Below are 129,492 nucleotides of genomic sequence, written 5' to 3'. Positions count from 1 at the left end.
GCAATGGGTGGATTCAATTGAAGGGGTCCACAAACATTTGGACATATAGTGTTTATTTATATACTTGTTGGGTCATGTGTGTCATATATATATATATATATATATATATATATATATATATATATATATATATATATATATATAAGTATATATAAGTTATGTTGAAGAGGGTAGCTAACGATTGGTAAACCACACATTTTTTTTATTGCTAACAGCAGTCTTTGACCACAACCAAAAGAAAAACATTAACAGTTCTTTAGTAGTGTTAATTTATTTTAGTAGTATTAATAGTTCATTTATTATAGCAGTATAATAGTATTTCATTCATTGTCGTTAACTTAATGTTTTTGCCTATAAAATCAGAGGTCTATGCTTAAGTGAGGGAAAGTGATGCATGTTTATTTTTCCAGGGGAGTAGTTCACAAGATGACAGCTGGGTGCTACTTATCACACCATTTTTATAGTGTCCTCACAGGCAGACTCCTTCACTGGCCAACTTCTTCCTACAAATATTTGCATTTAATTCCTCCAATCCTTCACACAGAGACACATCAGCCAGAGCGAGCATAGGCATCTAGGCATTTTGCATAGAATTCACCACTGCTCTATTTACAGCACCATTCTGTGTCTTAACACTGAGCTAGTCAGAATGACCCAGACATGATGTGCAGGAAGCCTGTGCAGGACGAAAGAGGAAACCGAGAAGAACTGTTAAAGTTTACAGTTCTAGGGCTATGAGACACGCCTGCTGTTGCAGTTAGTGCCACTTGTGTGCACATTTACTGTAGAAAGCATAGCTAGCAGTAGTTCTGGTGCTGTGTGAAATTTATGAAGGTGTAACTATTAGCAATTTACAGCTAACTCTCAAACGAGTTTGCAGGGAGTGGCTGGGGAAGTAGGGTCATGCTGCTTTGGTGCATTGATTTATTTCTTCTGGTTTTGAGTTACAAACTAAGCTGTATTCCCTACACTAATTATATCTAACTAAAAAAAAGCTTTCGGTACAGGTAGTCACAGTAGTGACACTGAAGACATCGCTGGTTCTCTATTCACAGGTAAGCAGAATCTGAATGGACAAATCAGAGTCATTTTGTAACCCGTTAGGTAAGATTTTAAGGAAGAAGGCAGTTAATTGTGGAACAACCAGGACAACCAAGAAGACTAGAAGTGCTGAAAGTGCTGAAAGAAGCATCAGATGTAGAGATGGAAGGACCAATTAGCTATTTAACAGTGCCTTTTCAGATGAAACATGTGATAGGGTAATTCTATGGCCGATCCTGCAGGTTGGTAAAATCATATGATCCATATTTGCTGAGTTGCTGCAGCGTTGAGGTCACAAGACACTGCCTTTCCTCATGCAACAACTAGATGGTAATACAGACCTCATTCATGGCTGCAGAAATCCATTATAGCCAGTGTTGAACTGCCCTCAGAGAGGGGATATAATCTTGTCAATCTGTGTTTTTCTGTCGTATCTGACTCACATATTCTTAGAATGTGTAAACTAACCGGACACCCCTCCTCTCAGCCCGGTACAGCCCTGGCAACCAGCCCCGCCCTCGATTGGTATCGGCAATTGGCCAGTCATGCTCAAAGACGATTAGCGATCACTATCAGTATATAAATAACCCTGGGGTTATTTATACTTCACTATATGATACACACTGAAAACCCATCACAACCCATGTCACATCATAGCCTTAAAAATCCAAGAGAACCTGGTGAGAAGGTTTTGCAGAATAGGGGTTTCTAGTCCAGTAACACCATTGCTGGCCATTCTGTTCTGTATTCTGTTGTGTCGTACTCTTCAAACGGTGATGTTCCACCAAGGTCAACAACTGGCCATTTCTGCATGTTTACTGTACAAGTTCTGTAGATTTGATCAGTAGAATTCCATAGATCATGAAAGCTAATCTGTCTGGCCTTAGTTTTACAATCTCTTCTGCAATTTTGCAAGAGACTAATTCGCAGTTATGCCCAACTTAGCTGCAACTGGTTTTCATACATCCATAATATATTTAGGATGTAGATCCTACTTGGGTGCAGCCTCTAGCCATTACAAAACCGAAGCTTATTTGCAGGGGTGTGGAGGGATCCATAACCAAACAAAGAGACCAGTCTGAACACGATGGCGACCTCTGAACTCTAAGGGCATCGCCGCCCGTCAAATAGAAACACCAGGGTGTTCGGGCTACGCCCTGTGAAAGAAAGAAGAATCAGTCCCTCACTGAGAAATTCATCCATGCTTCTCAGCTGTGTTTCTTGTTTTTGGCTCTCTTTAATCTTTAGTAGGAGATTAGGGGGTTTATTGACATGTACTCTGTGTGAGAAGGTGCAGCTGAGAAAGCAACCGGGTGGGCCGATAGAAGCACAAGGCTTTTCAAGGCTGTTTCGCTGCTTACTATGACTCAGTAGCCTAATCATGTGACAGGAACTAGAGATCAGACATGCTCAGCACAGACTGCAAACAGACTAAAACACATCACTAAAATATCATTTCCTCAAGCAGTGCTCTGTTCTTCTTTTTCTAACGTGAGCTGTTGTTTTCCACCAAGGTCTTGTACTTCCATCGACGACACAAGCAATACAGTTCTCTTCAATAGCACTGCCAACAGATCAGTGATGCCAGTGTTTGTTTGAAATGTGTAAAAGGCTGGTATAATTGTTGTAATGCTGACAAGAGCAGAAACTACATACATACAGTTGTGTGCAGTGTGTTCTTTGGGGAGGATTTGGTGACTTATTTGTTTGACTTAGAAAATCAATAAAACATTGACCAAACCTCAGCATTCAGCTGTATAAGCAGAAAAATGAACCTTTGCTGGGGTCAGTTTTCTGATTCCTTTTTTTACACTAATCCTGAACTGATATAAAACTCCAGTTTCTATCCACTAGCTTAGGAACTTGACAGAGACCTCACTGATTGTAAACTGAAGTCAGAGGGTCAGCTCTTATCTGGCCACCAAGTGCACCAGGCTGCCCACAAATTACAGCAGAGCAGACTTAAGGGTTCAGTTAAGACAAGGTCAACAGATAGCCTGCAGTGTTAACAGTGCTTGCGTTCCTGTGTGAAATATTAAGTAATAGTAACTTAATTGTAAAATAGGCGTTTGGCTGCATTTAAAGAGAGTCTAGTGACCCATTAGAAACATTAAAACAACCAAAGATTGCATTTATTGAATATTTTAAATTTGAAGCATATATAGAAAGTGTGGATTTGGTTGGGGTAAAAAAATGCTTAAGATATTTATTTACAACACTGTTATTTAACCTCAAACTTCTGCAATGCCCCTACTATATCAACAACACCATATTCCCATTAAACATAATTGTATTACATTGATTACCAAAGCTTTAGCTTTTGTTAATTTGGGGGTGTAAATATTACGAGTCAAGACTGTTATACAATGAGTGAGATTCACAGTATGTCACTGTCAATGAGTGAGATTCACAGTATGTCACTGTCAATGTGTGAGATTCACAGTATGTCACATGTCTCATAATTCAGCTACACCAAAGACAAAATACTGTCTGACATTCTAGGCCCCCTTCGAAAACAGGTATATTAGCTGGCCAATATTGATGACCAGCAGACTTATCAGTATCAGTAAAAATACCACAGATAATGCACAGACTAGTCATGTTTTAAATTCTTGACAGGATTTAAACTCATCTTTGACATCGTCTGGGTCCTAAAAATAAATATGCCTCCAAAAATGCATCCAAAGAGTCCAAAAGGTGTAGAATGAGGATAGCATTTTACACAAAAAAAGAAAACAACCTATAAAAACTGAGGGTGTGAAACTGAAATCGCTGAAATCACTGAAAACACTGTTTAATGAAAAGTTGAAAAGTAATGAAATTAGTATAATTTAAAACATCAGAAATACAGAAATCAAACCACATATATGGGACAATATGTCCTTCTATAGATACTGTGTAGACACTTACAATTATAGATTAAGCTAAAAATGTATATCTTGGTCTTTCCCTACATGTATCCCTACATAAGTGTGACTACTAGAGTATCTAGGCATTGCCCTGTACAAGTGTTTCTGTGTACACACCCTGGCCTTCAGGACTGGAGCCAGAAACACTGAGCTTTATACAGACATGCTCACTAATTCAAGCACTACTAATGTATTTTCTGATTGTAGCAAAAAGGAGAACACTCTGCATACCAAGAAGCTGAGGTGAAGTGTGTGTTGCATTCTGATGTTCATATGCTATCTGCGCAACATCAGAGGCATCTCACGTGAACCAAGCAGACTGGCCTGCATACACAACTCTTATCTTATCGTTCTAATAGCACTCCTCCCAGGACTGTGAGAATAACCAGACACACATACATGCACTAGCACACCCATCCACACTGTCCTAATACACAAATCACACAGGCCTAGATTTGTATATGGCTGCTAGTATGCACATATGGTCTGGTGGTATGTAAAATGGATTTTATTGTGGGCATAATGTGGCGAACTGGACTGAAATTGATTATGAAATAATTTAGTAATCCGTTTTGTAAACAGCTGTAATTTATACTGCATTTATAATTTTGTAGCTGTATTTCACATAGTTTTACGTAACAGTGGAATGCTAATTTTACCGTTTCTTTTTGCCATCATCCGCATCCTCAAAAACATTACCGGCTTATTTCCTTACCGGTAAGACTTGAAAAAGCCAAATCCAGGGAAGTGAGTGGGGGTAGGCTAAAAGCTAACCATGCTACAATCTCTTCAGCTTGCTGACATCATATCGAGCTGAGAGGACACAATAAGAGGATAGCAACACTATCTGGTAAAGGTACAACTAATTGACTTAGTCTACTTTTTTTTCTTTTTTTTTTACTGACCTGAAAAATAAAGAGAAACTGATTTAGTTTTGTAATATTTTACATTTCACCTTGGTCATTTTTTAAATAAGGTTTACATTCATCTTTATTGTCTTCATTGTTAGTTGTAAAGTGCAGGAAACAACCTTAAGCTAAATCACAATGCTGATGGCTAAATAAGAGTTAAATTTCTAAACACAGCAAAAAGACTCCAAATGTAAGCTAATAAAACTAGCTTTTTAAAAAGCTACTATAAACCCCTTAAAATGGCCTTGACTGATCAATAGACAGCCATAGTTGTAAAGTTTTTTTACAACTATTTTTAAAAATGGGGGGTGATGATGTAAAACTTCCTGCTGAATTTCAAAACTGAGATAAAAAATGTCCAGCATATTGAACACAAGAACTGAGGAGGTTAAAATATATAATTTTCTCAGCCGCATAAAATATTGGCCTTGTACTATCATGTAAATGCCAGAGCGCTTATTGTTGCTGGCATGCCAAAACCTTGTCACTTTACAGGAACCTTTAAATAGAATAGCTTTAAATAGAAGTCAATGTAAAAATTGTAGATTTTATTCCAAGCCGTTTTAGAGCGTTTATATTGGTCCTTTCAACATGGAATTTTCACACAATGTAATAAACAACTGCCAGATTTATATTATGTCAAGAAGTAACAAGCTGAGATACATGGAGATACATGTTTTTTACATGACTGTGACTATATGCTTGTTACTCAGTTCATATGAATTGTGTAAGCTGTTCACATTGATGTTTAATTTGATCTAAAGGCGTGTTTACAGTATTCACAATTTGATTGTTTCTACAACATGGGACTCTGCCCTTCCAGCATGTCTCCAACTCCAAACACATAACAGTAGGCATATATGCAACACACAGATGACGAGTGTTATAAAAGAAGGCCTCCATAGATAAGAGGGTAACTGAATGACCAGAACCACCAGCCCAAAGGAAACGCAAGAGAACTGTGTAAGGGAAGTGACGTGATTGGTATGAGAAAATGACCCTACTTTTCCCCCGATTTTGAAACACTGATGGACATATCTGAGGTGGAACATCAGATAAGACTTATGTACTTTGATAAACGTGCACTTTGTAAATGCCAGAAACATTTTATCACCGGCAGATAATTTACAACATCACTGGAGTTTTGAGACATTTCAAATGCTTTTACATCTAACAGCTTGTGACTGAAGCTCAGTTGCACCCTACAGCTCGCTACGTCACACTTCCCAGCAGCGTTTACGTACTTGACAACAACTGAATCTGTTGCCTGTGGGGACCAGGAACACTGTGATATGAAAAACCCACCACCATTAAGCTGTCAGGCATACAAACCCCTCCCAATATGATGAAACCTCTTGTTCACAGCAAAACTCAAATTATAAACTCGGCCTTATCAGCACTGGCAGCTATATCAGCCCAATGTTACATAACACAGGGCAAAACACAGTCCGGCAATGTCGTGATAAATTTCACTGTGTGAAAAAAACTCAGAGAACAATCAAATCTTCTTTTCCAAGATTTACAGCTGTTTGCATATAGGCTGTGTTTCTTGGTCTGGTGTATTTCTATACCATTTTCCAACAATAAACAACTGTACATTCACACATTACGCAATTTACAGAACACTGCTGCCAATGACACTGACCATTTATGAGCCCTGCCCAGTTTATCACAGCAGTTCAATGACTAAGCGCTCTGGGAAAGGAGGACAGGGGTGGAAGGAGGAACTGAATCTATTATTTTTCAGCCTGGAGCCAAGGTCCCTAACATTTACCATTAAATAATGCAATATGGATTTGCAATATGCATTGTGGGTAAATTCATCTCATGTTCAGTTAATGATTACTAATAACGCACAAATCTCCATTCTGTGGTTTTAAACCTCTCCTGTTTTCTGCTATACTAACCAGCATGCTGTGCGAGTGTCTGTATGAAGGCTGTGTTCTCTTGTGCTGTATGGAATCTCTTCAGCATTTTACTCTGAGTTATAAAGGTGTCAAAAAGGGTTATTTGGAGTGATGCTACAGAAGAACCACTTTTGGTTCCTTGAAGAACTATTCAATGGATAATTCTTTAACCGCATAACACGCCAAGGCTCATTAGACACTAAGGTGTATTATTTAGTAACTACATGAACTTCTGTACTGGTGGAGCTATTCTTTGGTAATAGACGTTTGTAAGAACACAAAGGGGCTAAAAAGGCTTTTTAAGGGGTTAAAGGGGTTGTATTTGTAAATGAGTGTGAAGTTCCTGCTCAAGGTTTAAAGAGCAGGTAGTGGTAGAGCACTGGTTCTGGCTTTCAGAGCAGGAATATGCTACTGTACATCTATATAGACAATAAAGGAGTTAAACTTACATAGGGTTGGAGGGTGTACTACTACACAAAGGTCAGATTATGTTCACACCACGGTTTGGATCTAAGGCTAATCCATTGTTGAACAGGTAATTGCACAAGCTATCTACAGTTTGTTCCCTCTAGTGCTGTATATTTCCTCTGAGGTAGTTAGCCACTACAGCCTGTAGTGGGTTAATTCAGCAGTAAAGTGTAAAAACCCTACAAAGCTGACACATCATCCCACTTAAGGTAAAATTGTAAAAGCCAGAATTTCTGTAAAGTTATTTATAGCTGTTTCATGATCCAAATATGAGAACAGGGAGAGATAAAGGAATTAAGGAAGATGAAAAGATAGCCTACTAGACACTACATGCAGACAAGAAGGGAGAAACAGAGAACAAAGAGGAGGGGCCGAGGGGTCCAAACAAGGGTAGTTACCATAGCAATACTATAAACACCCTCTACAGTTCCCACAATACCATTGCAAATCCAACTACCGCACAGTTAAGAGTTTCCAGGTAAATTACCATTTACCCTAATAGTGCCAATTAGAAGTCTTTGGAATAATGTGAAAGAGGACCCACTTTGAATGCATGGTTCTGTGGTTTAATTTTGGGTCTGGAAGTTATGCTGGAGTGGATGCATTACTATAAAACTAATCTAAAAGCTAAGATAATATATGAATTAATTATGCTAAGGAAATAAAGCTAACATTTGATACTCTTAAACATTTAAGTCATCTTAAGCATAATATTCCCTAGCTTGGGATCGAACCATCCAGCAAGAAGACTGAAAAATGATTAGCTATAGTTTGCTACAATTGACACATTTAACCAATTGTAGTTCACGTAACATCACTGGACACACTTTTGAAGTGTATAGGACATTTAAGTGTGCTTATCATCTGATTGTAAAGCTTTTGCATTCAGTAGTTTACCTGCAGACACAGCAATGTCATATTTACGTAGCAAAGTTCCGGCAGGTCTACTTCACAAGTCTAACTAATGCCTTAGCTCGGTGGCAAACTGTTCAGCTAATAATAATTATAGTAATTAGCAGCTCACAGGGGGAAATGCCCTTACTCTTGGTAATGTCACTGAAGATCCTTTAGGCTTGTGGGTATTTGATAGTGCAGCAGTTGTTTATATCCATGGCAATGATGCAGGCCCCTAGTTTTTGTTTTTGGTTCTGTAGTCGCTTTGTCTCCCCATTAACGTTTACAGTCTTGTAAATTGATGTGCAGATGCATGTGAATGAACAACAAATATCTATATCCTTGGTCAGTGAAGGTTTATTAGTGTGTGCTCAGTATATGACCACATCTAACCACACAGTGAGTAAAAATGATGCAGTATTCACAAATACCATACTTACAGAAGTATTAAGAGGTGTAAACAACCTCTATGTTGTGTTGCATCTGCCAAAGTATACTTGATAACAGTAGCCTTCTGATTGTGGCAGAGAGAGAATCTGCAGGAAGCAGCATAAAGTGCAAAGTGCTGTGGTTTTATGGTATAGTACACCATGAGCATTTCAGTGTGTGTGAAAGGTAACCAAGTCCAAACTTGTCGGTGGTAGTGTGCGCGTTAGTAACAAGTGCCTTAAAAGCTAGGTGTTTCATTCGTCATTGGTGCAGGGACAGCCTGGTTTCCTAAGAATTTCCTGGGAAAGTACAGAATGAGTACATTCTTTAGCCCAAGGAAGTTACTATCCTACTGTTGACCTTCAATGGATGTAACCTGTATGTATGTTAAAGGTGCAAACAGTGATCTGTAGGACCACATCTGATTTATCAGCCCAGCTAACATGTCCATGTGGGGCTGTGTGGGTAGCCCAGCTGGGAACCAGAGAGTTTTGTCTTCAGGCTCCATGTTGTCCTCACATATGGATGCCCACCAGGCTCATTGAGGGGGGTTAGAAGGGACCCAGGTGAGATTTAGGTGGGCTGTAACACTGGGGCCTATGTTGGAAGCCCAACTGGGTACCAGTAAAAATGCATGTACAAACCCACTAAGAGCCCATGCCTAACCCATACCTAGCCCATGTTCCACCCATTTGAGCTCCACCAGAGCATATGGGTGGGATGGTTATAGCAAATAACTTAGCTGAACTCAGTGGTGGCTCAGTGGTTAGAGCTCTGGGCAATTGATGACAGGGTTGTGGTTCGATACCTGGACTTGGCAAGCTGTCACTGTTGGCAAGACCCTTCACAGCAGCCCTAAAGTGCAATTTCCACTTGGTCTGAAAATCCTTCAGTCCAAGCAATCCAAGCAAAACTGGAAGTGAGCTGGGTTTTCACACAGGAGTGAGTGTGTCCACATTTGTGCATTATTTTATTGTGTTTAAGTGATGTTTTTTATGGTGGAGATTTGACAGGAAGTTTTGAGATGCAGTTTTTTTGTACAGGATGTTTTGATGTGCAGCTGTTTTCACAGCAGAGGTTCTGAACCTTTTTTCCTTAACTCTTTATTGCTCACTAGCAGCTCAACAGAGAGCCAGTAGAATCACAGTTAATCAGATAGCAGAGTTACAAGGAAAATATTTAATCTGATTTTATTGATAAAAACAATTCAACAAGTCAATTTCCAATCCACCAGCACGGTCTGCAGGAAGTAACTGCTTCCAAACCAAAACCTGAAGCAACTTCATAGCCAGCTCACTGATCTGAAATCTCTCACTGCAGTTTTCCATTTAAATGCCCTAGTCAAGGGTGGAAATGAACTGAGTAGATGTACTTTGCTAATGTATTGAAGTATTATTTGAGAAAGTACACACACATATGCTTTAGTCAAGTATTACTGACTGAAATGTTATGTATTCATTTCAAAGACCAGGACAATATATCAGTTAAACTGCTCTGCTTTTAGATTTGTTAGTTAAAGCATGAATCCAACTTACGTTGGTGTAAAATGAAACTGCTCACAACTACATACTATAACATTTTGCAAATGTTTTTGTGTCACGCAAAATCCTTAAATCTCCAAAATGGCAACTTCAGGCCTCATCCAGATGAAGGTTTTTGTCAACCTGTTGGTCTCCAGTCCACAAGAAAACACTGTTTTTGGTCACTGAGCTTTTCGAAAAGGCTTTCCAAAGTCGAGATCTTTGAAAACTGTACTTTGTAGTGTTTCATGAAATGTAGCTTCATGAAAACACTGATATCACAATGTTATGCACGTTTTTGGCTAAATCTCAAATACCTCCTTACTCTCTATTTAATGGGTTCATAAGTCATAAACTCCAGCATCTACTAGCGGACAGCACTAGATTTCAGATTTCCACATATGAGTAAATGTAAATACTGTTCTATTAATAATATAGAATTTACTGTTTAGTTTAGTAGTGCACTAGATAGGGTGTGTAATTTAGGATTAAACCTCTTCCTTCTTCGTGGTGTTTTAAGGTCTCTCTTTATGAGGTACTGTTGCCCAATTCAGGGCAGGCATGCTCATGCAAGCGTTGACATCTCTGTGTACATGGAAATATTTCTAAATGGAGGGAGAGAAATCTTAGTTTTTGAACATATCTGGATACGTGTGGATGTGGCCTGACAGGTGAGGAAATACCTGTATTGATTTTTAATCAAGTGATGAAGCAGTTTGGAGCATTTCTATTGGTCCATTTATCATAATGTATATGTATTTTGTATATCTGTATATTAAAACATATTAAATACTTTTTGACTTTAACTATGTTTGGCTTCATAGCTCTAACAGGATTTTGCCAGCTCATACTTGATCATAACTCTGTTTAGGGTTATCATGTTGTTGCTGACATTTTTTCTACATGATTTTAGCACAGCAGCTGAGCTTTATATGGTGTGATCAGTTCATGATGTATGGACCAACATAAATGGAGTAACTTCTGTATTTCGTCATTCAGTAATGATGTGGGATATTCCCAGAGGGATACACCTATGTCAGGAGTTTCAGTTAAGGAGTGTATGAGTTTTTTCCCTAAAGGGGAGGTGTGTGTGTGTTTTCCTCTAGGTGTGTGGACACTAATGACTATGAAAGTGCTGGCCAAGAAAGGTGAGGTTGTGGAGAACACCTCACGCTCATCTTATAGTTCATTTATCAGGTTTTTTTTGGTATGGTAGCACCAGTGTGTGGTCAGGGGAGGGCAAATCAGTTCCTGGAAGGTCAGATTCCTCCATAGTTTCATAGATTTCTCTGCTCTACCATACCTACAGATGTGGAAATGAGCCGCTCAGTTGAATCAGGTGTGTTTGCACAGGGAAATAACCAAACTGTGCTGGACTCTGACCCTCGAGTACAGTCACTTTCAGCCTGGTCGGTGGGTATAACCAGAGCAAGTGGGTGTGGCGACAGCACATATTGCCATTGTTCAATAGCAAGAACATAAAGTACCTGGCTATTGATAAGAGGATGATGCAGAAGCACATGATAAGACAGGACAGTTATTACAGGACACCACCTTGAAGGATGGCCTATAAAGACTATTAGAAAAAAATTAAATAATAAACACAAATAAAAAACGGAGCAAACTTCAGATTACATCATCGTAAGAGCCTGGCACACATTCTGTGCATGAAACACCCTGATGTAACCCAAGCACTGCTCTTAAGAGACTGACTTTAGGCTGTAAAAGAAAAGAGCAAATGAGGGAGGCGCAGCTAAGGTGCTGAGTCGTTAGTGGCTTTCCGGGCAGATTCCGTGACTGTGTGGTGTGTTTGTCTATCCGGAGCAGAGGACAGGCCCGATAAGCAGCAAAAGTCACCCTGGCCCTTCTCCAAAACACACCCATCACGGAAAGACAAATGTGAGCAATTTCATCTGAAATATCTCAGAGCGCTGTATCTAAAACAGTGTCAGCTATTCTTTCCTGTAAAAACGATAACATTAAGAGGGGATCAGCATGTCTTAACATGAGCCGGCGCCACCAAAATCCCTGCCCGGGTGTGAGAAGATGTGTGATACTTCCTGAAAAAAACTTAGAGAACCTGTGTGTGCTTTATTTGTGCTGTATTGATGATGTATGTGTGATATATGAATGTATAGGCAACTGCAGGAATTTTGGCAAAGTCTTCTTTTTTTTATCTTGCTTTCATTTCTGAGTAAAAGATTCAGGGGAAGTGATGAGAAGGTACAGGTATGCCACAATATTTTCCAACAGGAAACCACAACCAATAAGATAACAAGACAGAACAGCAAAGTTTGTGAACACATTTTCCCATTTGTATCATTAGGCTCTGAGGAGATGCATTTTGTTTTATAGTTGACTCATTTTCAATATGAGTGTGAAGGTCAAGTGAGCCAGTAAACTTTCCAGATCAGTTGACCCAGTGATTAGAAAAGCTGTAAATGATTTTAGAAATGATAAAAATAATGGTTATCCACATAATACCATGCACATTGTTGTTGTTGTTGCTGCTGCTGGTATTAGTGACTGTGATGGTGGTGGTGGTATCATATGGAGATAATATGATAGGGTATATAATACATCTGAACATTACAGTTTTAAATATGTACTCAAACACTGCACATTCTCAGATTTTAGGCTATTTGTTTAATGTATTAGGTAGTAATTGAGAGGGGCATGTGACCTTTAATATGCACTCTCTCTTATTAGCTCTTTCTAGCTCTGTCACAATGACAAAGGCCTAGGAGGGTGTTTGGCGTGTTTTTAGGGGACTGAGATGTTCTGCTGAAGGCTGTTATCAAGACGTTATTAAGATTCTTTGATGCACAAGGTGTTTGCCCATCTGCCAGTCCAGTTCTTGATATGCTAGCACCATCTAGGACTATGGAACAGAACAACATGTTAATTAGACACACAGTTTATAGATTCTCTCCAGTGGTTTTCTGTTTAATTGTTAGTATTAAGTTGTGATTGGTTGTAGGGACCTTTTTAAATATAACAAATGAGAAGTCCTGCCCAAGGTGGACCTCACCCCCTTACTATTTCTCATTTCCCTCTTTAGTGTCTTTTAAATGTTAAACTTTGACTCGAGGTCCTCTTTTCACATTTTGAGATTGTAACAACCATGCATTAGGTCTGGGAGGTTTCACACAGTTTTAAGATTTTTTTTTAGCCATGCTGTGGTAAATTACTCAACAAAACAAACGGGTGGCTTAGTAACCATAAAGTGATCAGTGGGCCTCCACAGCTGGTGACAGACAAAACCACACTGGGGCCTGATTTCTTTGTAGGTTTGAGTTTTGTCTGTTACCTCATATTTTTCTTATAAAGTACTGTCAAGTCTTCAGGAGGTTGTGAGTTTATATCCCAGAAATGCTTTGACAAAATAATCTTTATGGATATATTAATAGGCTCTAATACACATCTGTCCTAACACTGTACTGAGCTAACTACAACAAGTTTCAGCAGGTATTAAAAACATGTTTTTCAAGCCTCTTACACACTACAAAAGGCCTCAGGAAATATGGAGAAAATATGACATGGAAAAAAAACCCACCACTGCCAGGTTAATAAGGTGTGTACTATTATTAATAAAGTGCCGTAAAAAATAAAATATGTGCTATGTTCCTGCTTATTCAAAGCAGACACTGTCCACTGAATGCTCTCACTCCAGAGCTGAACACTTCACAGTCCCTCCCTGAGTTCAGTCAGGCGACACTCTATTCTAGGCCAAAGGGAAGGAAAGCCTCAGGACAGATCCACCCTCCTATCAACCTTTTCACCAGAGGTGGCAGACGCTGTCAAAGAGACAACGGGGGCCTGATGGCCACAACAATGACCAGGCGGCACAGCTAACCCCTCGAACCCTTACAACCACTTTTAAGAAAGCAATTTCCGTAACATCCATTTTTAACCGAGCTTGACCCTTAAGCAGTGAGCATGAATCATACTCGCACACTGAAGTGAGGCTTGCCATGTTGTCCTCTATTGTTCCAGCTGATCCAAATACAGTGTTTCAAGACAATGGAGTCAGTCACTCTATAATAACAATGTCAGCTGTATATAAATAGTTGCTAAATGACTTTGCCCAGAGGTGCTACTGAAAGGTTCTTTATGGGAAAAGCCCATTCTGCCTTGTAATGATTATAATAAGGGTTCTGCTGTTTTCAGTAACTCTATTTAAACTACTAAGTTCTAGGAAACATTATAGTAAATGTTCTTGCTTCTGTCATTCATTTTGAAATGCCAAAATAGTTGGTTTAATTAGTGTCAGTAAGTTGTTCCAAAGTTGAGATTGGTGATTGGCTGATAAGCATCTGTATGATTAGACCTAGGCTGTAAATCTCAAAACTCAATTCAATATTACTGGAAATTGCTCTTAAAATGGATGTAATACAAATTTGCCCCATTCTTTAATACAAAATTGCATGATTGGAATTGTTAAACCTCCCAAAAATGTAACAGTACACCATTAATTAAACACTGAGGTTCAGAGTAAGCTCTAGGTCTTTATCGGGCCTGATCTTCAACTAAGCTTTACTGCATGTTTTTTTTCCTGTGAGGGGTACTCAAGATTGTTTGGAGATATGAGAAGGTCAAGTAAATAATGTAACAAAGGAAAGAGTAACGTCAGTCTCCAACACATGGCCAAGGTACCGACTGATACTTTCCATGTATGGCATGGTGCCTATTAGGTATTTTCAGAGGGGGGTCCCCTCTAATTATTCTAAAAATATATATTTCCAAAGATGACACTAACATAAATATGACTGGGATCAATCAGTGGGTCATTCACCATCTGCTGAGCTCTTCCTCTTCCTGTACTGTTTTCCTTAAACACAGAGCAAGAAACTGGGGTGCCTGAACTACACAGGAATATGAGAGTGCAGGGTGAGGGCAGGTTGAGGTGTGATGTACCAGAGCGTGTGTGATTATATATCTGTAGGACAGAGAAGGAAGTGGGGTGAGGGGTGTCTCAGATTTCCTTGAAGTGCTCAAATTCGTTGAAGAACTTTTCCTTTCAAACCAAGAAACCCCACAGCACCCCCAGCCACTTGAACATCTGACACCGTAAAGCATTTTCCATGACAGTATTTAAACTTTACTGACATGGTTTGGCGTGTATCGTTTGGCCAAGTATCACTGGATTCTTACATTCTGAGAGCCAACACTGCTGGCCATTGAGGTGATTAATCGTAGTTTGGCAACCTTAAAATTCTCCAAATGAGGCTAGTTAAGTTGCTCTGGCAGCACAAGTAGCTGCTGTTGGTGTAATAGTGTTAAAGTGTAGTAGGCAGATTATTTCTGTGCTACACTGCACATCGTTTCAGTCCTCAGGACTGTTATCATGCTTGTAGCATTGGTGTAACTGAAGACAGAACCTGAGTGAGACAGGAGATTTGCATGCTGTGGTACAGTGAAAATAACTATAGGTATGTGACTGATGTTTTTATTAAGGTATGTATTTTTATTATTTTGAATGTAACTATCATAGAATTGCATTACATTTAAGGCATTTAGCAGACACTCCTTTCCAGAGCGACTTACAAAAGTGCTTTGCTATTTATCCAAGAATAACCTCAGCTATTTTAAATAGGCTAAAAATGTAAAGATACCTCTAAGTTTAGACACTACTAAACACAAGTCAAGTACTTGGGTGGGTCTTCAGTCTGAGTTTGAAAACAGTGAGCGACTCGGCCGTTCGGACACCCAGGGGAAGTTCGTTCCACCACTTTGTTGCCAGGACAGAAAAAAGCCTGGACGCTTGTCTTCCGTGGATTTTGAGGGATGGCAGGTTGAGCCGAGCCGTACTTGACGCTCAAAGGGCTCTTGGTGTGAATTGGCTTTTGACCAAGTACAAGTAGCTGGTCCAGTCTTGGCTTTGTAGGCCAGGGTCAAAGTTTTGAATCTAATGCAGGTACAGCTACAGGAAGCCAGTGAAGTGACATGGCTGAATTTAGGGACATTGAAGACGACCCGTGCCGCTGCTTTCTGGATGAGTTGCAGGGGCCTGATGGTGCGTAAAGGGAGACCAGCCAGAAGAGAGCTACAGTAGTCAAGTCTTGAAGTGACGAGCACCTGGACGGCCTCTCTAGAGAGGAAGGGTCGAATTCTCTGGATGTTGTACAGGAGAAATCTGCATGACTGTGTTACGTTTGCAACATGACCTGAGAACGATAACTGATCAACCATGACTACATTGGAAATTGCACAGAATCTTTTGTTGAGGTAAGTTAGCTAAGTGACTGGCTGTTAGGTAACTTTATTATTTCAGGACATTTGCCAGTCATAGAGTAATGTTGTTTCAGGGACATTTTTTTTTTGTTTCTGCTTAAACTGATATGGTTTTGTTGGTGTAATTAGTAAAAATAACATCAGCGTTGAATTTGGTGGGTCATCTGCTTGCTAGTTGACATTACAGATTTGGCAAAGAAGATGACTTTAAGAACTGACAATGTTGGGGTTGGTGTTTCAGCGCTGGTGACTTAGGTTGTGACCGAAGTGCATCCACTTTTACATTTTAGGGCACTATTGAGTACGTCAGCCAATTTTCTCAGAGTGTGACAATTTCCCACAACGCACTCATATTTTTTGTGAACAGCATTTCTCACTAGCTATATGAGATGACCATGTTCCAGTTGAAAACAATTTTACACAATTTTAGTTATTTCCAAAAATGTTCAGTGTTTTATGGTGAATCGATATTTTGAAAACACATCCACAGGCAGAAGTTGGACAGTACTGTGAGTATGAGACAGATTTAATGAGACAGAAATAAATTAAGTGTTAATAAACTGCACAACACTACTACTTTTATTACCACCGTTGATGGGTGGTGCAGCCATCTTGGATTCTAAACTCTGGCTCTTGCGACTCCTGACTTGTGGGGGCATTCCCATTGAAACGTCCTACTTGGAACTGAGAAATCCCAACATCCCAGTTTAACAGGAATGAAGCAGAAGCAACAGACATTGCTCATATAAGCAAGTGATAGTTGTGCAACAGTGGATGCCATGAATTTCCAATATTTTCCCATGTAGTTTGTTCTTGGAAGACTATTATTTAATTAGTACAGTGCTTTTACTGATTCAGAAGTCAGTCTGCATCTGTATAGAGTTTTAAACATGGCTCAGCCACTCGTTTGTTTATGTGACTGGTGCTAATGCATGTTTATGTTGAGGAAGTTGTGTTTTCAGCACTGCTTAACTAAAGAGTCTCTCCCTATATGGTATAATACTAATGAGGGGGTATGGATCAATTTCAGTCATAGCCTTACTTTTTAGGTGGTGGCGCTTGTGATAGGCCAAAAAATAGAAAAGATTGCACAAACTGAAAAAAAACCCCCACAAAGAAGTACATTTGATTTGATGTTAAATTCATTCATCCATTCATATTGTCTGTTTTCTCCTCTTCAGGGTCACGGTAGGTCTGGAGCCTCCACTAAATAATTGGGTGCAAGGCAGGAATACCCCCCGGACAGGGCACCAGTCCATCGCAGGGTACCTGATTATGTGTTTTTTTAGAATTGATGAGACTGAAAAATAATATTAACTTTTAATATTTAGATTTGACTGAGTAACAGTATGTACTCAGAACATTCCTGTTCTCAGTTGTATCAATTAGCAAACTACATAAAATAATGAACTACTTAAACTGTATTATAAAAATGGATAGAAATCGACTTATTACATGGCACAATGACAATCAGTCTCTTCTGTTCAGACGAATAGACATTGCTTTGACAAGTAAGGGACGTTTCTGAGAAGCGAGAGCAGGAGGAAATTCTTTGCAAGGTGCTTTTACAGCATTATGAGCAGCTTGATAGTTTCTGTATAAGCTTTTTTTGCAACTGCAGCAGGTTAACTCAGCACACACCAACACTAAGTTTCAACTGTATTCACACCTTGCAACATTAATTGAACTGTGGTTTGAATACCATGGTCACAGAAATACAACAAATATACAACAGAAAACAACGCTGCGAAAACAGAGGAAGGAACCCTGCAGCAGATCAGAGGACCAAGACTCCAGTCAGAAGACACATATTGTTAGTTCACAATGTGTGACCATTGTGCATCCAAACAATTCCTACAATGGGACATTTACAGCCTGATGTGTTTGTTATTTTAGAGACATAGCAGACATGACTTCATGTCCCTTTCCTGAGAGGGGAAATGCTCTCTGTCGCTCTGCATTGAATTCTGACTGCTGGAAAGAACAGCAATACTGTAATCAAAATTGCAAAATCATTGCAAAAACATCAAAGCATATAAGATTTTGCTCATTTTAGTAATTACAGAAAGGTTCAGTTGCCATTTTAAAGGCATTTTTATCGATGTGAATTAGATTTTCAGTGTAATGAAGTGTGGTAGGCAGAATATTTCATATTTAAGAGCTATATGACATTATGCTGACATTATGACATATATGATATTATGCTGCAACACAGATCAGGAGCAGGAATCAGTTTTAAATTATGTGCAATATCCAGCTACATTGTTACTATGCATGTTGAATATTTGTTATTTTGGAATCTGAGTAATACTCTATACATTGCTAACAATAAAAGTGAAGTTTGAAGGTGAAGCATCCCTTTGCCTTTCACCTACTAACAAGCATCCTTCCTCTCCACCAAGCTGTCTGAAGTCTAATCTAATAAAAATATGGCTAGACGTTTTCTGCTCTGTTCTAACTTGTTTACAGGAGATGGCACAACAGTTCAAATTAGACCCAACATGTCTGATTCACTCCAGACATGGCTGTTAACTATGTCTGATGTCTTCAAAACAGGCTTTTAATTCTTCCTTCCTGCCTTTAATCCCATCACTCCCAGTCAAGCACAAAATACAATAGCCCAAGACCACACTGACCAAAATAGGACCTTCCCAGCGAGCAAACGGGCCACTATCATCCTAACAGCTCCAGCCCTGCCTGCCATTTCATTTTTATCTCTGCTTCTCATAAGACAATGGGCTTTCACTGAGGTAAGAGAGGAAAAATAAAAAAAGGCTAGGGGGCCAAGTACGAGCCCTGGGGGCACCCCATGTGTCTTTCAGATAAGGCCTGAATGCCAGCCCTGCATTTCCTCAATTATACAGCTAGGGGTACTTATCTTCAACAGACCCCGACAGTCACTGGAGACCACTTGAACGCTGAACTACGCCGAACGTAAACTTACTTTCGTTTTTGTTCCTATGCTAGTGAGGAAAGAGGCAGGGTTTGTCAGTGTTAATACAAGCTTATTCATGTCTTAAAATTTGCATACCATGACTGATAAAAGAAGTGATTCATCCTAAAGAGAGAGAGAGAAAGTATTATGTAATAATGCCAACTGATACAGTATCTATAGTAGTGTCTGATAGTAGTGTCTATGTAGCTATAAGCAAAAAATATAAGCAAAAATATAATCAAAAATGGTTTTTAAAATGATATCAAAATAATATGATATGAATATACAAATAAGTACAATTTTATGTGTAGTTACAGCTCATACAGAAAATAACATTTTTCAATATAACACTGCGGTATTAACTGCATATGTGTTGACAGAATTCAAATGTGGTATGAAATCAGTTCCCACCACCAGTCTTTTCATTTGTAATCTGTAATATCTTGACACCATCTAGTGGATGAAAAAGTTTAGGCATCATCATGTAATGTGGCCACTTTCTGATGTCCCTGTTTGCCTATATAACTGAGTATAATTGTTTAATTTCACAGCAAAGTAGTGTGAGTAAAAACTAAAAATGCATGACAACACCATACATCATCATGACACCATACCCCTACGATCCAAGCTTTACAAGCCCCATACAATCCACTGTGCAGAATCACAAACACATTTAGTCTGCTGTATTCTGTGTGTATTTGGAAGCATTTAGATCAACAGGTTATAAATTACAGAGGGGTTTTCAGATGGAAAATGTGTACAGTATTCAAATATACACACTGAAACATCTCTAGTCTCCCATAAATTTCTACTGCTCCTTCACCATTCTCTCCAACTCATCTGTCCAGTTACAAGGGCAATCCTCCTCAAAATCTCTGTGAACAGAGGAGAAAACGGGAAGCTGTAATGGAGCAGATCTGAAGAAAAGAGAAGAAACAAAGAGAAATGAAAAAGGAAATATGAGTGGGTTTTGCGCCACTCACGTGTCTTCATCATCTGAACGTGGCTCCAGTCTGCTGTTGTCAGTGTGGATCTCCTCAGGGCCGTCTGTAGCGTCATCACTCTGCCCTGTAGCCAAAGGTCCTTGCAGAGGATCAGCACCTGTACAATATCACACACAGCTACTGTCAGTAACATAGCAGTGTTCAGGCTTTTGCCATCAGTCAACAGTCTAGGAGTCAAAATGGATGATAAAAGTGTAAGGGCAACATCAGACGACACCTATTGTCTGCACGTAAAAGGCTTCCACACACATGAACACACTCTTACTGTGTCTGTGGATAGTGTAGGTTTTGAAGGCTGTGCTGAGAGGAACTTTCTCCAGAAGGCTTAAAAGTCTTAAAGGTGGATCTTTGTCCCATTTCTTTCTCTCCCTCTTCTTCTGTGTCTCCATACACATCTCCTCTGTAGTCAATCACAAGAAAACATCATTTACAAAGATAACTTTCTAAATGTGTTGAAGACCACGTGATGAAATGAAAGTCTCCTGAGGAATTTTACATAAACAAAAGCTCATCAGTAAGATATTGGTAACAAACTGTCCAAAATGCCAAAAGCTGCGTTTCAAAGCCTAGGCTGAAGCTGGGGTAGGACGGGTCCTCAGTAGGACTGTCCTATGAAAAAAATGTTCTTAGTAGCCCATTGGTCTCACAAATCGAACAGTCTAACCAGGCTGCGTGGTGACATCACTGGAAAGGTCTCACTTCTTGCAATTGCAGCACAAAAGCTTTTGCTGCAATTGCTTCTCCATTTCTCCACGGAACTGAAGTATTATTTATAAAATTATTGTATTGTATCTGAAAGACACATGGGGTGCCCCCAGGGCTCGTACTTGGCCCCCTTGCCTTTTTTATTTTTCCTCTCTTACCTCAGTCAAAGCCTGTTGTCTTGTGGGAAGCAGAGATAAAAATTAAATGGCAGGCAGGGCTGGAGCTGTTAGGATGCTAGTGGCCCGTTTGCTCGCAGGGAAGGTCCTATTTTGGTCAATGTGGTCTTGGGCTATTGTATTTTGTGCTTGACTGGGAGTGATGGAATTAAAGGCAGAAAGGAAGAATGAAAAGCCTGTTTTTGTGAAACGTGATATTAAATTAGGATTAAATTAGTTGCCTTTGGTTGACTAGTCGTTGCACTTTTACTGCTGGGGACTTAAAGAGGCAGGCTAAGAGTGTAAAGCAATGCCATGAGACAGCCATTCAGAAATACAGGGGAAAGGCAAGAATGTGGTTAAATGATGAAAAAAGTAAGAACGAAAAAACAGGAAGAAGATGAAAAAGGGGTTAAGAAAGAGGAAACACTACAGGAAGAGGTCCAGCCCCCTGAAGAGGGAAAGGAGGAAGATGCTGGTTTTGAAAGTGGTGTAGGAAAATAAAAATAGTGGGCAGAGGTGGTAAAGTAGAAAATGCAGATATATCCATCAATTTGTGTCGTTACTGTTTAAACACACCTTGCGTAATACCTCTGAAAAGGACTCCGTAATTAAAATATAGTTATACAGTTCACCGGTTGTTCCTCTTTGGACCACTTTTGATAGGTACTGACCACTGCATTCCTGGAACACTCCACAAGACCTGAGAATGTCTGAACACCTGTAATTCTGGAGATGTTCTAACCCAGTCCTCTAGCCATTAGAATTTTGTTCTTCTCAAAGTGGCTCAGCTCTTTATGCCCGAACCAATTTTCCTGCTTCCAACACATCAACATCTAGTACTGACTACCCACTTGCTGTCTACTGTGTAACTCCTACATCTAGACAAGTGCCACTGTAACGAAACATCAATGTTATTCACTTCACCTGTCAGTGGTTTTAAGTTATGGCTGATTGGTTTATGTTTTACTAAATTCTCAACCCAATTATTGTGTTAAATAAGCAGAACACTGTAACACAAAGTGCATCGGCCCTTACTTTGACTAGCATCACGCTGAATGATGGGGACAGAGGGAGAGCCGTCCTTCTCACCTAGAGCGAGGGCAATGCTCTCTCAAACACTCTTGGGGATCAAGCCATTATCAGTATAGTGCTACTGTACCTGACCTGGAGTCAGACCCCTGAGTGGTTCCCATGCCAACTGATGAAATGATGTCAGCATTTGCAAGGACCTTCAGCACTGTATTGGAAGGTCCCTCTGCCCATCTCTTTCGAGGGCCAACAGCACCACTCTGACTCACTGGCAAAGACGACACACTGGAAGACGTGCCTGAAGAAACAGGTTACTCAAGTTGGATATTTTGGTCTTCTTATATATTGCACCTATAAGACATACATGTTTATGTAAATACACACATACGCACCTTTATTTGTAGATGAGGTTAATAAGCTCTTTTGACCCAGAAACATGGCCACTTTCTCTCCTTCTTCTTTTCTCCAGTGGTTTCTTGGTTCCTCCACCAGTTCCTTGCTCTATGTGGCAAATTACAAGGGTTGTGTAATCCCAGTGGGTTGGCAAAAAGTGCTGACATGCAAAACCTATTGCGTTTAAATGAGTCTATAATATTGCTGCTGTGGTAACAAAACCTTGCAAGGACTGAAATTGTTGTGCAGTGAGACTGGACACCTGTTGCAAAGTGTGTCTAGTCTGGAAATAGTACTGTACCTTCTCAGGCAGGTGTTTGAGAAGTAATCGGGACACACGGTGAGAGTTGAGAATAGTGTGTATGGAAGGCCTGTCTCTGGGGTTGGTCTTGAACATGTGCTTAATCAGGTAGTGAAGCTCATAAGGAAGGTGATTAGGCAAAGGAGCATATGCCCCACGACACACTTTCAAAATTAGACTCTTCCAGCTGCGGGCCTGGAACTAAGACGGAAAGCAACAAAAATATTTAAAAGCATAGGTTACATATGGCATTAACCATCTATCTAGTAAGAAATGCACATCACATACTGTACATTCACATTCACATCACATACCGGGTGGCATAAGGTGCACAGTTCATAGAGGATACAGCCCAGAGACCAGACATCACTGTGAAATAAATAAACACACCCACAAACAAGCTGAGAATGGCATCCACTTATTTTTGTTGTGAAGCACCTCATGGACCTTGCTTGTAACCAACTACCTAACTTAGAACTCAAATAGCCTCTGGTGTGTCGCATCAATGATAATGTTTTTATCGAATTTATAACAAACTGTGTATTTAACTACATAAATTCATGAGACAAAATAGATTTTGTACCTCTTGTTGTTGTATGGTTGGTTGTCCCAGATCTCTGGAGACACATAGTATGGGGTCCCAACATAAGTCTGGGCATAAGCTCTTGCACTGCAATGGAATAAATGAATTAGTCCATGTTGCTAAATTCCTCAAAAATTCACCCAGACAGGGTGTATACTAGGGCACGAAGGCTAGCCTAGTGTAGAAATTTAGTTATGGATGGCCACAATTCAAAAAGCCATTCCCTGGGATGTCTTTGGTGAAATTTATGATTACTGGAGCCATGAATCTTACAGCACTAAAGAGGGGTGGGGGTTCAATGTGTATGTTCAGTCCAACTGCAATGTGGAAGAGGCTCCATTACATTTTTTTTATCTTGCAATTGACCTGTTAAGAGTGCAGGCTGATCCAAAATCTCCCAGTTTGACTGTCCCATGCTCTGTCAGGAATATGTTCTAAAGAAACGAGAAGGAAAAACATGGACTTAAAAGCTGACAAAAGTACCAGCTTAGTGGACAAACCATAATGATTTAACACTGTTAATCTGCATGTGCTGAATAATGACCTTTATTTAATCTCAAACACAAATAAGTCCAAAATTACACTTAAATAAATGTAACCAACCTACTTTTATACAAAAACAGCTTATATACATCCAACATGATTCTGATTCTTAATCCCCAACATCCAGTGGTGCAACATTACTAACTGTCTGGTAAAGTTTTTTCAAGATATCTAGAACTGACACACGCAACTGCAGCAAATATTAAAACATCTACAGAATATTACAGGACTTACAGTGTGTCTAACTCTGGGTGTTTGTTAGCATTTTGACACAATTACAAACATAATAGCTTTTTTTACCTTAGATTTTAGGTCCCGATGAAGCACTCTTTTATCATGAATGTGTTTTGTACCCAGACACATCTGTGAAAACCACCTGAGTATCTAAAGAGACAAATGCACTTTAATATAAAGAATATACATTCCATAAATAAATAAAACACATTAGGCTAAATACTCCTGATTTTACCACATCTGCTGAGAACAGACAGCCTTTCTGCTGCTGTATCGTTTGTAGAAGATCACCTCCACCACAGAACTCCATTACAATGTACAGATGACCATCATCTGAAGAGGGATGGAGAGTGCGTCAGTCAGAATGTGTCAGTGCACAACTGATCAGTGGGTTGTGTAATAAGATACAATTAATCAGATAAATTGGAAGCTCTGTGAACAGTGTGCACTCTAACCAAGGAATAAACTGAATAAAATTACTGGCAAAGAGGCCAGAGGCATCATGACAAATTCACTTGATGGCACAACAACAAGAACCTTGCTTCTGGGTGCTCCCTGACACTCTTCTAGTACACTGAGGATTCATGACCAGGGAAAGCTAACAAAACCACCACTGTTTCGGAATGATAATTTAACATATAATGGAATATGGCTTAAGTGGTGTTAATATATGGTCAGATATGCTGTGGTTCTGGTTATACCAAGCTTTGGGATAATCTGATGTAGCCAACCAGAACACAGTAGATAATAGTTAGCAAGCTGATGTTAACTAAAGTCATATCCAGCTAGAGAGGACAAGTGTGGCAGGGCAAAATTAACCATATTAACAGTAGATAAACTTTACTACAGACACAGGTCGACAGTGTGCAAGAGAGATAGAGTGCTGTGTAAGGAATGAAGGGCAAGCAGAAATGTTGTAATGATCAATGAGACGAGGACGTGCATTTAAGAATGATACAGAGAGAGGCTGAGCTAACAGACAAACAGTTTGTGTGTGTTTTCTAGACACCAGTCATGTCACCAGACATTTACCAGTGTTTAGTGCTAGGCACCACTACTGCCTGCTTACCGTTATACACCCAGATGTCTCCTGAAGCCCTTCTTCATATTTTAACAAATATATGAATTTGGTCCTTATGATGTGGAAAGAAATGTTTGAAGTTCTCAACCTAGAACTAGTCATTTCTTGGAAAAATGGACAAGCACATGGATACAGACCTTCAAATGACTCCCTGAAAGCAACAATATTTGGATGCTTCATTTTCGCCAAGAGTACAGCTTCTCTTCTCATCGTTCTCATTCCGCACTCAGCCTGCAGAAAATGACAGCCAGTCAGAGGTGAGCGGAGTGGCCTAAAGACATGAATCAGACTGAGTCAAATTTCAATAAGCACTTTATCTTTTTAGCCTCTAATAAAATATTATAGTTGGAAGGGAGACCACCCAGCCAGTACAGATGTCACCACAGTAACATCAATACAAAAAATTACTAAAAAAATCACCATATTTTTAATGAAGATGACACGGCTGTAACCTGTTTCTGGAAATTAAATGCTGGACTAGATTTTGAAGGGGAAAAAATAAAAACGATCTTGATCCAATCCTTTAACAACTCCAGTCTGAATGGAGTGTGTGATATGATGATGTGAGCTGCAGATTTCTAACTGTAGGGTAGGAGGGTATGTAAATAGTTTGAGCATGATAGCCTACTTTTAGATGCCCCTCTTAAGTGGAGTGCCCTATTTAACAAAAGCTTATTCTAAAGCGTATTAGTTCACAAAGTAGGACTATAACACATAAAATCAAAACCATTACTGGAATGAGAAAATGAAAAAAAGATCATGCCATTTATTGTATTTTTATTACACACCCAAGGAGCTATAAATCCAACAAAGCCAATCATATTTCATATGCATGAATGTTTAACTGCCCCTGCGTAAAGCTCGTATACTGTGTATACTGTATTTCGCTTGCGATAGGACTAGAGAGACGCTCACTGCAGGTGTTACACCGAAATCTGCGACCGTCGAATTCTGTTACCTCAGCGGGAGCAATTCCGCGTGACCTGCTCACAGAAAGGTGTTACGCAGATTACGTTACTTTTTTTTTTGTCTTTTAATTTAACAAATGTGAGCAGATAAGGGTTGTTATTCTTGGTTGTTTCCTACATAGGAAGTTAGCTCGGAGATTATCCTCAACACATACAAAAAAAAATCGCACAACAAAGCATGCTAGGCAGTATAAAACATTTATACACGCCCAGAACAAAAGCTGTATTTAGTAATTATGAATGCATGATATGATGATGTGATATTTAAAGATGCTGCATTGTGTGGAGATGCTGTAATTTACGTAGCCGAACAGCGCCCTCTACTGCCACACCATTCGACGGCCACAGATTTCGGTGTACCCTGTGTGCCAAACATACTTGGCCAATAAATCTGATTACGATAAAAACACAGGCACGTATCCCCTGGTGTGCTAAACTAGTGGCTGTACATCTTACAGACCTAAAGTAATATTAGACACCTGCTGTCAGTTAATACATCCCACCAAAACATCACAGCACAAGAGTATTATCTAGCTAACTACCTTTGGGAGGCGAATTTCCTTCATGACCCATTTCTCTCCACTGCCTTTGGTCTGAACTAGGAGAGCACGCCCAAACGATCCTGTGCCAATCACTGTAACTACTGAGTACAGGTCCATTTAAAACCGCAGTGACAAAAATAAAGCCTATGCTGACGGACAGACGAGATGGATATGTGCTACACTTCTCAGAAATAAAACAGCATACATTTAAACATCACAGACAATTAAACAAGTGTTCAACTTAGTAAACACATGTTGTATTTAAATAAGATAATATAAAACTGCATGTTTGCAGGAGACAAATAAATTCTCTGACGGTCCTGAAATCAAGGCGGTGAAGTCCAGTCCACCACATGGGAGCGTTACTTCCGTGTTATTGTGTGACGTAGTGGTGATGCCGTCAGCTTTGTGAACCGAGTTAGGCTTCCTTATTTACTTTATTGCATTTATTTAGCCTTATTTTCGGCTCTTTTTAAAAGAAATGTATAATAATGACATTATCAGTTTGGTTTAATCGATGTTGTGAAGACGACAACGAGTTAGGGTTAGAGAGAAATGCGCGCGCATGCGCACTTGCACCCCCAAGGCTCCAGCAGGAGCAGGAGAGGCTGTTTGTAAGGTGCAGCTCTGGTTTGCCAGGCTAAACACTTTTCCCAAAATGCTAAATTGTGGGGCAAAATGAGCCTGAGCATTTGAGAGAGGTTAAACTGGCTGTCCAGCTTGCCCACAAGTTAAGCCAAATATTTGGTAGGATGCAATTACACTGGCCAAACGATTGTGTGGCAGCAGTGCAGTACATACAGCCATGCAGGTACGAGCCAGCAGGTAGCTAATGTACACATCAACCATCAGCATGGGGGAAATATGCACTGCTGCTGGAATTGCCTGCATGTCCTGCATTATGCAAACAGTAAATAAACCTTGACTCGACTTGGGCTGGACTTAAACGAGTGAAGAGGCTTCGCTGAACACCAGAACTGCTGAAGGAGCCAAGAGTTCAGTCCTCCACCGACTGACACGTTAGTGGTTTACTGAGGCTAATCTATGGCCATTAATCATTTGAATCATTTAAAAGTTAATTAATCCTTGCATATTAAACGGTTGTTCAAATTAGTAAGATGTAATAAACATCGACGTGATTTGCCAGCTTTATTCCAAAAATTGTTGCTGAATTATTTATGCAGATAATTATTTATGCACATAATGCTAATTAGACTCTCGGAACCTAAACACTTCTTCTTCCCAGGGAAACCCCAGACCACTAGATGGCAGAAGAGGCAAGAGAGAAGATCCAGATTCAACGTCTTTCTATTTTTCTTTCTTCCCTTCTTTATTTGAAGGCAATTATTATTATTATTATTATTATTATTATTATTGAGGTTCAGTCATGATATGAGATCCATAAATATGAAGGAACATGAAAATCCCAACTCATCACAATCTCAGTGGGCCTGAACTGGTGCCTGTGAGGTGGGAAAATGATGGCAAATTTAAAAAACTTAATAAAGGTTAACTACTATAAACCTCATATGTAATTAGTGCTGTCAGTCTATTAAAAAGTTTGATCACATTAATCACAGCAATATTCTGCGATCAATCACAAGTTAAATGCTAGCTAACACATCCTTGAATTGTTGGGTGGGAGAGCAAATATATGTATGCCTAATAAACTGTCTAGAGTAATCCAGTTTTTTTTTTATTTTTTTATTTTGACTTATAATATCTAATAAGTGTAGTTTTGGGAGCCTTGAACACGATGAAGCTCGGACACAGAAGCTCTAATAGAGAAAATGCTTCTCCAACTTTTTAAGAGATAAATGGATGAAAAGTCATTGGGCTGGATTAAGCTAAGAGCTAAGAGAGGAGCAGCTGTGTGAAAGAGAGAAAGAGAGAGAGAGAGAGAGAGAGAAAGGAGGAGTGAAAGAATGAGAGTTGGTAATTAAATTGAATCCACATTTCAGCATTAATAAAGTGTAAAGTTTACATCACAGTTTACATCACAGTGGGGGCAGTGGTGGCCGGGTTATCGATAACAGGGTTGTAGGTTTGATTCCTGGGCTTGGCAAGCTGCCACTGTTGGGCCCTTGAGCAAGGCCCTTTACCCTCTCTGCTCCCTGAGCGCTGGAGTTGGCTGCCCACCGCTCTGGGTGTGTGTGTACTCACTGCCCCTAGTTCACTAGTGTGTGTGTGTGTTCACTACCACAGATGGGTTAAATGCGGAGGACACATTTCGCTGTACAGTGTACACTGTACAGTGACAAATACCTGCACCTTTACCTTTAAAACCACTAATACGTCACTAGGCTCTGTGAGAGTGACATATGGGAGGAAGTTGAGGCCAAACTTAAGATGATTAAGTTGCGTTAGTTATTTAGCACATTAATTGTGTGCATTATCTCATTACCATTGACGGCACTAGTAATAGTAGACGTTATACGGACAGTCAGAGGTTAAATTCAAGCAAAAGTCAATTAACTGTATACTCAGGTTCAGGCCTTCAGCCTGAAGAATAGGAGCTTGAATTCTGTTCTGAAACGATCATGTCTGATACGCTGCGACTAACTGCTAATATCCATTTCTTTCAGTCCTTTTCCTTCCACTAGGGTGAAATGAGTAGGTCAGGCTACTTCATTGGAAAAAATCTATTACTTGTATCGCATATAGCTGAATCCTACAGCCTAAATGACACATGCCTTTTTAGGCCACGGTGTCTGTCTGCCTTATCTTCATGAATTTAATGCAATATGAAAGCTGCTGATTGTGCTCCGACACAATCAAACGCTCTGGAGCAAAGAGATTGCTTCCGCTCATGCTGCTGGCTGACAGAATGGATTGTGTAGACGCAGCTGTGTTTGTTCAGGGATTTACTTCATTTATTAGGCTTGTGTATCCGCCCAGAACCCCTGTGTTGACTGTAACAGTCACATCCAGGTGCATAATCAGTACCTGACAATATGAGTAAAATAAATGCCACGTTACTCACAGAAAGAATCCGCTCCCTTGGCCGGATGATGGTGAATCCCTTTTGTTTCCTTTCTGTCTGCATTCAGTGCATTTCTGGCTTTTATTGTGTTTAATGCTAATCATGAAATAAGTCACACCAGTAGGAAGGTTGAAATTGTTATTTCGCAGTGTGTATGTTGTATAACGTTGCTGTCTGAGCAAAACCTTATATCTCCAAAACTCATAGCAGTGATTTTTGGGTCTTTTCTATTAGATACTAGTGTTAAACATTCACATGTACAGTATAAAAGTATTGGGACACCTGCTCATTCATAGCTTTTTTTTCTGAAATCAAGGGTATAAAGCTGCAGATAAAAAAGGAAGAAATTGTAGATGTGTCCAGAATGATGAACGGAACTGAAAAGGACTGAAAATGAAGTTACAATTAAATAAATCTCCAGAATTCATTATATTTCAAAAGAGGAGATCTCAGGACAGATAACATGACTGTAAATACACTGTGTGGACAAAAGTATTAGGACACCTGCTTATTCATTACTTTTCTGAAATGAATAATATAGTCTGCTTTTGTTGGAGTAACTGTCTCTACTGCCCAGGGAAGGCTTTCTGCTCAATTTTGGAGCACTGCCGATGCTATGAGGATTTGGTTGCATTCAGTGACAAGAGCATTAGGCAATAGACATTGTGCCAATAGGTTCATGTTTATCTGGTCCAGAGAGTCCTGTTCTATTGGCACTACGCATTTACATTTAAGGCATTTAGCAGAAGCTCTTATCCAGAGTGCTTTGCTATTTACCCAAGAAAAACCTCAGCTAGTTAGAATAGAACTAATAGTTCAAAGATACCTTTAAGCTTTAGACATTACTAAACACAAGACAATAAGGTGACCATAGTACTCTGTTATTCGCCCAAGTACTCTCTGAAGAGGAGTGTCTTCAGTCTGAGTTTGAAGACAGCGAGCGACTCGGCCGTTCGGACACCCAGGGAAAGCTTGTTCCACCACTTTGGTGCAGGACAGAAAACAGCCTGGACGCTTGTCTTCCTACGCTCTATACACAGACTAGACTAGACCAGCCGTGTGTGTGTGTGTGTGTGTGTGTGCATTTGCACATCTCTGTCAGAAATGAGTACAACATAAAGTAGCTGAATGAATTCATTAGATGTCCAAAAACATTTCCACATCTAGTGCACCTGACAGCTGATGTATTCAAATAGTGTCCCAAAAAAACAAGCATAAGTTTATTAATGAATGAAATAAATAAATAAATATCTGATGGTGACAACACAGCAGTCTGATTACGTGTATGGAGTAGAGATTGTTCAGAAAGTGCAGATGATCAGATTGTTGTTTCACTGTTGTAAGTGCTGTAGATGCTAAGAAGCATCACTATAGGGTTTATGGGGTAGAGTGATGTGCTGCCCACAGTGATGAACATATGAAGTATTTGGTACCTCAGAAATTCCTAGAATCACAGAAATGACTCAAAATGGTTAATGGTTAATACACTGTCTGATGCCTTAGGCATTGTGTTGTGAATAGTTTTGGGATGACGTTTGGCCTAAAGCTTATATTTGTTTAATATATTCATGGAGAAGTACATCTCAGTCAAAATGGTCCTGAAAGAAAGATTTACTCCTGTTTTACCATGAAGAACATTAAACACTCAGGTCTTGTGTCTTGTGTATGTTCTCTTGTGGTCTTGGATTGTAAAAAAAAAAAAAAAAAAATAGCTGTATTTGTGTTACTGAAATCATGACTCTTTGTTTGCTCTCACCACCACTATGAAAAATCAGTCTGTAGGTGGATTCTGTAAATTCCTTTTTTGCCTTGTTCACATGTCTATGACAAGTCTTCGCAAACCACCCCTTTACCTCCCTTTTAACCCTGTCGTCGATCATTCCTGGCTCCACTGATCAGAGGGGCAACTGGCTCCTACCACAAGGCAGACATGGGCCAAACTAGCAACATTTCTTGCACCATTTCACACTGAACCGCTCTGACCACAAGAGTAGAAAGTTAGACACACGGTTTACATGAACAGTTCTTGAAGCTGTAGAAGGATTTCCATGGATGGAAAGGCATGCAAATGTACATCTCAGGGGACTGTTTGCCCTTGAATTCAAGTGTATGAGAGGTCCTTACAGGCAAGAGTGAATGAGTATAGTGCGCATTTCAGTGAGTTACTGTCAAATGGACTCCATTATCACCGTAGTGGAAATGGCTTGAGGGTGATGGGCTAAATCATGTAAGTTATGGCCTGAATCTGAAATCTGCTGTGCAACCATGTCAGTTCAGTTTTCAAGTGTAAAAATAATCATAATATGCATATATAACATTATTAGAAACAGGAGGAAGTGGTATAAGAGCCCATGTTTAAAGCGCCCATATTACTGAAATTCAAACCTCGCTCACATATAAAATGATAAAGTATGTAAATATTTTTTAAATGAAAAGTATCAATCCCTCCCCTGTCCACACAATCTGCGCATTTAGGGAATGACTATATAAAAAAGACAATATTGTGATGTAACATAACAAGTGCACTTACATACACCTGTCTACCAGCAGGTTTGGCTCTGCCTGTTAATGCTGAAGTGATAAGAGTGTTTTCAGCCTTTCAGACTGATTTTCTAATAGGTACCTTTTTTAAAGGTACAACAATAAAAACACCTAGTTTCATAATAAGTGATGAAAAGATGTCAGAAATGATCATGTAAAAATAAATTATGAACCTATACCAATATCTAGTGGAAATAAAATACTAGAAAAATGTTGAATATGGGCCCTTTAAAATTTATATTTTTATTAAACACTAAAAATTTTATTTTGAGGTACAAGATTTATGTTATGAATACATATTAATAGTAAACAATGTACAGAGATACATAGAGTCATAGATGCCACAGATGTTGTAAGTGGATTCCTTGGAAAACCTTAAGCAAAAAGGATATGGTGAAATATGTGTCTTTCTATGGAGAATCTGACCGAAACACCTCCAAGGTTAATCATGCTCTGTTTAATTAGCTTTTAACTACTTGGTTCCTTTTAGAATGATGCACAGCTTGCATACTGTTCCAAAGAAGCATAAATGGATAATTGAATAAGGTGGCAGAAGAATGTGATAGACCGTTTGCCCCCAGGGACATTGTTTGAAGTGCCTGTAACTCAGTCTAGCACATGCTATCACTCAGTCAACACTATCATTATGAAATCTCTTGCATGTCATTACTGTACGCGGGAGGTTTCACAGGATCACCATCTTTCACTGCAGGCTAGAACAAGTCAGGATGAGATAATGGGAAAGAGCCAGTAACCCTCCTCACAGACAGACCCCAATATGTCACGCCACACTGCTATTCAGATGTGTGTCTGCTGCTCGGTAACAATCACAGGCACAAAAGAGAAGCGACAGAACAGAGCTTACGTGACAGAGAGGGAGAATAATAAAAAAAACATCTTGAGATTTTTCAAGCATGGGCGAGGAGCATCATTGTGGTGGTGGCAGCCTGCAGATGAAAGCCACAATTCACTATAACAAGCTGTAAGCAATTTGGAATATATAAATGCTGAATATGCTTGTTATATGGGATATACACTGGGTTGCAGCGAATGTTTGCCCACTGGATTGCTGTGGGAATACTCCCAATAGCCATTATATCCAACTCTAATAGCTACACAAGACACCTTTTTGTTAACCTAATTGCAATACTGGCCTCAATAATGCTGCAATAAGCAAATGAGCCCTTGAATCAACCACACTTTTACTGTGCTGTAGGGAAGAATACAAATATGCTATTGGGAACGAACAGATAACACCGCACAAACACACCCACCCATTCATTCACCTTCTTATCCGCGTCTTCTAAGTCAGGGTCACGGTGGGTCAATCCGGAAGCTTAACCAAAATGATTGGCCGCAAGGCAGGACTGCCTCCTGGACAGAGCCATACAAATATGATAGACTATATAATGTATAATGTCCAAATGTTTGTGGACACCCATTCTAATGAATGCATTCAGCTACTTTACGTCACACCCATTGGTGACACAGATGTGCAAATGCACAGACACATACACACAGCTTGTCTAGTCCCCCAAGAGAAGTATTGCCAATAGAATAGGACTCTCTGAAGCAGGTAAACATTAACCTATTGGCACCATGCCTAATGCCAGGTGTGGGCTAGATGGGTATAAAGCCGGAGGGCATTGAGCTGAGGAGCAGTGGAACTACTTTGCTTCAGTGCTGTAAGCTGAGTGCAGGCTGTCTGGGAGAGAAAGGCAGGTCTACCAAATGAGTAAGTGTGTTCGACTCAGCCTCTGGTTGCAAACTTTTCAACACGGCGGACAGTTTTGGCTTCATTTCTATCAAATGGAAAGGAGTGGAACCATGGTGTCCCTGTTTTCTACAGTCAATGGTGTTAGCTAACTTAGCTATGATTTAATTAGCCTTCTAGCTAGGATAGAAGACTAATTAATATTTCAGGATAAAGTCAATGTGTGCATCAGTTGCCTCAACTTACAGCAAAAGTGAATTAAACAAAGCACATCCAAACCTTGCTGGTTGGTGTGGCGCAACAGATAACACCACTATGTGGCAGACTGGGGTTCGATTCCCAGTCTGGGTATCTATGCTGCGCTACACCAAAAAGAGTTCTTGGGCAAGACTCCTAAAACTGCATTGGCCCACCTCTGTAATACAAGTAACCTTGTGAATAACTCTGAATAAGAGCGTCAGCTAAATACCATAACTGTAATGTAAATGTAACATAACCAGCAGTCTGGGAAATGATCTAACCAATGATGTGCTGGACACTTTCTCAGACATCACACTAATGCAAAAACTAATTGCAGGGAAGTAGCATGGGATATTGTATATGATTTGCAGGGATCATGGCGCCTCTGTCTGTATGTGGGAGAATCCCAGGAGAGTTGTGGAAGAGGTGAGATGTCTGCTTTCCTCCTTTATTTTAACATGCTTCTCACAAAATGACACACAGTGTGTTTTAACGAACACATCCTATTTTACTATGTTTTAGTATTGCCCATGCAGGCCGCACTGAGCACAAGGCAGCAGACCTTTGCTGGGGCCTCAAATAAATGACTAAATAAGTACTTTTAGAACGTTGCACACATTTTTATTGCTCTTCATTGTTCCTGAGTGTAAGCCATGTCCGGCTCATATTCAAATGCAGATATGATGTTTGGGAGCACTAAACAGATACACAAACAGCTAGAGATAATGCCTTTGGATTATACCCCTACTGTGTAGTCGTGAGCACTGACCAATCATGGTCTTAAGTGGTTTTGTGAGAAGTTCAATGAACTCCAGCACATTCAAATATTCATGCAATCCAACAAAATGAGTTCATTCGCCAGTCCTTTTATTTATTTATTTTACAGTACATTTACAGTAGCAGTATGCATCATTATAAACAGAATATCAGTACTTTGTCCAGATTCTGCAGTCCTGATTGTAGTAGGAGCAAACTAAAGGCTACTGGCCCAGCCTTGGGCTTTAGCAGAACATTTTCTCCCTTTTTTGGACTTGCACTGGTAGTCATATACTGGTCATATAACATATAATATGTATGTTTATAATAAGTTTTACTCATGTTTACAAGTCTCTCAGCCTCTGAAGGAAAGCATGACACCATGATGTAACAGTGAGTGCTCTGGATCTAAGCTCAAATCTTGGTGGAACCAAACCCTCTTTTATAGCCCTCACTACCCTAAAGGCAGTCCTACAAATCAAGAATTCCTTTGGAAGAAACTTCAGGCGCATGTACAGTTCAGCTTGCCAGCAAGCTTTAAGAAATGAATTCAATGTGACTGTCATGAAAGCTTCACTGGCATGCTGCATTTGTAGGGCTAAAAAGCTCATCTGAAGGATTAAAGCTACAATTCTGCATTTCATGGGCTATTTATGTGCTCCACTCTCCTCCAACACTGGCTGGATTTAAGATTTCCATTTTTGGGGGGTGGGAGTTGATTTTGTTTCCCCACTAAGTCTTATTTAACTTGCAGTTCAGCTGCAAGAATGACTTCCTGAGACTGGAAGGCTGAACTGCTTCCATTTAGATGCTAATAAGTGTGGTCCCATATGGGCCGGAGGTTGTTCAGTATTGGAGTGTGCAATATATACCCTGTAAAGTCAGAAATTCCATGCACCTTGCCACATTTTATTCAATATTTGAAGACCTTTAATGAAAAGGGTATTAATGCCTTTTAACATCCTGTAATGATATAGACCATCGTATAGATATCCAAAAGTTTGTGGACACCCCTTCTAATGAATGCATTCAGCTACTTGATTTTGCAACTTTTGCAACCACTTTTGGGATTGGGAGTTCTGACCTCACATACAATGTTGTCGCCAAAAGCAGATCTTGTCAGATCCTCACAGCAATGCTCCAAAATCTAGTAGAACGACTTCCCTGGACAGGAGACAGAGTTACTTACATAACCAGCTCTTTTTAATTCCCTTGACTTTGGAAGAAATCATGATTAAGCAGGTGTCCGGACTTCAGTTTTTGTTTAGACAGAATAGCTCCACCATTTCTGTTTAGACAGAGAGCCAATTTAAGTGGTGCAAAGCCTGCCTGATATTCATAGCCAGCCACCGTAACCAGACTGGATCTGACCTCGGTCAGACAGGTATTACATGCAGACCCTTGTGACCCATAACTGGTAAGTCACGTCATTGTTTTTTCAGCCTGGATGGTAAACCTGTGCTGAATGCTACCTGACCATGTGTCAGTCAGACCAATTCAAAAGACACAAAGAACATGCAGAGCAATCCTTAAATGCTGTATTATGATAAATGTCATTTAAAATAGAGTCGACAATGTACTGTTTATAAACAGGTTTTATTTACAAACATATGATGAATAAAACAATACATGTTTTGGGTATTTCTCCTTTTCACAAAATGTGTATGTAGACAAACCTACACTGTCACAATGTATATAGTGTATACTGTTCCTATAGTATACATTAGAATAAATGATAGGCATTAGCCTTTTGAAAATGTTTATGTGACAGCGTGGAGAGTGAATATGAATTATTGCATTTCATAGTGTTGCAAAACATACGTCAAAAGAAATGGATATGGAGGTACAGTATAAACAATCCATAACAAGAATGCATATTTTTTCATTTTCTTTCTTTTTGTAACAGACTTCACTAGCACTAGTACATCACCAAACATGGAGGAAAAGAAAATAGCACTCTTGGGATTATGAATAGACATAAAAAATAAGAGGGAGTTGGTCCTTCTGAGTTCTCGATAATCATCCTGTAGACAAGCACTAGACAAACAACAGTCACTGTATGTGATCAGGCTGTTAGATTTCGATCACTGGATGTCCATGTGAGCACATGGCCCGCTCAGCGGACAGTGGAGGATCACTGCAGTTGAAGAAGTAATGGAGAAAGCATTTACGCTTTAGCTGGAAGAGTGGGTCTCTGCTGTGTATACAAGTCCACACCAAGGCATCTACCCCTCTGCTGTTTGCTGCTGCCGGTAGCGCTGTGCTTAAAGCGGGACTTGAAGCTGAAGGTGAAGCGGGCTCTCTTTAATAAGGGTACTGCTTCTGTTTCTTCCCAGCGAAGCAGGCCAGCCAGGTGCACAGCAGCATGGCAGAGGCGGCACCCGCTCCGGTGCAGTAATACGCCCAGCCAATCTCACACGAACCTGGAATAAAACAAACAAACAAACAAAAAACTAAATACATAAATACCCATAATGTTACATCATTACCTCTCCCACTATGTCTGTAAATCTGACTTCCAAAGATGTGATTCAGTTTTGAACAATTTCTTTATCATGATTCAATCATCAACCAACCAATAATTGTTGTAATCAATCATGATTACAATCAATGAATCAATCAAATAATCATCATCAATCATGAGAGGATGAGTGAGGACACAAGACAATAAGGCAATACTCCAAACCTTTGTTATGTACCAAAACAACCTGTGAATTTACTTTAGGCCCAAATTGAGGACATACCTGATTGAATGCCATTAATGCCAATAATGCATTCTGATCTATTTATTTATTTATATATTTATTTTTAAATATTTCTTGGTTTACCAATTAGGGCATATGATGAGAGCAACAGCAAACATTAATGCCACAGAAAGACCAAAAAAGGTAAATAAATAAAACTGTGCAAAAGAATTAAAGAATAGGACTAGGTTGTCAGACAGATAAATACTACAGATATGTTGGAAAAATCAGACATCCAAAATCAAGAGTCTGGCATCAACCTAATCCTCTTTCAAGTTCAAGCAGGACTGGACGCAGAAGCACTGGGGGTGCCCAAGTGTTCCAAAAGCTCTGTGTGTACAATGTAACTGGTCCATTTGTGTAATAAAAATCATCTCGTTCAACCAACCAACTTCATGTCAAAAGGCCTGCCGCTGTATGGCAGGTAATAAGAGGGTTCCACCTAAATTTTTAAAGATAGACAAATTATGATCTGGGGGAATATTTACCTTAAATGCTTCTGAGAGGTAATTAAAACAATGTCACAATTATGACTATGATACTGATCCCAAGTGTAGTATTATAACACTCAAACAGATGACACGAACACTAAGCGCAGGTCCAGGACATTAATTAAGAGTAGACTGGGACTAAACTGTAGTGTCAATGGTGAATCACTGCTGGAAATGCTTTTACTCTAGGCTTTTACTTTAGGCTTAATCTGGGTCTGGAAGCCTAGAGCTAAATGTTTTTTGTACTAAACACAGACAAAAGTTTTACAATTTTACAGATTTACAGATCCATTAGTTGTTTTTAATTTAATATCTTTTATTAGTATTTTTCCAGCTTATTCTCACAATTGTCTGAGAGCTATTCTATCAATGGCAATATCCCACGATAACAACACTTTGAAGGCGCCTCTGTAGGTATCAGACAAGGTACCTTGTCTGTACCCTAGCATTGACCAAGACACCATTGAAAAAACTAGCCAAGAGTAATGAGCCATAGATAACAGTCACAAGTAAGGAGCCTGTCGAAGTAAAGGAACCTTGCCCTAAGAACAGGCAACACAATCGCAGATTGGGCCCATTTCTCCCATTTCTCTTCCTTCATGGGTGTGAGTAAGCTTTCTTTTTAATCAGGTCTTACGTCGTTGTGGTCTGAGAATCTAATAATTTTCAGGACTATAACAGCAGAACCGTGCCAATATCCATGGTACAATAAAAGGTGCTTCAAATGGATCTTTGAGCAATGCCATAGATGAACCATTTCAAGCACCTTTATTTTCAAGAGGGTACCATGATTTTCTTGTGTATTATAGTGTAACTGAACTGTTTACCAAGCTGCAGTATTGACCTAGTGAACTTTTGATAGTTTCTGGAAATCTACCACTATATATCTGTATTTATATGATAGAATCATAAAAATCACATCACCACCACACAAGAGGATCAGGATTTTAAAAGACATTAACATTTCTGAGGATGAATTCCATTCAGTCGGAGCGCCTCGCTTACTATCTTACTATACCTTCTATTCAGGGGAATATGTATTTTTTTATATCTACTATACACAAATGAGGTAATGCACTTTCACATACAGTATACAGCTCACGAAAATGTCTTCTCGAAAGCTTCTCATGTTAGCATTAGTAGAATCAGGAACCATCTGAACCTTCTGTTTAGTCTCTTAAGCTGTCCGTCTCTGGCGTGAAACAGGGTCAACCATGCTGAAACCAGAGAAACTGAGGCCCAGTGAAACTCATTTGAAGGAGCAGAGTGAAGGAGCTGATGGACGTAGCTGAGCTAAGCGTGACATTTATTTTTCTGCCTTCGCTGCAGACACACACACGCTCCACCAAAGACATCAGCTATGCGTGTCAGAAGGTTCTGAGTTCTGCGCTTCCTTGAAGACAAAGAAATTACGCTGAGAGAGAACAGAAACGCTTGCCAGTTCATTCCCAATTCTTGTGAATTCTCAGTTCTCTAGCAAAAGTTTTAAAGAAGCCCTTGATGTTGCACTGTGAAACATGTCTGAGCGTCACAGACTTGCACAGTCTTCACTGCAAGCAGTGCTGGCTTAAAATAGTGTCTTTTCAGAAAAACAGCATAATAACCCAGACATTGGCTGAAATGAGCTCCATTTTCACAGGGATTGATTGCAGTGCTAAATGGGCTGTATAAAACTAGACTCTCTCTTTTGTAATCAAGAGACTAGAGCAGTTTTAGCCTACTGTGCACACTTTCAAATTAGAGATTTTTTTATTATGTAACTAAAAATGACCTGAATGAGCTTAAAGACAAATTACATTTCCTTTTGAAATAAGGAGAAAAGAGGGTTACTATGGCACCTCTCAGGGTTCACTTCACACTGCAAAAGTGATATCTTAGCACAATGACTGTACAAAAGCAAGTAGGACAGTGCAACGTGGTCAAAAAAAAGTGGTCACCACAGGTCTAGCGCCTCTGCTGGCTGGCTGGCTGCAGTATGATGTGTGAATATATATAATGTAGTTTCATATGCAATATTTCTCATTTGTCATTATGAGATTATTGTAGTAATATCATAAGATAAATTAACTTATTTCTACCTGTTTTTTTTATGTCATAGATAAAAGTGTATTATTCTATTGCCATTAAGTTTGTTTAATGCAAGAAATAACAGATCATTTCAGTAGTATAAAGTAATAAATACAGTATTTATTTATTTGAGTAAATACAATAAATAGAGTAATAATCATAATATCCTTCCAACAATGTAAAAAAGATAAATATCAGATATTAAGACTAGATTAAAACTATGTTTTTATGTTTTGTAGTGCATTACGTCCAGTTCATAAATAGTTGTTTTACTAGTGATGTCATAAACATAGATTTTTTACATCATTTCTGAAATACTGAAATCTTACTTTTAATAATTTTTCACAGTATCAATTCCATACTTCCATAGCTGTTCAACATTCTTGCTTTATTATTCTTTTTAGAGTGAAGTGAGACACACATGCTACAGTGCACATACACACATGCGCACACACGCTCCAGCTGCCCACACAGAGCAGTAACCCCGTCTCCCTTCAGCGCCTCACCCTGCTGTTCAGACTCTCACAGACCTCTGAAGTCATGCGTCATTATATGGGCCTAGCTGACAACATAGGCACACAAGGAGGTCAGGGTCTACAGTGTTTTTCTCTGAGAAAAATGAATATCACCCTGTAAAAAAACAGTGCTATCACGCTTTTTTATAGTGCTAAAAACATCTTTTCTTTAAACTTAACCTAAAGCTAGCCAATACTGGACACCCTTCCTCCTCATTTACATTTAAGGTATTAAACTGACACTCTTATCCAGAGCGACTTACAAGGTTATTACAGAGGTGGGCCAATGTAGTGTTAGGAGTCTTGCCCAAGGACTCTTATTGGTGTAGCGCAGCACGGTCACCAAGACTGGTAATCGAACCCCAGACTACCCACGTGGTGTGGTAGCTCACTCATAGGTAGTGGTGTTATCTGTTGTGCCACACCGACCACAAAATCTAATTGTTGGTTTCTATCTAATCTAATTGGTTTCCTCATGGTTTCAAAACTGCTCTAAATAAATATTTAGAAATCAAAGTCATAAAGTTCAGCATCATGTCAACACAACGCTCTGCTGCAGACGTCTGACCATACTGGTAAGCTCCTTTTAAGTAACCATGACTGTATGACTCAGGACTAAGCGCTTCGTCAAAACAGACAGACTTGGCCATTTGTTCCTTGCTGCACACTTGTCACCGCATGGCTTAATATGAGCAATAGAGCCTGTGCTTTGGGACCAAATCCAAAGTTTTCTCCAGAGAAGGAATTTATGAGGGTGTGAAAAATGAATAAAAGAAAACCACAGTCTACACCACCATCTATTATCTCTGAATGCTCTGCTGAGCTTTTAGAAGTTTCAGCTACACAACTGCCAGAGTTGGTTTGATTATAGCTGCATTATTTTGTAGAAATGCAGTAATGGACAAAAATCATATATCACATATTAGCTAGTGACATTATATATTGTTAAATAAAGTGCTATGAGATGATACAAAACGCTTTAACGCTGCAACAGGAATTCAGAGATTGCTGACCAAGTATGGAAATGTCCCAAGCGCAAGCTCTAAATCTGCTATAATGTATGCATAGTGTACAAACTGTGCTGTGGTCCAGCAGTGCTATATTTTAGGTGGGTCCTTGTTGTCCCAGTGCAAAAAAAACAAAAACAAAAAACAGTTCCTGACCTGGGTATTAAGTTAGAGGGCTAGTTGTATTCATACCCGGCAAGCAAAATACATTGTCATTAGTGTATCCTCTATGTCTAAATTAGAGTATAAAGAGACTGGGTGGGAGAAATGAAAGTCTTTATATATACAGATATGCACAAAGCATTGCACTAATAACTTTACTACCTCACTGGACTCTATTTATTACACATTGCACAATTTGCACACTACCGTCCATTATTTATTATTCTCTGGTCTGTACTGTGTTGTGTTGTCTGTCCGCACTTGTTTGTTTGTGTTGCACTTGTGTCTTGTATGCACTGTCTATGTTGCACCATGGTCCTGGAGGAACGTTGTTTCGTTTCACTGTGTACTCTGTATGTAGTTGAAATGACAATAAAACCCACTTGACTTGACTTGACTTGACTTGACTTGAGATTACATATAGGAGTTCAACTTACAGCATGTTTTTTTTTTTTATTTGACCTTGACATGGGAGCTCCATGACAGTATCCGTTACATGAGCTCTTGAAGATCAATAAATATCAAGAGACGGTCCAGTGTTACCAAATATGGCAAAAGTAGAAAATGCACTAAAACAGGAAATCATGGCCTGACTTTATGTTCAGTGTCTCTAAAAACTGTGTAGTTACAAATTAACAACACATGCAATAATCATGTGTGATTATTAATCACTAGTAATCACTAGGAGTGATGTACGTGCTGTAACCAATGTATTGTAGCAGTACAGCTTAAATAGTTACACATTTATCAACTTCAGTTTGAACTGAATTGTTATAACAGCATATCCATTTTTATGTGGTTATACATGTGGCTATACAGGAGTAATGGAGTGACAGTAATACCACGTATATGAATTTCTCCTGCTTTTCCTGTTACAAATACTGAGATGCCCTTGTGTAACGACACTGACCAAAACAGAAGTTGATAAACATGTCTGTAACAGTGGATAGATCTCATGTAGTTGCTTGATAACTGCATGTATTGTTTATGTAACTACACTTTTTGCAATTTTGGCTTTTACTTTCGAAGTAAATTGAAGTAGCTCAGTGGTTCCAAGTGACCCAATGAGTTGAGCTTAAAAATCTGAGCATACACACAAATCTACCACTAGAACTGCTGGGGAACTGATGATTGATGGTGTATTTGATCTTCATGAACATGAAATCTGAGCATGCTCATTACTTACAGCTAATAACTTCTGCTCTGGGTGTTTTTTTTTGTTTTTAGAAAATCACAATTAACGACTATTCAGTTAATAACTGTGTATGTACTGTGTGACTTCATGTCACACCATTTATAGAAGCTGTAAAAACTGAATGTAATGTGTGCTTTACAACACAATGGCTTTAGAACGGCTTACCCAATTGAAACTGGTCTGAGCGGTTGTCACACGTTTGTCTGACCTCCTCACTGTCCCAGCCAAGAGGGTAGAGGGCGCATCCCGAACCAATGAGCAGACCTGCAGCAAAGACAGAGGTGACATTGTAAAGATGAGTTGCATTCTCCTTTTCCTGCAAACAAAAAACTCTGTTGGTCCTCTAAATAACCCTAAGTGACATGTGAGTGTGAAGAAATTTTTTAATTTTCAAAGATCTGCCACATTATCCATACCAGTTAAAGGTTTGTCCTACAGTCACACGTCCAGATCAAGAATTATTTTTAAGCATGTTAATGCTATCTTACACTCTTAGCAAGAAGGATTCTCTAGAGTAATGAAACTAATGAACATGACAACAGTGGACTCCAGATTGGTGTATTGATTTGTGTATTGGCAAGAACCCAGCAATACAATATGCATCATAATACAGGGTTTTACTGAGATTTACTGAGATTTACTGAGATATACTGAAATACTGTTAACAAACAGATATACAGTGGTTTTATTTTAAATGATCAGTGTAAAAATCATATCTATGATTTTATCTAGCATATACTTAAAATCGGAGTTTACTTTTTTTACTAAAAGTTTACTTTTACCGCAATCAGAACAGTGATCTGAAGACACAGTGCAACACTGCGGGGAGGTCGGGTTTAAACACACAACACAATGAACCACTGTCTGCCACCAATCTTTACATATAAACTATAAATAAAAAAATCAATACTGTGTTTTTGAGAATCGATACAGTATTGCAAAACATAATACTGTGATACTTCGACACATCAACAGCTTCTTGCACCCCTAGTTTGGTGCTACACAAAAGGGTTCTTTAGAGCAGTGGTTCCTAGTCCTGGTATTGGATGATCCCCTGTCTATCCATTTTCTGTGGTTTTCTGCTTCAAAACACAGCCTTCAGCTTAGAAGAGCTTGTTAATTAGCTTATTAGCTGGATCAAGTGTGTTGGGAGCAGTGAAATGTGCAGACAATGAGGTCCCCTGGGACCAGAGTAGGGAACTATTGCATTTAGGAAGAGTTAAATAGTCCTTCATGAATTCAGTTTTCATGTTTGCATTGAAATGGTTTGTGACGTGTTCCTGGTTCTATGTAAAATCACCGCTCTTACTAAAAAACTCTTGACTCATTTTTTAAAAGTGAACACCCATTTTTCTAAATGCTACATTTTCTTTATTCTTGCTGCTGTACTACAGTATGGACCTCTCCCCATCTGTCATAAAGTAAGTTGTGATCTCTATCTGGAAATCTTTTGTAAGTCCATGAAAGCTCTGATAAGGCTCAGGGTCACGACAAGCAGCACAAATTCATGCATCATGGAGGGGGAGGGTGGTAAAGACCACCCAGGCCGTGGTCCAACTATTTTTAACATGGACCAAAAACTTTCCCTAGTCTATGACTGTGTACAATCTGGACTATTCCTGTACATGTATTCTTGGTAGGAGTTTGTTAGCCTACCCATTCTTAACCTACTTTGAAGACCAATCGATTCTGCCTGTATCAAAATGAAGGCAATAACAATTTATTTGACTGCTGCTTCTTCATGAATGATTTAGTTCTGTAACCAATTAGGCAACTCACTGAGAACAATGACAGACTATCATGTTATTCTGGGAATACTGTGTCATATTGACAGCTATGTAGGATGTAGCGAGTGGTTATTTTGAAACAAAGAAATGAAAACCTTAAAATGACAACAGATTTCTTTAAAGCTCAAAGTCAAAGAGGCAACAATGACACTAAGTACTGAGGCACAAGCTATTTTAAGTCTTGTATGTTCATCCTTAGAAAGAAAGCTATGAAAAGAGAAGCATTTTTTTTGTCTACAGAATCTTTGAATACACAGGATCACTTTAAAGGATCACTGTCTGAATGCTATGCTAATCAATTCCTCTATTCCCTCTACATAATGTAAAGCAGTGGTCTCCAACCCTGCTCATAGAGAGCTACCTTCCTGCAGACTCTGGGCTCTCAACCCTAATCTACCCCCCAATCCCCCCGATCCAACTAATTATTGCCTTCAGAAGTCCTTGATGGGCTAAATGGGCTGTGTTAGATTTAGGGTGGAGCTGAAACCTGCAGGAAGGTAGCTTTCCAGGAGAAGGGTTGGAGAACACTGCTGTAAAAGTACGTCAGTGAAAAGGTTTTCTTGTGGAACCATATGTCTAAGCCAAGAATCATTTGTGTTCTATAGTCAGCACTTCAAATGCATAATGAGGCGATCCCTTACGCTTCTATGTGCATAAAAGAGCTCTTTTACTCTGGTTCCACTAGCAGCCCACTCGCCGGTGTCTCAGGAGGATATTTGCTGCTCTTTGCAATTTGCTGTTTGCCAGGTCTCTCAGCATTGAGCTGCAAGGCCACGGCTGCTCTGCCCTGGATGGATATTAGCCCACAGGCCTTCAGCTAAGGGGCTTTACTATCACATTAGCTTAATCTCTTCCAATTTGCCTCTTGCGTGCCTATCAGTTTTGGGCCAGTCGTGGAAAGGGAGAGAGAGCTACAGAGGCACAACCGCACTAACCCCATCACATACTGGGGCAGGAGAAGATAACGCGAAAAAAAATTAATCCCCACGCCAGGGTAGCCCGAGCTTCAGAGATGATTGAGTGAAGAATTATAGCTGAAAAGGGGCAAAAACAGAGGAATGCAGATACATTCTCAGAGCTACAGTCCACTAAAGTTCTCATTAAAACAGCCTGACCCAAATATTGTTAGACTTAATCTAAAATTAGTTTTTAAAAATTGGGATTTGTGATTCCATCATCTAACAATTGAGATGTTTCCTGTCATTATAGTATTGGGATCATAAAATCCAGTTACACATAGAAGCATATGTTCTTGAATTTGCAACTACTCTAGGCCAAGTTCCCCCAAAATGTCTTTGTGCTAAGACCATTTTAACGGGTAGAGGGAGAGTGTTCACTGTATAAGATCCTTGAGGAATATCTGGAGGTTCTTTCATTTGAAACTGTGGAGGAACCTTCAAAAAAGGTTTTAAGAAGAAAAATGTTCATTGAAGATTTCCTGAAAACACCTTAAGATGTTCATCCACAGTTTCAAACTGAAGAACCTCTAAAAGTATTGCCTCCTCAATGATATTTTAAACAGTGTTGGGTCGCACAACATATCGCTTCAGCATCATCATCATCATCATCATCGCAATGTGAGTATGTGCAGTAGTTAAACTGCAGGATGTGCAAGGTCATGTAAGGCAAATGTAATTAAATATTGCTGTTTTTTACAAAGAGAAAAACTGCACTGTTCTCACTTTCCATGACATATCCATCAGAGGCAGACTACACTTGCACAACATAATTAATTTTACTCCAATCTTGAATACACAGAGTTCATTAATATCATGGCATGTTGGATCATGGACTTCTAAAATTAGAAATCTGGAGAAAATTCCTGTATTTTAAAATATTGTAATATATATTGCAGAGAAAAGAACTATTGCAGTGTCCGTTTTTTCCAATATCATGAATCCCTAGTTCAGTGCTCACTCCACCATTTAAGAAACATGGTAGCTTGCTAAGAGCCTCTCAGGAGCCTTCAGGACACTTCAAATTTCATCAGACAGTATGTCACAAGCTTAAAACAAGCAGCAGAAATTATTTAACACTGGCTGAACTCTAATGAGTTATTAATACCCTGTATTATTCAATGTCTTTTCTGGCAGTCATTTGTGATATCTGATAAGATCTCAGTTTTTAAGAAATTGACAGATAAGTATTAATACAAGGAAAAAACTTCAGAAACCCCCTAATCAGGATGAGGATGAGTATTTGCTGGTGTGCAGCAAGAAATCATGAACGTTGTTCACTGATGTCAGCACTTCTTTCCTCCTAATAAGGCGCACATGCTTCTCGGCCTCCATAACAATATTCCTCCTCTGAATATTAAAAGCGATAAGCAGAGTTAAAATTTGACGGAACATTATGAAAAATGAATATTGCACAAGGTGCACAGAGGGTCACGCAATAAAGAGAAGGTTCATCTCAACATCTATGGGTCCACGAGCCGTTCTCTCCTGCACACTGCCTCAGGTCGTGTGGTGTAATGCGTGGGCAACCATGTGATCAGAAACATGCGACAGACAAAATGAAAGGAGCGTGCAAAAGCACAACACATCGCTCTTTTAATCGCCAGTGCAGCTTCAAACATGCTAACCACGTCTGACTTAAAGTATGATTAAAAGAGCAGATCAGAGATGAGCCGCCTCTTCAGATGTAGCAGACTCTTTCTCTCGAGTCCCGTCTCTAAATTGCTGCCCCACTTTTCCAAGTGTGGGTGGGTCTGTACCACACCAAACGCTCACTCAAAAGAAGGGACCTAAAATGCACTAAATCAAGAGCTGCTAGGCTTCTCTTCTGAGTGCCACCAAAAGATTTGATGCTGAAATGTTTGACACAATCTGGAGTTGCAATGCAAGAGCCCAAGCTGGAATGCATCGCTCTTAGAGCCATGTTGCGATGGTAACGTATTCGTGCTAAATTCATGCACAAAATTATGAATTCTCTTTCAAGTCACAAGTAATGTCAAGAGATAAAAAGGCGTGTAATGAGCTCGAAATGCCCTGTAGTTCTAAAAAAAAAAAAAAAAAGAAAACAAAAGGAGGACAGCTGCGTTTCTCCCCACGACTGGGCAAAAAAAAAAAAAAAGGAGGACGTGCATCTTTTCCCCTGAGCACGATTAATCTAATGGCTATTTTGGCACACGAATGCAGAGTGCAACACCTATTTACAGAGGATTTACTATGCACTCTGTTATTACAGAACTACAAGGTGGTGATCTTGCCACCTGATTCTTTATAGAGTAGGTTAAAGGGGTGTTGTGTCCAGCAAAGAAACATGTTAGAATCAGGAGTCTTCAGTGGCGTGACAGTCTCCTGTCCTAATTGTTTCTTTTTAAATGATTTTATTTGTACACAACAAAATCATTTTGTCTAAAATAAAGGCTCATGATGAGACAAAATACATGCGAAGGAATTTAAGAGTAAGCGTGGAAATGATTTTCCTGCACAAAATACTTAAGAATAAAATAAGGCTGCCCACTACATCATTCATTCATTCTGAATTTGGCTTTTGAAATACTGAAATATGAGAAGGCTTCAATGTGCAAATGTTGGCTATAATCAAAAGTTTTTTTACAGTTCTAGATGAGTGTTTCCAGAAGGGTGTTCTGATAAATCTAAGGCCCTGTTCACACGTATCTGGATATTTTTGAAAACATAGATTTTTCCTTTGGCTTCAGCGATGTTTCTGAAATTCTAACTCTACAGGACTGAAATGCTCTCACAAGTGTTTTAGGACTACGACCTCACAATGTTTGATATGAAATTCCTCTCACAGTCTCTCACACAGACTGAAAAAAAGATAAGATTAAACTACCTAGTGCTGGGCTCTAGCAAGAGAGTAAACTTTGTACTACTTGGCAACCATGCTTCAATGAACACTGATGTCAGCGTTTTTAAATATCCACATTTTGCCCGCTCACGCGAAAATACTGAAAATGTAATTCACAAAATTCTCAACCCTTGATAGCATTTTGCAAAAACATCAGTTATCAGTTACAGTGGGGAAAAAAAGTATTTAGTCAGTCACCAATTGTGCAAGTTCTTCCATTTAAAAAGATAAGAGAGGCCTGTAATTGTCATCATAGGTAGACCTCAACTATGAGAGACAAAATAAGAAAAAAAATTCTGAAAATCACATTGTCTGATTTTTAAAGAATTTATTTGCAAATAAAGGTTTTCTATGGGGTTGAGATCTGGAGACTAGCTAGGCCACTCCAGGACCTTGAAATGCTTCTTACGAAGGCACTCCTTTGTTGCCCTGGCAGTGTGCTTGGGATCATTGTCATGCTGAAAGACCCAGCCACGTTTCATCTTCAATGCCCTTGCTGATGGAAGGAGGTTTGCACTCAAAATCTCACAATACATGGCCCCATTCATTCTTTCATGTACACGGACCAGTCGTCCTAGTCCCTTTGCAGAGAAACAGCCCCAAAGCATGATGTTGCCACCCCCATGCTTCACAGTTGGTATGGTGTTCTTTGGATGCAACTCAGCATTCACTCTCCTCCAAACACAACGAGTTGTGTTTGTACCAAACAGTTCCACTTTGGTTTCATCTGACCATAAGACATTCTCCCAATACTCCTCCAGAACATCCAAATGCTCTCTAGCAAACTTCAGACGCGCTTGGATATGTATTGGCTTAAGCAGGGGAACACGTCTGGCACTGCAAGATCTGGGTCCCTGGTGGCGTAGTGTGTTACTGACGGTAGCCTTTGTAACGTTGGTCCCAGCTTTCTGCAGGTCATTCACTAGGTCCCCCCGTGTGGTTCTGGGATTTCTGCTCACCGTTCTTGTGATCATTTTGACCCCACGGGCTGAGATCTTGCGTGGAGCCCCTGATGGAGGGAGATTAGCAGTGGTCTTGTAGGTCTCCCATTTTCTGATTATTGCTCCCACAGTAGATTTCTTCACACCAAGCTGCTTGCCTATTGCAGATTCAGTCTTCCCAGCCTGGTGCAGGTCTACAATTTTGTTTCTGGTGTCCTTCGACAGCTCTTTGGTCTTCACCATAGTGGAGTTTGGAGTGTGACTGTTTGAGGTTGTGGGCAGGTGTCTTTTATACTGTTAACGAGTTGTGGCAATGCCACAGCCATTCATGGCCAGGAGTCCAAATGCTCTAGCAGTGAATGACCCCACAGACCCCCCAAAAAGTTCATTCTAATCTGGAACCAAAGCATTACAGGTTATGGGAGGGTATGATGGACGTTCCTCCCCATCATTTAGCAGGATGAGAGCCTGTTAGTTGACACAACAGAATTGCTTCATTGAAGAGTGCATTGAACCAATGATGTTATGCTAGCACCAATTTGAAAAGATGTAGTGGTGCTTCATGTGACTCAGAGAAGGTGTGTGCTAACCTTCAGTTACCAAGCCCGGCAGCACTGCATGTGATCGAGGGATACCTAGTTAGTGGGTGGAATTGGCTTTGACTGAAAATGGTGACCAATGCATTGGAAATATATCGGAAGGCACATTGCAATATCTGTGTCACAATGCAGCTATGTTGTTCCTGTTGTTCAGCCCTACTATAAGCCTTTAAATGTCTTTTCAGGCTTGCTTGGAAAAGAGCATAACAGCTTACAGATGTGGTGACATTTACTTCTACTTTGCTCAAGCACCTTGAAAAATGACTCCAAAGGGCAGTGAAAGAAGTGGAAACCTGTACAACATAAGAGAAACCTTTCCTATTCGCTTCCCTCCTTAAAAACAGCTGGATGACAAGGAGAAAGGGGAACAATACACCTGCACTGCTTCTCCACTGATCATCCAACCAATGTGCAGCTTTACCCCCTCATCTTCTCCCCAGCTTCTCTTCTCCTGCATGCTTTATTCATTAAATCTTCAGCAAAGCGCGTTATTAAGTTGAGCGGGGAACTTGCGGCAGATGCTGATGACATTTCTGCACATGCTTTTCCTCAGAGGAATGTAATGAGGTAAGGGAACACTGCAAATCACCACAGGTTCTGGAAAGGGGAAACTGTTGCCCTAGTGGAAAGGAATGCAGTGATGCAACCATAACAGAGCCGTATTTTTAAGGTTCACTGCAGAGGAACCTGCAGAAAAGGTCATTCCTCTCCAAGTCTACATTTTCTACAAAGCAACAAGAACCACCATATAACCCATTATTAGACCACACTCTTAGCAAAAAGGTTCTTTAAAGTCCCAAAAATAACATCCAGCTTCAAGGCAAACTGTTTGCACCGTTTATACTTTATATATCCAAATGTTTGTGGACACCTCTTCTAAATGAATGCATTCAGCTACTTGAAGTTGCACCCATTGCTGACACAGGTGTGCAAATGCACACACAGCTTGTCTAGTACTGTAGAGAAGAACTGAAACAGATACACATGAACCTGTTGGCACCATGCCTAATGCCAGACGTGGGCTAGAGGAGTATAAAGCTCCATAGCATTGAGCTGTGGAGCAGTGGAGCCGTGTTTTCTGGAATGATGGTGCCCCATTCAACACTTTTGGAGGAGTTGGAGGTGGGGTGGTCATTATCAAACATTTTGACCTCACTACCATTCTAGTCACAAAATGCAATTAAATCTTCACAGCAATGCTCCAGAAATCTAGTAGACAGTATCAATACTGTCTCTGGACAGTAGAGATAGTTAATCCAACAAAAGATAAACCATTTTTAATACCCTTTATTTCAGAAAAACAGTGAATGAGCAGGTGTCCCAATACCTTTGTCACTTTTATGTGTAAGTATTCATGTTTTCTCAAATAACGATATACAATAGGTTTTCAAAGTTGAAGATGATGATAACAGGCCTAATAATAATGCAACAGAAAATGTAATAACAAATGACCATAACCTTGGGGCAGCAACTGTAGCATAACTAGAGATACAATTGTCTGAACTGCAAATCACCACTGAAGCATTCAAATGGTTCTCAGAGTTGTCATGGTACTATATTTAACCAATGCCTTTATGAAACGACCCTTGACGAATGTCTCCTTTTACAAGTATAATCTATCACAGAAATGAGCACATATAAATAAAACAGGTTTATTTCTACACCATGTGTTCCAAAGCTCAGTTCATTTGACTGTTTATTGCATTGAGTATTTTGGGTGTTTAATCCCATCCTCCACACTCCCGATGAGGCTTATTGCGTCTGAGATGGATAGTGGAGAGAAGGGGGCAAGAGGGTGGGTGAAGATTACTAAGAATGGAAACAGCAACTGCACATTTTGTCTATATGCCAAGATTCCAAGGGGGAGGGCAGACTTATGAATGACAGCTTGAGGTTGAGCAGACAGTCTCTGGTGTCATGGAGGGAGACATGTGTTGGTCTGTTTCCAAACTATAAAGGCTATTCTGGAAGTTCCGGACAGTGGCAAGACTATTCAGTGGTTCAATGGTTCATTATGAGCAACAGTGGGACCCAAGTAGACAAAGGTAAAGAAATCTCAAAATGTCAAAAACGTTCACAAGTTTTGATAGAACATCTTCCTGCTTCAGCTTGAATACAAAAATGTTGTGAGGATTAATCTGTATTAAATAAATACTCTACATTAGGGGTGAGAGGCACCCATGCACCTGACATGCACCCATTAATATAAGCCCATTACTTATATCGCTGCTACTGTACTGTACAAATGTACAAATACTGTTTACTTTGGACTTGCACAATGCACTTTACATACAACTCTACTCACACAACATCCATACTTCCATGCATCCATACTGTACTGTACTGTATGTCTTTACTTAGTGTTTTTTTTTTTCTTTTACTTAGCTTTACTTTACTATACTTTTATATATTATACTTGTTCTGTTTCTCTCTTTTTATACTGAGATTTAAAAGATTATGCTGGTAAATGGAGGAACTGCAAAGCAATAATTTGATTGTACAGTGTAACTGCTTGTTTCTGCTGTGCACATGACAATAAACTCTTGACTCTTGAGTAATATAAGAAAGGTCTTGTATCACAATATTTAAATACACATTTATCGCAATATTTTGACATGCAGACAAAATGTATCAGTAGTGACAGATTGTTATGAGTACAGTGATTTATATTAAAAAACTGCATACAAACTCCATCTAATTAAACAGCACTAATTACACTCTGTATTATAATGTTCAGTTGGTCAGTGTTTTTAAAGCACTGGCGATATCCAGGATACACTCATTTTTATCACAAAATCAAAATGGATCACAATTTTGATAGACTATTATCAAGTCGCCCATCCCTACTCTAATACAATGTTTTAATCCTAATCTCCATCCAGTGCACCTGTAGCATATCGTTGCTGTCGGACAAAAACCTTGAATCTCCAAAACAGCAACTTTACAGGAGAAGGAAAAAATCCTTCATGACTTTCAAGCTGATGTAAAATTATTAAGTCCAGCATTTCTGTTGGTCCAATCATCATGAAATAGGTGAAGGACAACTGCCAGATTCATATCATGTCAAAAAGTGAAAAACAGCAAAATGGATATACAAGGTTTTTGACACCTTCAATCTTCACCGTAATGAACAATGCTGCAAAAAAAAAAAAAGATTTTACATCACTGTGTTTATCATACCATATACAATCTCTCCTCATGAGAGTCTAGTATTATTTATAGTCATCATCCAACACCTGGTTTGGTAAACCAGTGCTTACTGATGTTAAATTAGTTGATCTGAACAATCATTCTGGATGGGAGCATCCAAGAGGAATCTGGAACCAAGCTTCTGCATCTGATCTCAAATGATAAAGTTTTTTACAAAACGTTTTTACAAAACAAAAAAAAAACATTTTTGGGAAAGATTTTAGAAAATGTGCTTTGATGCCTAAAACTGTCTGGACAGTGCTGTTCATGGAGCATATTATTGTTCTAGCACACTGACCATGATGAAGGCAGCTATTACAAGTTGTTGCATGGTAGAAGTGCTAACCCTCAAATCTTTGTGGTCCTGTGCTGCATTTCATCTGAAGCAATACTTCAAATGTCTCGTTTTTATTCTTATTTTTTAAACCCTTGGAAAACTTAATCAGTTATTACAATAATCATGCATTTCATAACAAATGAATAAACAGAAAAGATTGAGAAACAAAGTATTCAGTATTTTAGTCTTAGTTTAGTACTTTTAAAATTACCATAGTAGAGATTGGATCATGCATTTCTTATGGCAGATTCTGCATCACAGAATATCCTGCATTGGTGTTGCATCACTTCAAGATGCATTTCTAGAATTCTAAATTGAGTGACAAGGGTGAAATCTGTGTGTAAGTGTGTGTGTGTGTGTGTGTGTGTGTGTGTGTGTGTGTGTGTGTAAGTGTGTGTGTGTAAGTGTGTGTGTGTGTGTGTGTGTGTCAGTCGTTCAGGTTTGAATTGCACTCAGCAAGGAAAGACAAACGTTCCCCTGGAAAAAGTAACACTGCATCAGGTTACTCTGGAAGGGAGCCGTCAATTCCCAGGGGAGATTTTAATGCTCTGACTGACAAGGTAGTCAGCTGCCTGGATCACAGAGCAGATGCCAGAATATTAATGATTGTTCTCTCGCAGCACGGAAGCGGATGACCTAGATGTTTAGTTACAAGCTGTGTGACACATTCTTCTTAGCTTACTCCAAATGATATACACTATAAAGAGGTATAAAAGTATTGGGACACCTGCTCATTTATTGTTTCTTCTTTAAAAAGGTGAAGTACTGTCCAGGGAGTATTGTTGTGAGGGTTTGATTGCATTGCATAATGACCTATAGATTACTTGAGGAAGAAGTCAGGCTAAGGTGTTTAGAAAGAAAACGAGATATTATATAAACAATTGCTACAATAATACATAGCAAGTGTGATAATCATAAATCTACTCATTCTCTCATTGTGACATTCAACAATATCAATCAGAGATTTTAAATACATTGACAAATTCACTTGAACAGTATTTACACTGTGAGAACTTTAATACTGAACATGCTGTGTGTTGTGCTGTGCTGGGTGGAAATGCTTCACATTTCACAAGTAATATACAATAGTTAAGACTGCAATCCAAGCATTATTTCCTTCTGTGGAAGACCAGCAGCTGCTGTACTTTAGGGGCTTATTGAACGACGTGTCTCCATGCCCCTCCAACAAATGCATTTTTTCATAGCTGTTGCTGTGAGGTTGCTTTATACAAACATAGGCAAAAAACCCAATTCAGCCAATTATTCAGCTAATTAGAAATTATAGTGGCTTTTGTTTGGAGTCGCTACACAACAGTGTGCTAGAATGTTAAACTGTATTTCCTTGGTATCGTTGAATAATGAGAGTTTAGTACATTAAATGACACTGATCAGCATCGTCAGGCTAAACAACATGGTTGTAAATATTCTTTTTAAATGACATCTCAGCTTTCTTCACGCCAACCAAAGTCTTATATATTCTATATTCTTAAAATATTCAACAAATGCATAATTCAACCTTAAGGCTATTTGAAGCTGTTTAAACATCAGTGACGCATACCAACAATACAGCTAAAGCCAGATCCCATATTCCTGTCACATCGGCATCCAGATGTATGTGTAATTACTTGGCTGAACTGAAAAACGGCACCGCTGAAATCACTCACACCAGCGCCGTAAACGTGTCAGGATGAAACACATTTGAGAGGTTCTGACAGACTGTGAAGAGGAGCTACTGTTTTTACCACAGCCCTCATGATAATGGAAATTGGTTAGACCCGCTACAAGCCCACAGACACCTACTTCACAAAACACTGCACACTTGCTGGGTGCTTGTACAACAGATCTAACATTTTACTGCAATGCCATAACAGCAGCCACTTTTCTGAACAACTTGATGCACTGCAAGAGAGTTCTACTGCCTTAACAGAATTAATTTTGCTAGCTAAGTGGGGGCTGCAGTGTGGCACAGCCGTCCAAGCATTGGCCCAATCATTTAGAAGAGCGCTTGTTTGATTACTGGTGTACAGCTGTCCCACGACTTTGCATTACCAGCAGTTTAAAAAGAAGTTCATGTGACCTGGAGGAAGCACATGCTAACCTTTACCCTCCCAGCACTGGTAGGGTGAAGGCTAGCATGTGATTACTTCAAGGTTTTATATTCATTGCATGTATATACTAATATTATCTTTATTTAACTGCAGAATTTGTAAAATACTCTATATAGACAAAAGTACCAGCTCATACATTGTTTCTTCTTTCTTTCTTTTCTTTGTTTGTAGCATTGCTGTGAAGATTTAAGTGCATTCAGTGAGATCAGGATGTTGGATCACCACTCCACCTAATCCCCAACTCCACAACTCATTCCAGAGAACACAGTTTCACTGCTTGACAGCTCAATGCTGGGGGGCTTTATAAACCTCTAGCCCACATCTGACATTAGGCACAATTCCAATCATTTCATGATTACCTGCTCCAAATAGTCATATTCTATTGGCAATACTTCTCTACAGGGACTACACAAGCTGTGTGTGAGCGCGTGTCACACTGTAAAGGTTATTGGCTTGGTAACAGGACAATAGAGCTGATGGGCAGCCATTAACATGGGCCCTATGACTCCCCTGTACCCTATAACTTTAAAATGCCTTTGAAAAACTATTTGCCAGCCTATTCTGATCAGAATCCAGTTCAAGAAACACCAGTGAGGACACTGAGGCCTGCTCTCATAGACTGCTGCTACTACTGCCCTCCATTAGGGAAGCGTTCAATATGCAGTGGTGAGTGGGTGCTAATGAGCCCGTGCCTACAGTTAATGCTTCCTCACACTTTCACTGATTACCTTACAGCTACTTATTCAGCCATGCCTGAGAGCAGGCAAGCCTCGCATGTCCTTACAAGTAATTAAAGATTTAAGCTGCTCGCTCAGAATACAGACTAGATGAGGAGTTCAGCAAAGAGGCGAGTGGATAAGCCCTGCGAGGATGGCACACATTTAGAACCGTTAACACTTAAAGGCTACAGATTACAAACCAGGGCTAAAGCATGTAGTGGGATTACAACCCAGAGTGAGACCTGAAGACTTTACACTTTACATGCCAATTTTAATTTAAAAGAGCTTTGAAATACAGGTATAGTTTGTTTTTTTCATTGCTGTGTATATCAGCTCTGCTTTTAATTGCTACTATTAATTTATTTATTATGTTATTTATGTATTATTTACTTTACGTAATCACTATGTAAATGATTTATTTTTTTCCTTTTCTTTCAACCTTATTGAAAAAAACAAACAAACAGCGAAACAGCCATTACAGTCACTTCTTGGTTGCTCTCTTATTACACATTAGTCCTGTAATAAAGAAAATGCTGCAGATGTATGAAATTTAAAGAGTATAGACAACAGATGGGTTGGTTACAGGGTTTAATCATATGCAAGTTTTACTACCGAATAACCATGTAAAACATTTTTAAAAAGTGACAACTGAAGTAAATAGCTGACTGTGACAGTCTACCAGAAAAGGAAATTTTAGTTTAATCTGGGGTAGTAGAACAGTAGTAGTTGTAATAGTAGTAGTAGAACAGTAGTAGTAGTAGTAGAACAGTAGTAGTAGTAGTAGAACAGTAGTAGTACTAGTAGTGGTAGTAATAGTAATAGTAGTACAATAGTAACAATAGTAATAGTACAGTGGTAGTAGTAGTAGAAGTAGTGTAGTGGTAGAAGTAGTAGTAGTAGAAGAAGTAGTGTAGTGGTAGTAGTAGTAGTAGTACAGTAGTAGTACAATAGTAATTAGTACAGTAGTAGTAGTAGACCAGTAGTAGTAGTAATAGTAGTATAATAGTAGTAGTTATTTTCATCATTTTCATTTCATATCAAATAATATAACATACACCAATGTAATACATGCAGTGAAATGATTGAAATGATGAGTGTCTTTTAAGAAATTTAGCATATTGTAATCATACTGGAATTTTGCATGATATGGTAATGAATATGTGCCTAATATGTTTACTCAATTAATATTTGCTCATTTGCTCACCTTTAGCCTTGACAATTTAACATCATAAAAGTACAATATCTGAAACTGTGCTGTGCTTTAGGGTCCAGATCTGAAGCTGTTATGCCTAAGCAAACAGACTAATCACCTAACATGCTGCTCACAATATCATAAGATATGCTGTAACATGGTTCAATACAGTATGATTCAGTGTATACTTATATCCCTTGCCATGTGGAGCTGCCTATAATAGCTTACATAAATGCTTTTCAAATACAATATAAAGACACCTTTTAATGAAAAATGGCAATAAAAGTACTCAGCATGACAGAAACACCACAAGAATTACAGATTAGCTCTTGTATTGTATAAGCAGTCTAGAATATGAAGAGCTGGCCTATATTTAAGCATACTAAAACCGCTGGCAGGTGAGCTCTTAATCCAGTCACTGGAGGTTTACATAGACTATGTGAAATCCCTTCTTTCTGCTATACCAAAAGAAAGACCCCCTTTCATCTGTCTGCCATCCTACTGTGTTGGGAATGCTCGTTCTTATGTCGACCCTTCCTGGTTTTCCTCAATGGACTTTGCGGGAATTCTGCGCCTTGCTCTCTTTGCCCTCAATGCCATTCATGTTCAGAATTCAAAGGGGCGGGGAAAGAGGAGAGAGCAAAGAAAGAAATAAAGACTTGCTGAGTTTTGAGACAGAGAGTGGAGAACAGAGGAAATGAATAGGTCTGGAGCCAGTTTTAAAGGGGCAGAGCATCGTTCTCAGAGGAATAAGGGAAGGGGGTTGAAAAAAGGGAGGGTGAATGGTGAAAACAGTGCTTCAAGGCAGGAAGATGACTGGCGGTGGGGTGAACGAACTTTCAGAGTCTCAAGGAGACACTCTCTTGACCAGTAAAGCAAGCAAAAAAAAAAAAAAAAGTATTAGATGTATTAAATATAATTCATTGAAGTTCTTGGGGGGGGGGGGGTTGATTAAAAGAAGCTCTGAGAATAGTCTTGCTCCAAATCCGTCCTTTTTGTCAAGTTGTTTGGTGAAGTAATTCTGGAGGAGCGAAGCTTTGATCATTTTTTAAAATGCAAAAAAGGAAACGGCATATGGCTCGGTTCTGACCAGGGGGGGAAACTTCATTTTTAGAAGAGTGTTCTATTTAATTGCTTGTCCTTTTTCTACATTTTTCCCTGTGATCTGATTACCCCAGTCACAAACACTGAGTGTTTAGCTTAGTCTCTGGCTTTTCTTACTGTTTCATCTCCTTTAAAAGTTCTAACAGGATCAGGGCCGAATTTCTCAGAGAAGCTTTATTCCATGGTGAACATATCGATGGAGAACGCTTCCCTTAATCCTGTGAGGGGGCACTGGGGGTTTGAGGAAGCCAATGAAAGGATTTATAGCATAGTTGTTTGGGGAGGAGAAATTCAGTGGGAAAGTTTGACATTAGAGTGCAGTCACTGAGCACTGAGATGATTCGGAGTCCAGACAGATAAAACCAATCCATACAGGATTACTCTGTGCACGCATGGACAAAAATAAAGGTTTCTAAATGGTTCTTGGCTTGGCATATAGTTCTAGGGAATGATTTTTATTTGATACAGACCCATTAAATGTTTATGGCACTATGCCAAAAATACCTATGTGGCACATTTATTTTTAACTTGTTCTTGGAGAAAAAAAAATCCACAAATCCTATCTACAAGACAACTTGATCTGCATGTGAGTATGAGCAAAGGTCTCATCTCTGGACTCAGAGGTCACAGGGTCAGGTCAAGCCTCATATATCTTCACACATGCACCGACCTCATGGAGATCAGGGTCAAAGAAGGCTAATTAGTGTAACTGGATATCCTTTAAGTGTTGGGACACCCTGGAGACCTGCTCTAAAGCATCATACTCATTGGGAGAACCTGTAGAACTGGTGTCCAGACAGCATTAACAGCAAGAGTTTCATCAGTGCCAGATTTTTGATTAAGGTTCAGTTTCTGAAGACAATGGGAGCTCCTCTGAAGCTGAAAAAGGAGGGACATGTACTTGCCAAGTGGACATTCCAGCTTTTTTCTGCCTTTCAAATCTCCTTGTCAAAAAAGCTAAAGGAGGCTTTACCACAAATACAAGTTTGGTTGCATACAACATCTGAAGCTAGTATGCTGCTTAGTCACTGTTTTTTTCTTTTTGGATTTCTTTTGGTAAAACAAAAGCTTTGCAAAAGCTAAAGCTTTTAGTTTTTTTGAACCAGCTATGATAATTCCCATTTTGGATTACTTTGCTGATTATTTTCTTTATTCAATTGTTTGTATAGTTGTTAAAACTATAGAATTATAGAACTATAGAGAATTTTCAGAATCATTTTCTCCCAATACTGGTATAAAGCAAATGTACATGGTATGTTAACTATCAATTTTCATACCACAGTATACTTAACAACAGTATACCGCTGCAAGCCTAATTGCCACATACAGTCTTTTGACTTTAAAGCAGAAGGATTGAGGATTCTTAGATTTTTTATTCTTTTAAGATTATCAGTTTTATTTGAATTGGTACATTCATCATGAAACATCAACAGGGATTTGACATGATATGACAGGGCAGACAAAAAACCCCAGAGAAAGTTCTGAGGATTTGATATGGACACAACAATGTGACACTTGCTGTGCATTAGCTATGAAAGCTACAGTGATGCTTTCTACAGACCAGTTGGGTGCCAGTGGCCAATTCCCACGTGAGAAATCTTCAGAGCTCTGTGACACAAGGTCGATTTATTCGGTGTCTCAATGGCTGCCAAGTCAGTTGCCCACCACCCTGCTTTTGTTCCATTGATCGGCCTTCTGTTGACGTGTCAGAGGTCTCCTGTCGACAGCAGCATCTATCTGATTACATGCGTAATAAACCGTGCACTCTCATTCATTAGTTGTGGCAATGAATTACATTACAGATTGATGTCGTAGTAACGAGTCTAACATCCAGAGAGAAGATTTAACATTGAGCAAAAGTCACCAAGTCAGCACCAGGTCAGCATGTGGTGTCTGTCGGTTTAAATTCTGCTAGGCTCTCCTTTATCTTGGGAGAGCGCTGAAAGCACTCTTGACATGCAGGATTTACTGTGGTCTCTCTGAAATAACTTTAAGATTAGCATCAGAAGTTCACACGTCTGGCAAGAAAGCAAACAAACGGAGTCCAAATAAGAACAAGGCTGAGACTGTCATCTTCACTACACATACCCACACTCGCACTCACACCCACACATTTCTCGAGAACCATCTCCAAAAATTATCATATTGGCTGCGGCTCATTATTTCTAAAGATTACAAATTGAAAAGCTTTCCTCCCTTTTCCAGCTGAAGCTTAGTGGAGCAGCCTAAAGTAGAATGAGGGGAGGAGAACTTTGAGAGGAACTTGAGAATTAAGGAATGCCCTAGTGCTTGTGAAATGCCATGCTTTCCTAGCTGTCCCCGTTTTTAAAAATGCAGGCGGTCTGCTTCCTCTCCAGAAACTGCCACTAAAACCCTTGGCACAGCACCGCTCAGACGCCAGAGAGAGTCAATGTGAACTTGTACGAACTGCCGAGTGGCTTAGCTATTAAGCCAGTGGGGTGTTCTTTGATGCGTGAGGATTTTCAAAAGGAATATGCCCAGAGATTCTGACTGACACGCTCACAACAGTGAGCAAGCGGAGTGATCAGTAGAGCAGCGCAGCGGTGCGCTTTCTTCAATTGCTCTTCTGAATAATTAATGGCAGCGGACGCGTAGCTGAATGCTGTTAACAGTGTCAATGTGAAAAAAGTTTCCTCCATGTAAGGAGAGCATGTTCACTCTGCGATGAAGCCTGCAGTCAGTCTTCTCTATTCCCATGACCCCACAGCTCCCAGGGAATAGACTGAGGTTGCATTAGTGATGAGAAGGGCTTCCAGCAAGCAGTGCAGTTCAAGCACTGCAGTTTCCCTAGACATGGGAAAACCCCCACACGCGCTTGTTCTGGGAAGATATGGCAGATTCATAACCACACTACCCCACACAAAATGTGTGGCACGTGCCCCTGGTAAAACATGTGTGTGAACGCTAATCGTCACAAAATTGATGCATTTACATACATCCTTATGACCTGTCTACAGCAATTTAGCCCAACCATTCACTCACACAGATATTATGCAGAGTGTTTTAGTCTGGACTGCTTGTAGAAATGAGGCACAATACCGGGCAGCCAACCAGAACAGATCTTATTTACATATACTCTACACGTCCAAATATTTGTGGACACCCTTTATAATGAACGCATTCAGCTACTTAAAGTTGCACCCATTGCTGACACATGTTTGTTTAGTCCTTGTGGAGAAGTAATAAAATATGACTCTCTGGGGCAGATAAAAATGAACATATGGCACCATGCCTAATGCCAGGCGTGGGCTAAAAAGATGTAACCCCAGGATTGAGCTGTGGAGCAGTGGAACTGTGTTCTTTGGGGTGATGGTGCTCGATCCAATACTTTTGGGATGAACATTCCAACATGCTCACCTCACTAACACTCTTGTTGCTGAATTCAATCAAACCTCACAGCGACGCTTTAAAATCTAGTGGAAAGCCTTCACTGGACAGTATAGAGATACAGTTTCTGCTTTCCAACAAAAGCAGGATAAACTATTAAATACTCTTGATTTTGGAAGAAAATAAATGTGCAGAAGTCCCAATAGTTTTGTCCATATACTGTATCATGGCACAGACACAGCCCTTTTATTGCTGATTTGTTTGAAAATTGCCATGAAAATGACTAATCTGATACACACAAACATTATAAATGGAACATGGGATTTTGGTTTATGAAAACCAAATATTTGGAATCTTGAATTTGGAACTACAGGTTCTAGGAAAAGTAGTAAAACTACTGCTTGATAAAAAAAATGATATTCATATACATACATATAGACATATGTCAAGTCAAGTCAAGAGGCTTTATGGTCATTTCAACTATATACAGAGTACACAGTGAAATGAAACAACGTTCCTCCAGGACCATGGTGCAACACAGCACAGTGCAGACAGAAACACAAGTGCAACACAGAACAAGTGCATACAGACAGGACAGCACAATACACCGTGCAGACAAGACACAGAGTGCAGACTAGAAAGTGAACAGGCAGAGTACAATAAATAAATCAGATAGACAAAGACTGTAGTGGGAAGTAGGATTGTGCAAATAGAATGTGTGTACTATGTTAAAAACAGTAGACAGATTGCAGCACAAGTTAGTGCAGCTAATAAGTGAATAAATGAATATGCGCAATATATGTGCAAAGAATCCAGTGACATAGTGAGGTAGTACGTAGTGCAATGCTTTTACATTGTCTGAGATTTACATTTGGGTGAATAAGTGTGAATGTGTGTATGGAGGAGTCCATACATTCAGGCTCTGGAGTTGAGCAGTCAGATTGCATGTGGGAAATAGCTGTTGCAGAGTCTTGTTGTGTTGGACCGGATGCTGCAATACCTTCAGCGCAGTATTACATGTAACAATTACTTCCATCCACTTTTAAAGCAACTGAGATTGTTCTCAGATCAAGCCAGGAACCTTACATTTAAACCGCAATACTCAAACACACAGAAAATGCCTACAGGTAAATGAATACTGGTGACTCAAGAAGTAGCAAAAACATTAGTAACTCGTAATGTATGCTGATGTACAGAGATTTACTCCCAGCTCATTTTGGAGCATTTTGATTGGATCATTCTTTATTAATTATTTAGCCAATGCCAAAGGCCACAGCTATTTTAATGTTGTAATGTACATGTACACTATAAGACACTCAGAAAACAACACCTTTGATCTGTCATTTTTGGCAGTGAAATCCAAAATCCAGGCAGATGACCTAATTTTCTCACAATTTCTTGGTTCTTTTTAGTTGGCTGGGTCAGTGTTCACCCAATACCACAAGAATATTTTGGCGCTATTTTGATTTTTTTTTTTCACAGTCTTGTCTGTAGCGTTGAGGTTCAAAGTAACTAAACATATTTATGGCAAGCTGTGCTCAGGCAGCAATTACATACTTTCTGTGACACAGACCAGACTGCATTTTCCCCTGAGCTTTGAGTCAGGCTGTCTGAAAGTTTGCAGCACCGGTGAACAGCACAGTTCAAAGAAGCACAATATGGTGGAATTCTTGTTTTCATTGTTCAACTGTGATCACGAAAACACTTACGATGTTCCAGCAGTTTTTTTTTTGGAGGCTGAACTTCCCTCCAAATGTACAATATCAAGGGTGGTAATCCACAGTCATTTATGAATTTAAAGTCCAAAAAGCACTAGATGAAAGTTTGACTGTTCACAGCTTAAATATATGGGTCATCTAGCGATCTAAGGAAATGGCTTGGCATAGAATCTAATCAATCAGCAAAGACATTGATAGCATATTTAATGCTTACACGTTTCTTCTTTCATTTTAAACTGGAGCAATGAGGGTAATAGTGCTAGCAAACTACTACCCTAGAAGTCAAGGCACCCAGATATTTTCCTTAAACATACGTGCACACACTTTGCCACCTGATCAAAGTACCTCAAGATCCTTTTTTAAGGTTGTACAGAGTTCTCAATGTGACTTAAATCACAGTGTGATTTACTGTAAACAGTTGAGCCTTCTGGAAGTGTTGTGGGCTTAATTCAGCAAAACACTGATGCAGGAAGGTGCCTACTTCCGTGATAGATTCAAATACGGGTGCAAGAAATAGGCTCGGCCCCATGTGTAACCCCAATTATTAGGTGCATATTATTTCACCATTATATACATGTTTAAAACCTCATATATCTTTCAGCTGGTCTCAGTCTTTAAACACTGAACATTTGAAACAACTGAATTCAGGTATGCTCCAGCTTGTTTCGAATCAAAACCATGGATATGCATGGCCTGAGCGAAGACCAGGATGTGGCCAGAGAGATTTTGGAACATGACCTCTAGTGTTTGTTAGCAACCTTGGCCTCATAAGTCTAGTAGGACCTCAAAGCAGCAGGACCTGTCCATTATTTAATTTTTTGCCAAACCGCTGCCAGTCAGGGCAAATCTTCTTCTACTTCTGTTTGATAACCGAGAGACCAAAGACAGGCCTGCCACTTTCCGCAACTGCTGATTGAAGATGTAACCCATTTGTGGGTTCTGTAGCTGCCTTTCCCCAACTTTCTGATTTCTTTTTTTGGCTTTGGTTTCTTCCCAAACAGTCTTTCTGGTTTCTGAACATTTCCGCAGAGCATCAGCCAGCTTCTGTTCACACTCCGTGAGAGGTAAGAGCTCAGATCAAACAAACCTGATAACCTCACAGACAGTCACCGGGGATTAAGGAATAAAAGTGTAGTAACAGTTCGTATTTGACCTGAGATGACTTCAACCCACTTATCAAAGTGCCTGCAGACTTAAAGTCCACATGTTCTTAAACCACAATCCATATAATAACCGGTCCCCCTCAGTCAGAACAAAAAAAGCCACCAAGTAACAGAGATATAAAATCTGCCTGTAAATACATGAAGATAACTGTTTGTTTCTCAAACCCACAAAACCCGTCATAGTGCTGAAAGCTGTCAGCTACATGCCCCTCATCTTTGCCAAGTCAAATCTCTTCCTAGTTTATTTTGGGTTCTTGTCTCTTTTTTTTGCTGCTGTTTGATGTGTGCTAGCCTCTGGGTGCATGACTGACAGCAGTTATTTCTTTCTTTTTTGAGGCGTATCAATATACAGTAGCAGAACACCTTTGGGGAAGTACAAGTGATCCGTTCTGCTGACTTTGGGTGGAAAAAATAAACACCTCAATCTTAACCTCAAGTCTTCAAAAGCTTCAGGGCAAAGAAGTGTGACAGCATTAAAGCTGCAATACAAACAGTTAGGTGATAGTGTGGAAGGTTTTAAAGAAGCTGTCTAGGATTATTTCTAAAAGGGGGTTCATATTTTGCTGGGTTGGATGTGGTGTGCTGCCAAAAACCGATGAATAGGGAGGGGATTCACTCACTAGCTGTGGGGGTTAAATGAGTCCCTGAGAAAACGAGTATAATGTAATGTTACAGATCTACATATCATGTCTCAAGACTCACAAATGAGCAACAATTTATTATACTTTTTTGTTTTCTACACTACAGCTGAACACCACAAAGCAATAGATAAGACAAGGAGACGGGAAAACTGACTCATAAGAAGTTTCATGGACAAATGTGGCCTGTTCCCACAATATTTCATGATACATAAAGGACATAAAAAGGCCTTGAGTTGATTCCAAGTGTTGAATTTGCATTTGGTAGTGGTTCAGTGGAATTTTCAAGAAACATTAGGAGTGGCCAAATCTACAGTTGTGCTACATTTTTTAAAAGAACGAATGCATTGGCAAGCTCAGCAACGCTAAAAGATCTGGAAAACTTTCAAAGAAGCAGGCGAAACATTATTAAAGTTACCACCAAGAGACGCCTTCATAAATAAATTTAAATACAGAGGCTTTCTTTCAAGATGGATGTTTCTTGCAACACAAGCACAGGAAGTTCAAGCTGAGACATTATGAAACAAGAAACTCTGGACAGATGAAACCACGATTGAAATGAGCATGGAGAAGAAAAGGAAGTGTTCCTGATCTGAAGCATTCCACACCATCTGTCAAACATGGTGGAAGCACAGTTACAGACATGCATGTTCGCCAAAATTGAACTAGGTCACAATGTTTAATGAGGACATGACTACTGATAGTATCAGGATGAATTCTGATGTGTCTAGAGCTCTACTTAGTGCTCAGACTCGAACATCAAATGTTGCTAAAATGATAGGATGGTGCTTTACTGTACGAATGGGTTATATTGTGTGTGTGTGTGTGTGTGTGTGTGTAGGCATGTGCTGAAAGCAAGTCATGTTATTTGTGCAACACACTCCCTCTCATGACCCATTGCTTACATTTGTCACAGCCTTTCAGAATCAGTTGCCTGGTGTAGAACGTTTGCATATATGAGGACCCTGTCTTGGTGCAATGCAGTCTGACTTGGAGGCTTTAGCTACGTTAACTTAGCAAGTGCAGTAAAACTTGAAATGCATCTCGGAAGCAACAGCAATGCTGCATTTTTCCTCCTTTTCCCCCTCTTTCTCTCCATATCTCACACTCACAGACACACACTCTTCAGTGTTTGCCTGTGTCTCTCGCTTTCCACTTCCTCTGTTCTCACTTCCCAGAAGCCCTTCGGCCTGCTGCTGCCTCCACGCACTTCCGAGACCACACGTCCAAACAGCTAATTAATCCCGCTGCAGATTGACTGTAGAGCCCTCCCTCTCCGCTCCCTGTCCAATACGGCAGTGTGCTTAGCTGCCCACAAGCCCTCTGACAAGCTTTCAGCTGGGATTAGAACTCCATTACACCACAGCCTCCCAAAGTTCCTCCACCAGCTTCACACACACACACTGAGAAATGAGAGTGCACTGACACATCCTTAAAACCCAACGCAGCACCAGCATGAGAAACAGGTTTAAATGCTCACTTTGCTTCTTATGGGATGCTTTTGGAAATGTGCTTTACTTTTGGCTGGGTTTCCCAAAAGTATGTGGGATCACACAAATACGATTTTTAAAATGGTCGTGCAAGCATCACATCGAACTCTCTCCAGTATACCAGTTAGGACGATCTGAACACTGATGTGCCTTGCTGGGCCAGTACTGGGTCACTAAGGTCACATTCACACCTGGCATTAACATGCATCTCGAGTGATCAGTCACAAATGATTGCCAAACCGCACAGCCATTCCCACCTGGCATTTTAAATGAGTCTCCTGTGACCACTTGTGATCATATTTCTCACATCATTTACGCTAGAGGGGAGGCATGGCGCACATTAATGTACCAATATAATAATAATAATAATACCAGCCATGAGTATTGCCTTTATCCATTAGGTAGTTTGTAATTGTAGTGTGCTCAACTAACTCATGCAGACGGTGGAAGGTGTAGTCGTGTGGTTATTATGCCTTTTCTGTCTGGGGCAGTGATGTGGTTGATGCGGGCGGTGCTTTGCTGTCAGAGAGACAACAAGGCGCTTTGACGTTCACACTACAAAAATAATGTGATCATATGCATCTCTGACCTCCTCAAAATATGTTTTGAGTGATCAGATTACAGAGTTTTTGAGATGCACTGTACCCCTTTCACACCTGCACTGTGCTGGCCACTTATGATTGGACCCAGGATGCATAGTGGCAGGTATGAACGAAGCCTTACTGGGCCAGTATCCCAAGTACGACATGTGCAGGCCATTGCTCAGTTTCTGGGTCATAGTTTGGATCACACTTCAGCATTTTTCATTTTTATTATAAAATGAAAAGTTTAAATTAAATTCTGTTTTTTGTGATGTACAAGTTCATATTTTGTAGACTCCTAGCAGTTTTACATGCTCAGTATTAACTGGGTACTATTGCATTTAGACAAATGCCAGTTCCAGGACGCTCCATGAGCAGCTGGGAGCTCAGTGCATTATTCTTTTAGTGCACCTGTGCCAGATACGAGTAATAGCAGGATAAAAAACTACAGGATTTAGCATTCCACCTCATTTAAATGCACCTGATTCAACTCAACAGCTAATTAGCAAGGCCTTTGTGACTCCACGTGGAAAGCACTAATCTATTCAGTGCTGTGGCCCAGACAGAATCCAGTTTACACCCATGGTGAAGTGCATTTTATTGAATGTAACTGTTAAAAATGTGTAAAATAAGTGTGTATGCTCTCAGCAAGACAAAATGAATAAATAAATGCCATGGTTCATTTTACACACACCGAGAACAGAGTTACAGTACAGAACCATTACAGCACTTCTAACTGCCAATTCTCTTTCAATTCTCTGTCAGCTAGGGGCCTTGATATGCCTTCGGTCATAAACAGTGGAGACAAGAGGTCAGCAGAAAACTGAACAAATGTCTTCTCGGGTTAAACATTAGTACAGACCCCTCAGCTGTGCTTATTGTTGGAGTTTGTGTGCCAAATCAGAAGTGGTAAACACGTAAGAGGTCCAGATGGATGAAAGGTACGCAGAAGAGGATGGGTACAATATAACGTTGCGATGAAACAGTAAGTATATCACTGCTTCAACAGACACCCATGTTGGTTAGCGTGATGCTAAATGATGGGGGTGACGGAGAGTCATCCCACCCACTTAAAGATAACAAGGACAATTTGTACTCTCTTGGACTCCCAGCCACTAATGGCTGTTGCATCACCAGGGATCAAACTCGGTTTCTCACAGCAATGGGGCCGGTGTTATTTCAGTATACTATCCTGGAATGAGGCTATGTATGGTTTGCTGTGTGTTTTTTATTGTATGCCCTTCTTAAACACTAATTACTTGATTAATCGTCTGATCGATAACTGGCAGATAATGCAATTCATAGTGAAAGTTTGTGAAAACAAGCTAATTTTTATGTATTAACTACTTCTCCTGGTTTGCACTCTCATAGGTCTGTAGCATTACTTAAACAGGTTGTATGCTCATTCATTGAATTATGACTGTATAGCAGACACTGAATGCTGGGTGCTCACCAATAATGTTTTAGCTTAAATCATCATCAATCAGTACAGTGATCAGTCATCATATACTCTCAACTATCTCCATGCAATTGTCAAAACAGTGTATCTGTCTTTAATAACAGACTTTCACAGCACGCAGTCCCTGCTAGGGTTTGAAAAACCTTATAAAACAGGAGTGAGTAGTTTGGGTTTCACAATACCATATGTGGAGACAATACTGGAATCATTCATTACATAGTGTGTGGAAAAATCCATTGTGAAACATCTGGATGTAATTTAGTGAGCCAGACGCATGAGAAAGTAGGTACAAACACACCTAGAAGCAAGCTGGAGTTCAAGCCAGTGCATTTACAAGGCGCAGTGGATGCTTGTAGTCTCGGTAGGATTGGGAAAAGCTGACTTTTGCTAACTGAAAGCCTAACAGAAATGTAGGCATTTAGCAAAATCAAGCAGCTCCCTCTTGCAGCTCTTTTTATTTTTCCCTATAAAGTGTTGAAATAGCAGTAGATATAGCATTTAGCATAATCAGTGAGTTCAATCTTTCTGCTTCAGCACAAGCTCATTTTGGACTACTTACCAACTGCCTTGACATGCTGCCTTGATGTTTTTCATGTTTATGGTTATCGACTCACTGGACAAGTACTGTATAATGAATTTACATGGATTTTATCTGTAACACACACATACAGATTCAAAGCTTTAACAACAACAACAGTTCAAAGCTACAGCTGTGGTTAATCCTAAAACATGAAGTGAATTAGATGAATAGGATGTTGAGGAGATTCAAATCAGTTCTGAACGGCAGAGGAAATAAATGGTATGTTATTAATGATAGCGCTGTTGAGAACACGTCTACAGACTGAGAGAGTTTATAGATGTTTCAAGTCCAGGAGGTTTTAGCCAAGAGACACCAACTTGGAGAGTCTACATCACATAATACCAAGTTATTTCCTTAGTTTTATTTAATAGTTTGATGTAAGGCAGGGTAATTAATCAAAACTGAAAGTCAGAATCAAAATCTTGTCCATGTTGATTATTTATTTTTTTATTCTGTTATTCGGTTTTTATACTGCTAGTTCGTTCCCCACTGTGTGTTCATATACAGTGCCCATAAAAACATATCATGTGGCTCCACCCCACCCAGTCTGCAACATGGAGGAGAATGTGATTGAGGTCAAATTGTCCAGCACTACTATAATGGAAACAGACCATATAGTTTTCACACAAAACAGCGATCATTTACATAGAGCAGACACAATAACAAAAACAGACAGTTTGTATGCAGGGATCTAATCTGGGTATTATATTACATTAATGAACTGGGGTCAAATCAAGGGGCAAAAAAAGCAAAGAATCATTTCATGGATTCTAATTCTAAAAGCATTTTGACTTAAATGAATGATGACCATTTTGGTACATCACAAGTACAGCCAGATAAATATGTATAGTCGTATTATGAGCTTCTAAAGACTACAGGTGAAATCAGTCCACCAAAAAGGAAGGAACAAAATATTATATTTTTTCAAATAATTTGAATTAAACATAAAATTCAAGAGAATGTACACTGTGACCAACAATACAGGTCTGTAACAGCTATTTGGACCTATTTGTTTTGATCTGGTGTGTTGGGACGGCCTTTAGTTTCTGAGCTGATTAGTGCAGTGGTCTGAGTCATCCAGACCTTGAAAGCACTTGTGCACACAGCATCTGAGAGCCTGTGAGCAACCAAACAAATGAAACGGTCCAGATGTAATACCTAAACTATCAGCAAACAGATCACCTTATTGACTTGCTGTTTAATTCAGTAAAATGTCACACTTGGTGGTCTTGGTTTGCTACATGCCTTTACTAAATCCTAACAAGTTCATATTTGATACATTTAGCATTAATAGGTAAAACGACCTGGCTGTTTATCTTATTCACATAATAGCTTATAGTGCTATAAACTAGACTGCCAGGAGACAAATTCGGTTAGACATTCACTGTGGGTATGTGTGCAAGTATGTGTGTGTGTGTGTGTGTGTGTGTGTGTGTGTGTGTGTGTCAGTGTCTCAACTCCAACCCCCTCTTTCCCAGACTACTCATCAATATTCCTTGCATTCATTAGCACATACACATCTGTGGGAATATACGCACCCCATCACATGCATCACTCTTTCTCTCTCTCTCTCACACACACACACACACACACACACACACACACACACACACACACACACACATGGAAAAGCCCAAGATCATCCCCTTTCACACAAGTGAGAACAATGTGAGGTGCCTCTATGCACACACCCACACATCCCCCACACATCTCTCACACATCCCCATACACATCCCCCATCCAGCCCACAAGCTCAATGTCAGGGTGTCCTAAGCAGCCCTACCAAAGTGCTCCACAGAGTTCAACATACGAAACTCAACACACTGTATAAACACATCCTTTTGTTTTCATAATGTTTCCTCTTGTGCCAAGTCAACTTAGGATTTGGCAATGTTTGTCATATTTAATTTTTTGAGGCCTGGACTCTGAGTGATCAGTACATTTTTCTTGTTTTTTTTCTTCAGACCTGATGCAAATTAGAGCTTGGTTTCTTTCGCTCTCCCACTCGCTCACTCTCTCGCTCTCCAAGATTAAGGTAATAAGGATAATATTTAATATTTTAGTCCCATTTTCTCTGTTTTTTTTATTTTCATTTCAGATGCACTAAACGACTTCTGCTCCCCAAATGACCAGGTACTATGCCTGTCCACAGCTGATAGCCATGGACGGCTGCCGGACTTGCTCAGAAGATGTGCAGACCAAGTGGTGGACGTTCTCACGGACATCTTTAAAATCTCACTGAGTGCTGTGGTTACCATTATCATCTCTGTGCTCAAGATGCCCTGCCATTGCACTTTAGACCCCAAAATTAAGAAGTGCTTCAATAGGTTTGTCATGAGGCACATCAAGAACCAGCTGCCCCATTCCTGGACGCATTGCAGTTTGCATATCGTCCCTAACCATTTAACAGAAGCGGTCATTTCCACTACACTACTAGTAGTCCTCACCTACCTGGACAATAAAGATACCAACATCAGAATGCAGTTCATTCACTTCAGTTTTCATTCAACACAATCATCCCTTAACATCTGACTCATGACTGTGTTGCGAAACACAGTTCTAACAGCATCATAAAGTTCGCCGATGATACAACTGTGCTGGGTCTCATCAGCAAAGGCGACGAGTCAGCATACAGAGAGGAGGTGCAGCAGCTGACAGACTGGTGTACAGTCAACAACCTTCACTGGAATGTAGAGAAGACCAAGGAAATGGTTGTTGACTTCAGGAAATCAAGACCGGACCACTCTCCGCTTAACATCAACGGCTCCTCTGTGGAGATCGTTAAGAGCACCAAGTTCCTTGGTGTCCACCTAGCGGAGAACCTCACCTGGTCCCTGAACACCAGCTCTACAGCCAAGAAAGCCCAACAGCGTCTCTACTTCCTTCGGAAGCTGAGAAAGGCCCGTCTCCCTCCACCCATCCTCACCCTCTTCTATAGGGGAACCATAGAATCAGAATCAGAATCAGAATCAGAATCTCTTTATTTCACCAAGTATGTTACCCATACAAGGAATTTGTCTTGGTGAGAGCAACACGCATGACAAGTAACAAAGAAACACAGAACACAGTCTTAAACTAAAGGAAAATGACACTAAACAATAAATAGGGTAGGGGATAAATTAAAAAAAGTAGAAAGTACTAAAGGTAATAGAGAGCATCCTAAGCAGCTGCATCACTGCCTGGTTTGGGACCTGCACAGCCTCTGACCGCAAGTCCCTCCAACGCATTGTGAGGACAGCTGAGAAGATCATCGGAGTCTCTCTCCCCTCCGTCATGGACATTTACACCACCCGCTGCATCCGCAAAGCAACCAGCATTGTGGATGACTCCACCCACCCTTCACACAGACTGTTCTCCCTCCTGCCATCAGGAAGAAGGTACCGCAGCATCCGGTCCAACACGACCAGACTCTGCAACAGCTTCTTCCCCCAAGCCATCAGACTCCTCAACACAACTCAACTTCTGAACTGATATCTTTCTGGTACATGTACACTCTCCCTCTCTCTCTCTTTCCAACCATTTACCCCAGATAACATGGGAAGCATTTTTTGCACAAGCATTTGCACTAATAACGTTACTACCTCACTGGACTCTATTTATTGCACATTGCACAATTTGCACACTACCGTCATTATTTATTATCCTCTGTCTGTACTGTGTTGTGTTGTCTGTCCGCACTGTTTGTGTTGCACTTGTGTCTTGTATGCACTGTCTATGTTGCACTATGGTCCTGGAGGAACGTTGTTTCGTTTCACTGTGTACTCTGTATGTAGTTGAAATGACAATAAACCCACTTGACTTAACTTGACTTGACATCTAACTGAAAAACTAAGGCTATTTGGCCTGAACACCTCCCTCTGCAACTGGATCTTTGGACTGGATGGAAGAGACTTTGGTCATGATCAGAAACATCTTCAGTACCACCACGTTGAGCACTTGTGCCCCACAAGGCTGTATGCTCAGCCCACTGCTGAGCCTTATTTTTATCCACATTACCTTGTAGTATATAATCTGTTCAGAATTACACTACAGTACTGAATGTCAAACTTGCCTTTTCCTTTTGTCGACATGTTCTCAAATTTGGGTGAGCACAATTCTGAAGATGTTCATCTAGGGTATTACTACACAACATTTAACCAGTCTAGATCCATCAGATCAAGTTCTGTGGCATTTTCCCTATAATAATAAATAAAAAATAATAAACAACTGAACGGTGGCTGAACATGCATAGCCTTCTGTTTTAGTTCCAGCTAATTCCACCAGATGTTTGACTTCAAGTTACAACAATAAATCCCCTTTACAGTTCAGTAGGCAATTCCGGTGGATTCATAAAAAGGCAGTTCTTGTTCGTCATTAAATGGTCGCGGTGCTTACAAATCACGTGACTTCCAGACAACAATAAAGAAAAAATGAGACTTGATGAATAAGTGAGCTGGCCACAGAGAAAAGGAGTAAAAGTAATGATTGTGAAAGCGTTGTTTGGGACGTTTCTGTGGTTTCTTGGTGGGGTTAAATGCAGTTCATGGAAAAACAAAACCACACAACCCTCAATCCAACAACAATTTCAGCCTTTTTCCACTGTTTCTACAGTCCCTGAGACCCGAGCAGTGATCTTTCACCTGCTGACGACCCATCTATGCCCTTATGAAGCACTTTTCCATGTCACATTCCCAGCCATTCTGCTACAGAACACCCCCCACCACATCTAAAATCAATATGGAGATGAATGAACAATTGAAGATGTGGGAACACCTTGTTGAAAATTCTCCGCCAAGCTCTCTAACGACACATAAGTTACGCCATGAAAGCGGAGAGTTTTCTCAGAACTGGCCCATGCATCACTTTCAATGGGACATACTCCCCCCACTTCAGCCTGGTTCACAAAGCTCGAACCAGGAAAACCTTTCCACATCTGTGTCTTGGGTTAGTAAATCACAGGGGTGTGTAGAACCTAGCTGCTTACACACTTGGAGAGGATTTCAGTGCCTACGTGGAAATGTATGAAAGGAAAGTGTAGATGCTGGTGTCTACACTTTCAGATAAAGTCTCACACTCCTCACATTTCATGTATTACTTTCAGTGAGAACACTGGCAGAATTAAAGCCACTACACACCAAACGTAGAACAAGTTTCAAGTCAATTATTGAATGAGGCTTACTTTCCTATCAGCTTACTTTGATTTTGCCTGATCACATAGCCAGGATCCACATGCCAGTGAGGTCACGAGCTACACACATCAGGTCAAAAACAGCAAACAGGACAGGATGTTTCATGTGAGAACTGGAGTTTAGCTAGAACTTCACCACCTGATTCAGGAGAATTATACTTTATGAGCACTTTTGCACAAAGCTTATGTTCATTTACTAAGTTAAATATGCTTTTGGAGCTCACAATGATGCCCAATTCCTTTTGCCACAAAAAGTTATTTGTATAGTTGCTAATTCCTAGGGTACAATTGCTAGGACACAACGGAACTGTCAATGGCGGAGACAACTCAGATTTTATGAGGTAGTCACGTAGACTGCTTAAGCCAACACAAATCAAGAGTGATTAAGATAATGTTTTTGAAATATTTCAGGTGCAAGATATCAGTTATACGCACGTTCGAGTTGCTGTGCAGTTCTTTACCTTGCCAAGCATAGCCAACTCCGCACAGCGACCTGCTGTATAGTGTTAACAGTAAAGGTTCATGAAAGAGAGAGTTTCAATTCCTGCCGTGCTGACAATGACAATAAGATGCGTTTCAGATCAAATGTGTTTATGAGGCCAATCCTTCTTCCAGACACCCACCCTGTCCTCCTGTGCCAAAAGCAGCTAAACCAATATCGATTTTTAGCAGGGGTTATCTAACAGCTTACTGTGCTGAAGAGGCGGAAAGACAGTGGAAAAGACGAACTGCAGACCGCGAGCTGCCTGAAAAGCACGCCTCCCTGAGATATTACAGTTCAGTCCAGACGCTTCCTTCCTCATTATCCTCCATCAGGAGAAGAAAAGGCATCTTTGATCGTTCTGTGGAACTCCTCACAGGCAGAACGGCTCAGAGGGCAAGTAAAGGTTTCCAGAGATGCATTGGAAAACAGACGAGCTGGAAAAAGAGAAGGTGTAAAAGGGAAAAGGAGGTTGGGTTCAGAATCGAAGAAGAAACTGATTAGATCCGACCGCCAGGGATGAATGGCAGATAAGTCAAGAGTTTTAAATCGTGTCCACCAGCAGACAGGATGTGGTGCAAGAGACAGCAGTCCTGAGACAGCAGTAAAAGCAGATCCTCGACAACAAAGTCAAAAAGACGTTCGATCAAGCGTGCTTGACTGAGCGAGTAAGAAGAACATAGCCGACCTCCAAGTTCAACAGTGATGGGGAGGTGCTTGATTAGGTGTCAACAGACAGTAAATCCACCATCATTTATTTGAGCTTCCTCCTTCTTTGGATTCCTGTTTTTTTTTTCCTGGAGCCTCATTTTGCTTCTGTGGTTTTGCCAATGCTAAAATGGGATTCTGCTCAGCAGGGAGCGAGCCTCGCTCTTTCAAAAGCAGGCACCATGTCCCAGATGATGCCAGACATGACACACAACAGAAAAGCATGAGGAATATGTAAACAAACAAATCCAGACGGCGCTATGTGGGCATGCTGGCACATCAGGGCCAAGACGATGGCCCACTTCAAACATTTCAAAGGTTGAGTTTTTGCTGTACATTTTTACAAATGCTTTACTTACTTCCACCCAAGTCTTCCAATTAGGTCATCAGATGGATGATTCATTATATAATTAATTATGTAATGAATTACATTTCAATTTAGACCAGCTTGATTAACACATCATCTTTCTTATTGGTTTTGGTTTATATTAAATCATTTACATTTAATATTTATATTTATATTTGATCATTTACATAAGTTAAATGTAATTTTATGAAAACCAATACAGTATTTTTGATGTTTTACTTGTTTTGATGAACTTTTGAGAAAAACTAAAAACCTGAAAATGCTGAACAATATAAATTTAAACCCCCAAAAAGGGTTCATCAATGGTTCTTTGAGCCGTCATTGTTCTATATAGATGAAATCAAATAGCTTTCAAATTTGTATGTTACAATGGCTCTTCAATGGCCTGGTTAATGAGTCCTTCTCTGTGGTGGAAAAATCCAAAAAGGTTTCACTACTGTTAGTAAGAGACTCTGAGGCCTTTTTTAGTACAATACTATAAGCAAATGTGGTTTGTGTGTCTGTCTAGAATCATTTTCTGGCATGGCTCTGTCGTGTCTGGCTCAAGATTTGATCACCACTTCACAGTACCAACACTTGGGACTCAGAATATTATTTTTCTGATTCTCAGTTTGTTTACAATGATTTGAAACCACACTGTTAAAAGAATGAGAACCTCAAAGGGCTTTTGGAGGTTCTTCAGTTTGAAACTGTGGAGGAATCTCTTAAGGTGCTTTTAGGAAGCTTTGAGGAATATTTTTTTTCTAAAACTACTTGAAGGTTCCTCAAAAGCACATTAAGATGTTCCTCTGGAACCTTCAAAAGTTCCTCAAGGATCTAATATGTTTAGCAGTGCAGTAAAGCTGTATAGGATTAACATATCAGAATCAGTTCATAATTTTCTCTACAAACAAATGGAATTTATTTAAAAACATTAATCCCAACTTTCTGAACAACAGCATATAATATATACTTCTCACCCTACAAACATGTTAAATCAATTATACGTTTAAGAATTTCTACATAGTGCACAAGAAAGCACAAGGAATTCACAGTCCTCATATCTACCATGCTGACATTGTTAAACGATGCAATCAGATGAGGAAGACTGGAAAAGGGTGTTGAGTGAGTGAGGCTGAGGTGGCTCAGTATCTTTCCACAGCAGAGGGGAGCTTTAATCACTAAATTCATACTCTAAGCATACAGTGAAGGCAATGATGAGGAAGCATGCGAAAAAAAAAAGAAAAAAAAAAAGACACAGCGTGGGCACAGTGCCAAAGTGTGGGTACCAATTACTGTCGAGGACGGTGGCAGGACGGGATTAGAGATGCCCGGTGGGCACAGATGGCACTGAGGCCCTGCAGGTCCTACTCAAAGGTCACCCACTACACAAGGACCCCTATGGCATCACAGCCCTTTTCATCACTTACACCACAAGAGTCAGCTTAATGAGTTTCAAGCCTTTCCTCCCTCTTTTAAATACAGTTATCTAACACTTTGTTATCATACACTATATGTCCAAATGTTTGTGGACACCTCCCGCAAATACATGCTTTCAGCTAAGTTGCGCACACACACACACAGCTTGTCTAGTCCCTGTATAAAAGTACTTCCAATAGAATAGGACCCTCTGGAGCAGATAAAAATGCACCTATTGGCACCATTGTTAAGACTTTTTGAAAATTTTTCATTTTCAATTAACGGATTTTGAACTTTTGTGAATTGCAAGGAATCATGAAATGATAAAGAATATAATGTATATCCTGTAAAAACGGGGTTCTTCAAGGGTTCTTTGAATTATGCAGAACTATACAGAGCTCCGAGAACACATTTGAACTTTTGAATGTTTCCATGGCTCTGGGTTGACTGGGTTATGAGCTCTTCTCTGTGGTGGAAAACCTCTTATAGATGGTTCTTTAGCACCAAGCATCTTTTGGTACGTACTGACCACTGTATACCAGAAAACCCCACAAGACCTGCCTGATGTTTTAGTGGAGATGTTCTGACCCAGTCGTCTAACCATCACAATAGGTTTTTCCTGCTTTGACCACATCACCTTCAAGAACTGTTCACTTGCTGCCTTATATATATATCCCACTCCTACAGAGATAATCAATGTTTTTCCACTTGACCAGTCAGTGGTCACTTCAGGGAAAAAAAAAAAAAATACAAAAATACAAGAAAATGTAGGATATAGACCAAATTATTTAAATTATAATTATTATATTTAACAGTTTAAAATGTAAGGCAACTTTATGATTTTTAATTAAAACTTTGAGCCCTATAATTTCTGCTCAAAGGTCATCCCCTGCGCGAGAGCCCCTGCAGCGCACCCAGCTCTATTCATAATTTACAGCAAAAGATTCTATTTTGGCTCAATAAGAAGTCATCCAGTGCACTTTCATCTCTATTCCCCATTCCATCGGTGACCCTTTCACAACTCAAGTGTGTGTGTGTGTGTGTTATCTAACACCAAGAGAAGGGTTTCAAAGCCTGTTATACCCATGGGAGTCCAGCAATGTCACTTTCGGAGCTGCTGGCTCATGCACAACTCAATAAGTCGCCTGTGTGGGCCGCAGGAAGAGAAGGGAGATGCTGTCTGGGTCTTTTGTCAAGATGTTTCATCAAGAATGACCTGGCCAAATGCCACACTCCCACTACGCCGCGCTATAAGGGCATCTCTCTCAGGACCTCGTCGGTCAAATGAAATGTTATGATGGCTGTAATTTGCTTTCAGAAGGTCAGTCCTGACACCCGCACCGCTTCTCTTCCTTGAGCGCTGAGAGTCACTGATGTTCATTTCTTTTTTTTCATCAGTCGGGGTTTAAATCTGACCTCAAAATGATGAGGAGCACCATGAAACCTCAAACTGCACTGCAATTAGATTTGATCTGGTCATTCTGGTACTTTTCAGGACTGACTAGTCCCTGCTCATGCCCATGAAAAAGAGCCCAGAGGGACTCTATAGGACATGCTATATCAAACTGTTCCAAAAATCCAAAATCACAGTAGTTTCTGCATAAAGATTAATATCTTATGGTTCCAAGAATTAAAACAACACTACTTTGTTCCTGGGCCACCTACAGCCGGGAAGCTACATAGTGTTGCTTTTAGTTAGGACTGGACAGGGTTATTAACTAACTTAAATTAAATTTTACTTAGATATCTTAATTACATGTCAAAAACTAGATCAACTACAGCATCATGCAAATTAATAAATTAATAAAATTAATAAAATTAAATCTGTAAATTTTGAGGAAGATATTCAAGTTGTATTCTACAGTTTTATTATTCTGTAAAGCTCGCTTGCAACAAATAATCTGTGTGCAGAACATGGATTTGCCTTGCAAGCCAGACTTTTTACCACTTACCATGGCCAAGAACTGCCTACTTTGACAGAAAGAGGCCATTTGACTGACATACAAAACAACCAACCACTGCTTACTTGTGGGTTGACTGGTAGGAGGAGGCAAATGTTCACATTCTTGGGGAGATTACAATTTCTCTCAGTCTAAAAGTCTCACATTTTTCACCCATGTGTTGCTAACTAGAATTTGAATACAGAAAAGAAAAAAAAAACGCTGCATAGAAATAACACACAGACAGATAATATAGAGACAAAGCAATGACACATCTGAGGCTGAGACTTGGCAGGGAATATGGGCAATGTTTTTTCACATTTAAAAATTGCCTAAGAATTCTGTCTGAAATGTGCACTAACTTAATTGAATATTACTAGAATTAATTAGGATTAATGAAAGCATTCCAGCATTGTGGCTGTTGAATCACCATGTACTGACACACCACTCCTCAGTGGATACTGCAGTTTTCTGTTAAACACTGTGCTGGCTCTGCGAGAGCTTCCTGACACCATACGGCTGACACCCCCATAGGCGCTGGCTTGCACATCACCATATGGCGTGGCCTGGACCCCAGCTACCAGGGGACTTCTCTCTCTGTCCTCTTATTTCTTCCTCCCTCATCTCTTTCTCGCTCTCCATCTCTCTCTCTCTCTTGCTCCATCTCTCTCTCTCTCCCTCCCTCCATCTCTCTCTCTTGCACTTTCTCGCTCTCTCCATCTCTCTCTCTCTCTCGTTCTCTTCTCTTGTTTTCAATCTCCGGATCCCCTGCTTATTTCCGAGTACTGGAAGATGGGATTCTGTTTTGCCAAGTGGGCCCATCTCCAGACTCGCAAAGTCCTTCCTCATCCTACACTCTCATCTTCACATCCATGGTTTTAGCGCTTTGTTTTCAAAGCATGCGCTGCATTTCTATAATTGGTCTGACACAGTAAGTAATGTGTTTTTCCTATGCCAAGACAGCAAGCAAAAGCATATGCACAGAACAATAGGAGAATGCTTTGAACTGCCAACGCTACCAACATCTAAAACAACGCATGTAAGTCTATGAGTTGCCGTGTGTCATTATAGCAGTGAATGAGACAATGCTTCAGCTTGAGTGTGTGTATACACTGCTTCTCAAAACATTCTGAAAATACTGTAATATGATGCAAGGACCCCTTTTAACATCACAGGTTTCAAATCATTTGCAGACTGCCCTTAAAATTCATTTTTATTTGTCCAAAAAGATAAACAGAGCTGAAGATGATTCCATAATAACTGGAAAAGCTGTATAACATTATAAAATAACTATTTTAAGATATAGTATAAAGATAACTGCCCCTCACATGAAACAGTAACATTTGATCTAAAAGCCATAACTGCACTAAACACTACTTGAAATTTTGTGGTATGAAGTATGAATCAGGAAGTGGAATGTCGTGCATTTGTGGTCTGAAGAAGTTTCTTTTAGAATTTTTCTCTCTTACAGACTTTTTACACACTTTTTTTTCCCAAAATATGATGTTGATTTGCACTCGCTTGCATTTATAAACACTGATGTTTACTGATGATTATGCTAATGCATTCCATTTTGCACACAGACAATAAAGACAGAATATAAAGATAAAGATGTCAAAAAACATAAGAAAATATATGCAGAGATAAAAATATAGCTAAAATGTATGCAGAATGGAATAGCAATACATATCCTACATTTACACAAGACAGAAAAGAAGACCTAGACAATAGTGTGCAATATAGAGGCGAGAATTGCTGAGTTTAAAGTGCAAAACAAGCAAAGAAAAACCCCTAAATCGTTCAGAAGTTATTTTTTTATTTAAAGTTTTGTCACATGCATAGTTATACAAATTACAACTAGCAGCGACATGCTTTGGCAACTGTCTGCTCACATGAAACAACCAGAGAGAATATAAGGTAGAATATATAAAATAGGTTTTATCAATTAAAAGAACCTAAATTAAGTAAAGTATAAAATATATTCAGAGTGATAGTCAGTCTTAATAGCCACAGTCCTGGTTCAAATGGAAAGAAGAAAATACCTTCTAGTTTCTAGTTCATGATATTTAACCCTAAACCATGTCAGTTATGGATGACAAAAAAAAAACACAAACTATTATTTAGCCAAATCGTTCTATACCTTTGGGCTCTGATGCAAGTGTGTGTAAGCATGGGCCCCTTTGTGAACCCCATCTCTCATAGCACAGGGTCAGTACTTGGCATGCATGGCCAATCACCTCTCTTTAATGTTGTGGTGATAAATGTTGGCACGCTGGCGTGGTGATGAATAGAGCACATTTCCCCTTCAGATCTGAACCCTTCATTACATCTCTTATTACTGCTCTCTCTCTCTCTCTCTCTCTCTCACTCTCTCTCTCTCTCTCTCTGATGGCTTAATTGATCCTCGTGGTTTCTTGCCTTGGCCTTGTAGTGACCAAACCCGAGGGAGGGGAGGCTTTTACGCTGTGAAAAACGAGCCCCTTCGCCCACAGATCCCAGCCTTTGATAAGAGACGCTGAGCAATGTTCAGGACCACCCCAATTCCACATTCAATCACCCTCCTGTCAGGCCAACATAAATCCAGCACAGATTGGATGGCGTGTGGCCTCTGCTGTTTGTGTAACACGCTGTGATACGTTGCCTTCACTTTTCTCTTTGTCCTTCCGTCGTTATGAGACCGTATTGAGACAATGAGTAACAATATGTTTTCATGAAATACAGTGTTTCATAACAGGACATCCAGGGAACGCTCACGTTGCTGGGGCAGGAGCCGAAACAAGACGCAAGTTTTTTTAACGCTCAGTCTAAAAGCAGAAACGCTAAATATGTGAAAACCGCACTTTAACCCAGCCGCAGCAGTGGGGCAGTGCTCCCGTGGTGTTGTGCGTTTTCTTGCTTTCGTGTGTTTTTCCGACGTATTTATAGCCCAGCTGCTTGATTTAGACACTCCATCTGCTCTTTCAAAACAAGGATGTGTGCTGAGGCGCTTTCTTTGACTGCCTGATTATCTAAGTCTGTTTTTTAAGAGGAAAGAAGGGTGCCAGTGGATTATTCATCTCCCACACACTGTCTTAAAAACAGTGTGTGTGTGTGTGTGTGTGTGTGCACGCGTGCGTATTTGTGTGTGCGTTCATGTGGTTTGTTTGACCTGAACTGATAAAGGCTACTGTGTTTGAGGATCCGTCTATGTCGAAGCATTGTAGTGTGTTACTATCGCTGTAAAAGACTGAATGCTTTGGCTAGATTGTGCCAGAGAGAGAACGCTGCTGTTCAAAAACAAATCAAATCTGTTGCAAATACATGAACACAAATACTGTAATATGATACAGTAATGTGGGCTCATTTAAAAAGCTGTATAACATTAAATAACTTAATTAAAATCTATATGACAAATAGCATCACTTAATAGTGATGATACTTTTGCCGGTACTTCATAATGCATGAAATAATTAGGTACAGACACTTCAGCTTCATTAATTAATAATAAATGATCTTAAATCATCATTAAAGTGGATTAGTTTACAAGGGACATAAAATCTTCAATTCATAATGGAGGAATGGAGGCTTTAAAAAAAAAAACTCAAATAACTTAAATTTAGATTTTATTAGTAAATATACTGCAAGTATTTCCAAACAAAACCTTTATTGAGATGAACGGATCTTAGCGGTCAATTAAACTGGTAAATTAAAAAAAAAAAAAAAAAAAAGTACAAATATTACCCCCCCCCTCCCCAAATGTGGTTATTGGGGCTAGTGTAGCTGAGGTTTACAGAAATTAAAAACAGGCAAATGTATGCACATGCAGAACCATGTTCCTCATCTTTTGGACAAATGTGTGATTTAGAGGAATGGAGGAAAGTAAATGGAGGATGGAAAGTGTAAATACAGTATACACACATGCTTTACATACTATCCATGTACAATATTGCACTGATTACACTGTTCTCCTAACTCACATGTATTAGGTTCTGCATCTCAATTTGTTTAACAATACATATTGAGTTGAGCCTCAAATGCATTAGCATCTAAAACTGCCTAAATATTGTCCAAGATGTTTAGCCTGTGTTTCTGTGTGTTCCTCACCCTCAATGATGGGATTCAAACTTACTATCCCCGGTCTGTTCACTACTCCAGACCTGTGTACATATCGATGTCTAAGAAAGGAATATTTACTCAGAACTGTGTTTTTATGTTGTGAAATTTTCCAGCTCTGGAGTGGCACAACAATCGAAGTGCTGCTCATCCAGTGGAAGGAGATTCAAGTCAAAACCCAGCAAGGACTCAGCGCTCCATTGTTAAAAGCCTCAGAATCCGGGGGCGTCTTGTGATAGAGGAAGTTCTAAGCTACAGATGGGAATAACCAGTAAAAGGATTGAGTTGTTTTACTGCAGCTCAGTTACTAAAGTTTTTGAGGCTCAACTCAATATGCGTTGCTGATAAAACTGAGATGCAGAAGTGCAGGAAAACTTCTGACTAAGCCAAGCTGAGCAAACTTAAAACACTCTCTAACCAGTGACTATCATGTTGTTCATCTGACTTTACATTTTGTACAGTTTACATACAACCACCATCATCTCAAAACCTCAGATTTTCATTTCTCCCCACCAAAGGAAAGTTTTCAGTTCCAGTTCTCTCAACATTTCAACAAACAATTTCTCTGTTGAACATAAAGACATTTGTTAAATATTCCAGAAGATTTCCATTTCTATAGTCTACATCAGCAAAGCACTGAACGTCTGTCATGGGAAATTCTTCGTATGGAAACGTAGCCCCCGGCACACTTCCTCTCTTTCTCTTTCAAAGACACACTTACCTAAGGCTCCGACACTGCAGGCCTTCACACCACCTTCCTGACACACTTCCAACCAGTGTTTGAACTGGAAGAAAGCGTCAGGGCCTCCTTTTACACTCCACTGTGTGTGTGTGTGTGTGTGTGTGTGTGTGTGTGTGTGTGTGTGTGTGTGTGTGTGTGCGTGCACGCTATACAAACTCTTACACATTTTAACCTTAATAAAAGACAGTGCATTTCAGATTCTCGTTGATGATTTATGACTCTAAGCATGGTCTGAAGTCTGCAGTGTTGAAATTCTCAGTGTAAAAGAGATGAGACATTGTCATCAAGACGTTGAAATAAATATCACTTTAAAAAGTGAATGTGAACAACTTGTGTCACATAGAAACACACTTCTGCAGCCATGATGACTAATTTATCAACATTCTGCATTCGCTACAAGTGAAAGAGACAATTTTATGAATAACACAGCTTTAAGTCAAAAGTAACACCATAACTCAGATCAGCATTAGCATTTTTAAAAGATTACACATCAGCCTCCGAGTGCCTCCATCTCCTCTCATTTCTCTTCATTAAGATGACCCTTCACCAAATCAACCACAGTAGAAGCAATTTCTCTTGGATAACCACTCTCAGTGTACTTCAGTGGCATGAAAAATCTAATTTTCTCTCTTGCACGCACACTTTTTACTTCTCTCGCGCTCACTTTCTCTCAGTCGCTCTACCTTTCGGTCTCTCTTGCGCTTGCTCTTTTTCCATCCCTTTCTCTCTCTTTCCATCTCTTTAGCTATTTCTGTCTCTCTGTGCCCCCCCTCTCTCTCGGTCTCATGCTTTCTGTCCATCTCTCTCTCTCTCTGTCACACTGCTTTATGTCCATCCCCCTCTCTCTCTGTCTCATGCTTTCTGTCCATCTCTCTCTCTCTCTCTCTCTCTCTCTCTCTGTCTCACTGCTTTATGTCCATCCCCCTCTCTCTCTGTCTCATGCTTTCTGTCCATCTCTCTCTCTCTCTCTCTCTCTCTCTCTCTGTCTCACTGCTTTATGTCCATCCCCCTCTCTCTCTGTCTCATGCTTTCTGTCTATCCCTCTCTATCTCTGTCTTACTGCTTTCTGTCCGTCTCTCTCTATCTTTGGCTCTCTGCTTGCTGTCGGTCTCACTGCTGTCGGTCTCACTGCTGTCGGTCTCACTGCTGTCGGTCTCTCTCTCACAGTCTCAAGCTTTCTCTTGCATTCTTGGTCTCGCTCACACTCTCTCTTTTGCACCCACTCTTTCTTACACACCCTCCCTCACTCACACTTTACTCAGTTGTGACGTGAGAAGTCAGTAAAAATGATCATGCTGTGTATGATTAACAAAACAGAGTCCTGCCACAGGCTCTGTTCCTACTTCTGTCTTGCATATGCATTACATTAACATTCACGGCATTTAGCAGACACCCTCACCCAGAGTGACTTCCAGAAGTGCTTCGCTGTTCCCTCAGAAAATATCCCTAGCTAGTGTGAAACGACCAGAGTCCAGAGATACCGCTAAGCTTAAAGGCTTAACTGCCAAGTCAGTATGGATACACAGACACAAGAGATGCACATTACTCAGCTGGTCTACACTGGACTACACTGCGTCTACATTACACTACACCATGATGTGTCAATGTCAAAGAAATCAAAGAAACATATTTCAGCACGATCAGAAGCCTTTAGTGCTGAAGTAAGTGCTATTTAAATAGATAGGCCTTCAGTTATATGCCAACGGATTTGGCAGAGAATGAGCCTATAGGAGCATTCCACCTTTTTTAACCTAGGCTCTCTCACATCTGCATCTGTAGCATTCCATCAATTGCCACAAACAATTACAATAAAAAAAGCATTTTCCTATTATTTGGGAATCAACTAAAGCTGCTGACTCAGGACATAAGGTACTAGGCACTTTCCAAATGAATGTTTTAAATATTTTACTACTTAATGCAAGTTAGTAACGACCATGCTCACACTTCAATAACAAGCTGTTCTGTCCTAAAAAGCAATGTTAGTCACTTTCAAGTTCCCAAAGATTTGCTGGTATCCATGCACAATTAGAATTCACACATTCTCACTTCCGGAAAAGTTGTTCCAACTTTGAAAACCAGCTTAATTTATAAACTTGAATAAAGAATTCATTAAAGTGATAGAGAGCCTTTCTACCACTGACCTGTTTGACCAGCACATTGGCCAGGAAAAGATCTGCACACAGGCTATCAGACTAAATATCCACTCACAGGCTATCAGTACTTCCCATAACAGTTCTTTCTCTAAAGACAGAGAGTAAAGAAATGAGTAAACAATAGATAATAGGCCTTTGCCTTCTCAACAATATCATGAAGCACAAATAGGCTGATGAGGTCGGCTTTCATTTGGTCAGTGTCAGTGTGTGTGCGCCCCACGATAAATAAACACTATATGTTTGCTACCTTCTGTAATGGGCTCATTGCACAATACTCATGATTATGGTAATGTGATTATGCCGACAGGGAGGTGGATATTAAGGAGCAGAAAAGTTTATAATCAAAATGCTAAACAGAAGAGCTAAAATAAAAATGTGTTTGGGAATGTTTGACCGTTTCCATTGCCTTACAGTGGTGTATTGAAGGCCAGTGAACCCACATAAACCTCCCTTGCAAAATGACTTAAAGCTTAATAATAATTTATAAAGACTTTTTCCATTAAGCATTCATTCATCATAAATCTTCCCTTTATCAATATGTAAATTCTGACACATATAAACTAATATAAACTTTTTATAAATGCTTATTCTAATGTCAGTTGTCATGAAAAGACTGTAACCTCATGAATGAAATGCTTTATGTACTGAAATGCTTTATTTAATAATTTCTTGCAAAAAACTGTTGCATTTCTTTTGCTTAATAAAATAGTGGAGTTTATCATAAATGTCATGTAAAATCACAAACAGCACATTTTCTTGTTTGGCTTCCTTATACACAACCGTGGTCTCCTGATAGCGGCGACAACAATGATATAGTATAGCTGTGCCCAAGCTCACCACATTTTTTGCAGTGTGTACATGAAAATCTAATATTTATAAATGAGAAGGGTACAGAAAGGGTAATTGTGTGCCCCCTTTTGAAATAGCACTTGCTAGTAATCAAAATAGGCTGTTTCTATGTCTGATTCTGTGTGTATATTTAATGGACTTGACCAACAGGCTGTACCACTTCATTATGAATGCTGCTTGTGGTCCTAATCTTGCCATTCTACAGACCCAAACTAAGAAGACAGGTGAAAATATCCTTGGATCTACAATTTAGCCTCCCATAGAATGAGATAGTCCATTATGACAGATGGTTTGTTTGACTCCAATAGCTGTCTGTTTTACTTGTCACCACATACTAATTCTGTCATCCCACAGAACTGAACAGTTAATGAATGATTTACACATTAAAAATATTATAATGTTAATAAATAATAATTCATAAATGTAATGTTCTAATATCTATTGTATGATCTCACATTTTTTAATTAATTAAGAAACATGGTTTTTGCATGACAGTGATGATATATGGCTGTAATTTTAAAACAGTTAAGGCAATATGTTTGTTAAACCCCTGAAAGCTGATCGTCTACACTTCAACCAGATCTTTACTGCTTCCTTTCAAAACCACTGAATTGGTTAACAAAAAAATCACATCAAAAATTGTGACACTTTCCAAATACGTATAGACCTGACTGTACAGAATCAGCTCTAGCAGCATGGAACCTGTCACAAATGGAGCTCAGTTCTACCGTCAGTAGTTCCAAGCAAGCGACAGTCAGCAATATTGGTCACTCTGCTCGCCAAGCTCCACAGACTCTCTTGTGTCCCAAAGATAGATGGAGTAATACAGCACTGCCTGAGGCCACCCTGGCCCTCCAGAGAGCACGGCCCTGGGCTGGTGGATTAGGCCTGGATCGCTGCTGACAAGCTGGCAAGGAATTGAGCCTTAAGAGGGGGATGGGTGGGGTCGCAGCTGGACGATAATGTCCTTGCACCCTGCAAAGACATGTTGTAGTGCAATCTAGCAGGAGCATACACCTCTGAACACACAGTGAATTGATTTGATTATGATTGTTCAGGAAACCATTTAATGAAGCATGGCTGAGCAGTGGGTTCTAAAATAATACATATTTTAGCTTTTTGGGGGGATCTGAGGGCAAAAGCTTTATTTTGAACAATACTGTACTATTATAATCAATTAAGATTCTACCATTTCAACCAATTCTATCATTAAGCAAGTCAATTTCCACCTACAGATGGACATACTTATGAAGCAATGATGCATTTTACACATCCATAATCTAATATTTGGGTTTTTATGAAAATGCTTTGCTTGCGGTGTGTCAGAGCTGAAAGTTCCTCATGTCTCTTTTTCTTGTAGAAAGCACGCTTCTGCTACTAGCCCTGATCTACACCTTCTAGCGACAAGATCACTTTAGTGTGCAGCCAGGCGTCATCTTTTCATTTGGTAGTTTTGTCTACCCCACCTCACGCATGGGTAACTAGCTGTCAGCATTGTTGTAAATCACTTTACTAACTCCTGCACACAGTGTCTGCCCTTGGACCAAAAAGCATTAGCATTCCACCCGGAGCTGATGGAATGCTAATTGCAGTGGAAGACAGTGTGGACACCTCGCCTGCTTGACCCAGACACAGGCCAGCCTCTTCTAATGGGACAGCAACACACAGCAAGAGCCATCCAATTAGGAGGCCAAGAAAGTTCAGTGGTAAAAGCAAGCTGATGGAATGAAGGTTAATTGGCATGTTGCTGGGAATGAGGGTAAGGGAGAGTAATCCAACAGTCTGACTTACAGTAAAAACATTGTTGTGGTCATTTAAATCTGGAAGTTCTTTACACTGTGTCGAAATATCATAATGAATGGACCATAGAAATGCTCCAGAAGGAATCAAGAATAAAATATTTTGTACTGACATTTACTTAAAAAGTTATAAAGGGTTTTCTGTTTTCCTGTGAAGTTGATTTTGTGGAGATGCAAGGTTTTTAAGAGACAGAGACAATATACAGTATTAACTACCTGTATGTTATATGGGACTAGATGAGATTGGAGCTGTAAGGTGGGAGGAGTCTGATACATGACTAACATGCTGGAGAAGGTCATTGATGCTGATAGTCAGCCTGTTATGATCATTCTTTTGGACGATTAATTATCCCAGAAACAATTTGCGATGAACAATAGTAATTTTGGGACCATATATTAAGAATATTAAAGGTATTCATTGGCACATGAATTAATGTGTAATAAATAAAACATAAATCAATTAAATAAAACAAAGGAAACAAGCCCAATGTTTATAAACAAAGCAGACATACCAGCTCATTCATGTTAATGGGCTCTCCTCACTAAATAAACCCAATGGGCAATATCGAGGTTGGCAAAAACAAATCAAGGTCATTTTCATATATCGTATGAAATGGCGATATTATTGCACACTGCCATATTTATTTTTGTGCGATATATCTTGCAATAAAAACAAAAATTCAACAGATTTCACCAAAACAATCCACTAATAGTGCACTCTGAGTAACCAAGATTGGAGTAAAATAAGTGATCTTGGTCAGATAATGGGTAGATATGTCATGGAAAACCTGACATTGCACATCCTGCGATGTAACTACGATGCACATGTGCACATTGCGAGGGCAATGCTATTGTGCAGCCCCGACCCCTAGTATGTAATAAACCTAATGCTAAACATAATAATAAGAAATATTTCACACTTTCAATTACAATACAAATACACATGTAGCTTAGAGGTGGGCAGTATGACTAATTTATCATATATTTTAATAAATGATGCTTTGATACATTGTCTGTGTATCAAAATTTTGCTATCAATATGCAGTTTTGTGAAAATGTTAACTATTCACCTAACCCTGATGTCGCTTCATAAAACACTGCACACTACAGTTTTTCCGGTTTTCCTACATCATAACACTGTCGAAACTAAATGAGGATTGGTGCACGCCATGTTTGACTGTGAAAAGAAAATACACACATAAACGAATAAACTTTCAAAACTTTAAAAGTCACACAATGCCACCCTAAACAGTGGATCTGATGTGGATGCGATGAACTGTGACAAATAGATGGTGTCTTTGCCTCCAGAGAGAAGTGGTGTGGAGTAGAGCTCCTTTCAAAAGTGCTGAGCCCGAAAGTCACTGATTGGCAAGAGCCAAAGAGGGACACTTATGTTGCACACTTCTCACATTTCTATGATATTAGGTGATCAGATCAAATCAGATAGAGAAATCAAGATCAAGATTGATTAGAAGGGAGAGAGAGAGCGTGAGAGAGAAAGAGAGAGAGAGAGAGAGAGAGCGTGAGAAAAAGAGATAGATAGCGACAGAATGACTGAGAGTAGGTCAGGTTGAAGGAAGTTCAGAGAGAATGCTTTACTTCAGGATGTGAGCGCTATTCTCAGTGGAGACTCTGGCTAGAAGAGGATGAGGGCTTTGATAGTGATTACATAGCCTCAGGCACAACACAGGTCTCTCTCTCTCTCTCTCACAGCAGTCTATCCATCACTCTCTGAATCACTCTCCTTCTGTCACTCTCCCTGAAACACTTCTGTCTTCTGCTCACACAGCTGCCCACTAGGGAAGAGCCCCATGGCACTGCAGCATTTAGTGGGACGGGGAGAGCATTTAAAGCCTCTGTCAGAAAACCTTGCCTCTGACGGACCAGTCTGGTTTAAGGGTTTCCGTTAGACAGTAGAAAATCCTATTAGAATTAGCAGCACACTTTACAGCCACTGCACAGCAGCGCAACAGAATGAAACCTGTGGTAGTACACACACAGACACACACACAGACACACACAGACACCGTGATCACAAAAGCCACCCCAGCACCTGGAAAGCAACCGGGGATTAGGTGCCATTAGGGCCGGGAAAGTGCTGTTCCCTAACTACCCCCACTCCACATCTTAATGGTCCAGAGAAGTGACCCTGCAACCTTCCATTCCCAATCCCACTTCTCTGGCCTTTAGGCCACATAATATAAAATGGACACATCCCATGTACACACGGTCACTCACACATCATACACCAAATGGCCAAATGTTTATGGACACTCCTTCAAATGAATGCATTCAGCCATTTCCAAGCCATTTTCAGCAATTTGTCTGTCTAGTCTCTCTAGAGAGGTACTAGAAGGTAATAGAGGTAATAGAATATGCCTCTCTGGAGCAGATAAACATGACCCCTTTTGGCACAATACCAAAATGCCAGGCATAGGTTAGAGGGGTATAAAGCCCCCCCAGCATTGAGGTTTGGGGTGAGGATCATTCACCATCCTGACCTCATGAACACTCTAATCACTAAATACAATCAAATCCACACAGCAATGCTCTAAAAGCTAGTAGATGTTTTTGCTGGACAGTAGAGACAGTTATTCCAACAAAGGCAGGATTAACTTTTTTTTTTTAATACTCTTGATTTTGGAAGAAACCATGAATGAGAAGTTGTCCATGTTTATGCCTCCTTTCATAAATATCTATTTAATGAATGTAAATCAATCATGTAAATCAATCAATGTTGACAGAAATGATGCCACTGTTGACATTATGATCGGGGTAACTATGACGATGAAGCGTCTAAACTACGTCTAGACTATACTGCTTGATGTGTTTTGATCAACACTAACCTCAAACCTGCCTACATAGTCTATAACTGGAATTTAGGGAGATTTAGCATGCTCTCTATTAATTAAGCTGGAGTCTAGATACTAGTGTGGTGATGCTTCATGTAAGTCATGATTTTGGACCAGGAGCTCAGAGTATGAGATGAATATTTATATGAAATAGAGAACAGAATTCTAATTGAAGTCTAGACAGCAAACACACTTTATATTTACCAGCCAGCCCTTAAAGCTCCAATTAGATCCTGCTGAAAGAACAGGGCTTAGATCTGTGTTTATTATAGAGGGGGTGGTAATGATACAGACAGCAAAGTTTCAGTTGCTGTGGTTCTGTACTGCTGACAGTATCCAATAGCCTCAGCCATCACTGCACCAAAACCCTGTTTTTTTTTTTAGACACAGGGAGTCCTGACTGCGTCTTTTAAGTGATAGTTTGGTAACCACTCAAATTTATACTAGTTACTCAGCAGAGACATGTTTGGTGTCTGAAGTTTAGCCTCTTTAGTGTTGTATCTGAACTACGAGGCTAAATGTATCTCACAAGTAATTTAAGCCAGTACTTCACAAGAGCCCCTTTCAGACATGCATGGTAACCCAGAACTTTTTCAGACATTACCCGAGGATGGATCTGTATATGTGACACAAATGATCAGATCAGTTGTTAGCCGGACATTAGCCGGACTTTATCGTGCCATCCCCCTTGAAGTCCCAATGTGCGAATACAGCAGATAGTTTGCTGGAGAATTCACAGTTGGCATGCTGACGACATCATTATGAATGAGTCGGTAGCCTCATTCGCCATCTGACACGAATTCTCAGATTCTCTGGACATGAGAGTATACATGTGAAAACTAGGTCTGTCACGTTAATTGCATTGACATACAATATATGTCTTCTATCATTTCTGATGGCCTCAATATTGCCCATTGTGTGTACTTAGCATGAAGAGCCTGTTAACGTGAATGAGTCAGTATGTTAATTTGGTTTAAAATCAGAGGTTTAATTTAAGTTATGTTTATTCTAAATAATTTTAAAAAGTCATTGCTCTTTAAAGGGTGTACCTGTGATATAAGGCTATTATTATAATCATTGTTATATATCAGGGGCATAAAAGAATAATAGCATGTATCAGAATTATTTCTGGGGCAATATATAAAAACTTATTTTAAAAGTTATTGTTACAGGCCTAGTAAATATGACATAGTTCAGTAAGCAAATTGCCGGCCTAAATCATTACACACTTCCATCAAACCACAGAAATAACAGACAAACAGACAAACAGACTTGCCCATGTGGGTTCTAATAATGAATGACATACGCTTATCTACGTTTCTTCTAAAAACATGGGGCCCTAAGCCACTCTGCCCCCCCTCTCAAAATCGTATTATTTTATAAGTAATAATTTTTTAGGAAAAGGTTTCATAAATGCAAAAAAACGAAATTATCTTTATTTGTCTGTAATTAAAACAAAGTACATACGTGTACTTTAGGTTTGTTAGTCAAAAAGTTGAGCACAAACTTCTCAAGGTTCAAGGACAACGGCACATTTTTATATCCGCCTCTTCTAATAGCATACAGCGACATGCCAACTGTGGCTTTCCGGCACAAAGGCCCTGAAAAACACTGGCACAGATGTCAAGATGTGTTTTTCATTACAACCAGCATGAAGGCCTTTAGATCATATTTTAGATAGATGGCTGTAGGTTATATTTTACAGCAGGAAGCCCGTGCTTGCATAGCTGAAATAGCCGGTGAAAAAGGGTCTGTACCACACCTCTTTCTGCCACAGTGTGCCTGCTTCCCTCATCAGGGACTCTGTGGACTTCTTTTGACTTTTACTGACTGACAAAAAACAGTGTGTCCTCTGGAAACCTCATCATGGAGCTGCTATGGTATGTTGTGGTCTAGTAGCTACGTATGTATGGCATTAGCAGGTACATTAAAGTTGTGTGTGTTTATGGACACTACAGAGAAATTAAACTGGAAAAAGTAAGGCCCTAAATTTATTGGTAAAACAACATGTATTATGACGACACAATGTGGTTCTAGATCGGCGTTTATATAGAAAGTATGAAAATAATGCATGCTGCAAAGTGTTAGTGGTTCTGGAGTGCTGTTATTATCCAAAGGCCTCTGCTTTCACACCACCAAGACAGTGTATTAGATATAGTCCCAGGTGGGGTTTCAAAGAGACGGTTCAGTAAAAATGTATTTATGCAATTTTCCCTTTATCCCAGGCTTAATTGATCAGCCAAGACTGAAGGTGACTGAAGATTGCTTCTGTAGTTTAGTACTGGGGTTATACTGTAGCTAACAGCCAATGAAAGCTTATGCCCACTAATTAGCACAGTGCAAACTGCCTGTCTAAACCATCACACTCTTGCCTCAAGCCATAATAAACTGATAAATAATTTCTAACAGGCTTGTTTTTGTAGTTTCTGACACTGTTTGACATATTGTCGCCTCTAAGGAGGAACAAAAGTACAGACAAAACTCAGTTCTGTGAAAAATACAATTTACACACAACTATGCCCAGCTAACAACGTTGATGCAGCATCCACATCCGGCCCATGTACCATAATAAATGACTGCCAATTATTGGGCCAGATACGGGCGCCAGTAATTTTAACTACATCAAGTGGTCAAAACTGGTGTTCAGTTCTGATAGCAGTGGCTTCATTAAAAACCAGTACAATAATAATGACTGTAATTCTTAAAAATGTTAAAAATTGACAGTGCATGTTCTGCGATGTAACTACTGCGCATGTGCACATTGTAATAACAATGATGACGACAATATATTGTGCAGCCCCTCTGTACAGGCTTAGGAAAATAAACCTAATCTAATCGTAATGTAAAACCACTTATGGGCAGTAAGAATGTTTTTACTTGTAAAAACTACAGATCATATTAGAACGGATGCACATAAACATAAATACAGTAAAAAGTAACAAGAATTGACTGAACTGCCTAGTTTGAAGAACAGCTTATGAATGGAGAATGAAGAATGGTTATAATAATGGTTATAATAAATGCATTGGTTGTAATGAGCCAATAGACTTGCTTATGTGCTCAAACTGACAAGCTCATGCACTTTCTCTCGCTGTATGAAATGCTAAAGTCAGCCTTTCAGTTTACTTACTTTCACACATTTTATGTATTTCATTTAATAAAAAAAAATTATATAGAATGCAGTAAATCCAATGCATTACCTTCCAGTGTACACTCTTAAAAATAAAAGGTTCTTTGAGCAAGGTCATAAAAAATATTTTTGTATAAAGTATGATGAACCTGTAAATGGGTTAAGAGACTTTTTTTTTAATCATTAAAAACCCTAAAAAAAAAAAATCTCTTTTATGAAAATGGCTCTTTATGAAACCAAAAATGGATCTTCTCTCATGCCACAGCAAGATTGTTTTTTCAGTATACAGTTACATCTGCACAAAAAACAGCAGAGCAGCACAGTTTGAATGTATTGTTTTCTTTTTGTCTCATTTGATGCTCTCCTTCAATACCCCATTATGCAAGAAGTAATTCCAAGCTAAAAACCTGATCATTTTACCCAAGGATCGACCCTGAACTCATTATAGAGGGTTAACAGCAGGGCTCGCGTTTCAGGCGCATCAGAGGCGCATAAAACGTCTGGCTCTGTGGCTGTTCATTACATAAACAGTTTCTCAAGTCGCAAGAATGATGAGAATTCGAAAATCCAAACACCGCCATGTTCACAGATCAGGCTGCGGCGCTAAGCCGAAATAATAAGCTGCCAGACTTCTCGCTCCAGAACCTCCGACACTTCACTCACTTTTGTTTCCCTTGCTGAAATCATTTTCCCGGCACATTAAAAGGCAGATCTCCCCTGAATGTGCAGAGGCTGAAAAGGTCGTATTAACACTCAGCATCATTCATTATTTCGGTTCCTGATCCCTCTTTCATAAATCAAAACCACATGTGGTGATCAGGATGCTGGTAGGCACCTGAACTGAGGAAGACGTGTGGAGAAAACGTGAAGGGTAATACAGAATGTGCCCTGACATTTCAAGGCCATGTCTAACACACAGCTCTGTTTAGGATGTCAGGATCACTGCAGCAAGAAGAGATTCTTGGGTCGCCTCTTTCAGGTCAACTCTTTCATTGCCAGTGTCCATATCCACTGTTTGCTCTTAGTCTCAACAGAATACACTGAAATGCATTTAGCTTGCATGTTCTTAAATGCTCACATTCACGGGGGGTCACATTCAGTTATTGACTCATTCACACCTGCTCATGGTGTCTCCATCCTCTTTTAGTCAATTACTTTGACTTCTATCACTGAATTCTCCCATGTAATTATACCGTTACACTATTATTTACACAGTTCATTACGTAGGAAAATTAGAATTATATTTCTTAACCACAGAAAGATAAATGCAAGATTCTTATTACATATACAAGATAAAATACGAAGAATCAGAATAGGATTGGGTTTAAAATTTCAGATCCATTAAAGAATGCCTGGTGTTGCATTAGTGGTTATTCTACAATATACAGACACACCGAAATGTCTCAATGTTTGTGCAGGTTTGTTGTCGTTGCACCTTTGCACAGTTTTGTGCAATTTGTAAGGCAAAGATGACAAACAAAGTTGTTTCTACATCAGGATTTAGATTGTTTGCTTATTTAATGGGAACAAAACGTGTTTATTTGAAATTAATGCTAGGCAGTATTGCCTGCTTATTCTGTATACCTTTTTAAAATTCATCCTACAGTCTGCGCTTCTCAACTGTTTTATATTCTATGTACTCTTGACACAAGAATAAGCCACAACCTGTAATAAAAAACCCAGTGATACCAAACAATTGAAATACCATGATATACTGTGAAACCAGAATCATATCATTATTAAAGTACAGTAATACACATTTTTGACCATTCCACCAAGCCCTATTTGAAAGAAGAGTCTAATGCAGTATGTAAAGACCACAAATTGTCAACACTTCAGAAATAAACTACAGACAACAGCCCATTTTAATGTCACAAAAACTAAACTGAAACATAAACCCACATAAACATCATGAGCAGAGAACAGAGGGAAAACAAAAATTCAGACAGCATACAAGCCCTTTAAAAGGTTTATGACAGCGCTAAATGCTAATACCATTCACACAAACATGCCCCTAATCACAGCATATGCTTTATATATTCTCAAAGAGAATGTGGTCTCTAGTGGGCACATACTGTAAGTATAATAACAACAACTGAGCCTCTATGTGCACTTCAGTAACTGCACTGATTGCACTACATTGCATAATAAAACCTGCATGCCTGCGGCTCCCCCGCCCTCCGCCATCTGTATTACTGCTTATAGGTCACTAGAGTAGAATAAAGTGAAAAGAAACTATCTAACTTTATTTGCCTTCCTCTAGCTCAAAGAAATATCAACAAGGTCTGGCAATTTAGCCAAAATGTGCCCAGGGAATAACAGCTCACAATGGAGTCTTAGCACGTTCGGTCTGGATAATCACTAAAGCACAGTAACTGCATTAGCGAGGCCTGTTGCGCTGCCTGCTCGAGGAGGCTGTGCTGCAGACTATTGCACTGTCCGGTTCAATGAAATTATAGCAAAACCGTCAGTACTAACTGAGTGAAGATCAGTGTCTGTAAACAGAACAAACAGTCAACAAAAGGTGGGAAAAGTCATTTGTCTGAACTTTCCGCCACAGTATAGCCACACTTTAATTACACTGCACTGCTCACTTTCCAGCCAATTCAATTATCCTCTAGCTAGCCATTAGCAAAGCAATAACATTTGACCTGCAGGAATTTGACGCAATTCACTCATTTTAGCAACGCAGGCCAGTTGACACAGCTGGAAAGACTTTTTGAAGTACACTTCAAGTTTAGAGCATTAAATCCAGTGTGAAGTTGAAGGGTACACATTGGCCTAGGCAAACATGAGAAAATATCAAATGATTATCTAACTTGAGAAATGTGGAGAAATTTTCAGTACTGCTTTTAATAAGTCATAAGTAATCTGTTAGCTAAAGAATAGTTTAGTTAGCTAGTACTTGAGTTGTTTGAGGCCGAAGACAAAGTTAAACAAAACCCTTTTCTTATATATACATTTCTACTTCATATACATGCAATCCGCAACAGCAAATGCTTAATTTCACTTCATAAGCATGGCATTTATGACTAGAAACACCATGCTGTTTTTTTAGTGACTAAAAAAGTAATGTGAATGCTAAAAGCTTCTCATTGTGAAGAATGTTTGGTCTCAACCGGTTTACACTGGAAACTAGGGATGCCCCAAATTGATCCAGTGGATCTGAGTCTGGACTGATCCAGGTATACTTTAATGGATCAGGAATCTTAATCTAAATCCAGCTCATGGTGTTAATCATGGTGTTCAGAGCGCCATCTGGTGTCCTCAAGACGCCATTAATACATTATTCCCAGCTGGCAGCAGTGCAGACGTTCTCAGAAGATAAATAAAAGAGTTGGGAGTTGGCAGTGTGGAGCTATTATACAATGGAACATAAAAAAATGGACCATAATATCTGAACCTTTCTAACTTTTACTGAAACGCTCTGTTTCACCAGCGGGAGAACCGCTCTCCTTTCTTGGTTTTTAAACCAGCACTGAAGAGCGTGTTCAGAGCCAAGTGGAGGCTAATGCTAATGCTAATACACACACACGCTATAGAAACCCAAATCACACACAGCACATTCATCCACTATAAACCAGTTATTATACACCAGTAGACCAACAACAACAGATATCAGTCCAGAGTGTGTATCCACACACACACACACACACACACACACACACACACACACACACACACACACACACACACACAAAGTGACCTGATTGCAGTGTTTTAGAGGAGCTGGGAGCTGATTGGTCAGGGAGGAGAGTCAGACTGGATTATATATTTGGATATTAAACACTACAAAACAGTCATTATAAGAAAAGTCTCTACTAAACTAAATCATCCAGTCCAGAATGTCTCATTATACAATGTCTCATTATACAAACTTTTACTGACATCTCATCTCATCTAAACTGTGTGACTGCAGTTTTTACACAAAACACAAAGGATTGTCGGATTGATCGCAATCAGCTGATCATTAGTAGACTGGTGAAAATTCCCTTTTTCCTCACTTAAAATAAACATTTGATTTGATTTTACACACTCCTATAATTGGGTAAAAATACAACATGATGATGAATGAAGACTTTTTCACAATATATGCTATGCCACGCTAAAAAGACTTACATTAAAGATTGCTGGTTCAGTTCCTGGTGATGAGTCTTAGAGAGCATTTTTGGCCTCCACAATCATCACCACACAGCACAACACTAGTCAGTGTAGGCATCCGTTAGCTGATGTAACAGTGCTGACAGTTACTTTCACAGACACTGCGATAGCTGCAGTTTGAAAAGATGTGGTGGCTGGCTTCATGCGACTAGGAAGAAGCACATGATAGATTTCACCATTTTAATCACTTGAGGCATTGCGTGGAATTGCAAATGACTAAAACTAGGGTGAAAACTGGGCTAAAAATGAAAACATAATTAAAAAAATTAAAACAAACAAATTTGATTTTGTTTCAGCATATTCTTTCATCACTCCTTCCAAACAACCTGGACAAATTACCCTCTGATGCCATCTCTCAATAACAGAGCTAAGCCTTGAGCACCTATGCCAACAAGAGCACCATGCAAATCTCCTGTTAATGAAACATGCAGTTAACTCATAACTTTTAATAGACCAGTCATGCTAATTTTTTGCCAATATTGCTGTCACTTGAAAAGCTTTCTAAACAGTAATGAACTGCATGACATCATATATACCACTCTCACACACTCACACTCCCTTACAAAATAAACCAAACTTAACTGAACCACAATTTAGCAGCCTTTGTTAGTGACATGCCTAATCCATGCTCTGGTCTGCAGAAGGCTATCTGTGAGAACAGAATGCGCGAGAAGAGTACTTCAGTTAGTCCCTTCTCTTCTCCCACGCTCTTTGCAAAACTGAATAATGAATGACAACTTGCTCTTTAAGAAGTGCTTTGACAGAATGAAGGGCTTAGGGACTGCAGGGGAGCAGGACATGCAGCATGTGTAGAGTGGCAGGTAGGGCTAAGGCTTACGGCTGCCCATATTCCCAGTGGCTTAGATATGAGGTTGTCTCGTGCACCTAGCTGTCTACTTATCTTTTTTCACTTAAGCTGACATCTCAGCAGACTTTCATTCGCCGGAACAGCTGGAACAATTGCTTACGGGTTGTGAGTCAGTTTTGCTCCCCCCTCCCCATTCAACACAATGCCAGCTCCCGTCTTTGTAAAAGGATGCAAAAAGAGCCACTAAATACCAGAAAACCTCCAACTCTATCCACTGCCACAGAGCAAACTATTTTATGTCGGTATGGTAACAGCTGTGCTAATCCTTCCCTCCATCATAACATTTTGCCCAGTGCAAAAAAATACATACACACACAAACAGAAATGCAATAGAACTGGATAGAAAGAATGGCTACAGAAAGAAACGAATACAGCTTGGCAAACTGAACAGCATGTAATGACGGGAGATTTGCTTTCACAATAGCTGGAAGGACAGCCCCAGGCATTATCAGTCGCTCCAGGAGCCTGAGTGTGTTCTTACCGCTCATTATCAATCTCTTAGCACACAACTGCTCATTAAGTCATCAGTGGCCCAGTCTATTAGAAAGCTCTGGATTTGAGCTCACAAAAAAGACCCATGCTTGTTAAGTCTTCACCCTTGCTCCTTTCTGCCTCACTATCTGTGTTGGTTTGTGTGTGAGTAATGAGAACCACCATCAACAGCCTCAGAATTTAGTGCAACTGTACAAATGGGCACTGCATTATAACAAGGATCATGACTGAAATGGAGTTAGGCCATATATTTTCCTGTGATGAAACAAAAAGGACTAGGCCTACCTCAATAGTGATTTCAATATTAAAGCACTGGTAATGGTTAATGGAATGGGCCTCCTCCCCCCCCCCCAGGTTCCTTAGTGGCTATTCTGCTGGTAGAATAGCCCTTTTCCTATTCCTGCATTTTCCTGGTCGAAATGAGAGTTTTGACGCATCTACAAACTGGGGCACCCAAGATGCACTACTGTCTAAGTACTGGCCTTATTTTATGGAGATCACAGGAACAGTTCCCAGTTTACTTGATCACCAGCATTCATGGTAGGGAGTCCAAGAGAGCATATCTGGCTTTGCTTTCTGTGTGTGGATAGGATGCCCTTCCCTCTCTCAGAACTGGCAGTTAGAAAAAAAGAGAAGATGCACTTATTACACAAATAATAATAATTCTCTTCGAATCTCTCAGCTTGGAAAGTTGGGGTCAAAGCACAAGATCAGCCATTCTATGGTGTCCCTGAAGCAGAGAGGGTTAGGGGCCTTGCTCCTAGTACCAACAGTAGCAGCTTAGCTAACCTGAAACTCTCAAACTCACAACTCTAATCAGCTCTAGAGCCACCACTGCCTCACTGAGCATCTACTCCAAGCATGTTTAGATGTCTAATTACATTGCATCAGTGGCTGGCTTCACGTGACTTGGATGAAGCAGATTAAAAGTAGAAGAAAAGTAGAGTAAAAAGGCAGAAATGGTGGCCATGCATGTAACTGCTTAAAGGAGTTAACAGAGTATTTAATTAGCCTTGCACATCCTTAGGAATACATGGAAAATATGAAAATCATTTCCTTAGGGTAATGAATGTCCTACTGACATTAATCTATACCCCAAGTGAGATTTCTGTTGGTACAATGAATCTACCCTCATATGGTCCAGCTTTGACATAATTGAAGAAACTAGCCCTTGGAAGAGATTGGGAAGGATAACACTTATGGACGGCCCATCAGCTTGCAAGAAGCCATTAAGTCAAGTCAAGCCATTAAAACTCCACATCTTTTATTTATTGCCCAAATCAATCAGCGACATGTCTGATATCCCTTTCCATCCTGATTCCCATTGTGGAGTGTCAACCCTTTGGTCAGATGATGGATGGGCTGGTGTTCAGGCCTGCAGCAGTGGAGTGGGTGGGTGAGAATAGCCTGAAGAGGTAACGGCTCTGAGCAGAATGCTAAACATGCTAAAACACCACTAATGGAATTCTCATCACAGTGACAGATTAGCTAATGATCCAGTCTTCAGCCATCTGAGTGGAGACAGCACGTCCAGCTCAGCCACCACAGTACATCTGACAATGAACCGTCTCGCCATAACTAATGATAACTTGGGAGTCAGATGAAAAGCCTGGTAAACGTGCCCTAGTACGTAGACCCTCATTCACATTCCAAGTACTGCAGAACACTCATTACCTGGCTTAGGTGTGTTTGGAGCTTGAAAATTAATTATGGACTGGTGGGTTTTGAAGGTTGGACCTTTTTGGGCACATTTACACTCTTTGCCAGTCAAACTTTTTGTTCCCTAAAGAACCTTTTAATCAAGTTCTCAATTTCAACCTACAACCTATTCAACATCCACTAAAAGGGTTTTTGGGGAATCAAAAGTGGTTCTTCAATGGAATCGCTCCAAAGAATCCGTTGTAGCACCTTCATTTTAAAGTGTCCAAGTTGTTTTATTACGATACTGTGGGTCCAGTCCTCAAATACCATTAGCCAGTCCCCAGCTTTGCTCTGTTCTAGCTCCAAAAGCACCTAAGCTAGGCAATGAGAGTTCTACAGCCCATAGTAGTCCTCAAGGAATGCGAATGAGAGTCTATGTAGCAAAGCACTTTTACCAGGTTTTTCATCTGACTGCTTTTAGGGAAAAACGCTCCGCATCAGTAGAGTTGATTATAGCTGCACATAATGGAGGATGGAGATGAAAAACGAGAGTGGATGTTTTCATCAGCAACAACACACTGCGCCGGCACACTGGGGATTTTCTTTGTATGTCGCACCAGGCTCCAGAACCGCAAGCACTAAATTAAAACAAGTGAAAACACTTCAGCTGGAGTAAAAGCACCTGGCTGAGCTCTGCTCACCAGACTGCCAAATAGCTCTCACTCTGCCTTTCCAAAGTCATGTACTACGACAACGAGAGGCACTCTAACCACAGGAACAAAAGTTCAGTTTGAACTCAGCAAGCCCACTGTGAAAAAGCTCAGTAATTCAAATCAACTTTTTTTGTTGACTTGTAACAACAGGCATATCTGAGTTTACAATTCAGGAACATCTAGAATGGAGGTTCTACTTTCTGCTGTAAGCATTTAGGTGGTAATGAGAAAACATGGGCAGTCAATATATGCTCACTAATACATAACTGAACATATATGGACATATTACACAATGGATGGCAGTGTGTAAATCAAATGGCCACTCCCACCTCAGTCATTTCTTATCCCGTGCGAATCGGTCATAAATTTTACAGCAGCAGATTTTTACTGCAGTAAAATTACTTGTTTTGCCCCATGTAAAACTAATCCTGTCTGAATTGGGCTTTTTGATACCATCTTTCAGTTCTTTATTTTAGTAATACTCAGTAGGGCTGACAAACATTCTGCAGCAAGTGATGAGAAATAGAGCAGAGGGAGAAGCGAGTGGTCTGATGTAGTTCAGAGAGAAAGGATTAGTTTAGATGAAGGGAAGACAGTGGGCCGTAGGGGCCCATGGAAAAAGGAAGCAGTCAGTCAGAGTGAGAGGTTACGAAAGAGAGGGGGGGCATTCGAGCTCCTGTCAGTTCTTTAGACAGGTGAAAGAGGGGAGGCAAGAAAGGCTCTGAAAGAGTCCTGGTTTCAGCTTTCGCTCAAGCTAAAAATACAGCCTGTTCACAATCTCAGCTGAGGGAGAGCAGTTTAGAGCTCTGAGAGTGAAACCAAGACTACAGTTTCAAGCTGTTTATCTTCAGATCCCAGTCTAAACTCTGCCATTCTGATTTCAAACAGTGTCAAGACTCCCATGAAAATGTGGAAAAATCTGTGAGGAATGTCACAAATAAACAGCTTGCCAATGTCAAACAAAGCAGATAAGCTCTCACTTTATAACCACACTTTTCTAAAGAAAGGTCCCTAAATGGTTTTAGACTTGAAGAACATTTATTTGGTAAAGAGAATTTGTATTATGTGGGATTCCTTTTAAACTCTGAGGTTCTTCACACTCACACCTCCCATTTACAATTCTTTAAGGAACCACACATCAAAAAGTTCTTCAAGGAGCCACAATGGTTCTTCTGTGGCATCACTACAAAGAAGCCGATGTATCCTTATTTTTGAGAGTGGTGAACTTGCTTTCTTCCTTTCTGTACATCAATGTTCCTCAGTTATCTGTTGAACTTCCCAGACAGTTCTACTGCATACGAAAGGGCTCTTCATAAGGAAATCTAAAGCACTGCTTGGACCTCGAGCTGCATAGTATTTGGTTTGTTAATCATAATTGCAACATTGACATTTGCAATAAGGACATTTCCAAGGCTTGCAATATGGAAATAAGCCCTTGAACGAACATCTTATTGTCATTATGACAACTGGCCAGGCGTGAAGACCTCCTTGACTTTACCAAGGCCTAAATCCTAAGAAGTGGTAAGTACTTACTAACAGTGATACAAGCAATCATGAGCAGGCAACATCATGAGGGCAACAAAGGGATACTGTGGCACATATGCCCTGCTGCATTTGGGACAGTGTTGCTGCAGACGAGTCAGAGTGCCCATGCTAACCCCCGCCCACCAACACAAGTGCCTACAATGGACATGCATTGTGTCGAGACTGGACCTTGGACCTTTACATCTCATCCAAGTCCAGGTATGTGTACCCATTTACTGCATTTGGGGGGAATTGTCCAATCTGATAATTCTCTGCCTCAAGACCTAAAGGATCCGCTGTAAAGTCTTGATGTCATACATACTACAGGGCACCTTTAGAGTGGGTTGTTCTAGTAGCATGTAGAGGAAAAGAAGCACATTAGGTGAGAGGTCAAAATTATTTAGGTTATTGGTGTATACAGACCCAAGAAACACTAACTAAATAAAACAATGATTGTAATTCTCTCACTATAATATCTTATTTAAACCACTTAAACACTTCAGCAGTATAGCAGCACAAGGTAGAAACTCTCCTCCAGTATGGTTTTGGTATTGGAATTTCTATTGCATTCAAAACCCAATCACAATATAATAACTTTATCCATACTGTGCAGCCTTTCTTGGACGAAGTACGGGCATAGGCAGTAAAATGGTAGGTAGTCCAAGAGGTTCTGCAATGTTTATAGTGCATGCTGAGCTTCACTTTTCCTGGTGCATTCCACAGCTCTTGTGTTACAAGCATATAAGTCCCTACTGAGGCTGTGTTTCAAGGTATTGCTGCCAAATATCCATGAGTTTCACCAAGGTGGGTGGTCAGACCAGGGGTCGGAGACTCAGCCAAGCAGTGCAGAGGATATCGATATAATCCGTGCAATGGCATCACATGCACATACCGAAACAAACAAAGTAAGACATACATGAGCTTCACCACACAAGGGGTATAAGAAAATGTCTATATAATGAAGTATCGGAATACGTGTTTTAAAAACGCAGTAATTTTTTTAATTAAATAATTTAAATGTAAAGGTGGCAGACGGTTGATTTTGTGTTGGGTTTGAACCTGGACCCCTAGATAGCAGTGTTGTACTCTTGTGTGGTCTTCACTGTTCTGACTGCATAAAAAACAAACATATTTTTTCTTAGATGTTATGTATATGGTGGTGTGTTTGTATACCATGACAGTTTCCTAAAATTTGACTTAAAAAAAAGAACAAACAATATATAATCTTACTTACAGTATCACACCTCTGTATTGTGATATGCATAATATCATCAGGCTCAGGTTCATTGGTAACTCATACATATGTGTCAACATCTTACTCCTCAAAAGCGGCGAGTTTTCCACACGCATTAAAGCTCTACAATCTTAAGCTTACTGATAAAGAAAGTGTTAAAACAGACACTCTGGCATTTCGCTCTACCATCAGCTTTGCCCTTTGATGCGTTTAGGGAGCAGTTCTTTAAACCCAGCTGTTCTGGTTTCATTTCAGCACTTCAGGATTAAGTCTCCTCCTTATCGGTCAGGCAGGAATATGAAATCTCTCCGTTTTATGTGTGTGCTCAGATTTTTGGATCCATCAGATTTTGTCTTCACTGTCTCCATCAGATATCAAGGCCACAATAACACAGACTGCCCAAGCGCATCACCTTCACAAAAAATTTGAAGATAAGGTTTAGTGATATGGCAAACATATAGTATCATAATACTCAGAGTCAGTTTTAGGGGAAGTGATGCACCTCCTGATATTTCGTTTCCTCTGAACAAAAAAAAGAAGAGAAGTGCACAAAATACTGTCAGAAACTACAGGTACAATGGTTGCGCTGCACCAAATTCCTGTAAACAGCATTAATTATGCTCTCTAATGAAACTTTGTTTGTTTATGTTCTTTAAAGATGGGAAAAAGCCGTTGCATACTCCTTTAGACACAAATGCCAAATAAGCATTCAGAGACATCAAGTGATAAAGGTTATATTTCTTCTGTAAAGCAAATCCAGGTATATTTGTCTCAATTTCTACATTTTGTAAATGCTTAAAAAGATCAGCATTGGCACATATGTACATTTAAAAGATCGCTGTGCAATGATTTTTATTTTATTTGTGTTTATCTTCATCACTGTAATTATCACATCAGTATTTTCCTGAGAACTGCTTTCTTTAGTTTTAATATCCACTGCAAATAATTTAGTTATTTATTTAGAAAATAAAGTTTTATTTTGACCTTCCTTGATGTACTTCAATACATTACATTGTCTTTTTATTTTCAGACTTGAGGTGATTCAGATTGCAAAGATTCCTGGGCAAGGTCTGTTGCTCAAGTTCCCTTGTCCCATTTACATTTATGGCATTTAGCTGATGCTCTTATCCAGAGCGACTTACAAGGTTACCCGTATTACAGAGGTGGGCCAATGTAGTGTTGGGAGTCTTGCCCAAGGACTCTTATTGGTATAGCGCAGCATAGTCACCCAGACCAGGAATCAAACCCCAGTCTCCCACATGGTGTGGTAACTCACTGACAGGTAGTGGTGTTATCTGTTGCGCCACACCAACCACCAAGACATCAAGTCCCATCGAAGGGGTCATCTAGCAAACTGCATATGAGCTAATAAAGTAATTGAACAGATGGCACCTAGATGGCACCTATAATGTCTCATAGGGGGAATGTCAAGGGTAAGTTAACAAGGGCATGTTAAAAACAGCACTGAAACGGAGGAAAGATTTATCACTGGTATCGTTTTCACAGATTTCTGTATTCTGCATATTGATTAACGGCACAGTTATAGATCGGGTTATAGATAGTTTGTTGGACATAGCTGGCTTTTTGTTCAGCTCCAACTGTTGCACGCCCACTGAGGCTCACGACCCCCTGCTGCCATGGAAACAAGATCCCATAATACCGCAAGCCCACCCAACTGCTGTCCGACAGAGATTAAACTTTGCAGGACTGGCTGAGGAAGAAGAAGCAGAGGAGAAAACGAGAACTCATTCTACATTCCACTCCTTCACTGCACTGCAGTTAGTTCATGGTGGGACTTGTGAGGAGATATCCATATTTCATCTTAACTCAGACCAACCGGTTGCTTTAAAAAAAAAAAAAAACGAAAGTATGCAATCAGTTTTCAGGGCCAAGCATATTTTTCACCAGCACTGGAAAAAATGGATCACTAGGAATAACACACACACACACACATACACACACATACACACACACATACACACACACATACACACACACATACACACACACACATACACACACACACACACACACACGTTCCCTATAGAGGATTTACTGACTTTTCCAAATAGAAAATTCAACACAATTTGCAACAGGTGCACCCAAACATTTTCACAAGACTGTGTATTGTAAAATTTCACATAGAATATCTACATTTTTTTATTCTTCAATCGATCAGTTCATTTATTATAAGGTCAATAAACTGTTAAAACTGTAGAGTAAAACGTTACTTCTTGTCCCTTTAAAGCTTTGCTCCCATAAACATCTAAGCGGCTACTTACAGATATTTTGCTTTAAAAGACAATAAACTAAGATCAGTGGGATTAGACTTTAAGCTTCACTAAATGTGCATACAGTTGACAGAGCACCAAGAGCAACCCTTAACCACATTCTCATCCAGCTCAAACACTCCAAGTTTTCTTTAAGCATCATTTACAGATGAAAAAACTATACATAAAACACATAGGAGAGTAAACATGCTGTGGTTCAACTCGCAGGAGCCATTTCGAATGGACTGATTCAGGACAGTAAGAATCTGTGACATTCTGGCACTTCTGGAGACTGCGTCATAAGTTACGTACATGTTTATTACTGGAGTATTATTAACTACACTATCGCTCACATAGGAATGCATGCATTCAAACAAACATCATCTAGCTTACGGAAAAGCTTACTGCCATCTGTTATCAATTAATGTGGGGAGGTACGCTGCAATTTTATGACTTCTATTCCATTTCACAATGAAACATCACATCACGGTCATAAAACATCAGCAGTAACTTTACAGGGGAGGGAAAAAGTGAAGGAAAATACCCATAATTTATGGGGTTTTTTTTTCCTGAGGATCACGTGTGGATCCAGAACCCAAAAAAACTGTTCACATTTACACAACCATTTAGAGCCTCTCTTTATTCCCTAAAATAACAAGATGTTTTTTGCTCATTGCTCATTTATAGATTCTGTAAGATGCATTTATTTAGTATTTTTAAACAGTTTGTGGGATGGTAAAAATAAGTATGTCTTTTGCCTGTAAACGAAACACACCAATTTTATTATAAAATTAAACTAAAATACTAAATAAATATATATATATATATATATATATATATATATATATATATATATATATATATATATATATATATATATATATATATGAAGGCTCGAAGTACCATGTAGGATAGAACAGCTTTCAGCACTATTACAAAGACGTATTCAACTTATTCTATTTTTTGTGATTATTCCTTATATAAATATAAAATAAATAAGATATAAAAAAGCCTGAACTATGACAGGAAAAGAGTTGCCCCAGCAAATGTGTGTCCAGATACAGGTTCACCAGTTTTTAACTCATAATTGAATGATGAGAGATCTGTACATAAAAGTGACACACCCTGAACCTATTCTATTTTTTGTGATTATTCCTTAAGGTGTGGTGTGGTTAGCTTGCTGAAGAGACTGCAGCCGGTCAGCTTGTGTTAACGTTTTAGTCTAGCAAAGAGACCCACTTGTTTCCCTAGGGTTGGCTTTTTTGTGTGCTCTAAAACTTTTGTGATCACTTTATGATGTAGTACAGTTTAAAACTTTAAAAACTGTAAAAACTGTTAATTGCAACTGGTGTTGTACCCTCCGTGAACACTGGCATTGGAACATCCGTGGTCACAAAGCCCGGTTTGCATAGAAAGAAAACTGAAATCTGACTGACATGCATCAACAATATCATTCTCGTGAAGTGTCGTTGTTTTGACTGTGTTGCAGCTAAAAAGCTAGCAGGACTTTTACTAGTGATCTGGTTGGATGTAAACAACCCAGATTGTTCCAGGATAACCCTTCAGGTGAGAAAAAGCACTTTTACAGTGAAAACGACAGCTGGCTTTTTTCAAATGGTGTAGCAATAGGTTTTTGATATAGTACTGACAACATACAGTTTAGACTACACCAACAACAAGGATCTGGCCAGATCAGCTAGATCTTAAGGGATGGTGAATCAGTGATGTGGAGGCAAATACTTTGAGAGTGAGGTCACAGAGTCAGTGTTCACAGTTTAAAACCTCAAAAAGCTAAAAGAGAGACTTGCTTAGCGCTGTATAGGTGTGCTAGCGTTTCAAGGAACTGCTACTGTCAGAAACTGCTCCTTCAGGATAGTTTTTTATTTTTTTCTGTTCCTTTTTGAGGCCTCTGTTCAAAGACTGTACGCTTCCCTCCACACCCCACAACACCCCCCCCCTCCTTTGTCAAACACATGCCTGTAACTCCTAGGGGCAGGAGAGAAGTTGAAAGGCAAGCCTTAAAAAAAAAAAAAAAAAAACAGCTGTTTGTCAGACTTCCTGTGCTGCGTTCAAGGCACACACTCATTTGTTTACTCACCTGCCTTACACATTCTCTCACCCCAAAGACAGGAACAATTACCCGCACGGGCAGTGTACACTCCAGCCAAGCACGGGAAAGCTTCAGCCTTGGGTCTGTTCAATGTGTAAGCGCACTTATCTGATAAGATCGGAGTTGTTGTGTCTGGATATAAAAATGCCTCAACTATGACAGGAAAAGAGAAAACAGCAAATGTGTGTCCAGCCACAGGTTCACCAGTTTTTAACTCTGGAAAAAACGAGCATAATTGAATGATGAGAAAACTGTACATAGAAGTGTCGTACCCTAAACCTCAAACACTGTGGTGTCCTCCTCCAAAACTAAATCCGACATAATCAAAACAGGGCTGGAAACGGCCCAATTCTAAAACCTCAAAACTGTTATGTAACAGTCTTGACTAGTTATATTCACGCTCCTAAAACTTAAACATAAACCCAACCTGCTAGAGAAAGGCCTTCAAGACGAAATGCAACAGGTAGTTTGGGAGAGTAAGGAAATTAAACAAACAAAAAAAGACGTCGGCAAAGCAGTTGAAGCACTACTCGGAGGAAGGTGGACCGGAGAATGTGCTGCTGTGGGTATCTGCTAGGAAAGTAGCTATGCAAGGTGCTGGTAAAGCAAGCAGGTGCTGGCAGGGAAAGAAAACTACCAGACTCGGCTACAAACTCTTCAGCAAACTAACTGCACAGTATGCCGACTGGACACGGGGAAGACCCAGATGAGATGGTAACACTACCTGATAATCATTACAAAATGTTCTTACTTCTATGTTAAAACCTAGACTAGACTAGACTATGCTAGGTTATGCTACTTCATGCTTTGCTGTGAGGCTGTGGGTCAAACCAGCCATTAATAGTGGAGCTTACAACCCCCTTTAGAAGCCCACCATAAAAGAAAAATGTGTTTGTTTGTGTGTTTCATTAGGAGGCTAAATAAAAGGGTTGCAAATAAACTTTTAAAACATAAATACTCTATAAATGCTTAGATATGATTGTATATTGATATTATAAGTAAAGGTGCACGTATTTGTCACTGTACACTGTACAGCGAAATGTGTCCTCTGCATTTAACCTATCTGTGGTAGTGAACACACACACACTAGTGAACTAGGGGCAGTGAGTACACACACCCAGAGCGGTGGGCAGCCAACTCCAGCGCCTGGGGAGCAGAGAGGGTAAAGGGCCTTGCTCAAGGGCCCAACAGTGGCAGCTTGCCGAGCCCGGGTATCGAACCCACAACCCTGTTATCGATAGCCCGGCTGAGCCACCACTCATAACCATATAAAAACAAATGGTGCATTTCTCTCTAAAGCTAAGCCAGGTAAATCTAGTCTCTGCATCAACACCAACTCAACACAGTACGACAAAATATTGAAAACAGTGAATATCACCCCTCGGCCCACAATTCCTATATCGACCCCTAAAATAAAACAATATTCACACATTCTACACGAATCTCATTATTATGCCATAATTTCAAGGCAACTCAACAGACAGGACTATGTTTGTCTGGGGTTAGACAGTGTTTGAATATCCTGAGACAGTGGGATTCGGTGTGTAAACAGAAGAAGCCATAGTTTCATACTGTTAACGCAACTGGCTGGCTTGGTTCTGCTGACATCTCACCCATTCTTGAATAAAGCCAGATATGATCCCAGATGTTTGTTCTCAGGTTGTTTCAGTATGTTTTGATTTACATTCACATAAAAAGCTCCAGCTGGTTCCAGTAAAAAGATATCTTGTACTCCTCCGTAGCAGTAACCATTAAACGGTTATGCCTTACCCCAAAGGTTTCCTCCAACTCTGTGATCTTAATCCTGTTCTCAACTCTATTCAGGAGGAGCGCCTTAATGTCTGGAAGTGCAGTCAATTTACACATAATATGCATTTTATTTTATTTGTCTCCCTACAGAGTCTGCCTTCACCTGAATCACTGCCTTGACAAATACACTTAATGGTTCTATAAATGGTTGTCTAGGTATGAGCGTATAAGCCTATATTATTAAGGCCTTTATTATGTAGTTTTGTGAAGCTCATGAATTAAATGGAATGAGGACTCAAGGAATGAGCTGAAGTGAAATGAGGGCAACTCAAGTCAGTACGTTTCAGTGGGTTCCAGTGCAGACATGCTGGCAAGTTGAGGACCTCCACAGACACAATTCTTCTAACAAGTCCCAAGAATCTTGAGTCTTTCCACCTACGCTCATCACGAATACAGTTCTTGGTGACATCAAGTAAACCTTTTCATTTCCATCAGATGAATCAGCTAGGAAAGTTCTTTAACAGCAGAGTCTGTATGTGGGCCTCTGAGAAGATTAGTAGATGGTCTTTTTATACATAACATCATTTGTGCTGTATAAACCACCTGCATTTTGATGGTTTAGTCGACACTTGAACTGTTGTGTTTAAACCATTTATTTCACTTAATATCCAAGCTAAACAGACAGCTGTCATATTAGAATTAACAGGCTAGTTAACCAGCTAATTAAGCAGTTTCTTTAAATGTTTGTGGAAACCCTTTCTAATGAATGGATTCAGCTTCTTTAAGTTACATCCACTGCTATCATAGATGTGCAAATGCACACACACACATCTTATCTAGTCCTTGTAGAGAGGTACTGCCAAAAGAATATAACTAAAGGGATAAAGGGATAATAAAAAAGTCCCCTAGTGTTGCGCTGTGGAGCAGTGGAACGGTGTTCCATGGAATGATTGTGCTACATCCAATACTTTTGGACTTTTCATACCAAGGATATTGGAAGAAACAATGAATTAGTAGGTGTCCCAATACTTTTGTCCATATAGTATAACTCTAGCGGCACCACCAGTGGAATTCAGTGTCATGTGAGTTTTTTTTAGTCATGAAAGTCACATGAAACTGATTATAGCGCAAAGAAAGCCTTAGTGAAATAAACTATACATAATTTATCAATTTATCTTACTCCATATACAGTGATCAATCAAGATAAAGTGGCATACACTTCTCATCTCCATACAGCTTAATTAATTCACTTCAAAATCTATTTAAAAATCTGCACAAATAAGTAAGTAAATAAATAAATAAATAAAATTAGACACTACACTTAATCATAGTATTCAGATTTCAAAATTGGAACACAGAGAATAGAACGATCCTACATACTGTGCTGAGGTAAATGTTGCTCCAGTTTCTCAAAGCAGCCACCCCACCATTTAGCTATATGGAGAAGTTTCTGTTTTTATAATTTACAGTAAATCATACTATATTCCAAACCACACTGATTTGTCTGGATGAAACCAAATGAAAGTCTGAATGCAGAATGTAGGCATGTATTCACCAAGATCAGACTGGTGACAATCCAAGTCCAGTGTTTGTTGCAATGATAGTCAATAATCTCCTGATCTAAAATAAAGCAGCAAACTTCAGATACCAAACCGCTCAAGCCTTTCATTTTTTGGTGAATCTTTTCCTTTAAGATTAATCTCAGAATAATAAGCCTACAGTTTAAGGGGTTTAATGATTCACCTGTGCGTTGGCAATTCTTGCTTTCTGGGCAAATTCAAGTTTGCTTACATAAGCCTTTCAGAGCAAAATCACAACCACAGCTCCCAAAACTATGCTCAGCTATGAAACAGTTTCCCCCACAACTGCATCCTAATTTGAAGGTTTGCTGTGCAATAACAATCCCCTTACGCTGGCATGGTTTATTTCAGAGAGAGGATTGGTGAAGTGGCCACGCTGCTCTTGGCCCTGTGCAGCTCAAAAGAAGGATTTAACCTCCAAATGGGCTAAAATAACACTTCCTGTCTGTCCTCTAGTGCTCCAGACTTCCTGTTTGACTGAGACAAATCCCTGCTGAAGCTGGACATTCCGCCCGGCACTGGCTCTCCATCTGTCTGATTCACTTGCTCTTTTCATTCCCTTTCTCGCTTTGTCTCTCTCTCTTTATCTATCCATCACCCTCATTTTTATTCTTTCAGTGTTCATCTAACACACACACACACACACACACACACACTCTCTGTCCCGTTTTCACTTCCATTCTCTGTTTATCTCTCTCTCTTCATTTCGTTCCCCATCTTTCTGTCTCTCTTCATATGTCTTTCTCTCACACATTTTCACTTTCACTCTCTAGCGGGTCAGTACACACAGAGGGGAAGAAGAGAAACAGAAAGGGCCAGAGGAGGAGGAAGGAGGGGAGGAGGGCAGAGAAGTAAATTAGGTCAAAGGTGAATTGAAACTGTACGCAGCCTGAAATTAGAGATGACTGTTAGGACTGTAGACAACTATAGACTATTGCACAGAGAGAGCGCGCAAGAGGCAGAGAGAAAATGAAAGAGACAGAAAGAGAGAGAGAGAGAGAGAGCGAGAGAGAGAGCAGGTGTAAAAGAAACTTCAGGAGAAATCCTTCAGCCGGGTAGCATCAGTCTTCTCAACACTACATCAGATTCTCAAATTTACAAAAGTAACTACTGCAGCTCCTGTCCCATGTTCAGTGCAGCACTGCGTTCCGCAGAAGCTCCTTCCTTTCTCACTCAGTGCTACACATTGTGCTATGGGGTCAGCCATGCTCTCCAGAGTGTTGGACACCTTAATCTTCATGTCTCAGATCTCATTGGCACCAAAGCAGAGTCCAGTAAATCTATGGAATACCTTCACCAGAAGGTGCTTCAACAGGAGTGTCTTAACAAGAGGTTCATGTCAATCACCAGGATCATAGGATATCCTTTCTGGTGACCCATACAGGAACCCTCCTAATCCATTTCACCTGAATGTCTTATTCAGTAACTAATTTGAAATACATTATATGTCCAAATGTTTATGGACACCCCTTCCAGTGGATGCATTCAGCTACTTTAAGTTGCACTTATTGCTGACACCGATGTGCAAATGCGCACACACGTTGTCTGGTCACTGCCAATAAAATAGGACGTGAACCTATCAGCGTCGTGCCTAATGCCAGGTGTGGGCAAGAGGGGTATAACCACTCCACCCCCCCCCACCCCCACACACACCCCCCCCCCGCATTGGGCTGTGGAGCAGTAAAACTGTTAGCTAAAATGCTTGAATGTGCTCCATTCAATACTTTTCGGATTAGGTGGGGTGGTGATCATCCTGAACATTCTGACCTCATTAACAATTGTTGGTGAATGCAATCAAATCCTCACAGCAATGCTTCAAAATCGAATAAAAAAAGCTGTGGAAAGCAGTGGAAACAACAAAACTCAACAAAAGCAGGATCAAGTCTTTTTAATACCATTGATTTTGAAAGAAACAATGAACGAGCAGGTGTCCCAATACTTTTGTCTATATAGTGTAACTAGATGGCAACCAAGCGACTTACTTTATTGAATCACTTTGCCCACATCTTTTGCAGATATCTGCTTTATTCAACATTTCATTTGAAACTAAGGGCATCTGAGAAGGCTTTACAGCAGATGTTAGAACATTGCTGTGAGGATCTGATTGCATTTAGCCGCAAGATTATTACTGAGGTCATGTTAGATTACTAGATCTGGATTAGAAACACCCCTCTAACTCATCTCCAGAGAACCCAGCTCCACTTCTTCACAGCCTATTTGGCACTGGCTATGGTGACCTTTCTACTGGTAATGTTTTTCTATGGACATTATACCGCAGCTGAGCGCAGATCATCACTTATACCTGCTTTCAAATCTTAATGTTCTAAAATGCTCCTCTCACACACATCTATGTTATTTGGGTTACACTTCACCTTGGGGGCAGCAACGATTTGCACACATCTGGGTGCATTTTAGTCAAGCTACGACACATTCTGTGAGAACCGCAGTAAAAACTGTTTGTCGTAACCACAACCCTGTTACAACACACATCCATTTTTAAGGAGAATATGACGAGGTGAAGAACGCATGCTTGCATTTACACACACAGCTTCATGTCAGTTGATCTTGGTGAAGGGACAACATTAGTTACAGCTGTACGCCAGGGGCTTAATATGGAGTCTGCGTGCAGAAACGTTATTGTGTAACTCATTTGCATGTTCCCAGTTTACATTATCGTCTCATGGCAGTTACATTAATTCCTAACCACAGCGGGAACATAAAACTGTGTTGCCTTGAAGGGATCTTGCTATAGATCACCGTCCCCTGCCACACCCCAAGCCAGAAACATCAGTCATCTCAGACAGAACAAAGAACGCCCTTTTAATAGCGAGGGTGAGAAGAACCTCATCCGGGCCATTTTGATGGTCCAGACGTGGAGGAGTCATCAGTTATCGGCTAAATGAGCAGCAGATAAATGGAGAGGGAACCCGCAGGGAGGGTCTGTCATTGCTGCCCAATCCACCAGACAACCATCATTAAGAGAGGACAATAGGAATGAGGAGGATACAATGGTTGAGGTTTTAGCATGAAGGTCACTTTCTCTCTCACTTGTTTCCTCTTTGTCTCACTCTCTGTGTCCCTTGCTCTCATTCTTCTCTTGACACTTTGGGTTCACTTAACTTGCCATTGCAGCCATTGCAGCATTATTTTAGTGTTAAGGGTAATGGTTTGACCTCTAATTTACAGTAATTTACTCTAATCTAATTAACAGTTTTGCCCCTAACCCCAAATGTACTAAATCAATCAATCAATCAATCAATCAATCAACCAAGTCAAGCTAATGTCCAAAGGCTGCTACTTTATTTGCTTCACCAGAGCTCCAAGGCTAATGTTTCTAACAAGATAACCGTAATAAATGCTTATACCCCACCAGGCCTAATACTTCACACACTTGCCTCAGTGCCATACTGTTAAAGAAACTCCAGTTAGGTCTGTTGGTCACTATCTGTTAAGCGGTAGTGCCCAGGGGATTCAGCCATCCTGAAGACTAAATTTTGTCTAATTTCTCTATTTCTGTATTTGAGCTTTACTGAGAACAGTAACAGTGCTGTAAACTATGTAAGCAAGTCTATTTGACCTAACAACTTGTCGCGGTTTGAGGCATGTGTGTGATGACTTTCAATCTGTCCAGTGCTAAACTGATGGCTACAACCTTTCATTACTTAGCTGTGAGTTTCTGCAACCATGGACATATTGGTTGTGCATTTTTTGGAGGATCCTTTGAAAGGATCCTCAGCAAACTTTTACATATTCATACAAATAATCTTTTCAAGTTTTACTCTTAATTGAATGTCTTTTCAGAGTTTTGAAGTAAGAGTTGCTGCAAAGACTTTTACACTGCTTTTGGGAATCAATGGCAAAAAATCCATCACATTAGCTATGCTATTCGCCTGAATATATCTGAATCAGCATGAATATGATGTTTTTAAGTCCAATTCAAAATCCATTATTTATGTAAGATGTACAGTAAAGATTTGCAGGAAATACTGATGATGCGATGATGTTTACTTTGCTTTTTTGTGAATGTAGAGACACCTAGATCAAGTTTCCACACTTTTGTCCTTGTGTTCTGTAGGTAACTTATGTTTCCATTGAAAGTAGGTTTTAGGCCATTCGGTCAGTGTTGAGGGAAGCATTTATAAATGTGGGACAGACATTTACAAGAAAAAATTCATTACTGAAACAAACAAACAAAAAAAACACATGTACATTCATACCCAATATCTTTGATTTGATTAAATATGTATTGTACACTGGACATTTATACAATGTGCTTTGCCATTAAATATGTATATTAGATAATTTTTTAAAGTTTACATATTTGAAGATTTGGATAAATGGTATTAATATTATATTTATCATTTTATATGAACAAATCTGTTATGATACTAATAAAATATTCATGACACTTTTCAGAAAAGATATTGTGAAAAAATTTATCAGTTAAGACAGGGTTTGTATGTGAAATTAAGCTCCTTTAATTTACAACAGTAGATGCTTGTTGTGCCTTTTCAATATATATATATATATATATTTGAGGCAAATAAGAAGTTTTAACTGAGATGAGATTGGCGACAGTACAAATCCAGTGTTTGGTAGCAACGTTAGCCTAGAATTTCCTGTTGTAAACTCTCTGCCACAGGGAAAGAGATTACCCAAAATCATGCATAAACATATATAAAGGCTTATTCCAACAAGCACAGCTTGTCATAAAAAGTCCATTTTAATGTCAGTTCACCACAACGTGTGCTCCAACAACTGACACTGGTTGCAATAAGCCTTTAAAGGCTTAAGTTAGATGTCATAAATTAATTATTAATGCTGTAACATAGTAAGACCTTGCTACAACTAAAATTGTCCAGGTCTGTTCCCAATAATGTTTGTGTGTCATACTAAAGCAGTGTTCATAAATTATACAGAAAAAATTACAATCTTAAAAACACTGTCAGGACTATACCAAGCAATACTAAGCAATACTAGCCTTGGGGGCAGAGGGAAACTGTGTAAATTAGTTATTTTAGTTTAACTATTCTTTTAGGAGAAAATACACCTCGTATGTATGTGTGTGTGTGTGTGTGTGTGTGTGTGTGTGTGTGTGTGTGTGTGTGTGTGTGTGTGCGCGCACATATGCTCGTCCTCTCTGTTCATGCACCGTGATGGTATCTCCATTTTGAAATGTAAAAAAAAAAAAAAAAAATGATCAACTCAAAGTCAAATTAACTGCTGTACCACAATTCAGGAGCCAAACTCTAGAGGAAGAAATGCCTAATTATCTGCTTGAACAAAGACACTGATGAATATTTGCTTATATAAGCTGATATGCCACACTATATGAGTCAAGACCCCCAACAGACTTCATGAGAGAGGCAGTTCTATTCTTAGCATGCCATAATGATGCGTTCCGCAGTCTCCTACCCTCTTTGTCTTTCTCTTTTATGTCGCTTCCCATTCCCTGTCAGGGACAAGTGACAGCTGACACTATGCCTGTAAGGAGGAAGCGATATTGAGAGCTTTTTCGAGTTCAGGTGCATCCTCAGTTCCACCAGGCCAGTCTGCGTGACAACGGTGCAATCGGAAATGAGGGCAAACTTCAAAGGCCTCTTTGCTGGATTAATACACAAGGCTTGCATATCAAGCCATGAGCTGAATAATCAAGCAAATGCATGCAGCTTAAGGAGCTAGAGGAGTGGTAGAGGAGCAGTAAGGCACAGGCTGTCAGGAGTCATCTGCCTCCACTTAACACAGCTGTAAAGTGACTAGCTAATGGCAGAGTGGCAAGCCACAGTCCATAAGAGTGTGTCTGTGTGTGCAAGCGTTAGAGCTAGAGTGAAAAAAATGAGCACAGAGAAGACTAAACTAAGCTTTGCAAAGTGAGAGAACTGCTGTATTTAAAAAAAAGTTGGGCCCAGGCATTCGGTTTTGTCGCACTCATGCAAAAAGAAAAACTTTTTTTCCCAAGTTTAGAACAACAAAAGTGTCATTTATCAGCATAAAATTGTTGTGGTTGGACATACCACTATTTTTAAGAAAGTGCTATTGTTAAAGGAGTATGTTTGTAAAAATTTTTGCATATAAAATAAAGAAAGAAATATTTTTTTTAATTAAAACTTCATCATAATAATTAAATTTTTATAATAATATTTCTTTTTTGAATCTTCACTTTTTACTTCATATTTTTCTGTTTGAGAAATATTCAATGACCCAAAATAATCTTGGACTGAGAGCAACATCATAAACATTTTCAGACACGCAGGTGTATGTGATCATAACTGCTTATGCCTGGGTCATGACAGGGGCAGTCCACATCTCTTTCAGCCCTGATCAAAGGACTCACTTTTTACTTTCATCCAAGTTCACAGCCTAAAATAGCTGGATACAGCCATTCCCGACTGCCCTCTATGATCAGTGTGCTCCACTTTTCCCATGTTTTGAAGCACAGTTGTGGAAACGGAACCGAAACAAGTGTCAGCATTCCTCAAAGGCACCCCACGCAGCCCGTTTCAAATCTGCGACTGCGCGCTCGGAACGGCCCAGGCGAGCGGAGGGGGGATAAATAAAAGGCTATTATGTCACGCCGTGGGCAGGACCCTAGCAAACTGAGTTTGGAATTACAGCCCTGAGCTCCTAGTCTAAAATGAATCAGGATCCCTGTGCATTGTCCTTAATACGATTTGGAGAAAAAGGCACCCTGAATAACAGGAAGGACTGTGGAATCAATGCTCTCTGAACCAGAGTGAGAAGCAGAGGCGGAAGGGTAATCCAGGCTAGAACTGGATAGCCTTTTATTACAATGCGAACAATGACTTATCAGGAACGTGATACGTCTCCAAAAAGAGTCTTCTGAAACACGCTTTTGTGAGGTTTATGGACCCTTTTTAAAGGAACAGCATGGTACATTCAGAAAGTTACCCCAAAACCTAAATATAGCAGTTCTTCACATTGTGTCTGTTTTGCATTCAAGCTACAAAGCTCATGTTGCTAACAAGTAATGTCAAAAACTTTTTTCCTCCCTTCCCTGAATAATAAAGACAATGACTCCAACAAAAGCAGGATCAACTCTTAATACAATGAATGAGCAGATGTCCCAATACTTTTGTCCATATAGTATATAATAGCATAGCAATGCAGTTGCCCAGTTTGACAGAAACGTTTTGTCCCTTTGTATAGATAACAGTAGGGATACAACAATAGGCCTGTCACACTATTTTCTTTTGGATATAAATATATTAATTGTGATATACAATATTATTGTCATGTCCAAATGTTTGTGGACACACCTTCTAATGAATGCATTCACCCATTACTGACATGGACATGCAAATGCGCATACACTCACACAGCTTGTCTAGCCCCCATAGACAAGTAATGCCAATAGAATAGGACTCTGAACATGAACCTATTGGCACCATGCATAATGCCATGTGTGGGCCTGAAATGTTATAAAGCCCCCCAGCATTGAGCTGTGGAGCAGTGAAACTGAAATGATGGTGCTCCATCCAGTACTTTTAAGAGTATAAGTTTAAGTATATATAAGTAATGACAAAAAACAAAGAATGAGCAGGTGTCCCAATACATTTGTCCATATAGTGTATATAATAGCAAAGTTATGGAATTGCCCCCATTTTTTAGAGACTGGAAATGAAATATAAAATGTTCAAATATACACTGTAGTTTTATTATATTAAAGTCAACATATCTGCTCATTCATGTTAGTGGGCTCTCCTCACCAAGTAAATATAATGGGCAATATCAAGGTCTGCAAAAATGACTGAGGTCATGTCCTATATTGTACGATAAGTTGACGTTTTAATCGTGACAGGTCTAATGCACTTAAGAACTCATATTGCAATGTAAAAATGTGCCAATATGCCCAAAGACAGAAACATAACAATGCATGGTGGAGAACAGTCAATCTATTAATAATCATATCTAAACAGTTGCATTGTTTGAACACAGGCACAATTGTTGCCAACAATTGGCACCAATTAACAACTCTCCCAGCTCTCATATCATTATTAACAGCATTGATACAATACATTATTGTTCTTCATTCAAAGAGGTGAGCTTATTGTTCCATTCCCAGTACGTCCCACAGCACCAGAAACCGCATTAGAGAGCGTGTCTGTGTTGTTTGAGGCATGCTAATTGGTGAGGTACAAGCAATGGTCAAGCAGAACAAAACATTTAAGGGGGGGGGGGGGATAGTGGCTGTGAACTGTTGGTATACTTACTACTCAGATACTTCAATTAGATTGCTTTGAAAGCAGTAAGCAGTTTGTGCATGGTGTACAAAGAGATTGCCATAAACTCATTAAGTAACGTTGCTACAGATAATCATGTCTACCAGTTGGCAACTTAGCAAAATTCCATGGAGTTTTACGAACAACCTAATCCTAATTTGGATGAGATTACATTCACATGGGCTTCTGGGGTCTAATTCTCTACTTAAGGGGCTGCTTATTTTTTCACATTGTCACCACATTGTCCTAGCCCAGCAAACACAGCTACGTTACTACAACGTTATGACAAATTACTGTTTTGGTTGCCTACAATGTTGCCTGTTTGGTGAGAGCTTGGTCTACGCTCTACATTGTCATAACGTTAAGATGCAAATCCTTAGAAAGTTCAGACAACATTATCGGACCATATTCCAGGAGGTTGTGAAAATGTAGCTAGTGAGAATGTGAACAGTAAGGAGCTCCTGTAAGAGAGAATTACGCCAGGACCCCATAGACATTTAATTGTGTCCAAATTGGGATTATGCTGTGTTTGCTAAATCTGAAATATGGATTTATGGATTAATGGACTGATATAGCAACAACACTCCAAAGGGGATGGAAATGTGGAGGTGCCAGGTTCAGAAGAGAAGCAAAACATAATATGCAAACTTCACACACACACACACACACACACACACACACACACACACACACACACACACACACACACACACACACCATCTCAGCTAATCGACTAGATTAAGAAAGAGAGAACTGTTCATTTGTCACACTTCTTTACTGACAGTTATACGGTCAAATACTGTCATATAAAATAAGTAAATTCACCCAAATCGAAAAACAGGCTGCTAATACCAATAACCAACGAAAACCAGCATAACATTGTGTTCACAAAACCATTACACAGTGATAAAGCACAGTCAGGGAACGTAGGGGTCAGAAGCTTACTCACCGCCGAGAAACTGGATGCCCCCTGCCACACGTCCAATGGCACGGGAGATGAGCTCGGACACGCAGCAGCCCATGAGCGCTGTGAGCGCAACCAGCAGCAGCAGACCACAGCCCGTCCCTGTCACTACTGTGCACACGCGCCACTCCACACTTGGGATGCCCTGGAAGGTGGCGTATCGGCCGCATTGCTCCAACATGACAGTGGCCTGCCTCTGCTCGTCACGAATGGGGTAAGAGCAGCGGCGGAAGGTGCCGAAAGAGACCGGCTTTCCCATCTGCGAGCCTAACAGCCAGTAGGGCATGAAGAAGCCCACACAGGATGCTGCAGCGCTGAGGAGGGACACCAGAGCCCAGAGGATCCCCGCACAGGTTAGACTGGAAGCCATGGCAGGGGAGGAGTGGAGAAAGGGGGACAGGCAGATATAATGGGAAATCCCGAAAAATGTCTGCTGAAGAAAAATGGTTTCAAACTTTGTATTCCTTTTCTTTGGATGAGAGCGATGTCTATGTTCCTCCTGTCACTGCCTCCTGTTCCCTATGAACAGACACGAAGGGAAAGACGTGGAGTGTAAGTAACCAACTGAACATTTACATTTATGGCATTTAGCTGACGCTCTTATCCAGAGCGACTTACAAGGTTACTCGTATTACAGAGGTGGGTCAGTGTAGTGTTAGGAGTCTTGCCCAAGGACTCTTATTGATGTAGCGCAGCACAGTACATCCAGACTGGGAATCGAACCCCAGTCTTCCACATGGTGTGGTAGCTCAGTGGCAGGTAGTGGTGTTATCTGAAGGCAGCTTAAGAGGAAATCTAAGAGGTTAAGTCAGGTGTTTGTCGTCTTTGGCCTGAACTATTGAAACGCCCTATTTACCAGACAAAAAAAAAGTCTATTGACAGGTTACAGCTTGTACAAAATGCTGTTAATATGTAGCAGAAGAAGACACTGCTTGTGCATCATTGCGTATGCAGACTGCCTGTCTCTTCTGGAACTGATTTATATTCCTTTTAGTCCTTTTATTAGTTGTTAAAGCTATAAAAGGTCTGGCTCCCTCATACATTACACAGTGCTGACAGACTATATTCCAAATGGGATCTTAAGGTCATCAAATGCTTTTATGGTGGATAATTCTCAGGTAAAAAATACAAGGAAAGTGGTGAAGCAGCCCTTTTGCTGTTATGCTCCAACGAGCTGGTGTTCTTTGCCCGCTGAGAAGCATCAGCCACTTTCTGCTGACAGTTTTAAAAGTTTCCTTACTTGCTCGCTTCAATTCAGCTGCTTTTGGCCTTTGCATTTATGCCTGGTTTATTTGCACTTATTTCCTGAAGCACTCAGAGCTGCATTTCTGTGTTGGGAAGGTGCCACACCAATAAGCTTCAGCATTATTTCTATTATTATAACATCAGTGCTTCAGTCTAGTGATGGCTCCAAGAGTGCCACGCTCCTCTAAATGCAAATCAGGCTGCTGATGTAGGCACTCCAGCATACACAACACAACATTCTCACGACGTTGTCCAAGAGGCGCTCATAATTAATTTTATAATTATGTCTACCAGTTCACAATGTCACCAAATTTGGAGTTTTACGCACGACATAATCCTAATCCGGACGAGATTACATCATTTACATGGGGTTCAGGGGCACCACGTCGTCCAAACCTCCTAGACTGCTACCAGATAACGCACAGCTTTAGTGCCCTGTACCAGCAAACACGGCTACGTTGAGACAACGTTATGACAACCTATTGTTTAGGTGCCCGCAACGTTGTCTGCTTGGTGAGAGCTTGGGCTGCTGTCTAACTCTACGTTGTCACAACGTGGAGATGCAATTCCTCGGAAAGTTCAGACAACGTTATCGGACCTTTTACCAGGGGAAACGTTGTGAAAACGTAGCTAGCTGGTGAGAGCGTGAACAGTAAGGAGCTCCTGTGTGTGTGTGTGTGTGTGTGTGTGTGTGTGTGAGAGAGAGAGAGAGATTTAGCCCAGGACCCCATGGACATTAAAATGGTCAAACGTTATTAATAAGGTTATGACAACGTTGAGACAACCTGTTTAAGACAACCCTAACAGCAGCACCTTTCACAACGTCTGGACAATGTTGTGTGTGTTTTCTGTAATAGTGCATAATAAGAAAGCACACACAGATAATGAAATAAGTAAAACAGCCCATAATAAGGCATTTATGATGCTTTATGAAATTCCTCCAGAAGAGAGCACTGTGCGATGCTCGGAGCGCACAAGAAGCAGCCCTGCCTGCGGTCAAGTGTAACAAAATAGCAAGAAAAGCAACAACATCTAAATAAATATGGATAAACTCACAGCTGAACGAGGCTGAGATGAGAACTTACATGATACAGAGCTCCGTTAAAACTCTCAGGTAAAAGTGACCAAAGCCATGGTCCTTCCACAGCCCCAAACTTTCCCTCAGAGAAGTCCAGCTGCGTTTGTTTCAGCACAAGCGCGCAGAGAACGTCCCCCAAAGTCCTCCAAAGCGCCTTTAGTCCAAAGTGAAGAGAGGTCCTCAGGTCTAGCAAGAACGCATGGAGCACGACAGAGCAGCCAGGGTCCCCCTGTTCTCGCCCTCGCTCTCCCTCTCCCTCTCCCTCTCTCAGCAGACTGCTGTGCTGTGCTGTGCTGTGCTCCTCTCCACGCTGAGTGAAGGAGTGAAGGCTGAAGTGAGCAGGAGGCAGGCTCTCATTCTGCTGGGCTATCACTCACTCAAGGGGCTCCGCCTAAAGGGGCTGGGCTAGTTTCCCAAGCTCCCAGAACACACGTGATGATAATGTCTCAGCCTATGTAGCTTATACACTACAGCAGGGGTGGGCAATGGGGGCTGGAGTCCAGCACAGTTTGCTGAGGACCCTGCTCTAACAGACCTATTAAACCAGACTAGATCTAACAAGTGAGCAGAAAAAAGGCACAAAACTGTGCAGGAATCTGGCTCTACAGGACCATAATTGCCCACTTTTGCACTATATACCGTATGTATTTGGACAGTGATGCAGTTTTCGTAATTCTGCCTCTGTACAACACCACAATGGTTTTAAAAGGAAGCGATGTGATTAAAGAGTATGCTTTCAGCTATAATTCAAGGGCTGTAACCAAAATATTGCATTAACCATGTAGAAATCACAGCCATTTCTGCATAGTCCCTCCATTTTCACAGGCTCAAAAGTAATGAACTAATATGCAGTTCCCCTGAATATTTCATGACAAATTATCCAAAGAGATTTCAGAAGGTCTGAAACTGATGCCAGGTGTTGAATTTGTTGGGGGGTTATTTCAGCCTAATGATTGCCTCCTGCAACATCACCTCCTCAGACCACATTCTGAGAGTTCTCTTGAACAGCTACCAAATGCTGAAAATGCTAGGTTATCTTCTCATAGCCGTCCTCTGCTTTAAAAGTAATCATTGCTCACAAAGTAGTGAAAGGCAGCAGATAGTTTTGCTGTCCTCTCATAGTGTCCTCTCAGCGCGATGTACCCAGTTAGCATTACTGTCCCCTCTGAAGTGTGTTGAACTCTAGTTTGGTAGTAAATGGAGGTTGACCAGTGTGTTTTTGAGGGAGTGGACGTTAAAGAGAGTAATAATCTGTCTGTCAGGATCAGTACTTCCTATTACTCACCGCATATTTTCCTCATGAACAATGTAAGCAAGTCATGCAGGGTTGGGCATACTCGTCTCATGGCCTTCACCTAAAGTGTATTTGTGTGCTGACTTTGAGAAATTTGATTGAAAACAGTTATATTGAGTATGCAGATTACAGAGTAGTTTTAATGTTTTAAAACACTTTTACTTACTTTCATATATGTGAATGTGTTTAAATGTAGCTGTGGTTCAACTAACTCAACTTAAGTATATTTTTTGGCTTCCGGTTTTAATTGAGTTTAAGTATCAATACTTTTACTTGTTTTATATTTTCAGGGAACAAATGTTCATTTGTCCAAATGTCCAAGGGTTTAGGAGAACAACAGTCCTGAGGTGCTACACTGTGCTGTGAAAGAGTATTGTCCCCTTTCATTTGCATATTTATCACAGTTTATACCAGAAAAAACACTGAAGGCGATTTAGCAAAACCATTTTTGAATAAAAAGAAGTTAAACAACTGGCCCTGCTGCACAAAAACAGTAAGTGTTATTCAGCAAAAATCACAGCTGGAGCCAATCCACCTCAAAAGAAACTAAATTAAGGTATTTGTAGTGGCCTTGTCAAAGTCCTGAGCCCCTCTGTGTTGCTGTGGAAGGACATTTAAAGGGGCAGTTCCTTTAAAGCCCTCCAGTGTGACTGAATAAAAGCGATTCTGCAAAGCCGAGTGGGCCAAAATTCCCCCTGCAGTGATGTGAAGAACGGATCCACAGTTACTGAAAGCATGTTGTGGAAGTGCTGGTAAAAGTGGCACAAATTGTCATGTTCATGTACATTTTCAAAATGGAGACATAGGTGTCATTTTTACTATTTAATGTGACAAATATGCAAAATAGAGGAAATCTGGAGGGGGCAAACACTTTTACACAGCACCGTAGTACATAAATGATATGTTATATAATCTTTAAGCTTGAGCAAAACAAGCACAGTGTGTGTGTGTGTGTGTGTGAGAGAGAGAGAGTCTGATTATGTGCAGGTACATGTGCATGCTCATGTCAGAGTAAATATAAAAACATGCCAGTAAAAACCAAATAAACAGCAAATCATTTCAGTCAACTCTGGACAAACTCTCCATGTTTCATTTTCATAATCGCCTTATCCCTGACCTTCCTTACCCTCAATTATTATGTCTTTGCGTGGGCCATCTGCCAAATCAGAATTGCTGCTGGCATCTATAAACGCACAGAAGTTCGATGTGGCCTACGAATTCCCCATCTGAGATCAGCTGTGTGCTTTGCAGTGATCAGGATATGCTGTTGAAAACAGGACAAAGGTCCTAGATCAGACCACAAGCAATGAACAACAGGCCAGAGAGAGGGCAGGCAATCCACAACTGGACTGATGAGAGGCTAGAGACACGCCGTTTGTCAAGTGCAGTGGTTAAAGTATGGGGGTGCACGCTGGGGCTCTGGAGTTTACAGAAGAGACACACTGCTGTGAATTATTCAGATGTGCCTCAGAGAGCTAGAACCTTATGTGCTTCCTTTTTTGAATCTAGCCTCTACCCCTGGTATACACACATTCTTATGTATACACACACACACACACACACACACACACACGCATATATACCCGTAGACATATATGGACCTACTGCTGACTGCTGCTTTTTTTATATGACTGTAATGCAGTAACAAGAACGAGGTGCATTATTCAGTATTAAAGGTATTTTCCTTTCGTCTTGCAGTGTCAAGTTTATGCCTTCGGGGAGAGGTTATTTTAAGGTCAGTTTCATTAAACTGAACTAGAAAATTATTACAGTATTCACTAGATTTCAAATGTCAAAAACACTAAAAAATACATTGATTTATTTTCTGGTAATAAATTTAAAGATTTCTGAGAGTTAATTAAAGGTCAAAACTGTGAGTGTCAAATCTATCTGCAAATAGCCGGTTTGACTGCAGACTTTCATCCCATACAGGCAACAGCACTCCTAATTCGACTTGTTTAATCAGTTTGTCTCGGTTCCAGACTGGTTTGACACCCTTTTATTTGGGGTAGTGGTGGCTTGGTGGTTAGCGTACTGGGTTATTGATCACAGGGTTGTGGGTATGATACCAGCATCTGCTAAGCTGCCACTATTGGGACCATCAAGGCCCCTAACCCTCTCATTTTAATTGATTTTGTAGCATCTTTGACCCAGCATTTCAAGCTGGGATATGAAGAGAGAACTATTTCTTTGTACTGTAAAGGTATATTGACAATAAAGGTACTTTAAAATGTTCTTCCTAGGCTACTTAGAATAAAGCAGAAAAAGAAAAAAAGGACAGATAAATTTGGACTATATTTAAAACTATGTACAGTCACTGGGGTAGTGATGACAGGGATGTGGGTTCGATACCTGGGCTCGGCAGGGTGCCACAGTAGGGCTTTTGAGCAAGGCCCTTCGCCCTCTCTGCTTCCTGGGCACCTCCCACCGCTTTTGGGCACATGCGCTCACTGTGTGCTCACTCAGTGTGTATGTGTGTGTTCACTGCGGATGCCAAATTCCATCTGTGTCCAACACTAATGGTGAATATGATTGTCTGGTCTTGTCTTGTCTTGTCAACAAACTATGTAAAGCACATGAACTCATGCATGGCCTGCGTAGAGGTTTTCTATTTGTTGATAAAAACCTTTTTTAAAAAATAAACTGCACAGTTTAAAAACAAAATGTTGTTTCCA

The 129,492-nt window shown here is 39.9% G+C and overlaps 2 protein-coding genes across 3 annotated transcripts; both read right to left on the bottom strand.

Annotated features, from left to right (window-relative positions):
• Positions 1-19,481: 19,481 nt before the first annotated feature.
• Positions 19,482-27,145, bottom strand: nek3 (NIMA related kinase 3). 2 transcript variants are annotated; one of them, XM_072691031.1, is made up of 13 exons: positions 26,790-27,145; positions 25,417-25,510; positions 24,434-24,531; positions 24,265-24,348; positions 23,788-23,855; positions 23,422-23,508; positions 23,153-23,207; positions 22,839-23,039; positions 22,537-22,645; positions 22,275-22,442; positions 20,518-20,652; positions 20,232-20,349; positions 19,482-20,123 (listed from the first exon to the last, which is right to left on the bottom strand). In XM_072691031.1, the coding sequence occupies exons 1-13, from the start codon at positions 26,904-26,906 to the stop codon at positions 20,057-20,059; spliced, it is 1,401 nt and encodes a 466-aa protein (XP_072547132.1). In that variant the 5' UTR covers positions 26,907-27,145; the 3' UTR covers positions 19,482-20,056. The 2 variants fall into 2 exon arrangements, with proteins under 2 accessions (XP_072547132.1, XP_072547133.1); XM_072691032.1 differs by having other exon boundaries at positions 25,417-25,550; positions 26,790-26,838.
• A 9,455-nt stretch (positions 27,146-36,600) lies between these two features.
• On the bottom strand, positions 36,601-125,837 carry LOC140565221 (LHFPL tetraspan subfamily member 6 protein). Its single transcript, XM_072691056.1, has 4 exons — positions 125,531-125,837; positions 123,186-123,719; positions 43,370-43,468; positions 36,601-37,446 (listed from the first exon to the last, which is right to left on the bottom strand). The coding sequence occupies exons 2-4, from the start codon at positions 123,568-123,570 to the stop codon at positions 37,328-37,330; spliced, it is 603 nt and encodes a 200-aa protein (XP_072547157.1). The 5' UTR covers positions 123,571-123,719; positions 125,531-125,837; the 3' UTR covers positions 36,601-37,327.
• Between the last annotated feature and the right edge of the window lie 3,655 nt (positions 125,838-129,492).

This window comes from Salminus brasiliensis, chromosome 11 (genome assembly GCF_030463535.1).
Source record: "Salminus brasiliensis chromosome 11, fSalBra1.hap2, whole genome shotgun sequence".
NCBI lineage: Eukaryota > Metazoa > Chordata > Actinopteri > Characiformes > Bryconidae > Salminus > Salminus brasiliensis.
The sequence above is the reverse complement of the archived record's forward strand: the minus strand, read 5'-3'. Positions and strand labels throughout refer to the sequence as shown.

Excerpts from the sequence above, each read along its gene's own strand:
- LOC140565221 (XM_072691056.1), bottom strand. The coding sequence starts at position 123,570 with ATGGCTTCCAGTCTAACCTGTGCGGGGATCCTCTGGGCTCTGGTGTCC. Across the intron at positions 43,469-123,185 it reads GGGCATCCAGTTTCTCGGCG|GTCTGCTCATTGGTTCGGGA; the intron begins GTGAGTAAGCTT and ends TCTTTGCTGCAG. Across the intron at positions 37,447-43,369 it reads CTCAGACCAGTTTCAATTGG|GTTCGTGTGAGATTGGCTGG; the intron begins GTAAGCCGTTCT and ends GTTTTATTCCAG.
- nek3 (XM_072691031.1), bottom strand. The coding sequence starts at position 26,906 with ATGGACCTGTACTCAGTAGTTACAGTGATTGGCACAGGATCGTTTGGG. Across the intron at positions 25,511-26,789 it reads AGGAAATTCGCCTCCCAAAG|GCTGAGTGCGGAATGAGAAC; the intron begins GTAGTTAGCTAG and ends CATTTTCTGCAG. Across the intron at positions 24,532-25,416 it reads TTTCAGGGAGTCATTTGAAG|ATGATGGTCATCTGTACATT; the intron begins GTCTGTATCCAT and ends ATCCCTCTTCAG.